At 38.3% G+C, this 124,664-nt stretch overlaps 3 protein-coding genes across 7 annotated transcripts; 2 read left to right on the top strand and 1 right to left on the bottom strand.

The window, feature by feature from the left end:
• Positions 1–6,956: 6,956 nt before the first annotated feature.
• Positions 6,957–57,554, bottom strand: LOC114154907 (phospholipid-transporting ATPase ID-like). 2 transcript variants are annotated; one of them, XM_028034384.1, is made up of 28 exons: positions 57,392–57,554; positions 44,207–44,287; positions 42,405–42,466; positions 41,404–41,517; positions 39,016–39,114; positions 34,500–34,561; positions 32,247–32,319; positions 31,143–31,213; positions 30,951–31,033; positions 30,250–30,408; positions 30,076–30,164; positions 28,904–29,091; positions 28,617–28,825; positions 28,409–28,452; positions 27,521–27,686; positions 27,265–27,453; positions 27,026–27,141; positions 25,985–26,149; positions 25,782–25,893; positions 24,910–25,015; positions 24,690–24,822; positions 24,423–24,606; positions 23,712–23,935; positions 23,541–23,624; positions 22,867–23,112; positions 22,638–22,776; positions 21,750–21,880; positions 6,957–10,315 (listed from the first exon to the last, which is right to left on the bottom strand). In XM_028034384.1, the coding sequence occupies exons 2-28, from the start codon at positions 44,247–44,249 to the stop codon at positions 9,986–9,988; spliced, it is 3,621 nt and encodes a 1,206-aa protein (XP_027890185.1). In that variant the 5' UTR covers positions 44,250–44,287; positions 57,392–57,554; the 3' UTR covers positions 6,957–9,985. The 2 variants fall into 2 exon arrangements, with proteins under 2 accessions (XP_027890185.1, XP_027890186.1); XM_028034385.1 differs by having other exon boundaries at positions 25,782–25,899; positions 25,991–26,149.
• Positions 57,555–61,975: 4,421 nt separating this feature from the next.
• LOC114154864 (metal transporter CNNM4) lies at positions 61,976–104,154 on the top strand. Of its 4 annotated transcripts, XM_028034310.1 has the most exons (8): positions 61,978–63,397; positions 81,560–81,703; positions 81,836–81,970; positions 86,745–86,914; positions 96,407–96,503; positions 97,458–97,520; positions 102,861–103,039; positions 103,673–104,154. In XM_028034310.1, the coding sequence occupies exons 1-8, from the start codon at positions 62,014–62,016 to the stop codon at positions 103,925–103,927; spliced, it is 2,427 nt and encodes an 808-aa protein (XP_027890111.1). In that variant the 5' UTR covers positions 61,978–62,013; the 3' UTR covers positions 103,928–104,154. The 4 variants fall into 4 exon arrangements, with proteins under 4 accessions (XP_027890114.1, XP_027890111.1, XP_027890112.1 ...); XM_028034311.1 differs by lacking the exon at positions 97,458–97,520 and having other exon boundaries at positions 61,979–63,397; positions 102,858–103,039; XM_028034312.1 differs by lacking the exon at positions 97,458–97,520 and having other exon boundaries at positions 62,014–63,397.
• Positions 104,155–121,515: 17,361 nt separating this feature from the next.
• Positions 121,516–124,271, top strand: LOC114153988 (interleukin-1 beta-like). Its single transcript, XM_028032696.1, has 5 exons — positions 121,516–121,690; positions 121,831–122,077; positions 122,616–122,780; positions 123,453–123,589; positions 123,697–124,271. Exons 2-5 carry the CDS (start codon positions 121,858–121,860, stop codon positions 123,916–123,918), a joined length of 744 nt encoding a protein of 247 aa, XP_027888497.1. The 5' UTR covers positions 121,516–121,690; positions 121,831–121,857; the 3' UTR covers positions 123,919–124,271.
• Positions 124,272–124,664: the final 393 nt, after the last annotated feature.

The following is a 124,664-nucleotide window of genomic DNA, read 5'->3' as shown; positions in this document are numbered from 1 at the left end:
CCCACCCCCTTTTAGATCTAATAGACATAAAGTGATGTCTACGCTGGATGGACTTTACATCTGCGTTTGAACTTGCGCAGAGATGTTGGAGATAAAGCCTTTTTCAGACGCTTCCACAGTGAAATCTTTTTCATGGGTCTCTCTTCTTCTTCTTCTTCAGAGATATTGATCAGCTCAGCTGACTCTTCCGCTGCTTGAGTCTCTGATTCCTGAGCTGTTGTGGGGATTACATCTTCGTTTACTTCGTTTACCTGTGGAGGGGATGTTCTCAGTTTTTCCATTAGATCACTCTCCCCTTCTGTGGAAACTACAGGAACCTGCTGTTCTTTAGAGATCTGCTGTTCTTTAGAGATCTGCTGTTCTTTAGAGATCTGCTGTTCTTTAGAGATCTGCGGTTCTTTAGAGATCTGCTGTTCTTTAGTGATCTGCTGTTCTTTAGAAATCTGCTGTTCTTCGGTGATCTGCTGTTCTTTAGAGATCTGCTGTTCTTTAGAGATCTGCTGTTCTTTAGAGATCTGCGGTTCTTTAGAGATCTGCTGTTCTTTAGAGATCTGCTGTTCTTTAGAGATCTGCTGTTCTTTAGAGATCTGCGGTTCTTTAGAGATCTGCTGTTCTTTAGAGATCTGCTGTTCTTTAGAGATCTGCGGTTCTTTAGAGATCTGCTGTTCTTTAGTGATCTGCTGTTCTTTAGAAATCTGCTGTTCTTCGGTGATCTGCTGTTCTTTAGAGATCTGCGGTTCTTTAGAGACCTGCTGTTCTTCAGTGATCTGCTCTTCTTTAGAAATCTGCTGTTCTTCAGTGATCTGCGGTTCTTTAGAGATCTGCGGTTCTTTAGAGATCTGCTGTTCTTTAGAAATCTGCTGTTCTTCAGTGATCTGCTGTTCTTCGGTGATCTGCTGTTCGTTAGAGACCTGCGGTTCTTCAGTGATCTGCTGTTCTTTAGAGATCTGCTGTTCTTTAAAGACCTGCTGTTCTTCAGTGATCTGCTGTTCTTTAGAGATCTGCTGTTCTTCAGAGATCTGCTGTTCTTCAGTGATCTGCTGTTCTTCAGTGATCTGCTGTTCTTTAGAGATCTGCTGTTCTTTAAAGACCTGCTGTTCTTCAGTGATCTGCTGTTCTTTAGAGATCTGCCGTTCTTCAGTGATCTGCTGTTCTTTAGAGATCTGCTGTTCTTCAGTGATCTGCTGTTCTTTAGTGATCTGCTGTTCTTCAGAGATCTGCTGTTCTTTAGAGATCTGCGGTTCTTTAGAGATCTGCTGTTCTTCAGTGATCTGCGGTTCTTTAGAGATCTGCGGTTCTTTAGAGATCTGCTGTTCTTTAGAGATCTGCTGTTCTTTAGAAATCTGCTGTTCTTCAGTGATCTGCGGTTCTTCAGTGATCTGCTGTTCTTTAGTGATCTGCTGTTCTTTAGAGATCTGCGGTTCTTTAGAGATCTGCTGTTCTTCAGTGATCTCCTGTTCTTCAGTGATCTGCGGTTCTTTAGAGATCTGCTGTTCTTCAGTGATCTGCTGTTCTTCAGTGATCTGCGGTTCTTTAGAGATCTGCTGTTCTTTAGAAATCTGCTGTTCTTCAGTGATCTCCTGTTCTTCAGTGATCTGCTGTTCTTCAGAGATCTGCTGTTCTTTAGAGATCTGCTGTTCTTCAGAGATCTGCTGTTCTTCAGTGATCTGCTGTTCTTCGGTGATCTGCGGTTCTTTAGTGATCTGCTGTTCTTCAGAGATCTGCTGTTCTTTAGAAATCACTGTTTCTTTTGTACGAATCTCGTTTTTAACAGAGGTTTTATGATCCTCAACTGTTTCTGGTGCAGAAACTACTTGATGTTCACCGTTTTCTCCAGAAGCGTTTTCAGTATTGAGGTTTTCCAGTTCAGAGGCAGCTTTCATCGCTGCCTTTCTCCTGATCTTACGTTTAGGTTTCCTCGATGGCTTTTTCTCATCTTCCTGGTCCAGATTTAGTTGTGTTGTGGAGACAGATTCTTCTTCGATCGCCTGCTGTACTTTACTGATGATCATTTCATTTGTGTGATTCTCAGTTTTGATGGTAGCTGTCTGATCCTCAACTGTTTCTGGTGTAGAAACATCTTGATGTTCACTGTTTTCTCCAGAAACTTGATAATTGTTGAGGTTTTCCAATTCAGAGGCAGATTTCATTGCTGCCTTTCTCCTGATCTTACGTTTAGGTTTCCTCGATGGCTTTTTTTCATCTTGCTGGTCTCCATTTTGTTGTGTTGCGGAGACAGTTTCTTCTTTAGAAATCACTGTTTCTTTTGTCTGAATCTCGTTTTAATGGAAGCTGCATGATCCCTAACTGTTCCTAGTATAGAAGCTATTTGTTCACTGTTTTCTCCAGAAACTTGATCATTGTTGAGGTTTTCCAGTTCAGAGGCAGCTTTCATTGGTGACTTTCTCTTGTTCTTACGTTTAGGTTTCCTCGATGGCTTTTTCTCATCTTCGTGGTCCAGATTTTGTTGTGTTGTGGAGACAGATTCTTCTTCGATCGCCTGCTGTTCTTTACTGATGACTGTTTCATTTGTATGATTCTCGTTTTTGATGGTATCTGTCTGAACACCAAGTATTTCCAGCACTGAAATTTCTTGTTCAATGTTTTTTCCAGAAGCCATTTCATTATTGAGAGTCTCCAGCTCAGAGGCAGCTTTTATTGCTGCCTTTCTCCTGATCTTACATTTAGTTTTCTTTGATGGCTTTTTCTCGTCTTCCTGGTCTCCATTTTGTTGTTTTTCAGGGACCGTTTCTTCTTCAGTGATCTGCGGTTCTTTAGAGATCACTGTTTCTTTTGTACGAATCTCGTTTTTAACAGAGGTTTTATGATCCTCAACTGTTTCTGGTGTAGAAACTACTTGATGTTCACCGTTTTCTCCAGAAGCGTTTTCAGTATTGAGGTTTTCCAATTCAGAGGCAGCTTTCATCGCTGCCTTTCTCTTGTTCTTACGTTTAGGTTTCCTCGATGACTTTTTCTCATCTTCCTGGTCCAGATTTTCTTGTGTTGTGGAGACAGATTCTTCTTCGATCGCTTGCTGTACTTTACTGATGATCATTTCATTTGTGTGATTCTCGTTTTTGATGGTAGTTGTCTGATCCTCAACTGTTTCTGGTGTAGAAACATCTTGATGTTCACTGTTTTCTCCAGAAATGTTTTCATTACTGACAGCTTTCAATGATGACTTTCTCTTGTTCTTACGTTGAGATTTCTTTGATGGCTTCTTCTCGTCTTGATGGTCTCCATTTTGTTGGGTTTCAGAGACGGTTTCTTCTTCGGTGATCACTGTTTCATTTGTATGATTCTCGTTTTTGATGGTAGCTGTCTGATCTCCAACTGTTTCTGGTACTGAAATGTCTTGTTCACTGTTTTCTCCTGAAACCTTTTCATTACTGAGCGTCTCCAGTTCAGAAACAGCTTTCATTGATGTCTTTTTCCTGTTCTTACCTGGAGATCTCTTGAATAGCTTGGCCTGCAGATCCTGATGCCCATTCAGTTGCGTTTCAGAGGGCTGTTGTTTTGGCAATGAAAAGAGCTCAGTTTGTGTTGAAATCGTCTGATAAACTGGTTTGAACTGATAGCTGGTTTCCTGAACATCCATCTCAGTTTGTGTTGAAGTCGTTTGATGAACTGGTTTTAACTGATAGCTGGTTTCCTGAACATCCATCTCAGTTTGTGTTGAAGCAGATGAATAATGGACTGTTTTCTGCTCTGGCCGGTCTTGTGAATCTGTCTGAATTTCAACAGAAACCACTGAATTCTTGCCTTGTCTTCTCTCTGAGAGTCCTTTCCTCATCAGATCTTTCTGCTGTTTAAGTTTAGCATTTAGTTTCTGATTGGTACTGAACATCTCATCAAGCTGTGCCATTAAGTACTTCTGTACTTCGATATATTCCAGTTCAGACTCCTTAAATTTGGCGAGACACGTACAGTTTGCTCGACTTGTTGCCTTTTCAGAAGAGTGGGGCAAATTCTGAATTTCAGTTAAACTTTCTCCTTGAACATTTTCTGCAGTTTGACTATCAGGAACCTCAGTTAAATTCTGAGTTTGGATGTTGTCCTTGGGCTTACCCACAGATGGACTTTTCTCCCCTTTCTGATCCAGTGTCTGCTGTGGTTTGAAGACGGATTCCTGGTTGGTGACCAGCTGTGTTGAAGGAATCACAGGGTTCTTGGAATAACTTCCTTTTTTCAAGGAAACTGCCTCATCAAGTTCTTGTGCTGCCATTGAAACACTTTGGGTTTCGATATTCTCAGCAAAAAAACTTACGTCGATGTGAGGGTCTGACTTTGGGAGCATTTTCCAAAACGTCTTCTTTCCGCTGCTGGGCAAAGCTGCCTGATAACTTTGGTTTTCCGGCAGAGGACCGTTATTGATGTCAATGTTTTCGGTAAAAAATGCAAGATCTATGCAAGCGTCTGACTCGGGGAAAGTTTTCCATAACAGCGGCGTCTTCTTGATGCGCTTAGTCTTTGATAACTGTTTTTGCCCTTTCTGATCCTCTTTCTTCTGTAATTTGGAGATGTTGTTCTTTTCTGTGACCAGTTGTGTTGTAGAAATCAACACAACTGGTTCCTCTTTGCAAATCTTCTTTAAGGAATCTTCCTGATTACCTTCTTCAGGCAGAGAAGTGTCCTGCTTTTTAACATTTTCAGTGCCAGACGTAGAGGGCTGTTCCTTCTTTGGTGTCTCCTGCAGTACGGAGATCGATTCCTGTTTGGTAACCAGTGAATCGTTTTCCATTCCAGTACCTTCAGCTGAAATCCTTAGATCAGCAGGGGCATGTTTCTCCAACCAGACTTGAAATGGTATCATTTTCTTCCTGTTGCGCCTCGTTGTTGGTGGCTGTTTCTTAGACTTAGAGGGCTGTTCCTTCTCTGTTATATCAATTGTCTCCTGCACTCCAGCGGTGGACTCTTCTTCGCTGACCAGTGAATCGTTCTGCTTCTCAGTATTTCCTGCCGAAATCTCTTGTTCACTGGGGACGTGTTCCTCCGACCAGGTTTTAAATGGTACCTGGTTCTTCTCATTGGACTCGCTCTCAGGTGGCTGTCTGTCCCCTTTTTGATCCACCGTCTCTAGTGCTTTGGTGATCGATTCATTTTCAACCACCAGTGAAGCGTCCTGCTGTTCGATACTTTCAGCAGAAATCTTAAGCTCCTCAGGTGCGTGCAGCTCCCACCAGACTGCAAACGACACCTTCTTCTTCTTGCGCTTGGGTGGCGTGGGTGGCTGGAACTCCCTTTCAACAATGTTGTCGGATTCAACCTCTTCAACTCTAAGTTGGTTGGACTGCATTGTAACCTTTGCTTGTTTCAGGTTCCAAGATAAATCAATTCTCTAGATACTCAGTTAAGTTTTCACGTTAAGCTTGATGTCGATCTCCAAAAGAAATGTTCACCAAACAATGTTGAAAATCTTATTGCAAACTGCTAAATAAATTCTCAAGAGAAATGTATCAACAACGGCGGCTAAACGGCTGTGATGAAAGTAGATCAGTGTGAGGAGTTTATATCATCGCTGGTGATGTCAGAATTCTGCCTTTGGAGTTATATTGTGATTTCACATTGTGATGTCACAGTTCCGTTTGATATTCAGAGCGGGCTTGTCTGATGGATTTTTTATTAACAGGACGGATGCGCGCGCAACCTGGCTACGGAAAGAGTCAGTGGGCTTTTAAACTGTCACTGGTTGCCATAGTTACCAGTGAGGTGCGGTCACGGGAGGCAAGTGAGGCAGAGCCTCACCTGTCATAATGGAAAAATATAATGAAAAAATAATTTAGATTGCTATTTTCTCCATGTGGTTTGTACTGTAAAGTATTTATTTTTTATTTAGCTTGACCAATTTTGATTCTTTTTTCTTCAAAATCGCTGAATTTTTGCATTTTTCCATTCAAATGCTCGGAAGCGCAGCTGGTGAGGCAGCAGAGAGCTGAGCCTCACCTGGGATTGCGCAACCTCTCGCTAACTGCCATTCAATGAGACCTGTCTGAACGTTGCCAATAAAATGGCTAAAAAACATTTAATATATGAACTGATTTTCCATAATTTAGCTTATGTACATAATGTACAGCATGTTTTGTCACCAACTGTGTGTGTAACGTGATTCTTGTGCTGAGCAGCGATCAGAAACCAGAGAACAGATTCGAGGAGAGGCAGGCAGTTCTCTGGCCTCATGGCAGGGGGCGCTCATGATCCCAGACATTGTGACTCCACAACTGCAGAGTAAGAGACAGTAACAGCGAGCTAGAAGTACAGTAAAGCAGGGGTGATAAAGGTGGAGGGCCGGTGTTTTGTTTATCTGTGCTACCCTTAAATCCGTCCTACCTGGTGGTAAAGCGCACATCGATGCTACGTCACATACTGCTTACTCAGCAGATTTCTTATAACTACATCCTACCTGTGGAAGTACATGTGTTTTATTTCATCGCAGATTACGGTAAGCTTTATTTAATTTATTTTATACCTGGCTTTCATTAAGCTGCTGTATTACTTCATGGTTTAGTTCATGGGTCCGTTTTAAAAATGTGGTAAAAACAAAAAATAAAGAGTTCAGAAGAATATATTTGCATGGCTGCAGCAGGAACAGGTGCGCAGCGAATGCAGCGGAGACTGAGGACATCTAGTGGGTGGAAGGAGTACTGCAACAACACGTCTGATCCAGATGCATAGAAAAATGCATAACGGCCTCAATTATTCACTGTATTCACCAAGGGTGACAGAATCAAAATGACTTTCACAGTTTTCTGCATGAGGATTAATGGTTCAAAGACATTTTGAAATATTTTTTAATCAAAATGCCCAAATTTAAGGATGTAAAAATGTTTTTAAAACATTGACAGCATGCAGATCTAAAATGCAGAAATGGTTTTCTACGTGAGTTATTATGATCCTAAATAAAACTAAACAGTTTAAAGTGCTCTAAGAAGATTTTTCATTGAGTCATGGAGAAAATGTTCATCTTTTAGGCATCTTTATTTCAAATAAAACATCTGAAGTGTATAAAAAGATACAAAACATTAATCAGAAGTGCAGTGTGGTAAATCAGAGGAAGTGATCATATATCCTATCACCATAGCAACGATGCAGCTAAGCAGCACAGCAGAAAACATAAAGTTCCCGCTGCAGAAAGGCACTCAGAAGACATTTTGCCACAGTTTAAGGCAATGTGACATTATCCATATATATATTCATTCTTTAAAATGAAAAGCATACAGGAATTATTGCACCTTTTAGCTGCTGTGCAAAATGTCAAATTATCAGCATCCAGAAAAGGTTCTGTTGTACAAGAATAATGCCATCTTTTCTGAAAACACCAAGAAAACGCAACAAAACTTTTTCCTTTAGACTTGTTTGAATTTAAAATAAAAACAGATCCAAGTTCAACTTTGATTTCCAGCATCAAATAACCATAAACAGTCATCTACAACATGTAAGCTTTACATTTCTTTGGTTCATCACCAGGGACAAAATTTACATATTCATCTGGATTTGGGGCAAAAACAAAAATTAAAACTTCAAAAAAACAAACAAGCAAAAACACTTTCTTTTAACCAATTTAAAAAATGTATATACAATTTTCTGTTAAATATTTGTGTAAATACTAAAATATTAAAATATATAGTATAAAATATTTACTTAAGATTTATTCATTGACAGAAATCATCCCTGTTTTGACCAAACTAACATATTATTATCATCTCCATGTTGTTTTAATTTCAAGGTTTGCATTCAAAGGTGTGCAGATCAAGTTAAACAGCATTTTAAGTGACTGGTTAAAGTATCCAGCTGCAAAATAAAGAGAAAAAACAAACGACTTCACATGATTTCTGATCAGAAGATGAAAAGTTTTCTGACAATATAAAGTTCATAACGATAATTTCAGCATTCTTTATTTTTTGGTATGGTCACCTCTAACTTTGAAAGCACCAACAACCAGGCAGACGACGAACTGACCAGGAAGCGTCTCTGAGCAGGTCAAAGCTGGACGGTCGTGTTTGTAGTGTGTCTACAGTTGGACAGAAACCACCAAAATGGATGAACTCAAAACCACAAAACCACAGAAATGCTTCCTTAGAGCTGCAGTGCAAAAATATTACTGATCAATATGTAACAAGGCACACTTTAAAACGGAAGAATATCAAATCCACAAATGGAGAAATTAAATAAAGAAGTAAAACCAGAAAATAAAATCCTTCTGGCAGATTTCAACAATAATAGAGTCAATATTGAGTTTTAATGAACATCTGCAGGGAAAATGTTTAATTTCTGTAACGACAAAACCAATATTTGGGGAATTTTGATTAATCCATTTGTTAATTAAAAACCTTTACAGTTTTGAATAATAAATAAATCACACATAGAATTATGGGGAATAAAAAGGTAAAACATTTCTGCTTGGTATTCTAACCTTGAAAATAGAGATTTAAAGAGGAGCAGCAAAAACTAATGAGGTGGATAATAAGGGGGTCCCAGGCTGGAAACCACTGCTGTAGGGTGTACTTAGTTATTTTATAAAAAACTATTTAATCTTTTCCACTCTTGCTTCATCTTTGTTTTAGAAATAACGACAGATAGGAAACTGTTGAACGTTTTTGCACACTTCAAGTTAGATCACATTATTTTTTAACACGTCCTGAATAACTGAAAATACGATGTTTGTTTAGAACGGCTGCATGTGCTATTTGTACATAATTATAATTCACACAGAGACTTTTCAGGATTAATGGCTGATATGTTGTTCTATAGCCAACTAGCTACAGCTTATAAACACCTTAAGAACTGATCAAGTCCCTTGAATTTATTTGAACAATGAAAATAATTTTAAAAACATTCTACTCAAATCCAAACATGTTTAACAAATCCCCCAAAAGAACCAAAATACCACAGAAAAAGAGGAGCAGGAGAATAACTTTTATGTTTTAAACATGCTGTTATCTCTCACGACAGCTGGACTGAATGGTGGGCTGTTATTACACACAAGAAGAAAAAGAAGGAGGCAGTTAAAGGGAACCTATCAAACAAAATTCACATTTTTCCATGTCTTTGTTCTTAAATTTAGTCTCTACTGCTTCTAAAACAGCCTACAGGCTTAAAAAGACGTTTTTAGGCAATACGTTGTTTTTTTGTGTCTGGAAAACGACTCGTTTCAAAACCTTTCATATTGTTGAGTCACACTGTGCCGTTACTTAGCAACCAAAGTGGAGCTCCACACAGCTGGTTTTATTGCTGTACAATGGCTGATGGAAAAGACAAGTGTTTACTTGTTGATTAAGCATCCAGAAACCAATTCCTGCATTTTGGTTGATTGTGCAGAAGGCTCCACTTCTGCTTTTCAAAGATGTACGGTTGTATAATCGTGCATGTGTCTGCAGCCATTTTTACATGTGAGTGTAAACGTTGAATTGGGGGGCGTGGCCAGCAGCAGCTTATTTGGATTTAAAGTGACAAGAGGTCCTAAAGCAGCTCATTCTGACAAGAAATCTCATTATGGAAAATGATTTTATGTTAAAAATGTAATGAACATGTTTTGTATAGGCCATTGATCTATCCTAACCTGCTAAAAGAAGCACAAATGAAGAGAAAAACAAGAGTAAAGTACTGACAGCAGCGTGTCTTTGCCGGTTGTTCCCTCTTTACGAAGCTCTGCGTTGCCTCTGGACTCCCAGGATTACGAAGGTCTGGGCAGTCTGTAAACATGATGACACTCTGTGTTTCCCAACATGTTAAATCACTTCCATCCTCTGCTTGTTGCTGCCTGGAAGCTCAGCGATCTGTTTCTGTGTCTGTTATCAAGTAGTTCCGTCAGTTAGCGTCCCATCTGCTGGTTCCTTCAGGTTCAAACTTAAACATCTGACGCCAGTAAACCGTTTACCTCTCAGAAATGAGATCTGTCGTTCCTTTAAATGAAACTGTCAGCGAAAAAATTCCCACAAAAGCCTCAGAGTTTCTGTTTCCCTCCAGAAGTTTAATTAGCTTCCTTCTCTCATGGGGCAGCGTCGTTGAATGTCCTGTACATCTGGAGCGAGGTCACCTCCACGTCCGGCACCTTCAGGTTCTGGGGACGGCCCGACGGGCTGTAGCTTGCCGACCGGCCCATGGGGCTGAACCCCGTGGCGGCGCGGCCCACCTGGGGGAAACCCGACGCCCGCGGCAAGGCGGGACGCCTCAGGAAACGGCCTGACGTCACCAGGTCGCCGTAGCCCTGCGCGTGGGAGAAGGCGTAGCCCGAGCGGCGGGAGCTGGTGCGGCGGATCCGGGCCCGGCGAGGCAGAGGAGGAGGAGTAGCTCTGGCCTGTCTCACCTTGAACATTACCTGAAGGTCAAAGGAGGAAAAGAAAAGATTGAAAAACTGTCTGGAGTGGAAGTTGGAAGGAATGTTTGGATCATCAGAAACGTAAAAGCTGAAATACTACAGAGTCAGGTGTTCAATCTTCACCTACTATTATTACGGCTGGGTTGTTGATAAAGCCAGAAAATGATCCTTTTTACTCTTTTTGTACACTTAACGCACCTGGATCCAATGATGGCTCGTTAGAAGGCCTAAAGAACACTGACCTGCTGAAAAGGTTGTTACTACCAGCAGGGAGAGACCTGAAACATGCAGGATGGGAACCCTGCAGTAAAGTCAGGTGCAGCGATAAATTTATAGTTTTCTCCTCGTACCACAGCAATCACTTATAAATAATCGTAAAATGAACATTAAGTCTAAAATCGACCTGTTGCAACACACTGCATGTCCTGCTCTTTGTGTGGGAAATATTTCAGTGTTTTTTTAGGGGCGTTGTTGTCAGTTGCTATGGCAACAAGTCTGCGTGTACCCTGGATAATGCAGAGAGCGAGACAGACGTGGTTTTGAGTTGCACTTCAACGGTTTTTCTTTTGCTGTGGAGCCCAGCACGAAATTAATAACATCTACATTTCTGAGTTTCATACGGCGGCAGAGCGGCTGGATGGCATGGAAGAGGATAATCCTGTTTCCTTCCAGCGTTGTAAACATGCACGAAATTTCCTTATGTAAACAATAACATGAAGGTGGTCTACTTTGGTAAATATGTTACTTATATATATATATATATATATATATATATATATACCCTATGTATATATATATATAAGTATGTATTTATGTATATATATATACAGTACAGACCAAAGGTTTGGACACACTTTCTAATTGAATTCAATGAGAAGGTGTGTCCAAATATTTGGTCTGTACTATATATATATATATATATTTATTTATTTATTTATATACAGAGAGAGAGAGAGAGAGGTAGATATATCTATATATATATATCTATATATCTATATATATATCTATATATATATACTGTACATATATATATATATATATATATATATATATATATATATATATATATATACATATATATATATATATGACAGACCAAAAGTTTGGACACACCTTCTCATTGAATTCAATTAGAAAGTGTGTCCAAACCTTTGGTCTGTACTGTATATATATATATACACACACACGTATATATATATATATATGTGTGTGTGTTTATATATACTGTATGTATATACTGTATATTTATTTATTTATATACAGAGAGAGAGGTAGATATATCTATCTATCTATCCTATCTATCTATCTATATATATATATACTATAACATATATAATATATATATGTATATATATATATGATATATAAATATATGTATATATTCTAACCTATATATATATGTATATATGCTATATATGTATATGTATATCTATATATGTAATATATATGTATATGTAGATATCTATATATATATATATGTATATAAATATATCTACATACATATCTATATGTATTATAATATATATATATGTACATTTATTATTTTATTTATATACAGAGAGAGAGCGGTAGAATATATATATATATATATATATATATAATATATATAACTATATATATATATGTATGTATACATATATATATACTGTATATTCTTATTATGTATTTATTTATATACAGAGAGAGACGGTAGAATATGATATATATATATATATATTATAATATACTATATAATATATATATGTATGTATACATATATATATATACTGTATATTATTTATTATTTATTTATATACAGAGAGAGAGGGGTAGATATATCTATATCTATCTATCTATCTATATAATATATATATAATATATACATATACATACAGTACAGACCAAAAGTTTGGACACACTTTCAAATTGAATTCAATAAGAAGGTGTGTCCAAACTTTTGGTCTGTACTATATATATATATATATATATATATATATATATATATATATATATATATATTTATTTATTTATATAGAGAGAGAGAGGTAGATATATCTATCTATATCTATATATACTGTATATAGATAGATATATAGATTGATATTGATAGTGAGAGGGACAGATAGATACCTATATATATAGATAGATAGATTTAGAAGATGGTAAATAGATTTAGATATAGATGATATACTGTATATCTATATCTAAAATTATATATATATTTGTATATATATATATATCTTGCCCAGAAAGATAAACAGTTTTCAAATTTTTCCCAATTTTATAGGTTCAGACTTCTAATAGGCTCCTTTTGTTCCACGTTGTTTACATTTTCTTTTCTTAAATCTCCCTTTAATTAATAAATGCGGTTTTCTTATTTTCTGTTTAGAATTAGAAATAAAGATCTTAGAATGGGTGAACATGAGTCCTGATGTTGTTGAACGTGGGGGAAGCCGGAGCACCCGGAGTGAACCCACACCTGCACGGAGAGACGTTTCCCACCGTGCAGTCCTGGCTTTTTAATATTGAAATGTCCAATTAACAACAACAGTGGCTCATTTTTGAAATTACCACCAATCACCCAACCCACACGTGGCCCCACCCCCTTTTAGATCTAATAGACATAAAGTGATGTCTACGCTGGATGGACTTTACATCTGCGTTTGAACTTGCGCAGAGATGTTGGAGATAAAGCCTTTTTCAGACGCTTCCACAGTGAAATCTTTTTCATGGGTCTCTCTTCTTCTTCTTCTTCAGAGATATTGATCAGCTCAGCTGACTCTTCCGCTGCTTGAGTCTCTGATTCCTGAGCTGTTGTGGGGATTACATCTTCGTTTACTTCGTTTACCTGTGGAGGGGATGTTCTCAGTTTTTCCATTAGATCACTCTCCCCTTCTGTGGAAACTACAGGAACCTGCTGTTCTTTAGAGATCTGCTGTTCTTTAGAGATCTGCTGTTCTTTAGAAATCTGCTGTTCTTCGGTGATCTGCTGTTCTTTAGAGATCTGCGGTTCTTTAGAGACCTGCTGTTCTTCAGTGATCTGCTCTTCTTTAGAAATCTGCTGTTCTTCAGTGATCTGCGGTTCTTTAGAGATCTGCGGTTCTTTAGAGATCTGCTGTTCTTTAGAAATCTGCTGTTCTTCAGTGATCTGCTGTTCTTCGGTGATCTGCTGTTCGTTAGAGACCTGCGGTTCTTCAGTGATCTGCTGTTCTTTAGAGATCTGCTGTTCTTTAAAGACCTGCTGTTCTTCAGTGATCTGCTGTTCTTTAGAGATCTGCTGTTCTTCAGAGATCTGCTGTTCTTCAGTGATCTGCTGTTCTTCAGTGATCTGCTGTTCTTTAGAGATCTGCTGTTCTTTAAAGACCTGCTGTTCTTCAGTGATCTGCTGTTCTTTAGAGATCTGCCGTTCTTCAGTGATCTGCTGTTCTTTAGAGATCTGCTGTTCTTCAGAGATCTGCTGTTCTTTAGAGATCTGCTGTTCTTCAGTGATCTGCTGTTCTTCAGTGATCTGCGGATCTTTAGAGATCTGCTGTTCTTCAGTGATCTGCGGTTCTTTAGAGATCTGCGGTTCTTTAGAGATCTGCTGTTCTTTAGAGATCTGCTGTTCTTTAGAAATCTGCTGTTCTTCAGTGATCTGCGGTTCTTCAGTGATCTGCTGTTCTTTAGTGATCTGCTGTTCTTTAGAGATCTGCTGTTCTTTGGTGATCTGCTGTTCTTTGGTGATCTGCTGTTCTTCGGTGATCTGCTGTTCTTTGGTGATCTGCTGTTCTTCAGTGATCTGCTGTTCTTTAGAGATCTGCTGTTCTTCGGTGATCTGCTGTTCTTTAGAGATCTGCTGTTCTTTAGAGATCTGCTGTTCTTCGGTGATCTGCTGTTCTTCAGTGATCTGCTGTTCTTTAGAGATCTGCGGTTCTTTAGAAATCTGCTGTTCTTCAGTGATCTGCTGTTCTTCGGTGATCTGCTGTTCTTTAGAGACCTGCGGTTCTTCAGTGATCTGCTGTTCTTTAGAGATCTGCTGTTCTTTAAAGACTTGCTGTTCTTCAGTGATCTGCTGTTCTTTAGAGATCTGCTGTTCTTCAGTGATCTGCTGTTCTTTAGAGATCTGCTGTTCTTTAGAGATCTGCGGTTCTTTAGAGATCTGCTGTTCTTTAGAGATCTGCTGTTCTTCGGTGATCTGCTGTTCTTCAGTGATCTGCTGTTCTTTAGAGATCTGCTGTTCTTCAGAGATCTGCTGTTCTTCGGTGATCTGCTGTTCTTCAGTGATCTGCTGTTCTTTAGAGATCTGCTGTTCTTCGGTGATCTGCTGTTCTTCAGTGATCTGCTGTTCTTTAGAGATCTGCTGTTCTTCGGTGATCTGCTGTTCTTCGGTGATCTGCTGTTCTTCGGTGATCTGCTGTTCTTTAGAGATCTGCTGTTCTTTAGAGATCTGCTGTTCTTTAGAGATCTGCGGTTCTTTAGAGATCTGCTGTTCTTTAGTGATCTGCTGTTCTTTAGAAATCTGCTGTTCTTCAGTGATCTGCTCTTCTTTAGAAATCTGCTGTTCTTCAGTGATCTGCGGTTCTTTAGAGATCTGCGGTTCTTTAGAGATCTGCTGTTCTTTAGAAATCTGCTGTTCTTCAGTGATCTGCTGTTCTTTAGAGATCTGCGGTTCTTCAGTGATCTGCTGTTCTTCGGTGATCTGCTGTTCTTTAGAGATCTGCGGTTCTTCAGTGATCTGCTGTTCTTCAGTGATCTGCTGTTCTTTAGAGATCTGCGGTTCTTCAGTGATCTGCTGTTCTTCGGTGATCTGCTGTTCTTTAGAGATCTGCGGTTCTTTAGAGATCTGCTGTTCTTTAGAGATCTGCGGTTCTTTAGAGATCTGCTGTTCTTTAGAGATCTGCTGTTCTTTAGAAATCTGCTGTTCTTCAGTGATCTGCTGTTCTTCGGTGATCTGCTGTTCTTCGGTGATCTGCTGTTCTTTAGAGATCTGCGGTTCTTTAGAGATCTGCTGTTCTTTAGAGATCTGCGGTTCTTTAGAGATCTGCTGTTCTTTAGAGATCTGCTGTTCTTTAGAGATCTGCTGTTCTTCGGTGATCTGCTGTTCTTCGGTGATCTGCTGTTCTTTAGAGATCTGCTGTTCTTTAGAGATCTGCTGTTCTTCAGTGATCTGCTGTTCTTTAGAGATCTGCTGTTCTTTAGAGATCTGCGGTTCTTTAGAGATCTGCTGTTCTTTAGTGATCTGCTGTTCTTTAGAAATCTGCTGTTCTTCAGTGATCTGCTGTTCTTTAGAGATCTGCGGTTCTTTAGAGACCTGCTGTTCTTCAGTGATCTGCTCTTCTTTAGAAATCTGCTGTTCTTCAGTGATCTGCGGTTCTTTAGAGATCTGCGGTTCTTTAGAGATCTGCTGTTCTTTAGAAATCTGCTGTTCTTCAGTGATCTGCTGTTCTTCGGTGATCTGCTGTTCTTTAGAGATCTGCTGTTCTTCAGTGATCTGCTGTTCTTCAGTGATCTGCTGTTCTTTAGAGATCTGCGGTTCTTCAGTGATCTGCTGTTCTTTAGAGATCTGCTGTTCTTTAAAGACCTGCTGTTCTTCAGTGATCTGCTGTTCTTTAGAGATCTGCTGTTCTTCAGTGATCTGCTGTTCTTTAGAGATCTGCTGTTCTTCAGTGATCTGCTGTTCTTCAGTAATCTCCTGTTCTTCAGTGATCTGCTGTTCTTCAGTGATCTGCGGTTCTTCAGAGATCTGCGGTTCTTCAGTGATCTGCGGTTCTTTAGTGATCTGCTGTTCTTTAGTGATCTGCTGTTCTTCAGAGATCTGCTGTTCTTCAGTGATCTGCTGTTCTTTAGAGATCTGCGGTTCTTTAGAGACCTGCTGTTCTTCAGTGATCTGCTGTTCTTTAGAGATCTGCGGTTCTTCAGTGATCTGATGTTCTTTAGAGATCTGCTGTTCTTCAGTGATCTCCTGTTCTTCAGTGATCTGCTGTTCTTTAGAGATCTGCTGTTCTTCAGAGATCTGCTGTTCTTTAGAGATCTGCTGTTCTTCAGTGGTCTGCGGTTCTTTAGTGATCTGCTGTTCTTCAGTGATCTGCTGTTCTTTAGAGATCTGCGGTTCTTCAGTGATCTGCTGTTCTTTAGAGATCTGCTGTTCTTCAGTGATCTGTGGTTCTTTAGTGATCTGCTGTTCTTTAGAGATCTGCTGTTCTTCAGAGATCTGCTGTTCTTTAGAAATCACTGTTTCTTTTGTACGAATCTCGTTTTTAACAGAGGTTTTATGATCCTCAACTGTTTCTGGTGCAGAAACTACTTGATGTTCACCGTTTTCTCCAGAAGCGTTTTCAGTATTGAGGTTTTCCAGTTCAGAGGCAGCTTTCATCGCTGCCTTTCTCTTGATCCTACGTTTAGGTTTCCTCGATGGCTTTTTCTCATCTTCCTGGTCCAGATTTAGTTGTGTTGTGGAGACAGATTCTTCTTCGATCGCCTGCTGTACTTTACTGATGATCATTTCATTTGTGTGATTCTCAGTTTTGATGGTAGCTGTCTGATCCTGAACTGTTTCTGGTGTAGAAACATCTTGATGTTCACTGTTTTCTCCAGAAACTTGATAATTGTTGAGGTTTTCCAATTCAGAGGCAGATTTCATTGCTGCCTTTCTCCTGATCTTACGTTTAGGTTTCCTCGATGGCTTTTTTTCATCTTGCTGGTCTCCATTTTGTTGTGTTGCGGAGACAGTTTCTTCTTTAGAAATCACTGTTTCTTTTGTCTGAATCTCGTTTTTAATGGAAGCTGCATGATCCCCAACTGTTCCTAGTATAGAAACTATTTGTTCACTGTTTTCCCCAGAAACCTGATCACTGTTGAGGTTTTCCAGTTCAGAGGCAGCTTTCATCGCTGCCTTTCTCTTGTTCTTACGTTTAGGTTTCCTTGATGACTTTTTCTCATCTTCCTGGTCCAGATTTTCTTGTGTTGTGGAGACAGATTCTTCTTCGATCGCTTGCTGTACTTTACTGATGATCATTTCATTTGTGTGATTCTCGTTTTTGATGGTAGTTGTCTGATCCTCAACTGTTTCTGATATAGAAACATCTTGATGTTCACTGTTTTCTCCAGAAATGTTTTCATTACTGACAGCTTTCAATGATGACTTTCTCTTGTTCTTACGTTGAGATTTCTTTGATGGCCTCTTCTCGTCTTGATGGTCTCCATTTTGTTGGGTTTCAGAGACGGTTTCTTCTTCAGTGATCTGCTGTTCTTTACTGATGACTGTTTCATTTGTATGATTCTTGTTTTTGATGGTATCTGTCTGATCCCCAACTATTTCCGGCACTGAAATTTCTTGTTCAATGTTTTTTCCAGAAGCCATTTCATTATTGAGAGTCTCCAGCTCAGAGGCAGCTTTTATTGCTGCCTTTCTCCTGATCTTACGTTTAGTTTTCTTTGATGGCTTTTTCTCGTCTTCCTGGTCTCCATTTTGTTGTGTTGTGGAGACAGTTTCTTCTTCAGTGATCTGCTGTTCTTTAGAAATCACTGTTTCTTTTGTACGAATCTCGTTTTTAACAGAGGTTTTATGATCCTCAACTGTTTCTGGTGCAGAAACTACTTGATGTTCACCGTTTTCTCCAGAAGCGTTTTCAGTATTGAGGTTTTCCAGCTCAGAGGCAGCTTTCATCGCTGCCTTTCTCCTGATCTTACGTTTAGGTTTCCTCGATGGCTTTTTCTCGTCTTCCTGGTCTCCATTTTGTTGTTTTTCAGGCACCGTTTCTTCTTCAGTGATCTGCGGTTCTTTAGAGATCACTGTTTCTTTTGTACGAATCTCGTTTTTAACAGAGGTTTTATGATCCTCAACTGTTTCTGGTGTAGAAACTACTTGATGTTCACCGTTTTCTCCAGAAGCGTTTTCAGTATTGAGGTTTTCCAATTCAGAGGCAGCTTTCATCGCTGCCTTTCTCTTGTTCTTACGTTTAGGTTTCCTCGATGGCTTTTTCTCATCTTCCTGGTCCAGATTTTCTTGTGTTGTGGAGACAGATTCTTCTTCGATCGCTTGCTGTACTTTACTGATGATCATTTCATTTGTGTGATTCTCGTTTTTGATGGTAGTTGTCTGATCCTCAACTGTTTCTGGTGTAGAAACATCTTGATGTTCACTGTTTTCTCCAGAAATGTTTTCATTACTGACAGCTTTCAATGATGACTTTCTCTTGTTCTTACGTTGAGATTTCTTTGATGGCTTCTTCTCGTCTTGATGGTCTCCATTTTGTTGGGTTTCAGAGACGGTTTCTTCTTCGGTGATCACTGTTTCATTTGTATGATTCTCGTTTTTGATGGTAGCTGTCTGATCTCCAACTGTTTCTGGTACTGAAATGTCTTGCTCACTGTTTTCTCCTGAAACCTTTTCATTACTGAGCGTCTCCAGTTCAGAAACAGCTTTCATTGATGACTTTTTCCTGTTCTTACCTGAAGATCTCTTGAATAGCTTGGCCTGCAGATCCTGATGCCCATTCAGTTGCGTTTCAGAGGGCTGTTGTTTTGGCAATGAAAAGAGCTCAGTTTGTGTTGAAATCGTCTGATAAACTGGTTTGAACTGATGGCTGGTTTCCTGAACATCCATCTCAGTTTGTATTGAAGTCGTTTGATGAACTGGTTTTAACTGATAGCTGGTTTCCTGAACATCCATCTCAGTTTGTGTTGAAGCAGATGAATAATGGACTGTTTTCTGCTCTGGCCGGTCTTGTGAATCTGTCTGAATTTCAACAGAAACCACTGAATTCTTGCCTTGTCTTCTCTCTGAGAGTCCTTTCCTCATCAGATCTTTCTGCTGTTTAAGTTTAGCATTTAGTTTCTGATTGGTACTGAACATCTCATCAAGCTGTGCCATTAAGTACTTCTGTACTTCGATATATTCCAGTTCAGACTCCTTAAATTTGGCGAGACACGTACAGTTTGCTCGACTTGTTGCCTTTTCAGAAGAGTGGGGCAAATTCTGAATTTCAGTTAAACTCTCTCCTTGAACATTTTCTGCAGTTTGACTATCAGGAACCTCAGTTAAATTCTGAGTTTGGATGTTGTCCTTGGGCTTACCCATAGATGGACTTTTCTCCCCTTTCTGATCCAGTGTCTGCTGTGGTTTGAAGACGGATTCCTGGTTGGTGACCAGCTGTGTTGAAGGAATCACAGGGTTCTTGGAATAACTTCCCTTTTTCAAGGAAGCTGCCTCATCAAGTTCTTGTGCTGCCATTGAAACACTTTGGGTTTCGATATTCTCAGCAAAAAAACTTACGTCGATGTGAGGGTCTGACTTTGGGAGCATTTTCCAAAACGTCTTCTTTCCGCTGCTGGGCAAAGCTGCCTGATAACTTTGGTTTTCCGGCAGAGGACCGTTATTGATGTCAATGTTTTCGGTAAAAAATGCAAGATCTATGCAAGCGTCTGACTCGGGGAAAGTTTTCCATAACAGCGGCGTCTTCTTGATGCGCTTAGTCTTTGATAACTGTTTTTGCCCTTTCTGATCCTCTTTCTTCTGTAATTTGGAGATGTTGTTCTTTTCTGTGACCAGTTGTGTTGTAGAAATCAACACAACTGGTTCCTCTTTGCAAATCTTCTTTAAGGAATCTTCCTGATTACCTTCTTCAGGCAGAGAAGTGTCCTGCTTTTTAACATTTTCAGTGCCAGACGTAGAGGGCTGTTCCTTCTTTGGTGTCTCCTGCAGTACGGAGATCGATTCCTGTTTGGTAACCAGTGAATCGTTTTCCATTCCAGTACCTTCAGCTGAAATCCTTAGATCAGCAGGGGCATGTTTCTCCAACCAGACTTGAAATGGTATCATTTTCTTCCTGTTGCGCCTCGTTGTTGGTGGCTGTTTCTTAGACTTAGAGGGCTGTTCCTTCTCTGTTATATCAATTGTCTCCTGCACTCCAGCGGTGGACTCTTCTTCGCTGACCAGTGAATCGTTCTGCTTCTCAGTATTTCCTGCCGAAATCTCTTGTTCACTGGGGACGTGTTCCTCCGACCAGGTTTTAAATGGTACCTGGTTCTTCTCATTGGACTCGCTCTCAGGTGGCTGTCTGTCCCCTTTTTGATCCACCGTCTCTAGTGCTTTGGTGATCGATTCATTTTCAACCACCAGTGAAGCGTCCTGCTGTTCGATACTTTCAGCAGAAATCTTAAGCTCCTCAGGTGCGTGCAGCTCCCACCAGACTGCAAACGACACCTTCTTCTTCTTGCGCTTGGGTGGCGTGGGTGGCTGGAACTCCCTTTCAACAATGTTGTCGGATTCAACCTCTTCAACTCTAAGTTGGTTGGACTGCATTGTAACCTTTGCTTGTTTCAGGTTCCAAGATAAATCAATTCTCTAGATACTCAGTTAAGTTTTCACGTTAAGCTTGATGTCGATCTCCAAAAGAAATGTTCACCAAACAATGTTGAAAATCTTATTGCAAACTGCTAAATAAATTCTCAAGAGAAATGTATCAACAACGGCGGCTAAACGGCTGTGATGAAAGTAGATCAGTGTGAGGAGTTTATATCATCGCTGGTGATGTCAGAATTCTGCCTTTGGAGTTATATTGTGACGTCACATTGTGATGTCACAGTTCCGTTTGATATTCAGAGCGGGCTTGTCTGATGGATTTTTTATTAACAGGACGGATGCGCGCGCAACCTGGCTACGGAAAGAGTCAGTGGGCTTTTAAACTGTCACTGGTTGCCATAGTTACCAGTGAGGTGCGGTCACGGGAGGCAAGTGAGGCAGAGCCTCACCTGTCATAATGGAAAAATATAATGAAAAAATAATTTAGATTGCTATTTTCTCCATGTGGTTTGTACTGTAAAGTATTTATTTTTTATTTAGCTTGACCAATTTTGATTCTTTTTTCTTCAAAATCGCTGAATTTTTGCATTTTTCCATTCAAATGCTCGGAAGCGCAGCTGGTGAGGCAGCAGAGAGCTGAGCCTCACCTACAAGCTCTCTGTATTGTGCACAATATATGAATAAACCTGACTGAGTGATTTCACCTGAACAGTGCGTGGAAATAGTATTTTTTCCACGACAGCTATCTATCCGTGCTAAGGTAGGAAAATCTGACGAGGTAGCACTGATAGTTAGAACACCGGCATCCTGCATGTTTTAGTTCTCTCCCTGGTTTAGCTTATAACGAAGCAATTCAGGCCTAAAATAGCATCTCAATGCTAAACATGTAGCAGAACAGACGCTAATGTCGCCGTCCACAGTTCACATTTCTAAAGAAGTTCCTGAAACTCTGGAAAGCTGAAAGGGTAGAATAACACTTTCAGACCTAAATAACAGACATAAAACAATAAATATATTTGTTTTTGAGCTCATATTTACTTATTCAATAATTTAGCATTGAATAGCATGTTGCTTTCTTTAAAAGAACGAGGGACACGCTACAGGCAAATGACATTCCAGGAACGTCGCTGTGCATTGGTGAACATGCAAAGTGGCTCCTGGTGTTTCCTGCACCTTGTCGTTGATGGTGGGGCAGAGCTGAATCAACAGGAAGCGGCAGGTAACCACAGGAAGTACGCACAGGATGGAGGTCAGGATGATTGTCAGCCAAACGTTGGGCTGTTTCAGAGAGTTTCGAGCCGTTCCTAAAGAAACAAACAAAATAAAATAAAATTTGCTTTTTAAAAAAGTCATCAGGTTCAGTCAGACATGGATGAAACTTGTTTTTTTAAATCACATTTATTGACAACAAAAATGATATATCTCAACCAAATATGGGAGAAATAAAGGAATAATAATAATAATAATAATAACTAAAAGGCAATGCTCTCAAGGCTCAATAATGGATAAAATATTCTAAAAATAATTTGTTTATCTTATAAACAGAAAATACCAAAAGGTCTAAATATGAAAACTTTAATTTTTATTAGATTTAGATCTAAGTTATTGTGATAAATGGTAAAATTGTTATTTTGAGACAATTTTCCAGTAATATAAAATTAATAATGGCATAATAGTGCAAGAACACATTCTCTAAGATCAATAAACTTTAAATTTTAATGAACATTTAAGACTGGAAGACATTTAAATACACAAAATAAATAAACAAAAACAACAGAAAAAACAAATGGATTAGAAAGTCTTTCCAAACCAAACTGTTCCTCTAAAAAGGAGCTGGTTGAGACCAAAGCACCAGACTGGAGACTTTTATCATCCAGTTTTTGGTGGAAAGAGAGAGAATAGAGAAAAAGATAAATCATCCAAATGGAAGTTATTGGGCTTATTTTAATTTATCGTGTGATTAATTGAATTATTGCGACAGTCTATAGAGAGAGTAGATGTATTTTGTTTTTAATGCGATCCAAGTCCAGTCAGCCTCGCTTGAAGCTGACGGATCCTCACCTATGAAGGGGAAAGCTGATGGAACGATGAGGAACGTGCCGTTGCTGTACATGGTGAAGGTGACGGCGAAGTACATGGCCAGACTTCCCAAAACGAAGAAGGTGTTCACCGCCGTCCAGTAGGACATCTCCAACCCCAGCTACCGACAAGCAGACAGACCATCTTCAAAATGTTCACTTCACTCTGTACATTTCTGAAAAACACTAGACAGCAGGTTGTTCCTCCGCACCTGGATGCTGACTGCAAACAGCAGGCAGGTCTGCGTGAGCAGGGCGAAGGACTGGTAGTCGGCCACGTCCTTCCCGTCGTCCCTCACCGTGTCCTGCAGCGCGGCGTACGGGATGAAGAACAGCACCAGGGAGCAGTACCAGCTGTGGACAGCACATTTGAAGAAGGTCGTCTTGCTGAAGTACAGGCTGAGTTGGCCGGGAATGTAGAGCTGTGGGTGCTGGAAACTCCACGCGTCGTTCACATCCTGACCAGCAGAGGGAGACAAAGGTGAAGACTGTGGATCCAAATTTTAGGTAGAAACTCCTACTTTTGCACAATTAAAAATTTTGTTTAGTCTTTTGGAACATGGATCAAAAAGCTATGAATCAGTTATTAAGCTATTAATTAAGGTGAAACTTTTGCCGCTTGTTGAGTGTTTATATTTCAAATCAGAAATGCATGATGTGTGTTTTAGGGACTGTTTCTCTTTTCACATTATAATATGGCCATCATCTTTGTTTATATATCAGATGGCGCTGATGGCCAGCGGCGCCCTCTGCTGGATGGAGGCAAAATTACAACAATAAAAGAAGGCCTGAAACGGTTTTATTAAAAGTTTGTGGATTGGAACAAATTTTATTCTAAGAAAACATAACAATTAATGATGATTGGATTACTTGTTCACATTATTACCTGATCAAACAGGCTCATTCCCAGAACAGGCAGCGCTGTGTACATCAGGTTGTAGAGCGTGATGAACCACTCGTCATACACCGTCTGAAAGAGCAAAGTTCAAATTTCTTATTTTTCTAACTGGTGAAAAACTGACGTTTAAATGTCAGGACTCATCTTCGGCTGTCTCACCTGCGCCGAGAATCCGCAGAAGAAGGCAAACCAGAAGTGGACGAAGGTGAAGGTGAAGTTCTTGTAGAAGAAGTAGCGCAGGAATTTGCACATGCGCAGGTAGGACCAGCGTCCGTGCACCAGCAGGAGGCGCTGCAGGAAGTGGAACTGGGCGAAGGAGTAGTCGCTGGACAGGACGGCCTGCATGCCCTCCTGTCCTGAGATGCCAACACCAATATGAGCCGCTTGGAGAAGACAGAGAGAGAAATGATTTATTTAAAGATGATTTAAAAACAGAGGGACATTTGCAGAAATATGCTTAAAGTAAAACAATTGGATGAATGGGTGGATGGATGAATGGATGGATGTACAGACGGATAGATGATCTTAATTCCAATAAAACGCCTCAGACTCTAAGCCGTCATCCTTTTATTGTCCAGTAGGTGGCAGAAAAACACAAAAATCGTGGAGTATCACAGTTTTGTGTGCAAAATCAAACTGTCTGTATTCAGCAGCAGCTTAATACTAGATGCTGTTTCTGTCAACATGAAGGACAGAACTGAGGAAGTTATGGCTTTCTTTTGCTATTCCACACTGTTGTTTCATTATAATCGCCTTTTAAATACAAAACTCACCATAGAAAAAAACAAATTTCAGCATTTATTTCAGAAAATATGAAGCGTGACGTTATTCTGTTTACCGAACTGACTAAAACCAAAACCTTGGTGGTACCTTTGATCATGCTGACGTCGTTGGCTCCATCGCCTATAGCCAGAGTTACCGCCTTCTTGTACTTCTTGACCAGCTCCACCACCTGGGCCTTCTGCAGCGGCGTCACCCTGCAGCAGATCACCGCTTTACACAAACACGCCGTCCTGAGGAACTCCAGCTCCATGCTGCTCTCCAGGGCGTACGCCTGTCCGACAAAAACAGGAGCATTACTCTTAAATATCCAGGTCATTGATTCATTGGCCAGTAGAGGGAGCTGTTGTATCGTACCAGACTGTGTCCGTTGATAACAAGTCCATACTCCCCATTGGCCTCCTCGTCTTTAACCAAATTTTTACTCTTCTCCTCTGGCAAAAGCAGGCTGTTCGGTGCTCCATCTGGTTTCATGGAGTTTTGTGCATTTCTGCTCCAAAAATCAAAACTACAGCTGGTTAAATTAGAGCTTAAAAATGACTTGGCTTCATAAAGACTTTAGAAATGTTCCTCTGACCTCAGTTCTTGTCTGACATCCTCAGGCGAGTGACCCGAGACGATGAAGACGTCTTTCATTTCCTCCCGCAGCAGGTTGCACGAGTAGCCGATGTTTTCTGCCGTTTCTAAAAGACAAACTAAAACTGTAACAAACAAGACTGGACAAAGTCTCAGTCCAGGTCAAAGTAAAGAATCCCTTCACACACAGAGCATGAAATGTCACATTTAAGATCTTTTCAGACCTTTTATTGCCACCTTGAAGTTTTGCCCGACAGAAAAAAACGTAAAAAATTAAGACCTGCGATTACTGTATTTAAGGCCAACTTACATTTCATTCATTTTAACATTTTAAGACATTTTGATTGGACGACTGGACACCTGGATGAAAGGTGAATTAACGACCCTCTGTTATTTCAAGGAGTGAAGGCAGGGGCAGAGCTACAGGGGGCGCTCTTCTTTCCCAGATGAGAATCTGGTACGATTAAAATTATTTAAATATAAAGTTTTAACCAGATATTTACAAAAGACGCAACCTCTTTTTTCTTTCTCGGAGTCTGAAGTTAAATCTGGTCAAACTCTTCTTGTTTCAGGTCAGTTAAAATTACCAAAATAATTTATATTCCCTAAATGCCATAAAACTTAACTAGAATTTTTTTTAAATAGATTTTTCTGAAACCTTCCTTGAATTTGAAAGTTGCCTTTTAAACTGTGTGACTTGGGTCAGACCTTTTGGGTTTCCTATAAATATGATAAATAAATATGTTAGTTGTTGTGGCCGTGGCCCCCCGGGGGTAAAAGTCTAGCTCCGCCACTGCATGCAGGAAATATTGAGCATATTGGCTGCTTTTTAGCTGAAGTTGTTCATTTCAAACAAAGTTTTCCATTAAATGCCTTGCTTGTCGCCAGTCAGAACCCAGATTTTGATGTCCGCTTTGGCCAGCTGCTCAATGGTCTGAGGCACTCCGTCCTGTAGCTTGTCTTCGATGGCTGTTGCTCCCAGCAGCTGCAGACCAACACAAACAGCAACACACATTAAATCCAGTTAGTTTCCCGTTTTTATCTGTTTTAAACCAGATATTTATTTATCTTCCTACCATCAGGTCCTTCTCTATCTCCTCGTACAGCTCATCCAGTTTGCTGTCCTTGTCTTCCAGTGAGGTGCTCGCCTCATGGTGGCGCTGTCTCCACTGGTTGAAATACTCCTCGTCCAAATCTTTGTAGGCTAGAGCGAGCGTCCGCAGTCCCTCCCCGGCAAATTCCTGCAGATCAGCACGAACATACTTATAAGGATGAACCGTGAAAACATGCGTCTCTGCAGCGAACGCAGCAGTGATACCATCTGAAGATATAAACAAAGTCAAACTGAAGCATCCGGCTGTGTAAATCATAAAGATTCCCATCTAATAAAACTAGCAGTGGGAGAAAAAACTGATCGTTTTAGTTCTGAGTGTTTTTTCTGTTATAAACAGGATCTAAGCTAGCAGACATCAAGTGAACAGACAGAAGAGGGAAAGCATGTAAAGAATCCAAACTTCTTCAACTAAACGTGACCTTTGTAAAGAACAAACAAACTCTTGGTGTGAATAAGTAGGTTCTGGTGACCCACAGAGTGAGTACATGTAGTAACAAACACGTAGGCTACATGTCCGTTTTAGCTAGCAGATAAAAGCTAGGTTAGCTAAGCTAAATATGCTAGTTCGGCAGTAAGCACTAAAGTAAATATTGATGAGATTTATCTTAGTATCACACAGAGGTGGGTAGAGTACTCAAAAACAATAATCAAAAAATAGTCACAATGTACTTTTATTGTTTATAAGTTATGTAGGAACGAGGCGAGAGCTACTTCTAAGCTTCCTTGTTTGTTGTTGTCATAGCAACTCCATAGCAACTGCCTACCAAGATGGCTGCCAGTTACAAAGTTCCTGAAAGTGTGAGGTCACATGAGAACTATGTATGTATTGAATATTCTATTAGATGTGTTATGTATTGATATTGATCATGTGTCTGTTGAGATATATATTGTTATTGATTAATTGATTTATTGCCCAGCCTGACCAGCCTGATCAGGTGGAGGGACTGGAGTCGTGCAAACAAGTGGAAACCAAAGCATGAGGAGGAAAAGTAGCTTCACTGACGTTGAGGTGCTCCGTGGTGACGTCCATCAGCTTGCTGCAGGACTGGTGCAGCCTCTCATAGATGATCGTGTCGGCGCCTTTGCAGTAGAGCGAGAGCTTCCCCTCCGGACTGCGCACTGTTTACACCAACACACACACACACACACACACGCCCACACACACACACCAAAGTCTGTGTTTCATTTAGCAGGAAACAGAAACTAAACGGCAAGCAGCTCAGAAAAACCCGGGCTTCTCACCGATGACGGACATCCTCTTGCGGACGTTGTTGAAGTCGAGGATCGCCAGGAGTTCGTAGCTGCGCTGATTTCCCATTTCCACAATGGAAATGCTGTCAGGCGTTCGCGAGCGGAAGACGAATCCGAAGTTTCTGGCCGCAGTCACGAGCGCGCCTTCGTCTGGAGACTGGGCCTGATAGAGAAGCTCTCCTGCAGGAGAAACAGGCTGACTTCCTGTTCCAAACCAGGGAGAAACGCTGGCACCTTCTCCACCCACCTTCCTTCTTCTCCTCGGCCATGACGGTGTGGCAGAGCGCCAGCAGCCTGAAGAAGGCGTGGACCTCCGGGTTCTCCAGCTTCACCGCCTCCACCAGCGCGTGGTCGTAGAAAACGAACCGCGGGTCGGCCAGCGCATTGAAGGAGAAGTCCACCGGGTCTTTGTGCTGCAGATCAGGAAGTAAACGGATCTGTAATCTGACGTCAGGATGAACGCGTCCCAACAGCAGCTTCTGACTTAAAATGAAGCTCAAAACTCCCACACAACATCACAGCTGCTGTTTTTGAGTTTTGTATTTCAAAATGTTGGTGGAGAATCATCTCAGACTAAAAATTACATTTTTTAAATTAAGTTATTGTCTTAGCTGAATAAAAATGTAACATTACTAGAAAAAATACATAAAATTAAGTCGCTTTAATGTGAAAAATGCTTGAGAAGAATTATAAAGCTCTGATGTGACCAACTTGGTAAGTCTATGATGTTTTTTATTCAAAATAGACTCAGATGTTTCCGCAATCACTTCAAAATAATTTGATACTGATGTGTTAAAAGTATTTCCTTATTTATTAATTTATTTACTTCCCATAAAGTTACAACTTTATTTTTTTATTATTACTTTATTCTTGAATGTTTACAGCTATTTTTGTATTTTACGACTTCATTTTCATATTATTCTGACTTTATGACTTTAGTCTGGTAATATGATTATCCTCCTATTATTACGATTTAAGTTTTGTAATATCATGACTTTATTCTCTTGTTATTACATTTTAATTCTATTATGAAGCTTTTATTTTCATGCCAAGACTTTCAAACAAATAGTTTTTTCTTAGCCTTTCCCTAAAACTACTCAGGTAAACAGAAGTAAATTTAATTTGATGAACTTACCTCAGAAATATCAAGTCTCTGACCAGTGTAGTCATAAACATCTCCTGCAAAAACAAATAAATATACACACTTAAAAAATTTCAACAAACAAATAAAATACAGAATAATAATAATAAGAGAACGAAGGAGTGAACTAAAACCTTGTATGCTGCAGAAGTTTTTTGTTGTTGTCAGTTTGAAACCAGCAGAATAAGGCGTTTTAACTCACCGTAGGATTTCCCGTTGATGGAGCATTTGTTGAAGATCATGATGTTCTGGGTGAGCGTCCCCGTCTTGTCGCTGAAGACGTACTTGATCTGACCGAGCTCCTCGTTCAGCGTAGTGGTGCGCGCCTCGGCCGGCGTGTCGCTGCGGGAATAATACATCTTCCTGTCCCAGTCGATGTAGAAGCTGTTCCCCAGCCGAATGATTTCCACACTGCAAAAAGACGCAGCCGATATAATATTTGGCGCTTTTTTTTGTGTTAAGTGATGTAAAAGTGTTTGGACAGGTCACCTAACGTAAAGCGAGATGGGCACCACGGTGTTGAGGATGATGATGTAGGACCAGAAGGTGAGGAAGGCTGAGAAGCCAGCGTTGTCTTTCCTCGGCAGGAAGACGGTGAAGTTGGAGCCGTTGTTTACCTCCCAGATGTAGTTCCCGATCGCCAGGATCGTGCACATGAACACCAGGAAACCAAAGATCTACAGAATAAGAGCAAAAAGCTTCTTCATTGTCAGGGATCCAAGTTTAAGTTTATTTGTACATTTCAGCAACAAGGCAGTTCAAGGTGCTTTACATCATAAAAACGAAAAAAATACAAAGTCATCAATAATTGAAACGTTGCATTTTGCTAAGATTTCACATCAAAACGTTGGTTAGTGTTTCATTTATTATGTTTAACCAGCCGGGTTTTAGTCTGGATCTAAAGGAACTCAGTGTTTCAGATGTTTTTCAGTTTGTTCCAGATTTGTGAATGCTGCTTCTCTATGTCTGCTCTGCATCCAGAACCAGAACCAGAGGAGCTGAGAAAACCCGTCTCCACTTTTTACTTTTATAATTTTAGTGCCATATAATTTAGTTTAAGGCCAGGCAATCAGAAAATAAGTCATTATGTAATTTAATGTCTTGTTAAATAAGCCAAACTGATTATTTTATTTTCCATTTAGGTTGTTCTAATTATTCCCTATTAAATTCATGTTTAACCACCAAATTTATTGGCAAATTAAATAAAATCAGCGGTGGTTCTTGCAGCAATGATGCCCTTAATTTAATTAAAATGTTTATTATCATTATTATTATTTGAATCCAGCAGGAAGCAGGTAGTCTAGTCTCTTGGGAAAATTGGTCCACAAGTTTGTTGTTTTTTGGTTATTTAAAATGTCTTCCAGTTCCAGTGTTAACATTTCTTTACAAAATTAAAGTTTATTGGTCTATAAGAGAGGAAGTTTGTATTGTTTATCATTGTTTGTGTCATTTTATTACTTATGCAATTACTGGGACAATTTGTCATCCAGCAAAATTTGTTGTTCTAACAAATTTTCTAGTTCTTGTGCGTCCTGTCCCTTTCTAATGCCGCCCTGGGCAAACACTATATTAAATATCTGAATAAAACAAACAATGTTGCATAACTATGTCAGGATACCGTCTAAAAAACATTTGGGGTTTTAAAGAAGTTTAAAACTCACACATAGAACCAGAACGTTCATCAGACGGTCGATGCTGGTTCTCTTGAAGGTGCTCTTCCCACTGTTCTGCATCAGCTTCGTCTCCTGACCTGCAGAACAGACAAAACACCTAATAAGATTTTCATTTCTTTTGGTGTTTTAGATTAAAAACCTGAGCGAAGCGACTCGCTGTACCCCCGAACAGCACCAGGCCGAAGCACCAGTCGGTGTTCCTCAGGGTGCAGCCGCGCAGCAGGATCTTCTCGTTGTCCAGCGGGTATTTCTGACCGGCGAACACCAGCGTCCCGTTGAAGCGGTCGAGACGATTGTTGGGGGGTTCGCAGCGAACTTCGCCTTCAAACGAGACACAGCCGCAGTAAATAGAACTGAAATATTTATGACTTTCAGCCTTTTTAGACCCTTTCTGTCGCTTTTTCTAGCCTTGTGAAGTAGATTTTAACAAAAGATTTTACCAATGTAAGAATAACAACTTCTACAAATTTTTCCTCAAGTAAAGGTAAAAAAGTGTTTGGTAGAAATTACTGAGTTACATTATCAGGTGGACCAAAATATAAAGTTAAGGGGAAAATTTGGTATTTTGAGGACAAAAATGACAATAATTCATATAAGTGACAAAAAATAACAAAATTAACTTTAACAAAAACTGCAGATGTGTCTGGTGAATTTTTGATTAAAACATGTTTGTTTTTCATTCAGTGAGTAGAAAATCCAGAAGTTTTACTCTAGTAAGAGTAGAAACACTTTATTATAAAATTACTCTAGTACTACAGCGTAGTAAAAGTACTTCTTAAAAGTTTATTTTTTCCCCTAAAAAGTTTATAATATAAATGTAATGGAATAAATGTAACTAGTTAGTACCCAGCTCTGATTTTTACCATTAAAATCTGCCAGTTTTTCGATATCGCCTCCCAGGTCTCCGGTGACAGGAAGGGCCTGCTTGACCTTCAGGTTCGTCTCTCTGAGGAAGAGGAGAAAACAGATGGAGGGAAAAGTGAATGAAGAAATAAGTGAATTATTTTCAGTTGGCACACTTATGAGTTACGTTTTAAATGTTAAAGTTAACGAACCCGTCCAGTTCTGCCGTCTCTATGTACACGAGGTTCAGGGGTTCGCTGCTGGAGAGCAGCAGGAGGTCGGCCTGAAGTAAAAACACTTTCCAGTTAAATGTTTCCAACGTTTGTTTTTATCACATAAGAGGAAATTATTGTGTTCAGCTTTAAACCGCTCATTTTATTTCTGAATATAAATTTATAAACATTCAGGCAAAACAGCAGGACTGAGGTCTTCAAGTTCACACAAAATCAAAGAGTGTTAAAAATATATTTTAAAAATATACAAAAACCAAGTCTAAGAAAAACGTTCTGCAGAGAAAAAACATGATTACATCATAAAAATACTGTGTAAGTAGGATCACCTTAAATAACATGTAAATAAAGTTCATGTGTATTAAAAAGACAACAGGCCGTTTACAATGTATGAAAAGTAAAAATCAGAGCTGCACCAATTGCAGTTTTCTGGCCAATAACTTTTGAAAAGTCTGATTCTGATGAACGTTTTTTATTTTTTTGTTTGAAAAGTCTCTAACTTGGCAACAGTGAGGTGATCATTGCAGACAGAAAACAGAAATGTGAGATCCAATGTTATCCAATATCAACCTTTTTTATGCTTTGAAATATCTATTTAAATAACATTTTAAATTTGAATTGTGAATCAATTGTTACGCCTAAAAATAAACAACAAACAAAAAAACCATCTAATTTTAAAGCGACAGTAGCTAACAGGTGCTAATATTTAAAGCATTAAGCTTCAACAGAAACAATATTTTAATCATTTCCTAGTCGACACAATTTCAGTGACCCTAACTAACATAAAACAGGACAAGTTTTGTTTTATTTAATGCCTGACAAAAGAGGAAAAAATCTTTTGTGTCATTTTTGATTCAGTGTTGACTAATAGTGTTAGTCTAATGACTAAAAGGTTTAAAAACACTTAGTCATTAGAAAACAAGGCAAAATGCAGAGGACCAAGTGCAGAACCCAGAGGTACACCAGCTTACATGGAGAAATGACACAGTAACGAGCTGAAACTATAACGATGGGGAAAAACACAGTAAAGTGAAGGCGTGTAATCCAAACTTATAATGCTAAATATGAAATAAAAAGTTTACTTACGGTTACAAACTGGTTGTTTTCTAGCTTGATGATGTCTCCTACCCGGACGTCCATCCATTTCTCGCTCCGCAGCCTGAGAACAAATCACAAAGTTAAATTTAGTTTCGGAAAGTCACAGTGGGAGGCTCGCTGTCGGCTGGAAACAAGAGTTTTTCTATTTTTATGCCAGGAAAGAAACCATCTGAGAGATCATAAACAAGCCCAGTCTGACCCTAAAGGTCACACCGATACAAGCCACTTTCCCCCTGCTGGTTCCTGCTGGTTTCCTGTATGATTCTGTTTGTCCGTCTGCCAGAAACTCGGAACGTTTTCCGATCTTGGACGGAGGAAATAGGAGAGTTCATCAAAGCAGCAGGGATTAAAATGGACGTGATTCTGAAAATGCAGTTCAACTCGTCTGTTTGGAGACAAATGTTTGTCTTTTTCTCTGTAGGTAGAGAGAAAAATCCTGGCAGCATAAAACTGGGAAATATTTAGTTTTGTTTGCTCCATTTTTGTTTCGTGAGTCATCTTCACATTTCTGCGTTGTTTTTTATTTCTCAGATATTAGTACATCGGCTTTCCAAACAAATGCAAAGTCCTTTTCATTCATTTATTCTTGTTGAACTTTCTTTGCTCTAACTCCCCCTGGCAAGAGTTTAATCACAGGAAGTAAATTATTTACAACACAAGCCGGCCTGAAAGATAAGCACTGTGACGAAACACAGGCTGGGTTTCCCTAAAACAGAAAGAACGTCAGCAAAGATAAATGAAAAAGCAGGTTCTAGACTAAGCAGCACACCTGGATGGGTTCAAGAACAGACAAATCTAAGTAAATCTCTGTATTTTTGTGAATATAAGACAACATGTCAACTGGAAGTGAATGTCTCTTCCTCAGTCCTAAAGCACAGAACGAGGCAACAGCAGCTGCCACTGTGGAGGACAACATTCACCAAAATATTTCTGTTTTCATCTCTCAGAGTTCAGCATTTCAACGTTTTTCACAAAATAAATTAGTTAAATATTTATGGATATTTGGGTTTCTGTTGTGTTTTTATCATTTTCTTCGTTTATGTTCGTTAGGTCTTGCCATACTTAGTTAATTTCTCTGTGTCCATTATTGTTACTAAGGTGTTGCCATACCAGTTCATTCCTTTGTGTTTAGTTTTTCAGTTCATTCCTGTGTTTTGTTCGGCTGCGTTCACACAGCAGGTCTTGATTCCCAATTCAGACTTTTTTTCTGAGTTCTGGTTTTGTTTGCGAGGTCGTTCATATTACGGATTAAACGCGACTGCATTCAGACGTCTGAGTGAACGGATTATGACCCCAACGCGACCCGAATTCACAGAAGAAGAAGAATGCAGATGTCACAAAGCAGCGCTCTGCTTGCTGAAGTAACAACGGATTAATGGATTTTATTATTTATTCAGCAATTCAATCATCGTTTTCGTCAATGATGTCGATGTTGGACGAAACGTGACATAACCGTTCACTTTATTCATTAAGCAATAAATTAATTGCATGATCATTTAAAACAAACTCAATTATTTCCATTTGCATAATTTATTGTTTTTCTCTTTCTACCCAAAAACTGGATGATAAAAGTCTTCAGTCTGGTGTTTTGGTCTCAACTAGCCCTTTATTAGCCATTTAATTTTGTTTACAGAGAATTTATAGTCAATTTTATTTGTTGTTTCTGTTGTTTTATTAATTTTGTATATTTAAAATGTCTTCCAGCTCCAGTGTTTAATGTTCGTTAGAATGTAAAGTTCAATGATCTTTAACAATATGTTCTTGCATTATTATGCCATTTGTTACTTAAATATGGTGTCAAAACAACAATACTATTATTTATCACAATAACGTCCGGGGCAATTTATCATCCATCAACATTTGTCATCGTGTTAAACCTGCTAACTGATCCTATTTGACTCCATATGTCGACGTTGCCGTGAAAAAATCAGATTCGAATCACATTTTCCGGCTGTGTGAGCGAGGTCACAGATCCTTATGTTTTCTTTATTATTATTATTTTTATCTCTGTCCAGGAATCAGCAGCAGGACGATGACCAGCATTCCTCTGTTTCCTGTCTGAAATCCCAAATATGTGAAGTGAGTGAGTTGATTTTCACATCTAAGGTAGTTCAGTTACTGAAATCCTCCTGGATAATTTAAAGGTTTATCTGATGCGTATTTCACCTGTGAACAAATAACAAACATGGTGCCACAGACGGCAAATGGGACAAAATTTACATTTTAATAAAATAAACTTACTTCCTGTCAATTAGTACTTCAACTCTTCTGTTGTTTACTTGATTGTCGCTCCTGTGGCGATTCTAGAAGACAGAAAGGAGCAGAAAGTGACGGCAGTCAGGTTACAGGAAATGAAATTTGTTTATTGAATCAACTTTCTGATCAGACAGACCCATCATCACAGACTAACAGGTGGCATCAGGGGCTTTTATCGCATCTGGGAGCAGATATGTTTCTGTAAATAACCCGGGAGGAAACCCGCTGGCGGACGTCTTCCTTTTTTAAAACCTCGGATGATTACAGCAGCGATGAGGCCCGTGTTGATCGTCTGGTTTCAGATCCGTCTGAAGACAAAGGCGCCAACGAAGGAGGTTTCCTTCCTTCACTTTTTAAATTTAGTCTTTAAATATACATATGAGTCAGTTTATTTACCATAACAGAGACACAGATCTCTAATTTAAATAAAGTAACAGAATGAAATAATATGAGAAATATATGAATATTGTTAATAACTGGTGACATTGAGGAGAAGTTGGTATTGAACTTTTCTGACCTTTCTTAAGCTTTTTTAAAATGTTTTTTATTAGGAGAAATTAATTGTTGAAGGATTTCTAAGACGCCCAGTGTGAGGAAAGGTCTGGTTTTAGTGGAAACCAGTTGAATTAGTTTTTCCTCTTAAGAAGTTAATAACTTCCAAAACAACTCTGACAGCAGTAAGATATTTATTCAAGACAAAGATTAATCTCATGCATGGCAGAGAGGGAGAGAAACAATGTAATTATTTTACTGTTGTAGACAAAGAAAAATGATCAAAGCGTCATTTTACATGTAATTATCCACTAGTAAAGCAACACTAAACTGCTTTGAAGAAATGAAAAACGTGAAGTATTATAAATACAAAAACAACAAAGTCATGAGAAATGACTCCATGTTTAGTCTGTTACTTCTGTCCAGCTTAAAAAATGAGTTACTTTGGATAAAAGTGATACAGTCTGTTAAGCTAAGACAATATGTAACTTAATCTGAGGACATTCTGCACACTTTGGGGATTTTCAGCTTTAGATAAATCCTCCTAATGAATCTTTCTCACAGAAACAAAATTATATGCATCAGTTTCCTCTGAAAAGTCAAATCTTTTAATAGTTTCTAAATGAAACATGAAAATAGCACAAAAATAAGTCTTATTCTCACTTAAACCCTAGTATTACACTAACCATCGTTAAATTTTACTCATTTTACTTTGTTTGCTCGAGCATTAAATTTATATACTTAAATATTAATATTTAAATCCATCTTGGCCCTAAAGTTTTCAAGCTTTTTGGTTTGATTGATTCGTAGAACAGAGTTAAATGGGTTATCAAAACCAAAACAACAGCCCTCTGAAAATGTTTAGATGCTTTCAGAGTATCTTTGTTTTGGTAAAGTTACAACATTACAAAAGAGGAAATACAATAAATAAAATAAGACTTTACTAAAAATGAGCAAAAGAAATGAGCAAAGTCCAAACTAAAATCTGAGTTTCCCTTGTTAAAGTTTGGAATTGGTCAAGATTTGAAAAACTCTAAATAAATCTCATTGCTTGGGAAGAAAATACAGCGAATTGATTCGTCCGATTTCTCTTTGATTGGTTCTGAACGATTTTTATGTTTTTTCTGTTATGAAATGAACCAAAACTGAAAACCAATCATAGGAAACAAAATATTTTTGATGCACTTTGTTGTATGAAAGAAAACAGGACATTAGTTTAGCGCAGGTAAAACCCGATCGGTGCGTCAGAACAAATATTTAGAGGAAGTTTGATACGATCAGTTTCGTTGCACAAGCTCAAGTTGACTTATTGTGAAATAAAGGGAACCAAACCATCGATAGAGTCCGTTTTGACAAAGCTTGACCCAAAATAACTGGCCAGTGTTTAATGGGTTTAATGTGTTGGTACATAATATCTTCCAGATCTTATCTCAATCACCATGACGACGACGACAAAAAGATCAAAGTCCTTCATTGTCCTAAAAGTTTATAAAAATATCTTTCATAATCTGTTCATCCAATGTGAACATTTGTTAAATTTAAGTCAAATGAAGCTTGTAAAACTTTTCATGAACATCCAAATATTCCTTCAGTGTTTGTTTAGGTCTGGGGGTCCAAAGTGAGGCGCAGGGGCCATTTTGTGGTCCATAGAATGATTATGTGCGGCCCCTGACTTCAGTTCAAGAATGACACAAATTTGGGTCCCAACACAGATGTTTCTATTTTTAAAGAGGACAAAATAAAATCTTCTTACAATAGAAAATATTTGTCTTTAAATTACCAAGCGTTTTATATTCTCTAGTTACTTTCACTTTTGCTAAATTGTTTGATTGTTTTTTTCCTATTGATACCTAGAAACTTTGCTAAATTACTTTCAATAAGGTAAACTTGCAGAGCCTTTTTAAAAGTTTTGGCGACAGATCTGCTAACTTTATTTGTTTACCTAACGTTTATCCAGCTCAGTTTATGGGTGAGTTGGTAAAATAACATTATTTTTGGCCGTCAACTCCTTTTTGTTTCTGTCTGCTGAGCTAACGTTCAACCCATTACATGAGCTATTTCCTCCTGAGTGCTGCCTCATCTCTCCGTTACTCCCTCTCACACACCCAATCTCAAACACATTAAAGGAAAACCGATCAACCGGCGCTGCAGAGGTCCGTTCTGTTCTGTTCTGCCTTTCTAATAATCGCTTTTGGAGGTTACAACCCTGAAAGAAGAGGAATTGTAACTATTTCCTAATAAGTTTCAACTCCCAAATGACATAATTGAAGTAGCAAAGGAGAAGTGAAACTCGGAAAAGACGAGTTTGATGAAACATTTACACAAAGTCTCATGACAAACAATTTAAATTTGAAGCACTGAAAGAAAGTTTTATACTTTTTAGGGAGAAAATGAGAACAAAAATTGGTTGCATTAAATGGTGGGATGACACATGTTTGTGTTTAGAGGTTGTTTCATTAAGCAGTTATCAACATTACTCAAGTCACGTCTAAAGTAAATGCCTCTAATTTCTCGTCTTACTTTGTGGTCACATGACTAACTGAACGGATGGGAAAACTCTGTAAGAGGAGCTGCGGGAAAATCGTGACGAAGAAGTTCAGACTCTTACGCAAACACCAGACAATCAGTGACATTTGTTTCACCACCATTGGTGGTCATTTCACTGCACGATTCACTGGGTGTGTCAACGACAAGCAACAGGTACCAGTTCTGTCCGTTTGTCCTTCGTTTATCCAAGACAGAGTTTCAGGAAGTCAACCGATGTCCAGAGACACTCCAGTCCTGAGACCTTTCAAAATGAGGAGAGACGTCGCTTCCTGTTTGCGCTACGATGTTTTTCCAAGGAGAACCTCTGAAGAGAGAGAGGTTCAGGATACGACTGTCAAGTTGCAGAAACTAAAAGTAATTCAAAGATCGCAAAGTTTTGTTGAGATGTAAAATGGTGTTCATGATAGAAGCGTAAAATGGTAGTTTATGTTGTTTCTTTCAGAGTGTGTGTCCATAAGACAGGTGAGTTAAGGGTGTTTTCACACCTGACGGTCCAGTAGACTTGGTTTAATTAGGGACCAAAACTGCAACATCTGTTACATTTTTAGGTGCTGTGTTTTTTCTTCTCACTGCACTGAGTCAAACCAACCAAACCCTTTGAAAAACCTGTTCCCCTCCTGGCCTGTGGGGGTGCTGCACCAAGAACCACTGAAGGAAACGACACAAAAACCTCTGAAAACGACACTGAGGGCAACTTTCAAACAAAAATGGAATGCTGTCAGATTTAATCGGTTGTAGGATTTCTTTTTTGTTTTTGGTACAAAACCACAAGCCATTTCTCCCGCTGGAGGTAGCAGGGCATTCTGGCGTTTACCCAGAATGCCCTGCGCTGTAGCCCACTTCCTGCTTTTGGAGTGGTCTCTAATCTGCTTGGTGTTCACATATCCATTCGAACCTCACCAGAGTTCACTTCAACCAAACTGAGATCTGGGCTTTTCTGGGGACCTCAGTTCACTTTTCTGGTCCACATCAGGCTTTGACTACGCATTCACACCTCCCCAGCTGAACCGGACTTTCTAGACAAACGGACTGGAGTTGGATTGAAGCGGACCAAACAGGCTGGTGTGAATGCAGCCTGAGGATGATAATTTATCAGTTTTCTTTCTCTGGTCATTTTATGTTTCCTCATTTTACCTAAAAACAGAATCAGCTAAGCTAAATTTTACTATAAAATGGTGATTTTTATCATGTTTCTTTCTTCTACTTTATTCAACAATAAAAAAAAGCGTAATGGAAACTAAATGTCTTATTTTCTTTACTACTAAATATTGTGCCTTCGGGTATGTGTAAAGGGCTTTGGGCCTAATAGTAAGGCCTAGCAACTATCAGGTCAATGGAAACGCAGCTCAAAATGTCGAATATTTGATCTAAGAAAGGTAACGATTATGTCCCTGCAGAGAGGGCAGACTCTCATACTCCTTCAAAGGGAAAAGAAAAAGGAAATATTTGAAAATCTGCTTACGATGTCATCAGTTGCGTCCTTAGCAGCGGTGACCGTCAGCACGAGGGCGAGAGGAACGACGGTGGTGAACCAGGACAGGGAGGAGATCTCAGGAATCAACTGGAACAGCAGACAACAGTTCACGGTTCGTTCCTGTTCATTTGTGCAAAACTCAACAGAAACCTCAGTTCAAGAAGAATGAAAAATTCACACCAAGTATTTCTCTTATTAGCCACACCTTTTGCTTTCTCATTAAGTTAATAGTAAATCAAATCATAAATAATTAGGTCTTGTTGCTCAGATACAAGACTTTTTTTGACAGATGCAGCAATCATCCAAAAAAACTTACAAAACTACATGCCTGCACCTTAATTCACCATTTCTGCATAATTATTATAGATAAGACTACAAATATTCACAACAAATGTAATTTTGAAACTCTGATTTCCTGTGAAAGAGCTTTCAAAATAAAGTGGTAACTTTAATGTTATAATTAATCCAGTAAGAATAACGTTTAAAAGCTGCTTGACGAACTCCTAACAGAGCGGTTTATCATGTTTATTATCCGTCGTAGCTGGAGCAAAGTCGCTGCCTTGCTCACGATGAGGTCACTTCCGGTGCTGGATATCACACTTCCTTAATTTTCTGTGTGGTTTGTTTGCAGCGTCAGCCTGAGAAACTTCTCTCTCTGAAACTGAGAGTCGATATGTAAAAGCTGCGACTGCTTCGAGTTTCTGTTTGATTTCAAGTTGCTTGGTAAAAAACCTTTTACTGACAAACAGCGACGTAACGCCAGGATCTCTGAGACTTTTTCTGTTTGTCTTTCTGTCTTTTCACTCCTCCCACTAAGCGGGAGGAGTGAAATAACACCTTTTAAGCACATAGTAAACATATATTTCACTAAGGCTAGGTTTCAGTATTAAAATATGTATTTTTTATTAGTCTGATATAATATGCAATCTTAAATGTTGGGTTTTTATTATCTGAATCAGAATAACTTGCTTAATCAAATGCTGTGTATAATTAGTCTATAGAATGTGTTTCAGCTTTTCAATAATATTCTTAATTAATCTGAATTTATTGAACATAACTGTACACAAATGGAGCTCAAACTATTTTGATATCCTTTGGTTATCCCTGTTGCCGGTGCGCACTTTTTCCTTCCATTCAACTTTCTGTGAATAAACTTTATATTCCGTTGTAATAAGTCAGGATGAGGAATCAAACTGCAGATCTTTAACAACAGAAGCAGGATTCTTGCTACTGAGCTGCAACACGTAACGCTGTGGTAAGCTAGCATGTCAGGAAGCCACAACCACATCTGTAATATTTAGAAAAGCCTCTGCATTACAGATAGATAGAGATAAATCTTTATTGTCATTGTCACAAGGACAACGAAATTTAAAAGGTGCCATCAGTCAGTGCATATGCTTAAAAACAAAAAATAACTGTCTCACAATTCACACACAATGTAAGAATTAACAAATAACTGGTAAAAAAACAAAAAACAAACAAAACCTAATAAATAAGAACAGCCACATTCTCACATACATCATTTATGATGATTAATGGTTGTTTTTGATTGCATTTAGTTTTGTTATTGCTGTCGGGTAGAAACTGTCTCTGAGACGGTTGGTTCTGGTTCTGGTTGCTCTGTATCTTCTGCCTGAAGGCAGCAGTGTGAACAGAGAATGTCGGGGTGAGAAGTGTCCTTTGTGATGTGTTGTGCTTTTCTTAGACAGCGGTTGGATTACAGCAAACTTTGATAAAAAATATGCCTTTAAACCTCAAAGAGATCAATTCAGTTCATTTTACTTCAACTAAGAGCAGTTTGGTTCATTTATATCACCAGTTTATGACAAATATCCAGTACCTTTAGTAGTAAAAACAGTCAGAAATTTTACATTTTAACTATTAAAATTTTGTACCATCAGAAATGTAACAGTAAAATTATTACATTTTTAATAATTAGCTAACTTGTAACCCAGAAGTTAGATTATTAGCTAACTTACCTTTAAGTTAGCCAAGGTAAAGAAAAAACAATAATCACTTGAATATGTTAAGTTTTAAATCTGCATGTATTGGAAATTAAATTTACAACTATCCATTTTATTACCAATTGATCAGTTTAGTTTTTTTTCCTCATCCTTTCATCATTCCTCAAAAAATAAATCACTTTATTAAGTGATTTAATAAAGAACAAAACAGTTTAGTGAAATCGTTTCAACATTTATAAATAAACTGAACTGAAACATATTTTTGCTGAAATTAAATTGAACTGACTGAAGTTTGTTCCTCTTTACTAAAAACAAAAATCAAATGAATGATAAGTGATGTTTAGATATGTGATGATCTTTTAACACATGTTTAGTTACGCCAGGGATGTTTGAGCTTCTTGTTGGCTCTTACCTGCAGCACCAGCAGAACCAGAAAGTAGGCGTTAGCAATCCTCTGGAACTGTTCGAACAGGTTGAGAGGAAGGAAGGTGAAGAAATTGTACTTGGAGGTCTTGATGGCGTTTGTCTGCAAAAAGATAAAGTTCAAGAAAATTAAAATTAGAAAGACGCCAGATATGTTTGGAGAGTCATAGCTATCGTTTTAAAATGATAGTTAAAATTAGAAAGCAAATTAACATTGAAGGAGCTTTGAAATTGATAATAAAGAAATTATATTTAAATGTGATGGAAAGTTTGTAAAGAAATTCAGCAAGTCTGCATTTAGGACTTTGCCAAATTTTTGTTGAGATGTTTTTCCACACGTATTCTGACTTCCTGATAGTTTAATAATAAATCTGTTTCTTATTTCACCAAGTAACATTCTATTTTTTGATTACTTTTTGATTTAATGTTTTTCTGTTCACTGAGAGGCTACGTCTATTTTTCTCACACCATCCAAAGTTTTTCCTTAAATCAGAGACCTAAAGAAGTAATTTAGGGTCTAAACATGTTGCTTTGCAGCAGGTGGCTCATGTCAGGCAGCTGAAAGGTTTACTAGCCATCACATTATCACTGGATCTTCACGCTAACAACACCACCTACACACAGCACAGCTCGGTCCGTAAATGAGGGGAAGTGAGTGTTTATTCCACTGTGAAGCAGTGTGGAGGATGGGTTTATCCAGAGTTCTGCCGGTTTATAGAAAACTAGAGGTTTGTTTGATCGTATCCTCGGCTGCTCCTCTAAAAAAGTGCAGGATTTGCCGCTGACTACAGAAGAAGTTTCTACCTTCAGCTCTTTGGCTGACATCCAGTCTCCTGATAACAACCAGAACCAGACACAAACAAATCAAGACACGCCTGAAATGGCTTTTTTCTCTACATACAAACAAAATAATCACTTTTGTCTTGACAGTCCACACTGCTGGAGTCACAAAAGTGGAAAACAACAGAACAAACACTGCAGGCCACTTACTGCGTATTTAAAGGAGCGGTTGTACTCTCGGTCGTTGGCTCTGAGTTTCCTCTCCAGCTCCGCTTTAAAAAGACAAAGAGACTATTATTGTAGGATCATCATTTATAGAACGATGTTTAATGCAGAACAGATGTATAAAAGGAAGGAAACTCTTCAACACAAACAGCAACATAACGTTTAAGTCCAACCCTCCTGGGACTTTAAAGATAATAGAGTATTCATGTTGGTCAAGCAGTTGGAAAAAAAGCAGTCAAACCCAAATATTTCAAATGTTTTTTATTCTTCCTAAATAAATTGGCTTTTTGGAGGCCTGAAAATATAAAAAAAAAACTCACCATATTTTACAAACTTGTGTGAAATCTACAGATTTTAAGGATTTATGCAAATCACATCAGACACAGGCCAACAGCTACTTATTTACAATACTTTATCGTAGAGGTATGGAAATTGGTATGCTTGAAGAATTTCCGAAAACCTACACAAAACTCTGTTGAGCTCATGCTCTAAAACAAACAGGAAGTCGGCCATCTTGGATGGAAGTGTGATTCTGATGGATTTTGATGTTTTTTTTCTCCTCAGAGGTTTTGATTGATCTGCTTGAAATTTGGTGAGTTTGCTCAAACGTTACATGAAATCCAAAATTATTAAAGTTCAGATTTTTTGTTCATGGTGAAGTGGTGTGGCCAGGCCTCAAACTTTGACTAGACACCATAAAAATAATAACTGCTATAACTCCTACAAGAAAGGTCCCAGAGGTTTGAAACCTGCTGTGATTGGTTCTCATCAGATCCCTGGCAAAACAAACGGATCCATTGCTGACTTCACCCAAGCCCCGCCCCCTGACAACAGGAAGTGTAATGTTTTACTTTGAAGGGTCTGTTTGACTCCACATCGAATTGTGCCAAGTGAGAGAAGACCAGTTGGTGTAACTTTATGTAATACCTACTTCATCTGAATTTCATTAAGAAGTAATAATAACAGGATTCATTTGGCCCAAGAGTCAAAATTGTGATTTATTTGGACTTTTCCAGCTCTCCCCACAAACCTGCAGTAATGAGATCAGGGCTTTGCTATGGCAACTACAAAACATTGACTTTGTTGTTGCTAAGCCACATGGAAGCTAATTTGTTGACACACTTTGGATCATTGTCTGTTTTAAATACCCATGTAAGCCCAAGATTAGACTTACCAGCAGGTTTCTTGAGATGATGCTTCAATATTTCCACATAATTTTTCTCCCTTTGGCAGCAAAGACACCCAAACAGCATGACGCTGCCACACCCAAACTTCACCGTGGAGATCGGAGCTTTCAGGATTGGGATTTCATTTTTATTCCACCGTATTTAAGGATTATTATGGCCAAATGCTTTAATTTTAGTTTCATAATAACAGGCAACATTTCTAAGGCTTTTGTTGTTTCTTGGATTGATGGATTCTTCTTGATGTCGGTAATTCTTTAATGTTTAGAAATGTTTTATGAATCCATTTTTGTTTGTTTTAAGAATTGAACATTTTACAGAAACTAGATTTCAAAGGTTTTAAAAGATTTATGAACTTAAAGTTGTTTTATTTTGTTAGACTAACAGTCTCAGTACATAATGTGGAGATTAAATATGGCAAAAAACAACAACTTGTAAACGAAATGTCTGTGATAAATTTAGGAACATGTGTAAACTGATCCTAGACATTTATTTATATGTATCTGTGAAATAATAATGATACTAAAGTCCACAGCAAATGAACTCCATATCAAAGAAAAAATGCTAAATTATTGAAATATCTGTAGAAACTGTTGTTCTTACCTCCCTCAGTCTTTGGGAAACAATCCAACCCAAAGAACGACATCTTCTCTTCCTCTTCCTCTGTTATCTCTCCATCATAATCTGAGGAGGAAACAGACATCAAATAAAATTTCATTAATTACATTCATTTAAATGATAGGAATTCATCTTAATTCTGTTTAAATGCATATAACCTCTATTAAAAATATGTTACTGCAGCTTTAAACCAACGTTTGCTCTGATGTTGATGCTCCCGTTTGCCAGCTGCTCCGTCTTTACAACCTTTTCCATAATGTGCTTCATGAGGTAACAGTTTCCAAGAGGGAACCTTTAAATTTTCCAATCTGCAGCCTCGTTTCTGACCTAAACAAACCGTTAAAGGTCTAGACGTTGAAATGTCAACGTTTTTGTCAAAGGGAGTAAATGCAGCACAACCCCAGTTTACGCTGGTTTAATCGAGAAGCAAAAAGTCAATTAATCACATGATAAATTAAAAAGAGTTCAATAATTTCCATTTGCATGATTTAAAGTTTTTTATTTATTGTTTTTCTATTTTGATAAATGTCTTCAGTCTGATGTTTTGGTCTCAATTTGCCTCTTTCTTGAAGAATAATTTTTATTACAGAGACTTTCTAATTCATTTTATTTGTTGTTTCTGTTTTGTTTATTTATTTTGGATATTTAAATGTCTTCCAGTTCCAGTGTCAGATATTCATTATAATTTAAAGTTTATTAATGTTTAAGAAACATATCTGTGCCTTGAGCATTTTTGATAAAAACATGTTTGTTGATGTAAACACCCACTTTTCTATTTTCTTTTTTTTAATTTAACTTATTTTTGTATTTATATTAGTATATACAGTATATTTATATTTTTATTATTTATTTTGGTTTTATTAGATTGTTTATTTTACTTTATTTTTTTAGACTCTTATTTTTTTTTTTTTTAGGTATTTTTTATGCATTTTAAAGTTAACATTATATCATCCAGACATTTGTAAACACATTTATTCTGTATGAAAAAAATATTAAAAATGTTCATCAAAAACACGTTTATTGTTTCGGAGTAACAAGAGGCGGATCAGCAGCCAGAACTAAAACCTAAGAGTAGAATTACTTCAAAATATTCTTACACATGTAGAAGTAAAAGTGCAGAAGAACTTCAAAAAGTAATGATCTTTCACAAAGTTACTGAAGTAAATAAAATATAACCCACCTCTGCCACTGTGATAACGACTTGTTAATAAACTCATAAGGTTGTTAAAAGTGAACAACTTTAACGTGTTTCCTCAGCTAAACTGTTTCTAATCAAATAAACCAGAGCAACGAGGAAAAACAGAAACTATAAAACTCAGAATAAAAGAGACAAACGAGTCCAGAAGTGAGGAAACAAACTTTCAGGTCTTTAGGAAATTCGCTTTTACTTTCCAGGATGATGTCAGAAAGTGAGCTATAAATATCGGCCGTGTTAGTTTGCAGAAGAATGTGGGTGTTTCAGCAGGTTGGAAACGAGACGCTGGGCAGCAGTCAATGTGGGAAACGAGGCTTTTTAAAAATGTCACAGAGAACTAGGAAAAAAATTACTGGAAAAGCCCAGAAACGTCAGTAAATGGAGTTTAAAGTAGGTTGTTAAAATCATCCCTGATGTGAGGAACAACAGGAAGAAACAAACAAAACGGATCCTTTAATTTAACCAACGTTAGTCTAAATCAGGGGTCTGCAACCTGCATATTTAAAACAGAAATGTATAACAAATGCTGGTTTAAGCATTTGTTATCATATAATAAATTGATTTTTCACAACAGAATGACACTAAAAATATCAATTATATTGTTTTAGATCTATTTTTTTGTCATTAAGTTGGAAACTGATTTTTTTTTCATTTCCATAAATCTCACACAGAAGGAAACTCAGCCATCTTATTTTCTACAAAAAATTTACATTAATCTTTATTTTAAAACCTAAAAACAGAAATAAAATAGAGTTCTCTAAAATGATAACAAATTTATAAAAAAAAAAATATGATGGATATTAATCAAAAATTTAATTTAAGGTAATGAAACATTTGCAGCTCTTGTGTAGCTGCACTAAAAGCAAATATATCTCTTGTGATTCATGTGAATTTAATGAATAGTGTTAATATGAGGCTAAAGACAAACTAAAGTGACTTTGAATTTAAAGTTTAGGCTTTAAATTTGTTTTTCCTGCAGGGATTTCTGCTGGCATGAAAACATGAATTGATTAAAACGTTTTATAATCACAACCTGATTTAAAGGAATGAAGAAGATGCTGGACTGGAGGAAACCAGATTTTTGAGTCAGAAACTCAAACTAGATCATAATTTAGTTTGTCATAATGTGACATTAATCTCAAACAACAAAACAAAACAAAAAAATAAATATTCAAAGTGTTGCAATGACCTAGTCAAAGCCCAGATCTCAACATGACAAAAATTTCCATTGACGTTTGTGTTACACAGAAGCTGGTTTTCTCTTGGAAACTGTTTTTCTGATGAATAATGATGATGTCACAAAGTTTTTTACAACTTTATTTAATTACATCATCTACAATCTGACTGAGAGGAAAATATAAAAATACACGTGTGAAACACGGCGTTTTATCTTTCCTTTACAGGAACGTCCATATTAAAGACAAACGAACGGTCAAGAAAATGGTGATTAATATGAAACTAAATGCAGTTTTCTTGTGATTTAAGCCCAGAAATGAGTGTTTTCTTCTAGATGTGTGCATCATCATCTCATATTTCTTACCTAAGATGTAGTCGTAATTATCCTACATTACGCCTCTTACTTTGGAAAGTCCTAACCTTTAATTTCAGACATGCAGATTTGAATATATATATATAAAAGAACTAAACAAAAATAACCTATTTTATTTTTTGAGCACTTTCTGAGTCGACACACAAAGGTGCGTAACAGTATCGCCAAGTCAGAGTCACCTGTGACTGGCTTCACAGGTCAGAGGTCACGCTCATGAATGGCGGTGTTGTCCCATCGCTGATCTCCTGTTTCTATGCTGCACACAGGCTCCTTTATCAAAACCGACTGGAAAGCAGTTTTCTTCTAAGTGTGTGAGCACTGAAGAGTCATTAGCTGCTAAGACGTTGAAAGAAAGGGCTTCTTCCAGATAAACTGAGCAAAAACAACAGATACCACAGGTTTCTGTCGTTCGCAGCATCTGTGTGGCACTTTTCTTCCTGAAGGTTATCAGATTTCCTTTGACTTGCTTCTGAGAAGTTAAAATCAATGAGGCCTATTGTTCTGATTTGACTGATGCTCCTGAGTCAGTCTGAAGGTGATGGTGGTTTAGTTTCAGGTAAACACAGCAGATTCACGACCAAAATGTCTTTCAGCTTCAAACAAACTAACGATGCATTCACACCAGCTCGGTTTAGTCCTCTTTAATCCAACTCCACTCCGCTTTGGGGAGGCGTGGATGGGTAATCAAACTCTGACGCATTCCCCAGCCTCTGTTCAGTTGAAGTGAACTCTGGTTCGGTTTGAATGCATATATGAACGTCAAGTGGACCATAGACTGCTCCAAAAGCAGGACGTAGACTACAACGCACAGCATTTTGGGTAAACACAGCCAAGCAAACGTATGAGTCTATTGCTAGAAGAAGAAATGACTCGCGGTCTTTTACCAAAGATAAAAGATAAATCCTACAGTAGCTAAAATCTGATGCTACTCCAATTTTGTTACATTTTATAAAACTTAGCTTAGCCAATTCTCTTATTGGGTAAATTGAGCTAACAGAAAATGTCCAGAGCAATAAAACTCACAAATGATCTTTTCTAGGGCGCACTCACTGCAGCTCCATGTATTCTGCTTTAATCCAACTCCAGTCCGTTTGTTTTGTTTTGAGAGTCCAGTTTACGTGGAGATGTGTAAATGTGTAATCAAATTCTGATGTGGACCAAAAAAGTCAACTGTGATCTCTCTATAATTCTAGGTCTTAGTTTGGTTCAAATTAGCTCAAATGAAATGATTTGATTCAAAATCTTACACCAACCGTACAACCAGGAAATGGACGTCAGCACAGGGCATTCTGGGTAAACACAGCCAAAACAACCATGTGAGGCTAGCGCTAGCAGGAGAGATGGCTCGTGTTTTTTGTTTCTTTTTTTTTACCAAAAGCAGAAGAAAATTCCTATAACTGCTAAAATCTGGACGTCTTGGAGATGCTGATTTTAATTTTTGGCAGGACTTTCCTGAACGCAAACGTCAGGGCAGCATCGACCAAAAATAAAAATAACCTCCAAAGAAAAATATTTCTGCTTTGATTTGAATATTAATCAAAATGTACCAACAAATTTTGAAAACAGTTTTATTTGTTTGTTCTGATTTTTGTTCTATAATTTCATTGTTTTTTGGTTTTGCACTCTGTACTAAAGTTTGTTTGAGTAATTTAAGAAATCCTTCTTCCGCCTCTCCAGGCAAAGCTGGTCATAAATGCATTTAACTTCCTGATCAAAGTAAAGTTGAACAGAAGTTGTTTGAAGGTATTTTCCATCAGAGGGCCAATCAGAGAGCGAGCCGCAGTAGGAGGACAGCTGCAGCGTTTCCAGCATGTTCCCTCTGTGTTGCTTCCTGACAGCAAGCAGAAATCTGTTTTTTAGGAAGGTGGAACAAGGCGAGAAGTGAGAAACTGGTGTTGATGGGTTGGAAATGGTTCCAGTAAACAGTGGACCACTGGACATGTTTAAGGTTTCCATCCTCTACTGGAAAACCAGTTTATTTATTTATTTTTTACTGTGGTTCTGATTTCACAACTTCAAACGTTGATTTCAAACATCTGGCTTCATATAGGAAATTTGAGTTTGTGCAGTTTTTCTACATTTAATTATTTGCTTCTCCAGGATGTAAGAACTGCAACAGATGAAGTTGTTTTGTTTCAGTGGAACGACTAAACGTGAAATTAGCCATAAAATAAATAAAACGTGCAACAGGTTCCCTGATCCACGTCAAACAGAAAAACAAAGGATTACAAAAGCGCATGATCTTAACTTTAATGTTATTTTAAATAAAAGACAATCTAAACATGCATTGAAGATCCTGCTGTTTGGTGATGCATTTAGAGTCCAAAATAAAAGTAGGAGTTTTTAAATTTTTGCTGTTTTTAATTTTTGATTGATCATTTTACTTATTGTTTGTCTTTCTGTGGTCAATTTTCATCTTTTTACAGATTTTCCTGTCACATTAGAAACATTTCTTCTGTTTACGTTTGCCATGTTTAAAGTTGAACTCCTGCCAGAACATTTATTAACAATAACTTTAAACATGAACCTTCCCGTTTGGGGAAAGTGAAGATTCATGCGATAACAGCGGTGGGAGATTTAAATGTTTCAAACGTGGATGATTTCATTCATATGTGGAACAAATCTTGCTTTGGAAATGTGAAACGTGTTCAGCCTCTTGCTTGGATTTTCTGCTGCGTCTCCGTCAACAAGTACTTCATTTATCAGAGTTTTTTCCAAAAATAGCAGCAGCCATGCTGAAACTCTCTGAGCCGTTTGGTTTGTAGGAAGGATCAGAAACGACACGATTATTTAAATAGTTGATCAGCAAGACAATGAACTCCAACAGCAACCTTTAGACTCCTGTTATTTGGTTTTTACACTGCCGCTTTGGACTGGCTTTAATAAGGCTGTTTGGGAGTACTACACCAGTTCTTCTGGATATTATTTCCACTTCATTCTCAATTTTTTAAAATCTAATTTTAGCTGTATTCTTTATGTTTCCGCTTTATCTTTGAGCCTAATACTGCTGTCTGGACTCAAACTCTAAATGACTAAAAATTCAGCAGATGAACAGAAAAACTGTTAACTTAAATAACCAAACTCTTTCTTCCTGCATATTTTCTGTTTAGTTTAAACGGTTGAATTAATATCCCAACACAGTAGCATAAAAACATGATTCAACCTGGAAGTTCAGCGTTTGCATGCGTTTCTCCATAAATCTGTTACAGTAAGAGGACAATAGCAGGAAGAAGTGATGAAAGGGAGAACTTCCTTTTCGCGATAGTTTGGCAAGAAAAGGGGGAAGTTGTTTTTAAAAAAGGAGCCAATTCTGATGAATTCCCAACTAAATAAATCATCCAACCACTTTCAAGCTCCCAAGGAAACATTTCTTTCTCCAGCTTTAATCGCAACATTTCTGATAACTTTAGTTAAACTTTGAGCAAAGAAAGGTGAAGTTTTAGTCATAAACCGTAAAAATAAAGGTAAACATCTGATAAAATATGAACTAATCACAAATTTGTCTAATTTTTCTCCTCCAATCTAAATCATCCTTCATCTTACACGGTTGCTCCTTTGTTTTTCATGTTTCTGTTTGTTATAAGTGTATTTATCCATAATAATAATAATAAATCATGTTGGTTTAGTATTAAAGACTAGAGGTGGTGTTTAAGGAAACCAGAAAAGAATCTGTGTAACTTGTTTCTGTAATTTGTTGGGTTCTGTTTAACGTTACGATTCAGCAGAGAAGTGTTTGAATTGACTGGTCCTGTTTAAGCAAATGTGCTGTTAAAGTTCCTGCTTTGTTTCAACCGTCAGATAATTTTTTTTATTATCTTCTGTTCGTTGTCACAGCAGCTGTTAAGAGGGAACATCAGGTACACAGAAAAACACAGTTGTTCTCTTCAACACAGGTTTTATCTCAGGAGAAGTTCCTCCTGTTAACCTGATAGTTTCATTTTTCCGACTGAAATCTCAACTACTGTTAAGGTTATGCACATTCCTGCATTTGTTTAATGTACTTTGACATATTTTAGTGTTTTAATTATTAGTGTTTTATTGTTTTTCACCCTGGCAATCCAACAGAAACACTGTCTGTTGTTTCCTATTAGATGTGCTGATAGTGTGGCTCATTTTTAGCTAACTATAAAGATGCTAAGCTCACTTAGCTTCCCCTAAATTAATTCGACCAGATAAATTCTAAAGCGCTAATTTACTTGGCTGTTTTGTAAACTTTCAGTTGAAATTTTTCTTATATTCATGCTCTTATTTTGAAGTAGGTGAAGACTGTTTGCGCAGCACTTCTGTTTAATCAGACAAGACAAGAACAAAAGAAAATACAGTTAATACAGAACAAGATATAAACATGAAACTAGATTTAAGGGCATAATAAAATATGTAACTTACAATGTCAAAATTAAATTGGTGCTCAGCTTACAGTCTTTCAGGGTCAGATATTATCTGAATTAAAAGTAATGCTTTAGCATTAGCTTCCACTAAACACCATGTTGGTGTAGCGCTTTAGCATTAGCTTCCACTAAACACCATGTTGGTGTAGCGCTTTAGCAATAGCAGAACAAATTAGTGTCTTGGCGTAACACTTTAGCATCAGCTTCCACCAAATAGCATGTTGGCGTAGCATTTTAGCATTAGCAGAACTAAATAGCATGTTAGCATAGTACTTTAGCATTAGCTGCTGCTAAATACCATGTTGGTGTAGCGCTTTAGTCATACAAATATGTAACATAACAAATAGCACTGAGTGTATACCATAAGTAAGTCATTGTTTTTTTTAGCTGAGCTGAAACGTGATGATTTCTGGGAAGTTTTTTTCCTACATAAAAGCCAGAAGACAAAGCGTTAGCTGCACAGATATGAATATCTGTGCAACTTTCTGTTTTGCAGAAAACTTGAAGTAGCTGAGAAAGTGCAGAAATGAGTGAAAAGTTCAAACTGCAGAACATTTTGGATTTCACCTACAGCTGCGGTTCAACCACAGAAAGTTTTACAACTCAACCAGAAACTCTGGTGTTTAGTTGGAAAGAAAACCACCACTGAAAATTCAGTTTTCAATCCATGTTTTCTTACACCTCACCCACACAGTCACAGAAGACAGACACATTTTGCATCTGCATCAAAGGAAAAAGTCATTAAATCCTAAATGTGATAATAGGAAGGATGCTGGGAATTTTGTTTCTGACAGAAACAAGTTCAGTTATGATGAAGAATCTCATGAATCCGTCACTAATGAGGCTCAGCAGACTCGTTGTTCTACTCTATTAATTATGTTCTGTCTTTGTCAAGTGGTTTGTTGTACAATGGAAAGCCATTTTTCCTGATTAATTGGGGCTTATTTTACATTTGCAGACCATGCTACAGAGTCCATAACCTTCTGTTAACTGCCAGCTAAGGCCACCAACGTTTTGCCTGTTTTGTTTTGCAGTTCTTCTTCTGCGTGGGACAGGCAAAAAGTAAGCACACAAACAAGTAAAACTAGATCCAGGTAGGATCTTTGTTTGCTTAAATTTAATTATTCAATTGATGAAAATCCAGGTATGAGTTTTGTTTTCAGTGTTAGACTTAATGATCCAGATGTAGGTCATTAATTTTTTACCAATCTTTACCATCAATTTTCCCTCCATCTATTATCTGTACCTGGCTTGAGTTCTAAACCTGAAGCGTTTGATAACTTCACTTGCTATAGAAATGCTGCATATGTCAAATATGACTTAACAGAATTTTGACTTTGTAATTTAACATTTTGAAATTGGGCGTCTGTCTCTTTAATAAGCTGCTGCTCTTTCTGAAACTTCAGGAAGTCATCACAACACGGCTCCTCTACTAACCCTTTCACAACGTTTTTAACCAGCTTTGTGTGTGAAGTTCTATTTATTTATTTACTTGTCTATGAAATGGTTAAAATTACCAAATCAATAAATAAAATCATCCATGGTCTTCCTTATCTTATTACTATTTTATCTACTTATTTTTGATTGCACAGATTATTTCTTATACATTTCTTGCACAAGTTGCAAAAGTTTGTACTTTATTTATGCGACTCCCATTTTTTGAGCTGGTTCTTATTTTGTTCCATTTTATTATTTTACCCTTTTTTTATAGTTTATGCATTTAGTTTCTGATGATAATGTTGTTGTTGTTGATAATGATGATAATCTGAATCTGAACTGGTCCTCATTATCTCCATGTTTGAGGGTTCAGCCAATCAGCACTAAGGAAAATAAATGCTGCTCATTGATTGGTTGCTTTCCAAACACCAATTACTAGCATGTCAAGTATCATTATCTGTTCCCAGGATGTATATTGAAAAAATACACAAATACACAAACTTTCCCGATATATTCCGATATTTTCATGTTTTGTTTTTGCTTTCATTTAATAAATAATGAAAGTGGGAATAAGTTCTGTTTAGTGCACCTCAAGTTCAATTTAAGTAGAATAGGAACCTAGAAAGAAAAGTTTTCCTTATGTCCTAATACATGAAACTGTATATTCTTTTTCACCAAGACTTCGAATAAATGCCGTTCTTGGAATATTTTGACATTTAAAGGTAAAGAGGTGAAGGACATAAGGAAGGAAACAGAACTGAATTGAGGCATGATGATTGTTTATGAGATTCTCAGATTTCTGTGTTTCTTGAACCTGTCAATCATTATGTGTAGATCAGAGCCCAAATTGGTTCAAACTCACCGGGACCGAGGCTTAACAAACTCTGTGAATCACATCGGGCTGTTTGTGAAGGTTTTTCAAGGTCTCTGTGTGTTACTGATTAATGTCAGTCCTCCTCCGACTGGGAGTAAATAAGTAAACACAGAATTAAAATGTCCTGGAAACTCCAAACCATATATTTATTATTTTGTTTAGAAAACTCTCCAGAAACGTGGCTGATTTGTGACTCTGATGCCCAGAAATGCTCACACAGATTTAGGTTTTAATTTGTTAGTAAAACTAGAGAGTAAAGCAGTGACCTGAACAGGAGCCTGACAGAAATTAGCAGAGCAGGAGTTGGAAAACGAGGTGCTGTTATGACAGAACGAAGGCTTTGAGACCGAGCGCTGAACAAAAAGACCCAAAACAATCAACCTCTGAATTATTCACCTGACCTCTCAGGTCACAAAAACCACTCCTCTTCTCATCTTACCCCATAAAAAGCTAACAGTTTGATTGACCTCCTAAAACTAATAATACCACTTTCTCTGTTCATGTCAAACAATCAGATCCTTAACAGTTGATTTGGGTGAAAATATGTAAATTTAGATTTTCAAACATTTCTCATCTCCTCAGTTAAGCTAGAATCCTTTTAAGAGGCTGACATGGCAGGAAAGCTGAACTTACTCACTTATTATCCAGTTACTATTAATTTGACCACTTGGGGGCGCTCATAGAGAGTGTGTTTAAGGGCGTTTTCAGATCTACACCATTACATTAGATTTGAAAATCGCAAAATTTATCACATTTTCTCCCCTTTTTTTGCATTTTTCATTGCACTGCATCAAACCAACCAAACCTTTTGAAAAGCTGTTCCCCTCCTCACCTGAGGGGGCGCTGCACCAAGAACCACTAAAGGAAATGACATGAAAACCTCTAAGAAGACATTGAGGGCAACTTCCTTCTTCACAAAATGTAAACTGGAGTGGCGTCAGATTCTGGTGGTTGTTTGTCTTCGGTAAAAGGCTATGAGACATTTCTCCCGCTAGCGCTAGATGCTCGCGTTTATTTTGGTTGTATTTACCCAGAATGCCCTGAGGTGTAGTCTTCTACCTAGTTTTTCGCTTGGTGTTCACATAGGCATTCAAACCGCCTTCAGCTGAACCGAGACCTATGCTTTTAGAAAGTTCAGAGTTCAGTTTGAGTACGCTTTCACACCGGTTTAGATGTGAACTGGCTTTCACAGCTTAGATGAACCGGTTTAATGCACAAGCAAACTAGAGTTGGAATAAAGCAGATTAAACAGGACTGGTGTGAATGTTTGTCAGTTTTATTCTTCATAAACTGACAACATTTCCTGTTCACTCATTTTACCCAACAGAAGAGACTCGGCTAAGCTAAGCGTTACTTTAAAATGACTAATTTTATCATGTTTAGTTGCTTTGTTTCACTTTATTGTTTCAATAACAGAGCATTAATTCTTCACATTTGGATCCACCTAAAATTTGGTTGGTGATAACAGAAATTGGGAACGTCTTGCCAACTGACGGCTACCACAAGGCTAAAAAAAGACTCACAGCACACAACAATGAACTCAGTCTTAAAGAGAACCGTTTTAGTCTGTGGCAGGAAACTGGAGGAGTTTGTTGCTGTGAAGGAACGATTTCACCACCAACCACCAAGTCTGATTATCTACCTGGCTTTTTAGGATGTTCTCTATGAATCACAGGAAACAACATCAGTTGGTTGCCAGCAAAACAACAAATAAAAATGAGTCTCAAATTATTTTAAGAATTTATATTATAATTGTTTCATTGTCTTTTTAACAGTTTGGAGATAATTTTTAATTACTTTGTGTATCAAATGAAGCTGAAATGTTGTAACTGAACTGGTTCTACTAAAGCATATTTTTAAATGTTGTAAGAAGCTAAAGAAAAACATGGAGTGCCCCAGGGTTATGTATTCGAGCCTTTTTGATAAACATTAACATTGATAATTATGTCTAATTGAAACCATGTTGCTGTTTTGCTTGCTTGCTTGAAATATTGAAGTATTTATTTAAAATAAATTTAGATAGTCAAATAAATATACATATTTTAAAAGTATTTATCTTATAAAACTTAATTAAAAAGTATTTTACTGCACATTATTTAATGATACATTTATCCATTTCAAGATGTATTTATTTTGTCCGTTTTGGCTACATACATTACATTACATATAGTCCTGAAAGATTTTGTGACGTCTCGTGATCCTCCTGTGGCCCTGACCCACATTTTGGGAACCCCTGGTCTGTTTAATGAAAGTTACTTTGCTGTGCACTTCCAGTCAGCTGGCAAAAGGAAGCCTATCAGAAATATGTAAAATATATATAAGTAAATAGTTAAAGTAGTAAAAAAAATACAGTCATAATGTGGAAACTAAGGGAAAATCACCCGTCACTCTTCTGAGAGTAAATACATGGTAGCTAACTGCAGGGTTTGTTCCTGAACAGAAAGAATAAACAGCTAATATGCAGCCGACCTATTAGCATCAACTGCATGATGCCAACATGTCAAATGGACCAAAAAGACAAAAAGACACTCAGAAATGTTTTGAGTCTGCTGAGGAAGTTCTGAAGGCATAAAGGGGTTCCTAATAAAGTGGCCGGTGCATTGTGGTATTTCATTTAAAGTTCTAAGAATCTCATACCAGCTAACACCTGCTAATACATAATTATAGTAAAAGGCAGGAGTGCACTGATCGCAGTTTTCTGGCTAAAAGTTCATAAACATAATACGGCTGCAACTAATACGATTAATCGATTAATCTTTATACCAGTGGTTCCCAAAGTGTGGGGCGCGACCCCTGGGGGGCGCGACCCTGGGGGGCGCAGTGCCATTGCAGGGGGGGTGTATGGATGAATGAAAAAAAACAACAAACACAAAACCATTTACACAAAAGTGTTTCACTGTAAAGATGGTTTATAGTTTGTTTTGTTGCAACCTGAAGTGTGAAATAAACTTCAGTGGAGTTTTAAAACAAAATATGTGTATAGGTTTATGTCTGGTTGAACGATGTGTGTGCCCAGTTGACTTTATTTTTTATTTTGAGGGGGGATTTTATTGCCCAGGAAATTTTTGGGAACCACTGCGTTATACAATATTATACTTTAAAATATGCAAATAAATAATAAATTCCTTTATTAAAATAAGAAAAACAATGCAGTCAATAGGGCTGATTTGTTGATGAGTTTTTGGATTAAAAACTGTAGATGTATTGATCAGGGGGCATTTTTAATGTTAAAATAAGTTCTGATCGCCTCCTCATAACAGAAGCAGATGTTACCGGATGTGAATGAACTTTTGAAAGCCTCTTGATGATGTACAGATGACGCATCAGTGACATCACAGTCAGCTTAAAAACTCTCACGCCGAGGTAGAAAAAACTGCTTTTCTACATCATTTATCAATATTCCCAAAACTTAACAAAGCATCTACCCAGCAGAGGAATGTTTCCCGTCTCAAAACTCAGCTCAGTAAGAAGTGAGCAGATGTTGTACAGTCCAGTGTAGTTTCGCGTTACTAGAAGTTAAAGATAACAAAGCGAAACAAAGTTTCCGAACCCAAAAAACCCAAACTTTTCCTTTCCATTCCACCGGTCACTTTCTCGGTTTACTTTAGAAGACAGCTACTTTCTTTCTACATCTTTTTACTCTAAAAAAAATCCACCTCACAGCACCGAACCTCACCTCAACCTCTGAACAGTTCAGCAAAACAAAAGGTGAGCGGCTGGTTCTTACCGTAAAGCTGCGTGTCTCCCTGCGGGTTTCTGTGAATAAACAGAAATTAAAGAAAGAACAAAAAAAAAAAAAACCCAGGCGAGAAAAGTCGTGGTCTAAAATGTTCCCACTCGCCCCGGCTTCATTCTCCTCCCTCGGTTCCTCCTCCCTCCACTCCTCCCTGCGATGTTTGGCTTTAGATTTACGCAGAGCTTCAGGAGGAAACCTAACGGCGAGGCCACGTGACGCAGAGATTTGATGAAGATGTTTGGAGCTGTGCGGACCTCTAGTAGGCGAACATGAAACATGACAACCGAACTGGGTCTTAATTGTACTATTGAACCATGATTAGTGAATCATTGACCAACTTATTTGGTTTGTATCGATGAATTTGGTTATGGCATTTATAAAAATGTCATGTTTGTTACTGGTTGACTTTTACGACTTTGTATTTATGCGTTTTTAAGGACATTGAACTGCATTCGGTACGATACAAATGAATCTGAACATAAACTTATTAGGGTCATTGTAGCTACGAAAAAAGGAGATTAATCTCAGGCATTTTCTAGAAAAACGAAACTTGGGGATTTCTGAGTTCAAAAAGTCAAACTCAGAAGTTTTCTCAGTCCCTCAGTCACTTCGGTGTTTTTATCGAACCATTTGTAAAACAGTAAGAGCATTTCTCAGAACTACAAAACACCATGGATTACCTGCAGAACCCAGGTTCTTTTTCAAAATCCATCTCATGTTAAGGCCGTTTTTTGAAAATGTTTTGCTCTTGTTTTATCGAGTCACTTTTAACATTTTTGCTAATTTATAAAAGAAGCAGACTCAACAGGGTTTATAGCAAAAAGACAGGGATGAGTCTGGTTTTGCTCCCCCTGCTGGACAGAACCAGAACTGCACGGAAGTCTAAAGCTATCTTTGCTGACCCAAAGTATGGAGCTCAATTAGTCTCAAAAAGATCCACAAAGCGCACAAGATTTGTAAGTATACAACATAATTCACAGATGTGCAGAATAATATAATATAAAAACATGTAAACAGTTTCTCAAATCGACACGTTTCAAACTGAACAACTAATAAAATAACAGTAATAAAACACTTCAAATCACCAGCTGCTTTATGTTAGAGACTTTCTTACCACAAGCGATTCACAAATGAGATGATGTGTTCAAGGCTGGTGAAAAACTGGGATATCTGAGGAATAGAATAGTAACGTTGCATTCAAGGCAAAAATAAATAAATAAGCTTAAACATCTTACAATTAACAGATTTACTGGAATTACAATAATTGTGATTTGGTCGAGCAGCACAAAGCCACTGAGCTCAGATGAACCAGCAAGGAAATTATTCTTAAATGTTATGGAGGCTGAGAGAATTCAACTTGTGTAATGCGTCTTTATCTACATAACAAAATCAGATGAAAATACAGGAAACAGGGGAGAATTATACATCATCTCTAGGATAATGTACAAAGGCATTTTCAATATGATTTGCATAAATGACAAAATAATTAGAAGTTTGAACAAATAGTTTTGAGAAGTTCTGTTCTGTTCTGATATGAACCAAAGTGAAGGAGAAAAACTGTAACTTGTTCTTTTAAGTCTCCTAATAATTTTTGTGATTCTAAACGACTCAAAACAAGAAAAGTTTGATCTGATTTAACTTCACAGTGAGAAAAATTGCCCTTGTGCTTTTATTAGGTGTATGTAAATATATGGTTTCAATGTGTTACTTTGTTTTGTTGGAAAAGTTCAAGAGGCCTAAATACTTTTGCAAAGTGTATTATCTGCTGCTTTACTTGTGAATGTTTCAGCAGGAATGTTTTGGCGTCCTGATAGATTTATCTCTTAGCTTTAATATTCCCCAGAAATCTGCAGTTTAGTGGAAAGTCTTTGGTTTCTCCAGGATTTCTGCTCATTGGGCAACACAAGCAGAGCAGAACGTTTATCTACCAGGCTTTCAGATGCGACTCGCTGTGAGCCAATCGCATTCCTCCTGTAGCTGATGTTTATTCAGTCACAAAGTGAAATATTGTTGTTTTAGTGCGTTTTATAGGTGAGAACTGAACTTTTCCATGTCTTTGCACAACAAATAAATGTTTGACATGTAATTTCCCGCTTAAATATCCAAACACAAAGCAGAGGGCAACACCAGACCTCTAGATTAACAGATTAAAAACCAAGTCCATGGCTTGACCACAAGGTGGTGCTATAACTGCACCAAAGACAATTATTTGAACTGATTGACCTGCTGATAGCTTTATTGTTATATAATGTTGTTAATGGGTTAGTAATCAGAATCAAAACTAAAGATACCACTATCTTGAAAACTTACCAATTAACCACCATTACTATTTTTTAAAGATGTTATCCAAATACATCAACCTACTGTTAAACGCTTAAATCAGCTCATAAATTAAAACAAAAACGACTTGATTTAAGAACATAGGTTCAAAATTATTAGGTATTTAACAGAGCAGTGATATTATTGTTCTGAAACTTGTCTGCTGACACAAGTAAACTTAATTATTGTGTTTCATTTTGATTGAATTTACTTGAATCTAAGTGAAACCAAAATAAATCAGCTGAAGACTTCTTCAAATTATACAGAGAAGCTTAAAACATTTGCACAGCAGTGCAGAGTGTTGTCATGTATGTTCCAGTGAAGGTTCCATTTTGTGTCTTGATCAAATGACCAAAACAACTGAAGAAACAAATGGTGATGAGACAAAATGACTAGCATCCATCAAAGCTGAATTTTGTACCCAGAAAAGTTGAATGCATAACAATCAAAGATACTGAAATACAAAATGATGAAATCTTGTAACTATCATCTTCACTACCATTTCATCTTTTTTCAGATAGAAAATAGAGTGGTGGCACTTTTTGTACCAATTTGTAGCTACCCTGAGTCATTTTCTACATACCTAATGATTCATAGATGCTTCTATTTTTTAGTCCCAGTCTAAATAAATTTGTTTTTGTGACTCCAATAAATAATAGTTACCAACAGGAGGTCAATAAAAGTGATTTTTGTTTGATATTTGTTTGATTGAATTGGATTTTGTTGGAGTCAGTTGACCTCAAACAAAGTGGAAATCAAAAATATAATCATTTATATTACAGATTCACAACATTGGTGACCAAAGTGCTTAATAAAATCAACATATTAAACCATAAAAAGTGGCTTAAAAACAAGATAGATAAAACAAAATGGAGAAAATAGGAAGATAAGACCAGAAGTGCCACCGCATTTTTAAGCATTGAAGGCTTGCCTGAATAAAATAGTTTTGATGGAAGTTAAGATTTTGGTATCTCCAGTCAGAGGCTTCTTCAGATTTGCTGTAATACAGACTGCTACAGGAGATCCTTCCTTCCCACAGATATCAGCATCTGCAACAACTGTTTGAAGAACCTTGGATAATAGCTAGAATAGCATTTAATTTCTCTTTGGGATTAATGAAGTATTTTTGAGCTAAATTAAACTGAAAAATTCTGAAATGCTGTGGTTTAAGTAGCTTAGTGCAAAATTTAAGTAGAAAGCAGCCAAATTGATGACGAGGTGAATTAATAAAACGGTTCAGGCGAAACTACTTTAAGAACAAAAACAATCAGTCAGTTTGAAAAAGTCTAAACTGAGTGTACGGCAGGCCGTTTTAACATAAAATCGGTTTTGCCTGAATATCTGTGATTACGTTCCAGATGTCTAAAAATGAGTGTTGACACAATTTAAGTATATTTACATTTGAGATGTCCTTTTATGACATCTCAAATGATATCAGTCGTGGTTTGAAGAGTCACAAACCCGTAATTAAAATTTAATGTATCTCAAACTTAACCATGGCTGGTCAAAATTACATTAGTCAGAATATTAATTCAAGACATGTGAAACAGAAAAGCTGTTTATATTAAAACATTTTCAAGATGTCTAATCTTTTCAGATATTATCTTAAGAAAACTTTTCACTAGACAAAATTCTCTTAGTTTTGCCGAGTCCTTATTGAATTTCAATTTTACTTGTCAAATCTCCTGCAAATCTCCTATTTAAAAATACATGTAAGAAATGTTGAATTCTTGTGTAATTCAAGCTCTATTTAATTGGAATTTTGACAAGTCAGAACAAAAAGTGAGATATCTTACACTTATTTTTTCACCACTCATAATTTAATTGTTGTTATCTGAAATGCGGTGGCTTGCAAAAGTAATGATACCATTTGAATTTTTTCCATATCTTGTCACATTACAACCACAAATATAAATACATTTGATTGGAATTTAATGTGAAAGACCAACACAAAGTGGTGTACAGTTGAGAAGTAGAAAGAAAATTATACATGATTCAAAACATATTTTATAAATGGAAAAACTTATACTTCACAATTGTCTTCACAAATGTCGTCAAATTGTAATTAGAAATATCTCAATGAACTAATATGTCGAAATAAACCTATTCCTTATAACTGGAGGGTAAGTAAGCCGATTTTATGGTAAAACAGCTTACTATAGGGAGCTCGAGCAAAGTTTTCTCGTGACGTATCGTTCGCTGATTGGCTGTGTGTGATTATGCTAACTAGTGGGCTGGCCCCAGGAAAGGAGTAGTTGACGTCAGGTCGGACGTTGGCATAGAGTGAAACAAACATGGCGACAGACTCGAGTGGACTGGGCTTTCCTCTGACTTTATTCGTGTTTTTGTGCGTGTTGGCGGGAAGGGAGGCCGAGGCAGCGACTCGGGAGTCCAAGGGCGGCACTCAGATATTTGGGATGCGGCTGGAGAAGAGCGACAAGCCGGCCGGGATGACCAATGACGGGATGATTCAGGTGACCGAGGGCAGCCAGAACCTCTTCAGGTTCTACGGTACCCACTTGTTACCCAACAGCTCGGAGCTCATCAGGTTCGCCGAACTTGATGAAGTCGAGCACCGGTCTCTTAACAGGACTTGTCCCGAACACTCGAATGGTATGTTAGTGAAAGGGCGCATGCAGGTAAACTACCGTAACAACGCCGGGGTTGTCAACATCACCGTGAATAAGCTTCGAAAAAACGAAGATAAGAAAGTGTTCGGATTGTGCATCCTCGACCCCCAGGAGAACAAATGGTTTCTTCTGGAAGAGAAGGAGTTAAGAGTTCTGGTGGTGGAGGAGGAGAGCACGTCCCTGCTGCCCCTTTGGCTGGAGGTGATCCTCATCTGCTGCCTGTTGGTGCTGTCCGGGATGTTCAGCGGGCTCAACCTGGGGCTGATGGCGCTGGACCCCATGGAGCTCCGCATCGTGCAAAGCTGCGGCACGGACAAGGAGAAGAAGTATGCCCGGAGGATCGAGCCCATCCGCAGGAAGGGCAACTACCTGCTGTGCTCGCTGCTGCTCGGGAACGTCCTGGTGAACACTACCCTCACTATCCTCCTGGACGACCTCACCAAGTCCGGACTCGGAGCTGTGGTCGCCTCCACCGTCGGCATCGTGATCTTTGGAGAGATCGTGCCCCAGGCGCTGTGCTCCAGACACGGCCTGGCAGTGGGTGCCAACACCATCCTGCTCACCAAGCTCTTCATGCTGCTCACCTTCCCCTTGTCTTGGCCCATCAGCAAGATCCTGGACTGCGTTTTGGGCCAGGAGATCGGAACTGTATATAACCGGGAGAAGCTGGTGGAAATGCTGAAAGTAACCGAACCCTACAACGACCTGGTGAAAGAGGAGCTCAACATGATCCAAGGCGCGCTGGAGCTCCGGACCAAAACGGTGGAGGACATCATGACGCCTCTGGGCAACTGCTTCATGATCAGCAGCGACGCGGTGCTGGACTTCAACACCATGTCGGAGATCATGGAGAGCGGATACACGCGAATACCCGTCTACGAGCACGAGCAGTCCAACATCGTGGACATCCTCTTCGTCAAAGACCTGGCCTTCGTGGACCCGGACGACTGCACCACCCTGAAGACCATCACCAAGTTCTACAACCACTCGGTCCACTTCGTCTTCCATGACACCAAGCTGGACGCCATGTTGGAGGAGTTTAAGAAAGGTTTGTGGAAATCTGATGTTGTTGTTTCCCCACATTAAGATGGAGAACAAGAAACTAACTCATTATCCACTGACAGGTCAGGTGGTTAACAATAACTATTTTAGGCTGCAACTATGCTATCTTTTCACAATTATTCGGAGTAATGTTCAGATTTTTCATTCAATCCCTTAAACTGGTTTTTATACATTAGAAATATATGAGAAATCAAAATAAACAACATTTTTGGAGAACTTTCCCCCCAAATTAAGATGGATTAAGATTAAGATTCCCTATAAACTGCCAGGTGAAGTGATTGACACTAATTATATCTATGACTGCAATAGTCCATTAATTGGATTAATATGCAGGTTTTTCAATCAATCTTTAAACCTTTTTTGATACAATATCAGAAATACATAAAAATCCAAATAAACAAATGATTCAATTCCAATTTAAAATAACAAAACTGACATTTTTGTAGAACCTTTAACTGAAACTAACATAAAAAACACAAAACTATCTCATTATTTACTGACAGCTGATGCAACTAACACCAATTATATCTAGTGCTGAGTTTATTGTAGTTATCGATTATTCTGGCGATTAATCGGATTAATCTGCCGGTTTTTCACTCAACCGCTTTTTATGCAATATTAGAAATGAATAAAAAACATTTTCAATAAGAAAATGTAAATTTTATGGACTAAAATGCAATAACAGCTTTTCTTTTGTGAACGCCTGATAATTTGTAGCAAATGATGCATCTGCAGCTCAAAAATACTCATAGCTCACCTTTTGTTTCCAGTTATTAATCAGTTAATCCAAAAAATAATCACCAGCTCAGCCCTACACTGTGCTGATGTTCAGTCAAGCAGAAATGCTGAGCTTTTCCCGTGTGAGAAATATTTTTTAGCTGCTACAAATAATCCGATGTTCACTAAAGGAATACTACGTTTTTACATTTTGGACAATAAAATTTTTTATGTTATTCAAAAAAGGAATTGAATTATTTGCTTATTTGCATCTTTTATTGTATCTCTAATATTGTGTCTGATTAACTGAAAGAATTATCAAGAGATTAATTGATAACTAAAATAATTTTTTCCTTCATTTGTTTGTTATTGTCATTAGGAAAAATGAAATTTATCAGTCAAAATCTAAATCACAAAGTCAGAAGGCAAAGCTGGTTTTAACAGAAACATGTCGAAACAAACAGAACAGCCCAGACCTGTCAGGAGGACCTGCTGGTCATAATGTTATGCCTGAAGGAGGCTTATTGTTTAGGATTCAGATAATATCTGCTTCGTCTCGTTTAAAGCTTGTGCAAAATTTAAAACTATTCTGTTTTTATATTACAGTGATCTTGATCACCAGTTCAGCAGAAAGTCTTTTAAAAATTTTCTAAATTGGGAAAAATTTTGCCTTTTTGACTAAAGCTAAATTTGTCTAAAGTGATTGTTGGACTAGATTAAAATTTTTCAAGTTAACTGCAAAGTCTGTAATTAATTAATGGAAAACCATATATTGATAAAATAAGCAACATTTTCAATTCAAACACCCTTTTTGAATAGACATGAGTCCAGTAACAAAAATATTTATAGATTTTAATCTGTAATTCGGATTATTCACCCATCAGATTGGTGCAAAGTGTTAGCATTAGCTGCTACATGTTAGCATTGAGATGCTATTTTAGCCTTGAATAGCTCTGCTGATAAACTCACTGCTTTTAGCACAACTTCAATACAACAGTAGTCTTTTCCAGCGTCCCGTCAGATTGTGTTTAGCAGCAGAAATTAGCTTGGATGTAACTTGTGCGTCAGATTTACGGTCGAACCAGAAAATATATTTGTATTTTTTAAAAAAAGGAAAAAATAAAAAATGCAATTAATAGCGTTACAATTTTTAATTCATCAACATCTATGTAATTAATTAAGTGAAAATAATGCATCAACATTTCAACCCTACACTCATGTGCTCCATTCTTTAAGATCAGGAGCCTTTTTGCCTGAATGAGGGATAATAATGTAGCAAAAAAGCTAATAAAAATATTCCTCAAACATGGTAAAACACTGAACCAAGAAAAACGTAGCAAGACCCTGAAAACCCCCCAAAATATTGATCAGTAACTGGTTTATTGGTTGTGAAAGATAAGTTAGAAGTGCTGACTCAAGACTTTTGAACAGTACTGTTCTTGTACTCTCTGCATGTAGATCAGACAGCAACTTAATTAGTAATACATTGTGTTTCTCCAGTCCAGCAGCAGTTTATGGTTGATTTTAGGAATAAGTGATGAACCGAGTCTGTAATGAGTCAACCTCAGGAAATGGTAACTGCTGGGTACGAACATGAAGCCCTGAGTTTGGAGACCGCCTCTGAAACATGAAGGAAATGTATTGAGGTGTTTAGTAATTGAACTGGGAGGATTACTAAACAGAAGGTCTGTTTGAAGTATAAACAGTCATTATCCCAAAAAAATGTTGCTGTTTTCACCAAAAGCTGTGTGGAGACAGATTTAAAACTATTTAAAACAGCTTGACGGGTTTCACAGGTTACATAAATTAACTTTTTGTTTTTTTGCATCCAATCTTTGGTCTCAGTGTGACATAAAATCTCCCCAGGAGGCTTTGGTGTCATGTCTGTGTGTTGGCACAAAAAGCTTGACTTAATTCAAGACGTGGTTATAAAGGAAGCGGCTGTATGCATTTACCAAAGCATCTGTGTCTGCTTCTCATGCGCTGTTGTTTCTGTTTGTCTCAGGTCCCTAATTAACAGACATAAATCAGGTTTAGAGCTGTTGTAGCGACGCATGGTGCTGCGTGACATTTGGCAAAAGAAAAGCTCTGCAGCTCGTCTAGGAGGGCTCGGCCAGGAAGGTGGGAGGCTTTGGTAACAAGCTGCAGTCTCTCTATATAAACACTGATAAATCTGCCTGCAGAAGATAAGTTGCTGTAATATTAATACGCAGTTGCTTTGTGTCAATTCCCAGTGCCTCACTTCTTTTACAAGAAGAATCATATCTTTATATGATCTTCAATGCGTTTAGCAATATTCTGCACAACCATTTGCTGTTGGTAAATTTAATTGAAACGTAATTTTGACGTTAATATGTCATTAAAGGAGACTTTTAATGCAAAATCCATCCATCCATCCATCCATTTTCTGTTCACCCTTGTCCCTAATGGGGTCGGGAGGGTTGCTGGTGCCTATCTCCAGCTACGTTCCAGGCGAGAGGCGGGGTACACCCCGGACAGGTCGCCAGTCTGTCGCAGGGCAACACAGAGACATACAGGACAAACAACCATTCACACACACACTCACACCTAGGGAGAATTTAGAGAAACCAATTGACCTGACAGTCATGTTTTTGGACTGTGGGAGGAAGCCAGAGTACCCGGAAAGAACCCACGCATGCACAGGGAGAACATGCAAACTCCATGCAGAAAGACCCCGGCCGGGAATCGAACCCAGGACCTTCTTGCTGCAAGGCAACAGTGCTACCAACTGCGCCACTGTGCAGCCCTAATGCAAAATCAGTCAAGAAAAACTTGGATGGAGAGCTGACCTCTCAGTAGAGCTGTGAGTATGTTTATTAGATTAGTGGGATTAGAGAATACCTTGTTATTAAACTAAAAATGCATAGAATTGTTAAATATGGTCAACAAGAGAACAGGTCCTCAGACAGAGCCTTGTGCTGCTCAGCAGCATGTCGAGGAGTGGAAACACGGTAATCTATGCTCCATACATCTATTTAAAACTTTGGTGTAACTTTATTTCGATAACCACCCTACAATCAATATATTTATAGTAAATGATCCATATTTATGGAATTTGGAGCTGCAGGCTTGCTTCAGAATCCTACTTTTAGATCTCCAGATTGATAAAGTGTTAAATGAGGAACGTTCATGCTCGTTTTAACTGGAAGGCTGAAGACTTGGCAGCAAAGGGAGGCTTCATGGCGGACTGTTAAAGTCACTGCTGGGAGTGATGGTTTGCTGTGGTTCACGTAAGAACAGATCTTATCAGTTTGCTGCAAGTCAACATGCAGCAAACATTTTCTTATCTGCTAACAGATCTCCTGTTAACTGATCAGTTTTAGTTTTGAGCAACATTTCATTTTGAAATCATCTCAGCAGAACATCAACCAGTAAATTTGAAAATCTCCATCTTGATTTGAGCGTCACTGAGAACTTTAAGCCAGAGATGCTGCTGAATGTTATTCTTACCCGTAGCGCTGCGGTCAGTGGATAGATGTGATTCTACAGAGGAACTCGCCTCCTGCTGTGACCCGACTCCCCGCCTGCATCTCAAGTTCCTCTCACCTGCTGCTTGGCATCGGTTACCACAGTGAAGGCATCCAGCGGCGTCAGTGTGTGCACACATACAGCTCCTTATGGTCCAGCGCTCCAGTTATGTCAGATTTACGGTTTTACCTCGTAAATTTGTACAATGCGCAGCTGTGATTTCTCTGCGTTTTGTTTCCCGTTTACCTTTTCAAAGGACGGAGGAGTGAGCTCATGCTTATGGCGCAAGATTTTCCACTCACTGGAAATTCTGAAAGTAAACCTATAAGTTATAAGTATTATTTGTTTAAGCTGATTGACAGCTTAAACGGTAAACGAGTGTTTACCGTTATAACATTTGAGGTTTTATGGATATGAAACATGAGGCGTAAATTCAAAAGGTACACAACGACAAGTGAAGCATGAAGGTCCTGGAGGCACGAGGAACTCTGTCAACAGTCACATGACGAAGCCTCCGCTTCTGAGTTATACTGCTCCGACATCAAAGCCTCTATTTGATAAAGCAACTTTATTTTTCTGTGGGTAAATTAAACGTTATTTGGGTTAAATGAGTATGAGTAATTTAAGCCTGGCGGGCCACCAGGTTTTACTTCTGTCCCCACCAGACTAAGTGTTTGTTTATTTATTATAGGTTTTTTATGTACATCATTAACAGTGTTACATGTTAAAGAGTCTCTTTGGATAAACGGTTGATAGTTTTAATTAGTCTTTGCAAGTCTTTTTTATTAGTTATTAGTTTAGTTTTAGTTTTTTATTTGTTATAGTAGTAGTTCTTGTTTTTTCATACTTAAGTTTTTTTAGGTACAGAATTCAAAAAGGCTAGAGTATGTTATTGTGATTATGTACACATCGATTGGGTAATGAATACTTGAAGATCCAATTTTCTAAAAATGCTTTTAATTATTGTTGAACTGACTCTGGCGTTTTCTCTCAACTTTTGCAGACTAGCATAAGTGAAGTGCCGTAACTTATGGAGACTGAAGCTGTTGCAAACTGCTGAAAATGTATTTCACAGCAGTTAAATAGATTAAACACAAAAGTGAAAGATATTATATCTATAATTTCAGTATGTTTTAGTTAGTTTTATAAACACACAACTAACTGGATTTAGTTGTTCTACACGCCAACAACTTCAGCAAATAAAGTGACAAGTCTTGGGTAAAAGATAAAAAAAGACACTGTAGGATGAAACAACTCAGGTGCAACAAGTTAATATTTATTTTAATAGTGCCATTTTTTAGGTTTGTCCTTTTTAAGACTTTGTTGTCGGTGTTTAGGTTTTGTAAATAATTTCTTCCTTTAATATGTAATTACCTAGCAATATTTTCAAATTTCCAGTCAACTTTAAACATTTTGTTTGGTAATTCGCTGGATGACCGCCTTGCCAACCCAGCACTGGACTTAGGACGTTTTCAGGGGGAAACCCTGTGAAGTATCTCAGTTTCAGTTTTATTTATGTTCTATTGATTGGACAGATTGACTTTTGAGTGGATAAGCAAGTTTAGTATGAGACGAAGCACTTTTTACTCGAACGCTTTCAAGCCTTTGAGGAAATGACTCAGCCTCCGTTTTGTTTGTGGTTGTCAAGGCATTTTATCCGGGTTTGGGAACCCGAGCCAGCAGACTCCTGTTCTGGTCACTCACTGTGTGAATCCTGTGGTTTGATACAAACATATTTGTGGAGTGATAATTTTCTTAAAAATGATGTGTTAGTTCTCATTCAGCCGACTGTAGTTGTTTAAACCATCCTGACACTGATGAGGCTTTGATAAGGTTAAATGTTGCCACAATTATGCATCATAACAAGTGTCTGAAAGTGAAAAAATAAAAAAAGGACCAGAGGGAATAATTGTTCAGACATTTGACTCAATCAAAAGAAATTATGAACAAATGTCCAGCAAAATAACAAAACTACTCCAATCTGCTCAAAAACTTTGACCAAATGTAAAAGTAGAATGGTAATAAACAGGTGCAGTTAAATTTATTTAGATAGGAATTGTTAGTGGAGCCTGTAGTCAGTCATTTTTGGTTTTGTATGATTTATTGTATGGATTTTGTTTTTCTGAATAAATGTATTAAATTACAGGATAGGCTTTTCTAAAACTTTGAGATTAAATTTGTTTTAACACTTTACCTATATAACAGTGGTGTAAATGGTGTTTTAAAAAACTTTAATGTTTTTACCACATATGATAATTAGTACTTATAGTCTCCCTAAAGAAAAAAAATATATATTTTCACTTGAATAGTATGAAAAGAACAAGTTTAGGAAAAACTCTAAGAATTAATACACAGCATGCAAAGTGTCCCTGGATGACTGGCAGCCTTTATTTCCCTCTGCAAACATTTTAATGTCAAATTTTCCTTGCATGTTGGTGTCCACACACACACAAAGATTTCTCTCCTTTCATTTAAGTCACTGTGGTTCATGCAGACTTGAGTTACTCACATTTTTACATCTTCCTAACATCTTGTCTTTTTTTCTCCCTTTGCTTCACAGTGACATATTTATTTAAGACGCCTAAAGATCTGATCTCAGTCACATGTTCTGGCCTGCTAACCTCATGACCTTTTGTGTTTTGTAACAGGTGCAGACGTATACAGCTACACTGACACACACCTACAGACTGTAGGATCAGACAAAGAGATTTTTTTAAATTACTAGAATAAACTCGTGATCTTAATGGAATAAAGACGCAACATCACCAGGGTTATAATTTGGGGTCCTCATTACATTTTAGTTTAATATTGTTGTGACATTTTGTTAAATATAGTTTAGTTTCAGTTTAGTGGTAGTAGTTTTAATTATTTTATACTTTGGGTAATTTTTGTGTTTGGATCATGTTCACATCGATTGGGTAATTAATACTCAACAGAAGATGCAATTTTCCAAAAGTTTATTCAGTATTCAGAAATTGTTTAAAAAAAACAACCAAATGACTGTAGTTTGCCGACAGTTGATGTAAATTACTTGTGTGGAGGCAAAAAAATAATTGTTCTACATCAATTTGAAAGGCTAATAAACAGATTCATAAACACAAAAATGAAGGTTTGGATATCTACAGTATATCTTAGTTAGTTTTTATGAACTCATGATATAATTCCAGTTAGTTTTTCCCCATTAATTACTTAACAAAAATAATTTCTCAATTTCAGTTTTATTTTGTTAGTTTTAGTTAACTATAATAGCCTTGAATAAAACCAGAAGAAAGTTGTTTGACACAGTTATGGAGATGTGGCACGAACAGCTCGTCTTTCTGTGAAACGGACTCAGTCAGTCACCCCAAAGTCCTTCTATTGACAATAATTTGATGCAGAGGTGTTAAAAGATTAAATATGTCCTATGCCAACATTTTTCATTTTAATTTAAGATTTTTTGTTTTGGGCTTATAAAATTAGTACTTCATTCCTGTAATGTTGTGACTTTTTTTCTTGCTTTATTTAGACTTTTTGCTGTACGACTTTATTCCCGTAACACTATGACTTTGACTCTAGAGAATCTAGTAGCATGCTGAGGGAGAAATTCATGCGTCTGCTGCAGGTGAGCTGGATCACGGCTGCATGCAGGAGTTGCAGAGCACCTGGCGTGCTGCTGCAGGCAGGTATATTTCTACGGGTCTGTCGACATTCAGGGGTTCTGCAGAGACAATAAACAGACAGTAAACCTCATTAATTTACTCTTACTTTTGTTAGATGGCGTTTCTCTCTTCAGCGTCTGAACTTTAAGGCTCGGAAAATAAAACCTCTGTTGTTACCGTTGCTGTGAGTCTCACTTTGACAACCTAATGAGTACGGAGAGCTGCTTGGCCTGTCATGATGGCACATTTTGCTGGACAATAAATTGTCCCAGAAATTATTGCGATAAACAATAATATTGTTGATTTGAGACCAATTTCAAGTAATGTAATGGTAACGCCTAAATAATGCAAAACGCATTCTCAAAGATCAAATAACACTGGGACCGGAAGATATTTTAAATATTTAAAGTAAATAAAAACATCAGAAATAACAAATAAAATGAAATATGAAGACTGTAAACAAAATTATCCTTAAAAAAACTTAGTTGAGACCAAAACACCAGACAAAAGACTTTATCATCCAGTGTTTGGTAGAAAAAGAGAAAAGATAAATCATACAAATGGAAATTATTGAGATCGTTTTAGTTTATCATCCAATTAATTGCTTTATTGCTTATTGCAACAGACGTAATGGCTTCATTTAGTAACTTAAGCTTAAAGATGGTGAGATTTCACTGCATTTGATCATCAAAGCACAATTATTAGAGCCTTATTATAAATGTTTATTAAATATTTTTGCTATTTTGTTTCTGCTTTCAGGCTGTTAAACATTTTATAGTCGTCATATTTGTCAGAATGTGCATTTGCAGGTATTTTTTCTTTAGTTATGTAAAAGGTTTAAAACGCTAAAGAATTTAATGAGTAACTAAACCGCAAAATCAACTTTTTGGCAGATAAGCGGTGGAAGTTAGTTGTTGAGGTTTTTCTTTTTCTGTTCAAATTGTGACATTTTTCAGTAAATTTGAAAATAGTCGAGAGATTTGTCGCTTATTGGCAAAAAGAAGTTGAGTCTATTGACTCCGCCCACTTTTTAATTAAAAAATGTTCTGGGGGCGGGGCCAATCTTCCACTGGCGTGTTAGTTATTTAAACCAAATAAAAACAATCACTCACATTCATATTCTTATTACAGTATTTGTACTTTAATTAATATTTTTTAAATGATATTCTGAGCCTTTGCTGCCTTACTCTAACTGTAAATGTCATTAATTTTAGTCCTTTACTGAAGCAATTGGAGTTTTGCTGTTGATGCAATTTGCTTCTTACTCAGTTCTCCTATTGGACGTCTTGTGCTTTTATTTCCTCACATTCAACATACTCAACACTTTAACATGGTGAGTCTTTTTGCACTCATCTTCATTTAAGTTGCCAAATCTAGACCCCTTGCCGCAATAATGTTTGTCAGCATGAGGAAAGAGCAGCTCAGCAGAAATTTGTCACAAAAACACTCTCTTCATATTTTTGCTTACTCATTAGGCTGCAACCTCATGTAGATGGTAGTGAGATCTAAACTGAGTAATTCTGCCTGAACGGGTGAGGGCTAAACACAAACAGCAGCAAGTTGGAAACAAACATCGGTTGTTAATGTCGTCCCATTTTTACTTATCAGACTGATAGTATGTGATAGAAATAGACAAACATCACCTGATATCGATCTTGATATTTCAACAAATATGTTAAAACAAAATTTCTATAAAAGTTGCAGCTTTTAAACCAGCCAACACCTCGAAGTGGTACATGTAGCTGCTCTTTGGACTTTACAGAAGCTTTCTGGAGATGTTATATCTTAAATAAATGCAGATGGAAATTACCGGCTAATGGCTTCCTAGCAGCTAATGGTGAGCTAGCCGACATTTAGCTGGATGGTCAGGTTTATCTGTTTAACTGATTGATTTGACTGCTAGCATCACCATAACAGTCTGATGACACTCAGCAGAGCCACCAAAATAATATGATGATGTATGCCTCTAATTATAGCTGCAGTACAGCAAACCTTCACAATAAGAGCCTTATCAGGGCATGAAGTGTTCTGAACTTTGAATATCATAAAGCTAATTAAAGCTGCGTACAGTCAGTGTCCTTTCAGGTCAGATTGTTCAGGCTGTAATTTATCCCTGACAGAGATTATTTGATCAAGAAGACACTACACTATGATTTATACAAATACTACCAATAACAATATTAACATTTATTTCACTGTTACTTATTTAGCAGAGTACAAATTTTTTATTGATTTTTGTTCCAATCTGTTCTTTAAGTTCTGCAGAAACTACCAGTTTGCATAAAACTCTTTCATTTTGGGCAGCAGCTGACCTTTTGACCCCCACACTTGAACAGATATTTTTCCTTGTTTTCCACCTCAAACAAATTTTCCAGCGCCAACACATTTGCTTTGATTCTGAGTTTCGTCCTGCGCTGCGGAGAAGCAGAACTCAGCCTGCACCTTTAGCATTTAGCCGCCTCTGCAGCAGGAGCTGCTGAGGATGTTGGCGTGAAATACAGTGAGGCGGTTTGTGATCCAATTCATCTGCGGCGCCGCGTCTCGGGATCACAGCAGACCTGGGTGCACGCAGCTCCGGTTTTAACTGGAAAAACGTGTTTAAAGAGCTTGACCTGTCCCACACAGCAGGCCCTCATATCTCAGCTCGGTTATTACACAACTGTCTGTGTGTGTGTGAGCGCAACAGGAGCGTTTTTGCAGCTGCATGGTTTTGTTTCTTTCCCTCACAGCAGGCTTGTTTTGAAACCGCCGGTCATTGCTGCTGATACGCAGCCGACCGGTTGTGTTTTTTTGCTCCGTGGGCAGCAGGAGAGGCATTCCTCTTCTGTAAAGACTCATCGCTCTCCCCCTCGCAGCTTTGTTGTGGATGTTTTGTGTCAACAAACAGGCCGGCTTACTGGCTGGTGATGGAAAAGCCAGAGGGCAGAGAAACCTAACTGCAAGGTCAAATCACCTGCCGGGAAGTTGTCTGTGTGTGTGCAGACCAGTGGCTGACAGTTCCTGGAGGAAACACGATGCTGCCTCACACAGAAAACTATTCACTGACTTGCAGTGTGTCAGTGAATAGTTTTATTGTTCATTTGCTTGTAATATAATGGAAGTGCTGCAGAAAGAAAAGGAGAAGCTGAGTTTAACATTTCCGATAAAGGTCGGTTTGATTCTCACTTCCTGTTTTTAGTTGGAGCTGCTATTCTGCAATCTTTGTTTTTCATTTCTTTCTTTTTTGAGAGAGAAAATAAATCTCTAACTCTAGAAGGTACATATTAAATTCACTCCCTTTTCCTTTATATTTTCCTTAAAAGAAGAGTTTAAAGTTCAGTTCATGTGATGCTTTCTGAAAGGCTTTTCCAACCTGCAAATACAAGATACTGTTGTAACAGGATTAAAATCAATCAGAATAATTAGATTGAAGATCAGACAGCAGAGCTGTCAGACATTGAAATGGTTGCAATATTGCAAGAATAAGACGAAAAAGTTACAAAATGCAGGCTAACCAACTTCAACGTTGAGCTAAAGTTTCACAATTATGTCAGTTCTAGGTATGGCGCCACCCTACTGGACAAATGTATATTTATAGAGATGCACAGATGTAGAGTTTTGTGTGAAGTTTTTGTAAAGCTTTGACCCATTTGAGCAGATTGAAGCTTCAGTTAGAAAATAAGAATCGTGTTTAAGATATTGATTCATTACTTATGCTAGGAGAAGAGGCGACGTCACACTGTGTGAGAGAGAAATGATTGCTCTACATGGTTAGATTTATTTTAAAACAAAAAAAAAATATTGACAAAATAATTTATAGATAGATTATTGATCATGGACAATAGCTTGATATCAAGTAAAGTGGAGGGAGCAGTATTAGGAGCAAGATATTCTGCCACCTGCTGGTGGGAGTTGGTGTCACTTAAACTCAATGTTTTTTGACTGTTTTTACAGAAACTTTGCATTAGTGACGGCGGAAACGAAAAACTGTAGAAACCTCTTGAACATTTCACTAGTACTATTGACAATTGCTAATGTCTTTTGTCGCCATTAAAATTTTCCACACCAAAGACTGTTGCTGTTGGAGCAAGCTGTTAGGACTCTGGTGCATTCACTGATTGGGAAAATTATCAGATTTTTCAGTTTCAGACTGGGAGGTCACAGGTCACACAGATAAAACTAAAAATCATCCTACTTTGGTCACCAGATGATTTCTTGCCACATCTTTATGCCAAACTCAAAACAGCAAACAAAACACACATGTGTGTAACGCCAGTGATTCAATTCATTGTTTTTCTCTTTCTACCAAAAATTGGATGATAAAAGTCTGCCAGGTGTTTTGGTCTCAACTAGATGCTTTTTTGCAGGACAGTTTTGTTTACAGAGACTTTATAATTCATTTTATTTGTTGTTTTGTTTTTATGTTGTTTGGATATTTAAAATGTCTTTAAGATTGAATGTCTTCGTGAATTATTATCCTATTACCATTATGTTACTTGAAATCAATCAATCAACCAAATTTTATTTGTATAGCACATTTCAGCAGCAAGGCATTTCAAAGTGCTTTACATCATTACAAACAGAAACACAAAGCAACATAGAATCAACAATCAAAACACGACATTAAGTCAAGTTCCATCAATAAATTTGTAATTGATTACATTTCAAATACAATTCTAAACAGGTGGGCTTTTAGTCGAGATTTAAAAGAAGTCAGTGTTTCAGCTGTTTTACAGTTTTCTGGAAATTTGTTCCAAATTTGTATTGCATAGATGCTGAAAGCTGCTTCTCCTGGTTTGGTTCTGGTTTCCACATAGACAAGCTTCCTGAGCATCTTGTTGTTTAAGGTAAACCCTCTGACGGTTCAGATTCAGGACAAACTGTGTGTGTTTCTGTTCAGGTGTCAGTTGTGTACAGATCTGTTCATTTGAATCATGTTTTGTGGTAAATGAATATTGCGTCAGAAGATCAGCGCAGACAGAATCTTCTCACGCAGGTCAGAGGTGACTGAGTGATCAGTCTGTGTTTAGATAAAGTTTCTCCACAAAGTTTGTTTGTCTGTTAATTCGTGTCTGCTGTGAAGGAGTCGATAGACTCTCAAGTGGTAGTGGAGCGTCTCCTGGGGTCCCACTTCCTCTGAAATATTGACTCAGCACTACAGGAAGAGGTCACACACAGACACTAACGCAAGGCCTTTTCCATTACATGATGTGTCTGGTTCTATTTTTCTGTGGGACGAGCAAAGATGGGCTAATGAATGCTCCCTGGGGGGTTTGTCTTCGTGGGACTCTCTTGACAGATTCTTTCCATCGTTCCCTGATGTGATGTCAGGCAGGGAGTCGGTGTCCATGAAGGAAGTTTCAGATATCTGTGCTGTTCAATAGGATGTGTGTGTTAATCACAAGGTTGATTTAACCGTTTTGGAAGATATTCATTTCCCAAATGTCCCAAACACAAAGACCAACACTGGTGAATTATATCAAAACGCTGTTTATCATTATTTATTATACTATTAGAAATTAATCACATTTTTGATGCATCAAAACCTCGAGAACTTGGGGATAAGAAACAGCTGCCATAAAATAGAGCAATACCGATATCTTAAAAACATAATATTGGCCGGTATCGATGTTAATACCGATATATCGTGCATCCATTAAAAGAATAATAGATTTATATTCCTTTTGATAAAAAAAATACACTTTAAGTTACTTATAACAGTATAGAAAATCCTTTATTCTGCCAAAATGCTGACCAGAAAATGTGAAAAATTTCTACATAATTTGAAGAATGAACCACTCAGTGATTGGCCTGTATATCAGAGTAACACAGCTTTAGTCAGAACCTCACACAGGCTGCTCTCCAGCTTCCTCCACACATTTCCAAACTAAACTTTCAACACATGATCCTCGGCCTGTCATGCCGTCGTAGACCAGAGCGAGACTGTGAATCCGTCCTGGAGGGAAACGGATTCCTCAAAGTCCCTAAAGTCTATTTCTGTATGAAACCCGGCGAGGTCAAGGCTGAGCATGTGTGGAGTCCGTTTGTGTGACGGCGCGGCGGCGCTCGCTTTGACATCAAGGGCATAACAAAACCACTTTGAGCCTTTGGTCTTCGGCTAATTGCCGGTCATACAAGCTCTTTGTAAATCCCACTGACTTTTATTTTGGAAACACAGACAGGTGTTTTACATCTGTGATTTGATTTTCTCTACAGATTCATCCTTTACTATCTGAACTAATTAGACCTCTCACAATAACAAATGCTGCTTGACAATAAACGGCCCCAGAAGTTATTACGATAAATGATAATATTGTTATTTTGAGACCATTTTCAAGTAATATAACGGTAATAATGGCAGAATTATTATTTTATCCTGCGAGATTGTGACAGGCCTAGGAATGAGTTTTATTCTTTCTAATTTAATCTCATATGTTCTGTAAATCCAGGAAACTCTCCGTCCAGAGAACGGTCCACTGTGTCATAAATTATTCAGGATTCTACTGGGTCGGGCTCGGCGCCGCCGCCGGCTGCCATCTGCTCTCTGGAAAGCGTCTCGGCGTGGCGTTGAACATGAGGTCAAAGTTCAGCCCAACTGTAACACCGAGCTCACATTAACAGGCTATTTGGGGCGCAGGGAGTGAGTTCATGCTGGAACAGAGAGGTTATCGTATATCAGCCTGATATCGTAACCGACTCTGACAGTTTGGTAGCAACAGACCCGATCACTGCAGGAAGCTGCATGACGTTCACCAGAAGGTTCATATTTTTGATTATCATGGTATTAAAGGAGGGAAAATTATACTTTATGTGAGTAAACCCAAAGATCTAATTGTATTTTATGTTGTTATATAATTTATAAAAATGTTTTCACTGTAGTTGAAACAAAAAATGTGTGGGTTGATAAACGGCGTGAGTCAGTGTTTGATTTATCTACATAGTCACACAGTGTGATGGTTTCTATTATACATAGACCTAGGTCTGTTAGACATAGATCTAGGCAAGGCAACAGTAAGAGGCGCCTTTGCTCCTGTTGTTACAAAATATTTCACAAGCTAAGAAAATTAAAATATAATTTATATTTTGAGATCTTCATTACATTTTCAGTAGATAAATTGTTCGGTTGTAGCTCTTAATTTGTCAGTTAATCGATTATTCTGACAATCAATTAATAAAAGATGAAAAAGTCACATTCTGACTTCTCATTTAAACTTTTTTACACAATATTAGAAATGCATTAAATTACCGGTAATTCAATTTCCTTTTTTTTTAAATAGGAAAATCCATATTTTATTTCCTGTAATGCAACATAATATCTTTGCTTTAGTGAATTTTTAATCATTAGTAGCAAAGGATGCAGTTAAAAAATACTTCTAACATGAAAATCTCTGTCCTTTCTGCTTGATTTTATATTAATGCAGTGTAGGACTAATCTGGTGATTGTTTTTCTTTAATAAGTGATTGATAATTGGATATCATAAGGTGATTAATAGACGAATTTCTTATTCAGAATTTAACCAGATGAAACTAAAATGCACAAATCCATATGTGCACTTGGCACCAGGACACCCTAGGCCGCAGTTCGATGATCGACTTTGTCATCGTTTCATCGGATCTGCGGCCGTATGTCTTGGACACTCGGGTGAAGAGAGGTGCGGAGCTGTCCACTGACCACTACCTGGTGGTGAGTTGGCTCCGGTGGCGGGGGCGAAAGCCGGTCAGACCTGGCAGGCCCAAACGTGTTGTGAGGGTCTGCTGGGAACGTCTGGCGGAATCCCCTGTGAGACGGAGCTTTAACTCCCATCTCCGGCAAAACTTCGAACACGTCCCGGGGGAGGTGGGGGACATGGAGTCTGAGTGGACCGTGTTCCGTGCCTCCATTGTCGAGGCGGCCGATCGGAGCTGTGGCCGCAAGGTTGTCGGTGCCTGTCGCGGCGGCAACCCTCGAACCCGTTGGTGGACACCTTCGGTGAGGGATGCCGTCAGGCTGAAGAAGGAGTCCTATCGAGCCTTTTTGGCCTGTGGGACTCCGGAAGCAGCTGATGGGTACCGGCGGGCGAAGCGGCATGCGGCTCGGGCGGTTGCTGAGGCAAAAACTCGGGTGTGGGAGGAGTTTGGAGAGGCCATGGAGAAAGACTTCCGCACGGCTTCGAGGCGATTCTGGTCCACCATCCGGCGTCTCAGGGGGGGGAAGCGGTGCAGCACCAACACTGTTTATAGTGGGGATGGTGTGCTGCTGACCTCTACTCGGGACGTTGTGGGCCGGTGGGCAGAGTACTTCGAAGACCTCCTCAATCCCACCAACATGCCTTCCACTGAGGAAGCGGAGCCTGGGGACTCTGGGTTGGGCTCTCCAATCTCTGGGGGCGAGGTCGCCGAGGTGGTTAAAAAGCTCCTCGGTGGCAAGGCCCCGGGGGTGGATGAGATCCGCCCGGAGTTCCTTAAGGCTCTGGATGTTGTAGGGTTGTGTTGGTTGACGCGACTCTGCAATATCGCATGGACATCGGGGGCAGTTCCCCTGGATTGGCAGACTGGGGTGGTGGTTCCCCTGTTCAAAAAGGGGGACCGGAGGGTGTGCTCCAATTATAGAGGGGTCACACTCTTAAGCCTCCCTGGCAAGGTCTATTCAGGGGTCCTGGAGAGGAGGGTCCGTCGGATAGTCGAACCTCGGATTCAGGAAGAGCAGTGTGGTTTTCGTCCTGGTCGTGGAACACTGGACCAGCTCTACACCCTCAGCAGGGTCCTGGAGGGTGCATGGGAGTTCGCCCAACCAGTCTACATGTGTTTTGTGGACTTGGAGAAGGCGTTCGACCGTGTCCCTCGGGGAGCCCTGTGGGGGGTTCTCCGGGAGTATGGGGTACCGGGCCCTTTGATACGGGCTGTCAGGTCCCTGTATGACCGGTGTCAGAGTCTGGTCCGCATTGCCGGCAGTAAGTCGGGCTCGTTTCCGGTGAGAGTTGGACTCCGCCAGGGCTGCCCTTTGTCACCGATTCTGTTCATCACTTTCATGGACAGAATTTCTAGGCGCAGCCAAGGTGTTGAGGGGATCCGATTTGGTGGCCTCAGGATCTCATCTCTGCTTTTCGCAGACGATGTGGTCCTTTTGGCTTCATCAGATCGTGATCTGCAGCTCTCGCTGGATCGGTTCGCAGCCGAGTGTGAAGCGGCCGGGATGGGGATCAGTGCCTCCAAATCCGAGGCCATGGTCTTGAGCCGGAAAAGGGTAGAGTGCCTTCTCCGGGTCAGGGGGGGTGTCCTGCCCCAAGTGGAGGAGTTTAAGTATCTCGGGATCTTGTTCACGAATGGGGGAAGAAGGGAGCGGGAGATCGACAGGCGGATTGGCGCAGCGTCTGCTGTCAAGCGGGCGCTGTACCGGTCCGTCGTGGTGAAGAGAGAGCTGAGCCAAAAAGCGAAGCTCTCGATTTACCGGTCGATCTACGTTCCCACCCTCATCTATGGTCATGAGCTTTGGGTCATGACCGAAAGAACGAGATCGCGGATACAAGCGGCCAAATGGGTTTTCTCCGTAGGGTGGCTGGGCTCTCCCTTAGAGATAGGGTGAGAAGCTCAGTCATCCGGGAGGGACTCAGAGTAGAGCCGCTGCTCCTTCACATCGAGAGGAGCCAGTTGAGGTGGCTTGGGCATCTGGTCAGGATGCCTCCTGGACGCCTCCCTGGTGAGGTGTTCCGGGCACGTCCCACCGGGAGGAGGCCCCGGGGAAGACCCAGGACACGCTGGAGGGACTATGTCTCTCGGCTGGCCTGGGAACGCCTCGGGATTCCCCCGGAGGAGCTGGAAGAAGTGGCTGGGGAGAGGGAAGTCTGGGCCTCCCTTCTGAAGCTGCTACCCCCGCGACCCGACCTCGGATAAGCGGAAGAAGATGGATGGATGGATGGATGGAAACTAAAATTTTGACACTTAAGAAGATTTTCCTTGTCTTAATGCAAAATGTATGTAGTCTTTTTATATGCAAATATATATTTTTCGCTCAGTTACTACTCTGAGTATGTTATTGTTTCGGTTAGTTGACTTTATTGTCCTTATAGTTCAATTAATAATGAATAAATCACTAAATTAGTTTGGTCATTTCAGCCCCGATCGGTTGGCCGATGAATCTTTCTACATTTCCTTAATTTTGGGTGAAAATAATATTGAAACATTGAAGATGTATTTTGACCAGTTATAGAGAAACCAGTACCAGGCATTTTAATAATCGGTGATCAGCCTACAATCAGTTCACTCCTAATTCTAATGACTTGTGTGAAAAGAATATGTATTCAGATATTTTTCATCCTCATTTGGTTGAGCGTCTCTGTGTCCTTCAGGAAAGTCCCACCTTGCCATCGTCCAGAAGGTGAACAACGAGGGCGAGGGAGATCCGTTCTACGAAGTGTTGGGGTTGGTCACTCTAGAAGACGTGATCGAGGAGATAATTAAATCAGAGATTCTGGATGAATCTGACCTTTACAGTAGGTTTTTGTTGTCAGCACTACCAATTGTTTTAAATTTAAATGCCAAATTACTATAAATTGTTGGATTTGTAGAATATTTAAGAGGATATTTTATAGATCTGTAAACTGTTTGTTTGCATCACTTCTCAGCTGACAATCGCACCAGGAGGAAAGTTGCACCTGATAAGAACAAGAGAGACTTTTCTGCCTTCAAACACGAGAGCGAATCGAAGGTGAAGATCTCTCCTCAGCTGCTGCTGGCCGCGCATCGCTTCCTGGCCACAGGTGGGGGATTTACCGAGGAAACTGACACCATGCTGCTTTCACACAGCATTACATCACACTCCACAAAACAAGCTGCTCTTTTACTGCTGTATCATATTCTCACAGGAAATTTTGGAAAAATTCAACCTCTACTTTGAGTTCATTTATGACGTATGCATCGATATCTGAGGTTTAGAATCGGCCAACACCGATCCGATACAGAAAACGTCTGCTGAATTTTCTTAAAAGGTTTAGTTTTTTAAATACAGACATAAATGCACTGGATCAAAAATGTATTTGATAACTCTGTAACACTTAAACACCACTGGCAAGACATGTAAAAACAACTTTAATTTATTCAGTCAGTGCAATTAGGAGTATAGCAGCTAATGTAAAATAAATAATAATAATAATAATAATAATAAATTGAAACTGACAAAAATAAACTGATTACCTTGGTCAAACATGTAAAACTAAACTGCAACAAACCTTCAAATGGTTCAGAAAGTGCAATTAAGAATTCTAAATATAATGTAAAATAAATAATAAAGCATAGAATTAGACTGAATAGATCTGTCCTTATGTATCGGGAACTTTGTCACTAATACCCAGTCCAGATTTTTTTTAATTATTGGGACTGATACACATAATATCAGATCAGTGCATCTCTGGTTAGAGCACATGAATCTTATCAACTCTTCATGGTGTCAGTATGTTTAACAAAAACAAAAACAAAGTAGCTTCTGCCAGAAAACTGAAAACGGTGAATTATTAGACCAGCCCACAGAAAGTGTCACAATTTAAGATAAAAGACAACAATTTCTTCCCATTAGTTTTTTTAACACTTTAATTACATTTTGGATCTTTCTAAATGTTTTCAATATCAGTTATTATTCCACATTAAAACATGTTTATTTGATTGACTTTTACTCCCTCATGTATCAGTAAATTGTGTTTTTAAACAGCAGAACTTGTTTAATGAGGTTGCCATTAATTGATTGGCTGTAATCAGAGAACAGTGAAGATATTTACACCTAAAGATGTTTGTTTCTATCAACCAGCTCACCACAAACTCAGCTCTGCTTCTGCCGCCTCAAATCACTTGAGCGTGTAGCAGTCTGTCGGGTTAGCATGTGTGTTAGCTGATATGCTCTGCCGCAAACTGCTACATGCACATGGCATGAGTTAGCACTTCCTCCACACACAGAGTTCCTGTGCAGGTTGCATAACATTAGCTTCTGGTGACTTCATCACAGATTTTTCTCTCATGATGATTGCTTTGTTGCGAGGAAACTGAATTTCTTCACAGTTTCTCTTAAAAACCAAAACACTAGCTTTATTTTTTCGTCTTTTATTTTAATTTCACAGTAATAATCTTCAGTCTCAAATCTCCTTGTAATAAAATGTGATGTTAATGACTCTTTTATAGAGACAATAATAAAGGCAGATTTTAGAAATTTTACATTCTGTATGAGATGATAGAAAGAGCAAATATACAAATGTAGTTTTTCCCAGTCGTGTGAATTTGTAGAAACTCGGTGGTCTGGCCTAACATGTGAAACCAGAAAGAGGAGTATTTGTTTGAAAAAGGCTTTTGTACTCTGTCTTTGCTCCAAGCTTGGGCGGAGACCCGGCCCTCACGGCTGAACGCCGATTGCAACAGTCCGTCTGTCAGCTGAAAACATTTCTGATCTGCAAATAACATAAAGAACAAACAAAGGTGCATAAAAAATTTAAGTAGGAGAGCAGTTTGGGTTGAAAATTATTCTAAACAATTACAATAATTGACAGAAGGGAAACCAGAAATAAATAAATGTAACACAATAAACCAACTAAATGACTTAGTTTTAAAAGAAAAGTTACTTTTAAATTTCTGCTAGAGATTTATGACAAAAAATAAATAAAAACTCTTCAGCTGTTATCCTAAAATATGTTTCTAGTCTATAAATACATCAGACAGCTTAAAGGTGAAATCTGAGAGCTTTGGCTATAAGCCTGAATGTCAGATTTGTTGCACTGAGCCCCATTAGTTTTATAAATTATAAAGGACTTTAACCTGAGACTGTTACGACAGCGATCACTTATTAATAATCACAAAATAAACATGAAAACATAAAACTGTAACAGACTGCATGTTCTGTTCCTTGTATGAGAAACGTTTGCCGGTTTTTTGCGGTTGAATCCTGATGCATTTGGTGCCGTTGTTGTCAGTTGCTATGACAACCAGGCTGTGTGTAGAGCGACAGGGAGAACGAGACAAATCGAAGAAAATACGTGGTTTGAGTTGTTCTTCAACAGTTTTTCTGTTATTTTCCCCTTTGTTGTGGCACACTGCACTGAATTAATAATCCATAAATGTCCAGGTTTTATTTTGTTAGAATTATTCTAATGCAACGAGTTAAAGAACCGTCTTTTTGCCCTGCAGAGATGTGCGCATGCGCAAAATTTCTGGATGTAAACAATAACATTTAACATGTCTGCACATGTTAAATGTGCAGACATGGTGGGGGACATGGAGTCTGAGTGGACCGTGTTCCGTGCCTCCATTGTCGAGGCGGCCGATCGGAGCTGTGGCCGCAAGGTTGTCGGTGCCTGTCGCGGCGGCAACCCTCGAACCCGTTGGTGGACACCTTCGGTGAGGGATGCCGTCAGGCTGAAGAAGGAGTCCTATCGAGCCTTTTTGGCCTGTGGGACTCCGGAAGCAGCTGATGGGTACCGGCGGGCGAAGCGGCATGCGGCTCGGGCGGTTGCTGAGGCAAAAACTCGGGTGTGGGAGGAGTTTGGAGAGGCCATGGAGAAAGACTTCCGCACGGCTTCGAGGCGATTCTGGTCCACCATCCGGCGTCTCAGGGGGGGGAAGCGGTGCAGCACCAACACTGTTTATAGTGGGGATGGTGTGCTGCTGACCTCTACTCGGGACGTTGTGGGCCGGTGGGCAGAGTACTTCGAAGACCTCCTCAATCCCACCAACATGCCTTCCACTGAGGAAGCGGAGCCTGGGGACTCTGGGTTGGGCTCTCCAATCTCTGGGGGCGAGGTCGCCGAGGTGGTTAAAAAGCTCCGCGGTGGCAGGGCCCCGGGGGTGGATGAGATCCGCCCGGAGTTCCTTAAGGCTCTGGATGTTGTAGGGTTGTGTTGGTTGACGCGACTCTGCAATATCGCATGGACATCGGGGGCAGTTCCCCTGGATTGGCAGACTGGGGTGGTGGTCCCCCTGTTCAAAAAGAGGGACCGGAGGGTGTGCTCCAATTATAGAGGGGTCACACTCTTAAGCCTCCCTGGCAAGGTCTATTCAGGGGTCCTGGAGAGGAGGGTCCGTCGGATAGTCGAACCTCGGATTCAGGAAGAGCAGTGTGGTTTTCGTCCTGGTCGTGGAACACTGGACCAGCTCTACACCCTCAGCAGGGTCCTGGAGGGTGCATGGGAGTTCGCCCAACCAGTCTACATGTGTTTTGTGGACTTGGAGAAGGCGTTCGACCGTGTCCCTCGGGGAGCCCTGTGGGGGGTTCTCCGGGAGTATGGGGTACCGGGCCCTTTGATACGGGCTGTCAGGTCCCTGTATGACCGGTGTCAGAGTCTGGTCCGCATTGCCGGCAGTAAGTCGGGCTCGTTTCCGGTGAGAGTTGGACTCCGCCAGGGCTGCCCTTTGTCACCGATTCTGTTCATCACTTTCATGGACAGAATTTCTAGGCGCAGCCAAGGTGTTGAGGGGATCCGATTTGGTGGCCTCAGGATCTCATCTCTGCTTTTCGCAGACGATGTGGTCCTTTTGGCTTCATCAGATCGTGATCTGCAGCTCTCGCTGGATCGGTTCGCAGCCGAGTGTGAAGCGGCCGGGATGGGGATCAGTGCCTCCAAATCCGAGGCCATGGTCTTGAGCCGGAAAAGGGTAGAGTGCCTTCTCCGGGTCAGGGGGGGTGTCCTGCCCCAAGTGGAGGAGTTTAAGTATCTCGGGATCTTGTTCACGAATGGGGGAAGAAGGGAGCGGGAGATCGACAGGCGGATTGGCGCAGCGTCTGCTGTCAAGCGGGCGCTGTACCGGTCCGTCGTGGTGAAGAGAGAGCTGAGCCAAAAAGCGAAGCTCTCGATTTACCGGTCGATCTACGTTCCCACCCTCATCTATGGTCATGAGCTTTGGGTCATGACCGAAAGAACGAGATCGCGGATACAAGCGGCCGAAATGGGTTTTCTCCGTAGGGTGGCTGGGCTCTCCCTTAGAGATAGGGTGAGAAGCTCAGTCATCCGGGAGGGACTCAGAGTAGAGCCGCTGCTCCTTCACATCGAGAGGAGCCAGTTGAGGTGGCTTGGGCATCTGGTCAGGATGCCTCCTGGACGCCTCCCTGGTGAGGTGTTCCGGGCACGTCCCACCGGGAGGAGGCCCCGGGGAAGACCCAGGACACGCTGGAGAGACTATGTCTCTCGGCTGGCCTGGGAACGCCTCGGGATTCCCCCGGAGGAGCTAGAAGAAGTGGCCGGGGAGAGGGAAGTCTGGGCCTCCCTTCTGAAGCTGCTACCCCCGCGACCCGACCTCGGATAAGCGGAAGAAGATGGATGGATGGATGGATGGATGCACAGATGCCACCTGAACGCAAAGCAGAAAAAGAAACTATTAAAAGTATTCTGCTGTTTAGAATTGGTGTGTTCAGTGTTTATTCCCTTCACTTCTTAAAAAATGAATTTTGTTCTCATCTATTCTTCCACATGCAATGCACTGCAACATCTTAATTAAATCGTTTGAGTATCTTTTCATCCTAAAAAAAAGAGACTTACACTTGATATTTTTGTTTTTTTGCAGAAGTGAGCTTGTTCAGTCCGGCTCAGATCTCTGACAAGGTTCTGCTGCGGATCCTCCGCCATCCTGACGTCATCCAGGAGATCAAGTTCAACGACAACGACAAGCGATCGCATCGTCACTACATCTATCAGAGAGGCAAGGCGGTCGACTACTTCATCCTCATCCTGCAGGTGGGGAGCTGTTTGGGTTGAGAAATGGAGACCGTTCACTTAGATGCTGCTTTACTTGCTGATTCTTTGTTGTTTCTTTTCTGTGCCTGATTTTGTTTTGAGACACACCGGTCAGTTTTTACCGTCCTCCTGTTTCCTCTGAAGTCTGATTTGGCACTACAAGTTTTCTCTGTTTTATAAGGTGTTGCATGTTTGTTAGCACGAGTAGCAATTGTTGTAAAATGATTTACAAATGAGGAATCGACCAGATGATTTCTCTTTATGTGTCACAGAATATGATGCACTAACCTTAACAACTTTTTCCTCATTTCCCAAAGCAGCTGTTTGTTGTTGGGTTCCTGGCATGTGGAAAGAGATGCTGTTATTTTCCAGGTCTTATGCAGATAAAAACAAGCATCTTAAATTAAGCTTATTCGACTCAGAGTGTTAGAATAATCTGATATGAGCAGGAATCCTGTTTGTGTTTAAGTTTATTTATAAAGCACATTTCAGAAACAGGTTAAAACTTCACCAAAGTGCTGCACAAAGACAAGAGCACAATAGAATAAATTGACAAGTTTATAGCAGTTATTAATCAACTCTAGACAGATTTAAAGGAACTCAGTGTTTCGGCTGTTTTGCAGTTTTCTGGAAGTTTGTTCCAAGTTTGTGGTGCTTAGAGGCCAAATGCTGCTTTTTATTGTGTAAAAAAGGACCCAGTGGTCTGATGCTGTAGATCCAGAAATACTTTGAGAATTTTTTTTAATCAACTTTGACAAGTAAATTTGATAAAATGAGTGAGTCAAAGCAGCTGGAATCTGAATAACATGTCAAAATGTTGTTGGATTGCAGAAACGGTTGCGGTAACCTCGGAGGATTGTGTTCCCGTTTGAAATAATGACCAGTTATTATCTCTGAATGTAATTTTAGGCGTAGCTGCTGTCCACTAATTGACCTCTTATCACTTTAAATACCTGCTGTCATTCATCTTTTGGGAGAACCTTCCCAAAACATGGAAAATGTCCTGCTCGTTTCCACCCGGTGGACTGAGCAGAAAACTCTGCCGCTGCCGCTGCTGGATCCAGTCAGCGTCTGTGAGCGTGAACACTTTAATCCCAGCGCTCCAAGCAGAGTCGCTTCCCACACTTCGTCTTGGTTTTCTGCTCCTAAACAGTCATTATGGACCGCACACGTAGCGTAATCCTCCAACACCTTTCTGGGAGTTTCTGTTTGCTTCAGTTTAAATACTTTCTTCATTTTACTCTCTATTGGTTTCCCAAAGCTATCGAGTCCGATTTAACAGGCGTGGAGCTTCAAACCTGTTTCCTCCAGTTTGCTTCAGTACACAGAAAACCATCAGTTATCTGTCTGTAGATATATACTGTGCCTTGCAAAAGTATTCACACCCTCTAACATGTTAATATAGATAACAAAGTTCTAGTTCCAATGGGAGGTTGCTTCACTTACAATATGAGAAAATGTCAGGCTACAAGTAGCAGTATTCAATAGTTATTGACTTAAAACAAGTTCCTATATCTTGCTGAAAAGTCACTTGTAAGTTAATTATTTCTTATTTCAAGTGTGCAAAGATATTTATACCAGAAACTAGACCAAAAATAGTTGGTAAGATTTTGTGTTTTTGCAGCCAGATGTGAACCAACTTGCTCTTGAGTGATCTGATTTCTGTTCTAAGGCCAGATTCCTGTTTAATCAGTCAAAATGGAGTAAATGCTGCAATGTCTACTGGACTATCAGGTGTGAAAACACTTTTAAGCTTAAATATCAACATTAGTTGATATATATTTTTCTTAGGGGTGCACTGATTGCAGTTTTCTGGTCGATCACCGATCTTAAAGAGCTTGACCGGCCGATTCAAATTTTGACCAACGCAGATTTTTTTTTTTGCTTTTATTTTTTAGTCTGAAAAAATCATTTTCTCATTAAAGTATCGGCCGATCTCTGATTTATTGGAGCATCCTTCATTTTTTCTATTACTGTATGTAAACAGAAATGGAAACACCAGTCTGTAAATTAGTTCCCATTTCTTCTTCTACAGCTTCTTTTATCGGCTTTCTGAACAGTTTCTGTGTGTGTGTGCGTGCGTGTGTGTGTGTGTGTGTGTGTGTGTGTGTGTTGTGGGAAGGGATGATCACCGTCAGCAGACTGGATGTTTGTTCATGACCTCACTGATTCATGTCTCCATAAAGATGCTCTGAGGTTCTCACAAAGCAGCTGCTCTGTTCAGAGTCACATTTCTGCTGCATTCAAGGAATTTTCTCCTCTTCCGCGGGAAAATCCCTGGATTACACGCAGGCTCCTTTTTCCACTCCAAAGACGACGGACCTCCATCTATTGTTACATCTGTCAACGTTTTGCTTCACATGTTTTCTTTGAGTATTCCTTAAAAAGGCAAATGTGGACGAGTGTTTTTAAATAAAGTGCGTCTGCCAGTTCTTCCTGTTGTGAACCAGAGACGGAAAATTGATTCCTTGGAGGATAAGAAATATTCCTCGACAAAAAAGGAGATATTTCCACTCTTGAGATTCAGTTTGCTAAGTCATGGTGTGACGTCCCGATGTTAGAGTGAATCGCTGATTTTTAAAACTGGTTTGTTACAAACCACTAAACTCTGAGGTTAAGTCACATGTTAACGCAGATTTAACGCCGGCTGAGTGTTTCGGTGTGGTTCAAGGAAGAAACCCCTCGCTGGCTTTGTTATAAGTTATTAACAGGCTGCAGCAGAGAGTCTTCCATCCACTGCAGGGGTTCATCTCTCAGCCTCACACACACACACACACACACACACACACACACACACACACAGTTTCCTCAGACAGCTTGGTTCCACATTACCTCATCCTGCTTTGTGCTGTTTTTATCTGCATTAGTTCACACACTGAATAACTGCTCCCACAGGACGGCTGCTATTCAGTCCTCTCATTGGTTATTGTAAAGATGAAAACCTTACTCATCCAGAGTACTCAGCTCCTTCAGTTTCACCTTATTCCAGCCAAAACAAACCCTGAAGTTGGCAGTGTTAGTACCTGAATTAAACAACGGTCGGATTCATCTCAAAATAACTAAATAAACCTTCATCCTCCGACCACTTCCTCTCGCCTTCTTTGTCGTTTCCATCAGTAGTAACATCTGACTGTTGATCACGTGACTCATGATGCAAAAAAAGTGTTCCCATTGCAGTTTTGTGAAATACATCTATTTCAATAGGGCTGAAAAAAACACCTCAAGTTTTTTAATCATTTTGGGAAAAGCCGGTTCAAGCGAGCATAAAGACATTTTTACAGATTTGAGGAAATTATTTCACATTTTGTTGTTTCCATTAAACATTTCTAATGCAATGCTTAAAAAGTTTTACTTAATATTGAACTTCATTTCTAAACATGATGGTTATTCGTGGTTTCTTGAGCTCTCAGTTGTAGATTTTAGGATTCAGATGTTAAAACGGTGAGTAATCGGTGAGTAATAGATAAATAAAGTTGTAATCTAGTGGAATTAGGCTTATTTTAAGCTCTGTTTGAGGACTTTATGAACCTCCTCACCTCTTTTCTTTTACTCCATATTGAGCTTCCCTCCTGCAGCTCACACTTTATTAAACTTTCCCAAACTCTACTTTCTCACAGTCAATTCTTTTTTTTAAAACCTTTCCTGCCGTCGCAGATTTTCTTTCTTTTCTGTTAATCATGATCGATCACCCGGGGCCACAAAGAGGCCAGTGGTGTAAACCTGCAAGGACATCAGCTATTATGTTTGCTCATGTTGTGGATAAGGACCTGAGCAGGAACAAACAGTTCTCCATCGGGTCGTTTATGACTCATAATGCTGCATGTTGAACTTTAGCCATGACCCACCTGCAGGTTCAGGGCTCTTAAACGACTCTCTGACCTCCACTTTGAACCTGAAGCTGCATTACTGCACCGGAGAGATGGGAATATTATTTCTTACAGTTTAGTTCATAATATATGTGCATAAATTGTAACCAATTTACAGTTTTCTGTCTGTAAGTTTTAGACATTTGGTTCAGAATCTTCTGACACTTTCCCAGGTTGGCCATAAAAATCTAAAACCTGACAATATAAAGTGATTAATGGTAAATTAAAAATTAAAACATTGGTATTCAGATCTTAAAATGCTTTTTGTCACAATAGCTTAAACTTGGAGCAGGAGTAAACATTTGATGGGCGGGACAGAAGAAAGGCCTCAGTGACCCTCCAGCTGATGAAGTAACAGTAATAATTGGCGCATAAAGACACGTTATCTTCATGTTTAGTTGCTGTGAATGAAAGGCTGACCTGGGAGTGTCTGCTCACTTGACCGGTCCTCAGATTTGCCACAGCTGCTGTTAGTCATTTGTTTTGCATGAGGCTTGGAGACTAAAGAGTACTAGAGGTCATGATGAAGTGGAGGTAAAGAGCGTTTGTTGTTAGAAATGAACCTGCACTGGGTTGGTGTTAGTTCTTGTGCTGTATTTGTTGCTGCCTCTGGGCCTGGACGTTTTGGAAAATTGATTTTTATTCTGGTAAAATAAAGGTTAAATATTTACGGTTGGAAGGTCAAACCTGCTGTTTTAGCCCTAAAATCGTCTTGTTGGAGTGAGCGGAAAGCAGCTCTAGTCCTCACCAAGGTTTTCTTTGTTTTGTTTTTTTATTCTATTTTTTAGTCACTCTCCATTTTATTCCTCTTTACAGTCTGATTGAGTCATTTTGACCAAGTTTTTAGCTAAACAAATAGTGTCAGATTATAAAGTCATCATAAGATCATTTATCTTATGATAGATGATCATAAGAAAATCATCTTGTGATCATAAGATCCGTACCATGACGACGGAACAGATTATTAAAAGGAGGGAGGTGATGTTAGGCAGCATGGAGGCAGGAAGATGGATGTTTTTATATCCTCAACATGTTGAGCTGCCTTCTCAGGTCCCATCCTTTCTTAGTATTGTATGAATTTGTCGTTAGCGCTAATTGATGCACATATCATGATGAACTGTATGTATTTTTGTGATTCATCTTTTTTTATACTTAAAAACATATAGTGATTCCTCCTGAAACCAATGGTTTGTTTAGCACCAGAATGTTTTGTGCCAAAGTTACAAAGTTGGAAGTTGTTGTCCCAAAAATCAACTTTTGGGACAACAAAAATCAACAATATCTTTGTTGATTTTTTTGTTGATTTGATATATAAGGACAAATATATTTGTCCATATTAATGGACAAATATCTGCAAATATTTGTCCATTTTGCAGATGGACAAATATTTCACCATGCTTTGTGTTGGTGCTGGTAATTTTGTCTGTTTCGGTTCCACTGGATGTTTTGTTGTGACCTTGAGTAAATGTGGAAAATTAATTAATAACCAAACAATCAGAGGTCTGTCATTGCATTAGACAATCGAAAAATAACACAAACAAATCCTGAATAAGATTTGATCATCTTAATGGTTGATTAAATTGATCCAAATCCTGACATAAACATGGCTGTCAGTCTGTTTACAGCCTATTAAAAAGGGCGTACATGAATAAATTAGAGCCCTTCTAAAGATGCTTATAACTTTGTATTTTAATAGTTCAAACTGGTGGTGAGACTCAATTACAAGCTTTAATTAAGTTAATTACAAAGTCTGTAATTCATTAGTCGCATTTTAATCAAACAATTTATCGACAATAAGCAACATTTTCAATTCAAAAACCATTTAAGTGTCTACATTATTGAATAAATAGAAAAATAAACTCAACATCAAAGTTATTTGTAGTTTTTAATCCATTATTTAGTTTATTAAGCCATCAGATGGGAGCAAGGTGTTATTCTAGCCAATCAGCTTTCAGGACCTTCTGTAGAAATGTGGACTGTGGACGCTGACGTTAGCGTTAGCATCTGTGCTGCTGCTACATGTTTAGCATTCAGATGCTATTTTAGGCCTGAATAGTTTCGCTAACATGCTAGCTGCTTTTAGCACAACTTGAACACAACAATAGAGTTTCCAGCGTCCAATCAAATCATTTTAGAAGCAGAAATGAAGCCGAGAGAAGCAGCTTCATTGTGCATCACTGTTGTTTGCGGATGTCACTTGTGCGTCAGATTTACGGGCGTACCAGAAACATGACAATACAAATATTTAAAAATCAAAATTAAAAATGTGATTTATTGCATTGAGATTTTTAACGCGTTAAAATCTGTAATAAATTAATCTAAATTAAAGCGTTCAAGTTCAAACATCAAAACTACTTTAATATGCCTCAATACACTCATATTAAACCGTATCAGCACTAGCAGACAGTAATGTCTAAGGTTTATCTTATCCTTGGGGGGGTTCAGCCAATCAGCGCCAAGGAAAATGAGTGGAGCTCCTGGATTGGCTGGAAGACATTTTAAATATCCCAAATAAATAAACATAAAAAGCAAATTAAATGAATTTAGACATTTCTTAAAACAAAATTGTCCTTCAAAAAAATGTCTAGTTCAGATCAAAGCACCAGACTGAAGACTTTCATCTTCCAGTTTTTGGTAGAAAAAGAGAAAAAAGAAAGGAAAGCAATAAATAATGCAAATGGAAATTATTGAGCTTGTTTTAATTTATCATGTGATTTTGATGTAAAGGTTGTCAGGTGAATAAAGGCAGGAATTATTGATCTTTGAACATTTGGCCACTGAGTGCTGGAGAGTCACTCCTGATGTGTGTGAATAATTGATAAAGGTTAGACTATTTTAAAAAAAATGCCTACTGGCTTTCTGTGTTCAAATCTCACAGACGAATGAGACTTTATTCTGGATTAAAACACCTGCAGACGGGATAAACCCTGGAGGAACTGGTTTTACTGGAGCGCCTCTGTTTCTGCTCCCAGTAAACAGCGGAGTGGGGGTCGTTTTATGGCACGCCTGCATGGCTGGTGCCAGTCCTGTCCACGTGTTGCAGTGAAAACATGACCTCAGCTCTCACTGTTAGCCGCATGTCAAACATTAAGTCATGTTTCAGGAGCTCTGAGGAGCTGGAAGCAGCAGAGGAATGTGGATGCTTTTATTTTCGGTGCTTCTGGTTGATTTAATAATAAATCATTGCAGCCAGAGAACATCTGCTCATGTTTTCCTCTTGATGACTCAGTGGCTTTCAGATGACAAATCTTCTCTGCAGGAGGTGTAACCCTAATCAGTTTGGACATATATCACCGATTATTCTAATTTTTTGCACTTTAGGTTTCAGTTGATGAGGATTAAAAACATTTAGATTAGGATGTGTCTGCTTTAGATTAGCTTAGAAATGTCGCATTTGCTACATTTTTACCTGGACAAACATGATCCAACGCCGTAAATAAAAGCCACCAAAGCATCCGAAGCAGGTCAGAGTTCAACTCTGTTAACGAGGTCAGAGTGGAAACAAAAGTCTAACACCAGATTACCAGGATGACAGTTTGTCAGTTTGAGCTTCAAATGACTAAAATGTTTACGCAGCAAGTATCCAAAAAAAGAAGGTACTATGAATAAACTTAATAAAGTATAAAGATGGACAAAAAAAAATGTAGGAAATACATTTAAGATAAATAAAAATGTTGTAATTAAGAATGTAAAAACTTCACAAAACACTTTTTAAACTACATCAGAAAACCTATTTGAATCCTTCATGCAGAAACCCCTGAACTACACACTTCATCTCTACATAACAACAATAATAATAATAATAATAATAATAATAATATGCTTTAAATGGACCAATGGGTGAATATTAGTCCGTTTAAAGCTAATAAAATGGACTAATGTATTCACCCATAATATATGTATTATGGGTGTATACAGTATATATATATTATAAATGCATTAATGCTGAACCATTTATTTGGATTAATCGTGATTAATGATTGATCTATTAGTCACCATTTGTCCAATTATTAATCCGTTAATCCAATAATCAGCAGATCAGCCCTGCGCTGCTCTGATGTCGAGCAGAAAAGGATTTTATTTTACATGTTGATGTTAGAAATACTTTTCAGCTGCAGATTCCTCCTTCGCCACAAGTGATTCACCAAAGAAATGATGTTATTAAAATGTTTATTTTCTACAAAAAAGGAATTGAGTTATGGGTTTATTTGCATCGTTTAAAGTATTTCTGATATTGTCTAAAAAGGGCTTAAGTGAAAAATCTGCATAAACGTTTTATTAGATTAATTGATTAACCAGAGTAATTACTAAGATAACGTTAGATGCAGCTTTAAAATGCATATGTGGATGGATGTCAAAGCTCATAATTCCCCACAATAAGAGCAACTCCAGAACATGTTTCCATTTTTCTCATTTGTAGTTTAGAAAGAACTGATCTGATAATTGGAGGAGCAGGACCTGTCCACTGAGTGGGTTCGGCTCGGTTCTGTGCTGTAATGTTGCTGTAGCTTTAGCTTTAGCTTGATGTTAGCAGTGTTTACAGCATGAACAGCTTCCCTCCTGTTACTTTGTAACAGCAGAGTTAACATCCTAAAATAGCTGAAGGTTATTTTCAGCCTTTTATGTTTTACTGGAGGAAAAATGTTCTTATGTAATATGGCTACTTTATGATCATTTTGATGAATTATTAACTTTTATCTCCAGTGTGTGGAGTCTTCATATCTCCCTTTAAATTGCTGTAGCATAGTGGAGGGTTTTTTTTCCTCACTTAAAACCGTCTGAAGCTTTATAGAGTTTAAATATTAGCAGATGATGTGATGGATCTATGCACCACAAATTTGGAACAAACTTCCAGAAAACTGTAAAAGAGCTGAAACACTGACTTCTTTTAAATCTCAACTGAAAACCCACCTGTTTAGAATTGTATTTGAAATGTAATCAATTACAAATTTATTGATGTAACTTGACTTAATGATTGATTCTATATTGCATTGTGATTCTGTGTTTGTAATGATGTAAAGCACTTTGAAATGCCTTGCTGCTGAAATGTGCTATACAAATAACATTTGATTGATTGATTGATTGATTGATGGACTGTGATTAGTTCAAAACTTTAGTCAATACAGTCCAAAGAATTAGGAATATAATCTAAATATCAAGAGAAATAATGTGTAGAAAGATGATGTTTAAAATAAATTAGTGTTTTTTTAATTTTCCCACCTGTCCTGCTTTCATAGGCGATGAAAGGAAGGAGGGGACGTTGGATGGATTAACTGTGCTGCGTTGTTGCTGCAGTCACACATTCCAGCTGGTTGAACTGGGCCAACGCTCTGTACCAGTACATCAGCTTCTTTAACCCCCAGTCTGTCCTCTGTCACCCACTAAATTCATTATTTTCCTCATATTTTTATCCAGCATCCCTCTGCTCGCTCTGGAGTGATAAACATTGGGATTTACTTAGAGATGTGGCGCCATCTAGAGGCCAAATGGTGTATTTTCATCAAAACTCAAACACCCTCTTGGAAAAACATACAATTTCCCCTCATATTGTTCAGTTTTGAGAGGAATCGTTTGCTGTTTTGGGCGTTTCTGTTTTGAAAACAGCATCTCTGTGTTAAATCCACAGGGTCGAGTGGAGGTGGAGGCCGGAAACGAGAACATGAAGTTTGAAGCCGGAGCTTTTTCGTATTATGGCGTCATGGCGCTCAATGCTTCCACTCTGGGTGAGTCCACAAACCTCCTCTGCTTTAACCTGACAACCGGCTCCTGGCCCACTTCACAAACACCTGAGAGAGTTATTTAAAAAATGGCTCTCTACTGCCACCCTGTGGCAACATGAAAGAGTTGTTCAATTCTTGAAATTTCATCAATTCTTTCTTATTTGGTTCAGCAAAACATTGGATGGGTTCACAAGATGCTAAAAAGTGTTTTAAAAGCAAAAACTGTAACATAAATTTAAAGGCATTAATGTTCTGATTTCCTCACTTCCATATTTTCCATATAATTTGCCGTTATTCTCTGTTTCAGGAGCTTTATAAGGAAAAAAAGCCAAAAATGAAGAATTATTTTAGTTTTTGTTTTGTAATCTTTCTTCCCTCTTCAGCATCTACATCAGGGGTGTCCAAACTTTTTCTCATGTTGGGTCAGAAGTTCTTCCATGCCAAGAAAAATAAAAAGTAAAATAAAATCAAGCAAATAATGTAGCCTAATTTGTTTTTGGGGCATTTTCATTGTAAATCTAAAAGTAAAATTATTTTTTTTGCACGTTTGCTTTATTAAAAGAAAGGCGTCTAGTTTTCAATTTCTTTTGGGCTCAATTGAACAATTGTTTTAAAAACTGGATTTGGGTCACTATCCTTCAAAAATGTTTGCTAATTTAACCGAGTTTAATGAATTTAATAAAAGCTGATTTGGATGCAGCAAAGTCAGATTTGATTTATTCTTGACCTGCAGCTGTGGGCCACAAATGGCCCCCGCGCCACTCTTTGGACACCCCTGATCGACACCCACGCTTTTATTCCAGCTCTGCAGCAGCAGCATCATGCTGTGGGCTCTCTGGGTTTCTGTGGGATCAGCAGAGCGTCTCCAGGGTTCTGCATGTCCCCTGTACTCTGTGCAGACCTGTCTCCCTGACCTTTGACCCTCCCTTTCACCTCCCCTCTCTGCTATCCTCTCAGTGGCCGCGCCGCGCCCTCGCCTCCTCTCCTTTAAGAGGTTTTCTCTGTTCTCTCGGTTGCCAGGTAAAAGCCGGCATGTCTGGGTGGCCTAACACCGAGCTCAGGTTGGGTGGGGGGTCAAACGGCACAAAGTCGGTAGAAAGACCTGATTATTGTCATTTCTTTAGGTTTTAACCCATAGAGTCTGTAGAAAAAGCTGATTATTGTCATTTCTTTAGGTTTTAACCCATAGAGTCTGTAGAAAAAGCTGATTATTGTCACTTCTTTTAGGTTTTAACCCACAGTTCCTGCTCTGTCTCTCATGTGACTGACTGTAGGTTTAATCTTTAAGGATTGCATAAAAGCTGCATTTTGGCAAACAATTATTTGTCCCGTAACAGTGATTATACTTTCTAACAACTCTCCTTAATTGAAGGTTTATTGGTTTTAGGATTCAAAATAAAATAAAACAATATATTTTGCAAAATTTAAACCATAATTCTGAAGCCGCGTGTTGGAAAAACAAACATCGCTCTTCAGAATCTACGCTAAGAAGAGTTTTATCTCATTAATGCAGCAAGAATGAGAAGTAAACTAAACCCAGAAATCCAAACTAATACCAGTTAAATTATTATTTTATATTTAAGGCTGTTACCCATCAAATCAGCTTCAGGATTTAGTTGCACAAAAACACAAAATCTTATTTCTGGTCTAGTTTCTAGTGCAGATATCTGAGTACACTTGACTAAACTAACTTACAAGTAACGTTTCAGGTAGAAATAGGACTTTTATTTAAGTTAATAATTTCTTAATATTGATGGAAAAATAATTACTTGTTCATCTGGCAGATAATTAAACTTATAACAAAACATTTTTCCCTTGTTATAAGTGAAATAACCTGTCAGTGGAACCAGAGCTTTTTCAGCAATATTAAGAAATTAATAACTTAAAATAAGTTCCTATTTCTTGCTGAAAAGCCACTTTTAAGGTGGTATACCTGAAATAAGACAAAACAAAGATATTTGCAGGAGAAATTAGACCAAAATCGCTTTGTAAGATTTAGTGTTTTTGCAGTGTAGTGGGTAGTAGTGTAGAACATTTGTTCAGCAAAAATTAACGCCTAGTTGCTCAAGAGAAGCAACTTTGTGTCCATCCTGTTTTGTGCTTGTAGATGTTGGTTGTGCGTCGGATTTATGGGCGTACCAGAAACGTGCCAATACAAAGGTTCCCACTGTTAAAAAACAAACAAAAAAATGTAATTGTACTAAAGGTTTTGGCATGTTAAAATCGATGTAATGAATGAATTACATTTGTCCCGGTAAAGTCCCGACACTCATCTGAACTCAAAAACATCAGCAGTGAGCGGTTATTGCTGCCCGCCAATCTGAACTCCGTCAATCTGCAGTGAGAAAGATGATTTAGAAGTAATAAAACAATTGTCTTTCATGGAGTGAACATCCCAAACATTTACCAATACACAAACCCAACAGCACCATCTCACTTTACAACACTTAAAAACCAACTGTATTGTGTATAATGTGAATAATTCACATGAAGAGTTCCTCAGTTTTCAGGACTGTTGGTCAAATTGTTTGCCAAAATATCAGCTTTGTTTTAGAGGGACGACATGATGACTGATTTCCCTCCAGGAATAAAACCGTCGAGCCGCTTCTAGATGGATCTTCTTCTAGTTGACTGATTATTTCTCTATGAATGAAGCATCAACATGTTTGTTTCGTTTATTCATTTAATGATAGTTTAGATACTTTCAGGACTGCTGCTGTAGGATTTAGTTTTTGTCTCTAAAGCTCCACCCAGTTCCAAATGTATTCCCACATAAATGCTGTAGTTATGAAAGAAGATGGTTTGTTGAAAGGTTTTTATTTGGAATTGGGTCAATTCTGCGATCGCTCTATTTTAAAAACACTAACTCAAACAGAAACTAGTTTCCTGATGTTATTCACTGTAACTCTTACAGATCCAGTTGGAGATTTTTCAGCAGGTTTTAACACCAGATGGGCTGGAAATGAGCAAGAATGACAAAATAACATCAGAAATGTTTTTCTTTCCGTCCTAATCCATGATTCTGTTTGCTAAATGTCACTGTTCAACTTTAGGTTCATACAAAAGTTAAATACATGCAAAAAATGTTTGTAAAAATAGTTAATTTGTCAAAATAATTCGGAAAATATGCATTTTTTTCCACCAATAAATCAAAGATTTTGTTTAATTTCATCTTTCCTGAGGAAAGGACCTTTTTATTTATTTGGTTATTCAGAACTCAGAGAAGTCTTCACCTATATTGTAGTTCTTTTTTAATTTTTTTCATTTGTACAAAATAAATTTGAAAACGTAAAAAAAAAAGCTAAATCAACCAATGCAGTAAGACTTCTTAAACAAATCTGAATTTGTACCTTTAATAAATTTAATAGGCTAATAATCAATAACAGCAATTATTATTAATAATGTAAAATGTTTGACCTTTTTTAAATAACCAGTAGTTTTTTTATTTCTATTTTGTGTTTAAAGATCAAATAAAAATGCTATATTTTTTTGCTGCTAATTAACATAAATATTTTAAAATCACAAGTGGCCTTTTAAATTTAAACTGCTGGTAAATTGATCTTAAATTGAACTTTAAATTTTTATTATACTTGTTTTAATTAAAAAAATAACTTTTTCAAGATAAGTTTAGTATTTTTAAGCATTTTCAAGAAAATTAGAAAGAAAACCTTCCAGCCTTCCATTACTAAAATAAAAATCCATGATGATTTTTGTCATTTTTACTCTTTGAAAGGGAGGCTAATTTAAAACTTCTAAAGAGAATATTTATGATTTTTCTGTCATTACTTTGAGTTATAAAAGCAGTTTTCTGATTTAACCAGAAAGAAAAATCTCCTGCTGGATTACCAAAATCTCCTCCCAATAAGATGAGTTTGCTAATCCAGTCTAATCTAACCACTAACTGTGAAACTAGCTGTGGAAAACCAGGATGAACGTCCCGGTTCATTCCTGGGAAACTAACTTGGTTGACGTGTCCAGGTAAAACAGTTTCCTATGACTCACTGAGGCCCCCTGCTGGACGACACACATCAACCGGTAATCATAATAATAATGCACTGGGTGAACGGACATGTGTGTGTGTGTGTGTGTGTGTGTGTGTGTGTGTGTGTGTGTGTGTGTGTGAAGTGCGTTTGTTTCTAATACCTTGTGGGGACCATTTTCCTGACAGATACTACGTTGTGGGGACCCACTGCTCCTTATGGGGACCGAAGCCTGGGCCCCATAAGGGGAATCACTGTTTTGGGGTCAGCGGTCACATTTAGGACTAAGGTGTGAATTGAGTTTGGTTAGGGTAAGAGTTAGGTTTGTAATGGTTAGGGTAAAGGTAAGGGTAAGGTTGGGGGGTGTGTGTGTGTGTGTGTGCGTGTGTGTGTGTGTGTGTGTGTGTGTGGGCGTGTGTGTGTGTGTGCGTGTGCGTGTAAGACACATTTAGGAGAATGGGTTTCAAGCATCATTCACTGTCGGATAGAATCTGTAATTTCTGATGATTATAAAAGCAAACTGAAAATTTTCTGTGTGACATTTTGTACTTGTCTGCACTTACAATTTAAGATATCTTCAAAAGGACATTTTTATTTATCTGAATTAAGAAATAGCACATAAATCTCCCTCGTGATGCTGCTGGGCTGACAGTCAGTGGCTGTTCTGGACAAAATGATCAGAAAATGGCACAACACGAAAGATATCTGAGCTAGAAAAGTTGTGCAGATTAAAAAATGTTCAAGAAATCTCCATCATTCATCTTACAAGAAATTTTGGCTCGTCAAAAGACACTTCTAGAAATTCTCTAGTTAGATTTGAATTAAGAAAAGTTGCGTGTAAGTTAGTTTTATCAGCGAGATATAGGAGCTTGTTTTAAGTAAATAATTTCTCAGTATTGATAAAAAAAGGTTCTAGTTCTACAGGCAGATTATTTGACTTGTTACATGGGGAAATTTTGCTGTTATAAATACATTTATCTGCCAGAAGAACTAGAACTTTTTCATCAACATTGAGGAATTATTAACTTAAAACAAGCGCCTACATCTGCTGAAAAGTTAGTTTTGTCTTATTTCTTGCGTATTTACTTTCAAAATATCGTCAATAGAACTTGCACCAGTCAAATCTTATATATCTCATATCTAAATAGAAACCTGATGGGCTCTGTCAGGAAGCTACACTCCTTTTCCAGGAAGCTCTAAAGGCTAATTTAGTTTGTGTAAAACTAGTTTAGCGTGTGTAGAGCCAGCTTAGTGTGTATAAAGTAGATCCAGGATCAGCTGGACGGATTGTGCAAACTGAAACTAGCCGGTAAAAGTCCAGTGTTGTTGGGATTTCTTCACAACAGATTTTTTCTGCCTACCTTTTTGTTTTTAATTTAATAACTAAACTGCAATATAAAATGAATGTCTTAATGCTTTTTTACCCGTCGTTACCTGGAGCAGAGTGGGGATTATGTCCCATTTTAAGGATTAAAGGTTTATTTAATCATTAATGTGTTACAGAATATTAATGAAATTTCTGCTGCCTGATGCATTTATTTCATATTTTTATTTGGTTTGAAGTTTGGAAACTAAAACTCTGTAACTTATCTTTGTGTCATTGCAGATAAATCCTAACATGATGAATTAAAAACAGCTTTAATCTGCTTTACTTTGAAGAAATTGTAACGTGTGGCTGATGTGAGATCCTGACTTTAGAGTCACTTTAGATGGAAAGTTTTCTGCGTCACTGACTGGTGGCATAAAGTTTGAGTAAATAAACGTTTGCTTCCACTGCACCCCCTCGTCCTGATGCGTTTATGGTTGGTTTGACGGTTTCTGTTGCCGTTTCCTGCATTCTCCACACCTTGTTTCCTCATCAGTCCTAACCTGCACTGCATCTTTGAACCACACTGAGAAAACTCAAAATCTCACCAAGTATTTTTGGTCCAGTTTCTAATAAACATGTCTTAGTACACTGTGGAAATAAGACAAAACTAACTCACAAGCAACTTTTCAGCAAATAATGGGAGCTTGTTTTGATTTAAAAGTACTCGCTCTATTGGCAGATTATTTCACTTCTAACATGGGAAAAATGTCTTGTAATAAGTGAAATAATCTGCCAGTGGAACTAGATCTTTTTCATCAAGGTTAAGGAATTATTGACTCAAAACAAACTCCTGCATCTTGCGGAAAAGTTAATTTTGTGTTATTTCTAGTGAACATAGATTTTTGCACTAAAGACTAAAGATACTTGGTAAGATTTAGTGTTTTTGCAGCGCAGTAGTTATGAACCCAGTCTGCACCGGTTTTAAAGTGTCTGCAGGTCAAATTAAATGTTTCTGTGTTGAAATGTTGATCCGGAGCTGATTTGACTGAGTTTCTGTTGTGTTGTTAGTAGAGTTTCGCTCGCCGTCCCACCTCAGCGGGTTGAACCGGACGGCGTCTCTGAGTGGAACGGACCGGACCGACTCCCTGGCCGTCAGCGGGAGCAACAGCCAGCTCAACAGCAGCATGGCTTCGCAGCACTACATCCCCGACTTCAACGTCCGGGCGCTCACCGACCTGCAGTTCGTCAAGGTGGGTCCAGAACGGCCAACAAATCAGAGGAAGGCTACATCTTTACTGATCTGTCAGTAAATATCTACGTTCTCCGACCCAAATCTGGTTCAGGTTCTGCTCTGCATCCCCAGAACCAAACATGGAGAAGCAGCAGCTTCTATTCACCACAAATCTGAAACAAACTTCCAGAAAACTGCAAAACAGCCAAAACACTGAGTTCCTTTAAATGAGGGCTAAAAACCCACCTGGTTAGAGTTACTTTTGATCAATAATAAATGGTTTAAAAACATTTATTTTGGCTTTTCAACCATAAAAAGTCATAATAAATGAAACATATTTGATGTGTAACGATGACACGTGACAAACTATGAAATGTTTTCTGGTTTTCGTAATTGTTGACTGTATAGTAATGTGTTTTTTATTACTTTGTTGCTGAAATGTGCTATACTAATAAACCTAATTGATTGATTGATCGGATATCTGTATTGTATCAGAAGAGAAAAAGTGGATCGGTGCATTCCTAGTTTTTATTAAATTTTTTTGACAAAGTTAAACTTTAAAGCAGATGAAAAATATCCTTTTGGCTCATCCTGGTGCATTTACTAAAACATTAATGTGTTCTTCTCTGACATTTTTCTAAATCTCCCTCAGATCACACGCTCGCAGTACCAGAATGGCCTGATTGCGTCTCGCCTGGACAGCACGCCTCAGTCCCCAGAGAGCTCTCTCTACAACCCGGAGGAGATCACGCCCCCGGCAGCCATCACCATCACGGACCTGGGAGCAGACTCCGCCATCATGGAGAACGGCACCGACGAGAAGACGCTGCTGCTGCTGCTGAACGAGCAGACGCCGCCGCCGCCGACGGCGAACCACCATCACAACCACCTGGACAACAGTGTCTGACCCCGAGCTTCCCCTCCCCTCCAGGGGGGGGCGCTGTCAGCACCAAACACACCTTAAAGTCCCAAAGAGACAAGCCATGCACGCATATGATGTAAATATGCGGGAATTCAAAATACCAAACAAACACTGATGAGCCAAAACATTACAGCCACTTAAAACTGTTGACCTGGATCATTTTAGTTCTTTCAGATTGAAAGTAGAAGAGTTTCATATCAATAATTCAGCAAGAAAGAGAAGTAAGACACACCCAGAAACCTAAAATACCTGTCAGATTTTATATTTAATGCTGTAAATCAGCATCAGAATTTATTTGCTCTCAAAAACACAAAAAGTTACTTATCTTATGTAGATTTGAATATAAAGGAGGCTATTATTAGTCAATAATTCCTTAATATTTATGAAAAATAGTAGTTCTACTGGTATATTGTTTTGACTTAAAACTAGACGTTTCTCCCATAAATAAAATAATCTGCCAGTGGAACGAGTTCTTCTTTTTTTTTTATCGGGATTATTTACTAAAAATAAGTTCCTGTTTCTTGCTGAAAAGTTATTTTTGTCTCTTTTCATGGGAACTAAGATAAAATATCTGGATCTCTTGAGTTATTTTATGCTGAACTAATATCAGTGAAATTGTGTGATTTCATATCTAAAACTGTAATATCCATCAAATCAGCATCAGGGTTTATTTGCACTGCAAAAACAAACTTATACTAAGTATTTTTTAGTCTATTTTCTAGTGAAAATATCTTAGTACACCTGAAATAAAATAAATTAACTTGCAAGTAACTTTTCAGCACAATATAGGAGCTTATTTTAAGTTCATAATTCCTTAATATTTATTTTTAAAAAGTACTTGTTCCATTGGCAGATTATTTCACTTATAACAAAATATTTTCCCCAAATTTTAAGTGAAATATTCTACCAGTGGAACTTGTAATTTTCCATCAATATTAAGTATTTATAAACAAAAAGCACGCTCCTATTTCTTGCTGAAAAGTTATTTGTAAGTTAAAGTATTGTATTTTATGAATGCTAAGATATTTCCACTAAAAAATACTTGATAATATTTAGTTTATTTTTCAGTGTGGATGCAGTTGAAGTCTGTAATCTCCTCAAAAAGTCATTTTTCTCTGAAGCACCTTGAATAAAACGTAAATTTCCCTGTTTTATTGCGGTTTTAGCCGATCGGTTTGGAATAAATTAGTTTTGTGGATTTCTGCTGTAAAGTTTTGGCTCATCGTGAAGAAAACCCACCAAAAGTGTATTTTGATCCACCATGCAAGCAGGCTGAACACCCAGCGGCCGTCTGTGGAAACCAGGAAGTTGACCTTTTTATCCCGTCACGGCCGCCGTCATGGCCGCCCCCGGTTTCCGTGTTGCTTCCAGTTCAGAGACTCAGGGAGACTCCGCCCTCCTGCCTCCACCAATCCCGTATCGAAGAGCCGTGAACCAATGGCGTCGCAGCATTTGTAGCAGTCTGATCCACCTCCTCCAATCAGCTTCCAGAAGACAGAGAGGATCCATCGGAGTTCAGACAAAGTAATATATGTTCCATAAAGATTTCTTATTGCATATTTATTGATAAACTTTTTGTTTTCTCTGCAACTCCGGATGAACTGCGATGGCAGTTTCATCCTCGTTTAGTTTTTTTTGTTTCCAGTGACTAACCAAGAGCCTTTATATCCTGAAGTTGTGAAGAAATTCACACTGATTGACAGCCAGTCTGTATTTTGATTAAGACAATCAACATAAACGAAATGAATGTTTTAAGAAATGTGTAGGGTACGTTAACCGTGGCTGCTCTTGTCTCTGTGAAATCTTTCATTTTGTTTCAAAGCTGAATTCAGGCCAAATCCACAGAAATCAGGTGCCGGTTTTCGCAGAGAGGAGTCGACCTGAGAGCTAAGAGACTTATCGAACCCGCTCCTTCTTTTGGAAAGAGGCCGGGGCTTTTCTTTTGATTTTTGTGTACGTGTGTGTGAGTGAGAAGGCGTGTGTGCGCGTGTGTGTGTGTGACCAAAAACGGGGATCGCTCGGTGGGATCAGAAACCAAAAGAGGGATGCTGCGTCACCTCCTAAGAAAATACTTTAAAGAAATCAGAGACTTTATTTATTTACTTTAATACTTGTATATATTTTTGCCGTTGAGGCGCAACAAATGTAATTTTTTTGCAATTATTTGCATTTATTGTTTGGAATTTTTTTGTTTTTAAATCGAGGACTGTGGGATGACTATATGAAACCACGAAGTTGAAACACTCAGCTGCATTGTGTCACTTTCATGTTCAACTGTTCTGTACATTTATTATCATCAGTGCTTTATTTTTTTTTTCAATTTGAGCTGCGTACACTCCAGTTATATTTTACTGTAACTTTCAAAGAGATTTTGAGAGGAGAGTCAATCATAAAACTGATATAATTACCTTTCTTGTGATGTTTTTTTTCTGTGATGTTTTATAAAACTGAAGAGTTTTTCTAAACACTATTTATGTTTAGGAACATAAAGACAGTTTCACATTTTCTGCTGTTAAAGAAGTTTTTGCTTTTTTTCCCCTGGTCTTTGTTCCTTTTTGCTCCGTTTTATTTTCCCACTGTCAAGTGAAAATTTTCCTCTTAAACCTCATGAATGTAAAGTCAAACAAAACTTTACTTCTTTCTGCCCCAAAAGAGGAACTGAAGATCACTTTTCCTTGCATTTTCAGTTCGTATCTGAAACCAAGGTATAAGAAAATGATGGAATCATTTCTCTTTTTTGAGTTCAGTGGGATGTTTTGTGTTTTTAAAACTTCCGGTGTCTAATTTTGTTTACATTTGGATTTTTGTGGTAGGAACAGAAAAAATTCCTTACTGTACTGTAGACGTCAGGCTCCGCTGCTGCAGCAATACATGAAAACACATGACACAGTGCTGAGGAGCTGGCTGGAGTTTACGTGAAGAAATTGTTTGAGTCCCTTTTATGTCACCAGTTTCATTCTGAAATTGATTTCTGTGAAAGTTCAAAGTGATTTTCATCAACATAATCTGGACCTGAGCTGCCTGCTAAAGGGCATTTTATAACTTTTCATTTTTAACTGTGTTCAGATCAGACAGTACAGTAAATGTTTACGTCCAAAGTTGAAGAAATATGTAAAAAAGGAAAAATGCAGATTTTGGATTATGTGTTTAGATCAATACGGATCACACTTTCTACCCAAGACAAAAGAAGCGTTAAAGTCTCCAGTTTGAATCTTTACACATAAACCGAAGAGTTATTAGTTTATTGAAGATGAAAAAACCTGGAGACCTAACCGACCGACACCCTGCCTAGGAATTTAAAAGCATTCTGAGCTGAAATACTTAAATGTAATTTATTATCTGGTTTTTGTTATCTTTGCGGCCCTGACGTGTTCGGCAGTTTGACCTTTTCCACAAACTGCTGTCTCCAGAATTTCCCGCTTTATGTACTGTAAAAAAAATGCAGTGGTGAATGGAAGCAGCTAAAAGTCACACTCTTCTAAACATAATCATTATTGTAGAATCAGAACTAAGGTGGTGTTTACCTTAGCTTGAAAACCCAGCAAACCTGCCCCACATAGAGAGAGTAAAGGTGCCATTTTGATCCCTTTTAACAAAAACTAAATCAAGGCACTGAAATTAGCTCCTGTTGTGCAGATTCTCCAGTCTGGCCTGTGTTGTTGCCTGTGAGAATCAGCAGTCAAAGTTCTTTTACGACTTTATGTGTGTGTGATTCTGCAAGTCTCACATTTCTCCACATAAACTGGTTTGCCTTCAAACCGTGGTCTCAGTTTGGTTGAAGTGAACTCTGGTGCGGTTCGAATGCATAAGTGAACGCCAATCAGACCGGATACCGATCCAAAAGCAGGAAGCAGACTACAGAGCAGGGCATTCTGGGTAAATACAACCAAAGCAAACACGCAAGTGTAGCGCTAACAGGAGAAATAACTCATGGTTTTTTACCAAAGACAAAAGAAATCCTCTAACCGCTAAAATCTTACGCCACTCCATTTTTGTTTACATTTTGTGAAAAAGGAAGTTGTGCTCAGTGTCTTCAGCGGTTTGTGTGTTGTTTCCTTCAGTGGTTCGTGGTGCAGCGCCCCCACAGGCCAGGAGGGGAACAGGTTGCTCAAAGGGTTTAGTTGGTTTGACTCAGTGCAGTGAGAAAGAAAACCACAGCAGCTGGAAATTGAACAAATGTTGCAGTCTTTGGTCCCCAATCGAACCGAGGTGTCAAAACATTCTTACAAGCAACACCCATTTCCACCTCCATAGCTTGACTTTGCTCAAGCTATCAGTCTTAGCCATGACATGAACCATGTTGTGTTGTGTTCACTGTGTTTTTATTGTTCTTTTTCTTAAGTCACAGATTCAAATCATTTTATTATCCTGGGACAAAAGTTGTTTTTCTATGGGGGTGAAGAGAAATCTGGCTTTTCTGTGTTTATCTCCGTGACGCTCACAGTCGTAGATCATTTCGTAGCAAAGAGCTTTCTCTAACCTTTTTCCTTTGTGGCTGATTAGCCACCACACCCAATTGAATTATTTCCACATTTTCTTTGCTTATTTTGTCAAGAAAACAAATCATTCTGTGATTTCCCTGAGAGATTTCCAAATTCTTTGCCATCATCCTTATATGGTAGTGCCTTCCTGTTTTAGCTAGTGTGACTCAAAATGTTTGTTTCAGAAAACAGTTTCTAAAATCAGCTGCAAATTATTTTCCCAGAGCTGCTGCTGGCTATCATCTTAATATAGATACTATGTGAAAAAAATATATATGTATTTGTTTAGTTTCCCAAAACCAACCTGCCACAAAAAGCTGAACTAAAAATTAAATAACAGAAACAACGTTATATTTACTACCACTTTTATACTTTATCTCATTAAACCAGAAGCACACATAATACTATGAAACATTAGTACGGTCCTTTTGTGTTTGAATGCATAAGAGGGAAAGAAATATATTATTACTTTATCTTGCTAAATTCAATTAATTGAGCTAACCATATATACTGCCTGCTAATGTTAGCTTAGCTCTCTAGTTGTTGTTTTGTCTGTGTAACCAACAGTTCTTTCTCCATCAGACATGTTTTCACTATATTTTTGCTGTGTGAGAATTAGAACTAGAAAAGAGACATGAATGAACGAGAAGATCAGCAGAAAGAATCATTAAGCTAACGTTGCTCAGCATGGCAGACGGATCACATTTTTTAATCAGCTGCTTTTTCCTCCTGGTGTTTACAGTTAGCTTCTGAAGTTCAAGTCATAGTGGTGGCTGATAAATGTAAATATTATTACAATATAAAAATCATATTTACATTAAAAATATCTTTAAAATAATTGCTTGTACAGTTGATAAATTGCAGTAACTTTGGTCTTCCCTTTATTTCAGATAGAAATGCTGCTTTTCGCAGCATTAAAACATGACTCAGCACATTATGAATTCCTGCTCTGTAAAGCTTTTCTGGCAGCTGCTTTTTGCTTGTTGTTGACTTTGCTGTTCAGGAGTTTTAGATTCCTGTGCCTTAAGAAACCTTTGTTTGCTTTCTAGCTCCAGTCTGAGAATAGTTATTTGCATCTTTTGTGATTTATATTTCTGAGTTTTTTTCTAAACTGAAGTCTTTATAATTTTGTAAATCAGTTTGTGTTCCTCAAGTAACTTTGTAATGTTCTATTCAAGTTGATTTCAGAAACTAAGCTGTATATTTTTGCTTTTTCTGCTGTATATTGATACAGCAGTGATTAAATTTGGTAACTGTGCATTTATTTTTGAGTTTGTGAAACTTGTTGAAAATCTGTACAATCGCATTGTTGAATGTGTTTTATTGCTGTTTAGAAGCATAGTTTTAAAAATTTGATGAAACTATTTGACTTCATGTCAACATAAAGAGTCATAACTTTCTCCTCTTCTGGGTTGAAGTGAATAAAGCTTTAAAATAATTGCTTGTACAATTGTAGAAACAATATATAGTATATATAACAATACATATATATATATATCAGTGATGTGCGGTGAGGTCATGGCTAGTGAGGCACTGACTTAATTAAACTCATGAGACCCCCTGCATGTTGTTGTTAACATATGGAAATTTCACACATGCGGACAACATTGAAGTGACTATTTCACATGCCATCCATAGCCGTGCTGCATGGTAGAATAATTCTGTAAACTCAATGAAAGTTGGAAATGCAGATATTCTTAATTTTGTGCTATGCTGCACAGCAAACAGAAAACCCATTGAAGTACAACTCAAGACCATCTTTATGAGCAGCCAAGCGTGTAGCTTCACTTATTTACTGTATTTCTAGCTCGCTGTTACTGTCTCTTACTCTGCAGTTGTGGAGTCACAATGTCTGGGATCATGAGCGCCCCCTGCCATGAGGCCAGAGAACTGCCTGCCTCACCTTGAATCTGTTCTCTGGTTTCTGATCGCTGCTCAGCACACGAATCACGTTACACACACAGTTGGTGACAAAAACACTGTACATTATATAAATTAGCTAAATGATGGAAAATCAGTTCATATATTAAATGCTTTTTAGCCATTTTATCGGCGACGTTCAGACAGGAGGAGCATGGTCTCAGAAGGGCAGTTAGCGAGAGGTTGCGCAATCCCAGGTGAGGCTCAACTCGCTGCTGTCTCACCAGCTTCCGAGCATTTGAATGGAAAAATGTGAAAATTCAGTGATTTTGAAGAAAAAATAATCATAATTGGTAAAGCTAAATAAAAAAAATACTTTATACTACAAAACACAGGATGAAAATAGCTATATATCATTAAATTATTCTTCATGATAACAGGTGAGGCTCTGCCTCCCCTGACCACACGTCACTGATTTTATATATAAATATATATACATACTGTATATATATATACAGTATATATATGAGGCCGGTTTGTACTGCTTCATCCAGTTATATATATAACTGGAAGAAGCAGTACAAACCGGCCTCATCCAGTCACGTTTCAGTTTGTGCGCTTCTTAGAAAATCTGAGCAAGAAAAGCAAAAAAACAATCCTTTTCCATTGTTAAAAATAAAAGCACTTTAGCAATCAATGCAGTATTTTCAAAGATTTGAGGAATTTACCAAACTGCCTTGCTCAGCTGCAGTTGCAACACGCTTACAAAACTACAGCCAGTTACTGGCTGGGATTTCATCAGCGCCGCTCTGATGCCGCACTGTGACTCTGTGTTTTGGCCTCAGCGCTGGAAGCTGCTGGAAGGTTTTCATGGTGAATTCATCAAACTCAATCCAACAGACTGCTGGGACCTGATTTCCCTTTGTCACCACACCTGCTTCAGATTCTGGCTTTATTTTAATCTGTGAATGTATTCATAAGTGGTTGTTTTTTTAAGAATGTCTGTAATTATGTTGAATTTATTTTTCATGTAAATGAAACAGCTGATATTTGAGGAAACTGGTTATGCTTTATACTTTCTGTTAAAAAAGAGAGAGAAGTGTCTAAATATTGTTTTATAATTTATGACTTACTGAGTTTGAGGATGAAGAGCATTACTATTAAACCTGAGATATTTTTCTCTATATGTTTGTGATTTTGCTTCAATCAATTAATGAACCAATCAAGTTTATCTTTACATTTCAGCAAAAAGAGTTCAAAGTGCTTTAAAATATCAAAATATCAGTCACCAATTTGAGACAGAAACATATTTTATTGTATGATCTCCAGTTTTACTTTAATCACTAAAACCTAACCGCAAAATACCAGTTTGATGATTATATCATTTATTTTTTAGAAAACACACACATACACACACAGTCATGTTTTCATCACTTGTGGAGACTTCACATTGACTTCCATTAATTTCTACAGACTAACCCTTACCATAATCCTAACCCTAAACCTAACCATCAGACCTAATCACTAACCCCAAAACAACAATTTCCCTCATGGGGACCAAGAAAATGTCCCCACAAAGAGCAATGGTTCCCACAACCCCACATTGTAGACAGAAATAGGTTCCCATAAGGATATAAAAACCTGTTACACACACACACACACTCCTACACACCCCGACACCATAGATGTAAATTAGAATTTTAGAGGGTTTTGTTTTTATTTTCTATTTAAAAATGTTGCTGCTGCCTTGCAGATAGAAGGTCCTGGGTTCAAATCCCATCTTGGGGTTTTTCTGCATGTTCTCCTTGTGCATGTTTGGGTTCTTTCCTGGTACTCTGACTTCCTTCCTCAGTCCAGAGCCATCATTTAATTGGTAACTCTAAATCAGGTGTGCTCAAAGTGCGGCCCGAGGACCATTTGTGGTGCAGATGAATACTTTTAGTAGTCGTATGGCCAGTTTATATTTTCTTAAACAGTAAATGTTAAGTACAGCACAAAGAGTTTTTCTGTTATTTTTCTTAGTAAGCCATGTGACAAACATCCAGTGACATCTGTCCTTTATACTTGGATAAACACAGAAAAATTATTCAGATTTAGAAGAAATGTCTCATTTTTGTTCCTGGAAATGAACTAAAACATTTAACAGACAAAAAAAGTTGAATAATAAACTTTAAAATACTTTAGTTAGTTTCTAAATCACCAAACTTTTAATTTAAAAAAACTTTAAAACACTTTGAACTGACTTGTTACCTTCTTGTTTCAGCCCTCGCTACAAATGTTTGAAAGTTTTTATTCTTGTTTTCTTTGACATTTTTCAACCTATTTCACTGTATGAGTTCTTGCTAAGACACCAGGAAGTATAAAATGATCATATTTCCTGTTTTTGCTTCACACTGATGGTAACTGTAGTATCAAGAGATAATTCAGCCTCCAGACACACCTCACCTGTAGAAGAGGAAATGCAGCTGCTCTGTGAAGTGGGTGAAATAAGAGCCCATAAAACTCCCAGAGGTGAGGTGAAACTTGTGTCATCACTGGGAATTTTTTCTGCGAAAGCAACTCCACCAGTTTGACTCCAGACGCAAAACAAAGAGAGCAGCAAAGGAATGTGTGTAAACAGGATGTGATGAAACCACCTTTATGATGCCACGACTGAAACCAACCATTATCACGACCGCTGTTAGTTTGGACATGTGCCGTTACATGACTGCTGTCGTAAGAAACTTCCCTCACAAGAACCTCTGCCCTCCACATCCGGCTCGGATTACAAACTCGGTAACTTTTCAACAAGAAATCAATAATTCCTTAATATTGATGAAAAATTGCCAGGCAGATTATTTCTCTTATAAAAGGGTAAAAATGCCTTGTTAGAAGTGTAATAATCTGCCAATGGAATTAGTCCATTTTAATCCATAATGAGGAATTTTAGACTGAAAACAAACTGATGTATCTCAGTAAAAAGTGACTTGTATGTCAGTTTTGTCTTATTTCAAGTGTACTAAGATATTTGCACTAGAAACTCGACCAAAATACTTGGTAAAATTTTGCATTTTTGTAGTGTAAGGCCAGGACAATAGGTCACATTGTGAAAATCCTAATCCTCTCAATCAATCAATCAAGTTGATTTGTAGCACATTTCAGCAACAAGCTGGTTCAAAGTACTTTACCAATTATAAAACTAGTAACAAACAAATTACATTTTGTCAAGAGCCAAAATCAAAGTCATCGTTACATCAAACATGTTGGTTAGTGTTTCATGTTTTATGTTTCAAACGCAGCTTCTAACCAGGAGGGTTTTGTCTGGATCTAAAGAAAGTCATTGTTTCAGCTGTTTTGCAGTTTTCTGGAAGTTTGTTCCAGATTCGTGGAACAAACTCCCAGAATGCTGCTTTCTCCATGTTTGGTTCTGGTTCTGGTTCTGGGTGCAGAGCAGAACCAGAACCAGAGGAGCTGAGAGATCCATTTCAGTTCAGTTGTAATCATCTGGCGGTTCAGGGAACGTTTCATTAAAAATCATTATATTATTTCTAATAATGTTCAGTCAGTGAGTAATCCTACCTCTGGACCTGTGGCATCTTTCTTCTGACTAGAAGACAGTTATGTAGCATCATAAAAATATTTAAATCATGCAACGGCCCACAATTGAATTTGCTGTTCCAGTTTTCATCATCCTCATTTGACATCCTAAGCTCATTTTTGTGAAAAGTTGCCAAATTTTGCACATTTACCGGCGTCTGTTTCCGGAGCTTTACTCTTTTCCTTCCAGTCACCGCTCCTTTTCCATCTTTTAAACTCCACTGACATTCTAAAATGTCAGGATGCGAAAACGAGTGGAGGCATGTTGTGACCTCATACGCTTTGCTGCTCTGTTATGAAGCACAACCTGTCTTCATGTTCATGTATCATTTACTTCAGCTGCGTTCACTCTGCAGGCCTTCATGCTTTTTTCTGTGGTTGTTCACATTTCCAAACATAAGCTACTTGTATATGATCTCCTAATGTGAACAGGAAACGACCTGAAAGTGCCAAACATGTGCAGTAGGGGGCGCTGTCACGTCACATGTAGCTGTAGATGTAATTATGGATGCTAACGATGGAGCGTATCTTGCGATTTTAAAAGCAGCACATTAACAAATTAATCTGGATTACCCGTCCGCCATGGTTGTTGTTTTTCTTCCAGTTTCCACGTATCAGGATGCAGAATAGTGACGTTTGTCGAGTGTCAAAGACGTTCAGGTCGGATGTTTGCAACCTGGCCGTACAGATTATGTTTAAAAAGATCGGATTTAGAACCACATCCAATTCTCTGGACTATTAAACCTGAGATATTTTTCTCTATATGTTTGTGAATTTGCTTCAATCAATTAATGAACCAATCAAGTTTATCTGGATTGGAACGTGACCCAATCCAGAGAATTGGGTCACATTTGTAAAAATCTGATCTGTGTTGCTCAGACTGTCATGGGACGATCAGATCGGTGGCATAACAGGGTGCAGCTGTGAGGAGAGAGCAGAAGGCAGGCTGAGGGAGAGGTCTGAATGAACCTAAAAAAATACACAAATATTAAGAAAGGCTGGTCAAACGTAAAAACAGAAACCAAGGCTAATTATGAATAAATAAGGAAGTAAGAAAGCAAACATAAAAACCAAAACAACCCACGATCCTGGCCCATATTGTTCTTGTGGTATAAAGTTCAGATTCTTTCATCATCCAACTGTTTACTCGTCATTTATCTTTGATGTTTTTGACCAAATTGTTTATTTTTTCCTTTTTCTTACTCAACTTCTGTTTTTGATGAGCGTTACTCATTTAGTGACGCAGAGACGCAGCAGTACGCCACGTTGAAGTAACTAGATGAGTAACAACAGGAGGTCCAAACATAATCTAAGAATTTCTCACTTTTTGTGTATTATAGTATTTATAACCATTGTATATTCCACTGTAGGCAGACTTATTAGTCAAAGCTGTTTCTTTATTTAGTATCAGGAGTTTGAAGATGTGTGAATAGCTGAAAAAATCCCTCGTTGTTGCTCACACGCTTTGCCATGTGTGACTTCACAGATTTTAAACCTTCAGCAGCTGCTTTGCGTCACCTCTGTGAATACTTGCTTCCTTATTTGTCCTGAACTTTGAGGGAGATGTGAAAGTGTGAAACTGCTGCGTAGAAACAAATTTCCCAGTGCCAACCCGATCTGTTACATTACACAGCAGCAATTAAATGTGAGTGATTCATGCAGGATCAACCGCAGCAGGTGGTGGCACCACGCCCGGATCATTATACCTGCTGCAGACACATCTTCAAATTATGTTGGCTTGAGACAAATCAGAAATTTCCACTGCTTTTGTTTGATTTGATGTTGACAGTCCAGATTTTCCAGGTTTTCTTCTCAAACGAGACGTCAGACTGAACGTTTGCGTCTCTCTCTGTCTGGTTCATTTTATATAAGATTAAAGTCTTAGACAGTTTATGTTCTATGGCGGGCGTGTCAAACTCTGTTTCATTTTGGGCCAAATAAAAAACCTGACAGTTCTTAAAGGGCCGGTTGTGCCAGAATGCATTGATGCTTCCATTAAACTGTTAAAATATCAATAAATAGTTGTCCCTCCAGGATTTCATGATTGTTTTTGTGTTTTCTGGTAATCAAAATCATAGATTTTGTGGTGATAATTTACTAATATTTGTAAAAAATAATTTACAACATTTCCGCCAAAATGTGATGTTAAATGTGACTTTTTATTCATCGCCATATCAGGCCGAGGCAGCAATTATTTAAACCCGACGTATTAGACCAATTTTGAGAAAAACTTTCAATAAAATCAGAAATAAAGTGGGGATCTGTTGATTTTGTTTTTCTGTTGATCTGTTAAAAACTGGAGGGACTTATTGATGCAGTCAAGAGGGCCATATAAAAAGCTACGGCGGGCCGGATTTGGCCCTCAAACCTTGAGTTTGACACATGACGGCAGATATTTTTGAATTTTAAAGTTTTTAACTGAAACTGCATAAAATGATTAGATAATTACTCGGCGTGTTTTATTGCTGGTGACACTCGTGTCACTCAGTAATTCAGGTCAAAAAGTGAATGTCAAACATATTGATTTATCACACGCAGTGATCTGTTCAGAGCATTTATGTCTGTTGTTTTTTTTATTATGACTCATATACAGATCTGTCGCTATTACACATTTTACTGGATGATAAATTGGCCCAGACATTATTGTGATAGATGATAATATTTCTGTTTTTAGACAATTTGCAAGTAATATAATGTCCTAATAATAAAGAACAGATTCTCAAAGATCAATAAACTTTGAATTCTAATGAACATTTAAGACTGGAACTGGGAGACATTTTAAATATTCAAAATAAATAAAAGAAACAACAAAGAAAATGAATTATGAAGTCTCTGTAAACAAAACAATGTCCTTAAAAAATGGCCAGTTGAGACCGAAGCATCAAACTGAAGATGTTATCATCATAAATAAATTATTCCTGCAGTTAACTGATTTGTTGCGACAGGCCTCATCGCTCATGGAAACCTCAAATTTAGAAAGTCTGAATATTACAGAAAAATGTCCGACTGATGATCCTGTTTGTGTCTTCAGCGTTTCGCTTCACATGAAGCGCCGGTTCGCTGCGGCTCTGCTGGTTTTCAGGCTGCAGCTTGTTTCTGTGTTGGGTTTATAAAACGAGCGCAGTGATTATTCAGAGCGTCATCAGTGTGACCCCTACTGACCCTCCGACCTCTGTAGACTCTGTCACCCGCCCTGCAGCACTGTGACGTTTTTCCCTTTTCTGCAGGTTTGTCACTAAAAGCATTTCAAGTCTTTCCCCCTCCATGCGTCACCTGAAACACATTCAGCCTTATCATTTGTTTCTGATCTGACTCACTTACAGCAGCGTTTCCCAGGAAACGCCTCTCAGGCCTCTGATGACAATGTCGATATCCTGAAACTCTGTTTGGATACAACTTCTTTATCAGATATGAAACATGGAGAACTTCTTATGGAACCAACAAAAAGTTACAATAATGTAACTAATTAATAGAAAAATAGAAAGTAGCAAAAAGAAGAGAAGAGGAATACAGGAAAAAATTAAGGAAAGAGAAGAAAAAACGAGGAAAAGGGGGAAAATAGAATAACACAGGATGAATATCCAAAATATAAAAAGTCGATATTGACAAAACACACAACTAAATTAAATGTATTATTTATTTCAAACATACAACCAGAACCACAGAAACAACCACAAAGGTTTAAGCTTTAGTTTAATCTACCAAACCTTCATTAATGGGAAAAACAGTTTTTAAATCAGTGAATATCTCCACAGTAAACCGTTTTATATTCTCCATAACCAGTCTGCTGATCTTAATAATTATTTTTCATCTGTTGCACCTACAAATACGAAAGGATATTTATATGAAAAGCAGTTTTTAGATCATCTTTATCAGTACGTTTAGCAGTTTAACACATTCTTATGTGAAGTCCTGTTGTCACAGAGCTGAAGCCCCAGAGGTGGAGATCAGGTCCGCGTCCGAACAGCTGAGATGTTTCACCAGCGACAGAAAATACTGACGCAACAGTCATAAAGTCATAAAACTAAATTGTTTTTGGTCAAAACTGGGATCAGACATTCTTATCTTTTGTAAAAGTTTAATAATTTACTCGTGTTAATGTTTGATAATGATGCAATAGCTTGTATTTTATGACTACTTAGCTTTAACAGTGGCTATAATTTGCAGGTTTAGTTGTTGTTGTTTTCTCTGCCAGTATTTATGACCCTCATATTAGTTGTTGTTCGTTTTTAGGAACTCACTCCACGAAAGAAAATAAATGATTTTGTTAGCGGTTTTCTTCTCTCATATGTGAATTCTGGAATATAAAAATGTAAATTACTAGCTTGGCTGTTGTGTTGTTGTTTATTTAAATGTTTATTTTGCTCTCTACATGAAAGCTAAACCCCCAGGGTGACGGTTCATGCAGCTCTGCGGTGGGAATCCTGCTGGACCGGAGCCAGCTGGTTTTCAGCCTGTGAAGTGACGCAGTTCCTCTGTCTGACACCAGATGAGGAAATAAAGAGGCAGCCGATGTTAAGCAACTCTAAACAATGAACAGGGTCAGGAAAACCGCTGGAAATTTTCTTATTCAAATTAACAGAACCACAAAGTCACACAGAGACACTCAAAGACGTAGAACAATTAGAAAATGAAACTGGAGAAAATTTGTAATTGCACTTGATGAACTTTTCCTGAGATATATTTTAATAGCAGAAAGTTTTCACTTTATTTTCTTCCTTCTTCAGAAGTCATCTGACAACATTTCAACCAAACTCTCATGGTGTTTAGTCACATTATAAATAAACTTGAAGGGCATATATCATCATTTTTATGAGTTTTTTTACAGTTCCAAGTATGGAGAGAAAATATAGGTAGCAAACAGACCTGAGCTCTGCTAAAAACCCATGAAGCTTTACATAAAACACCAAACTGGAACACGAGAACCAATCTGGAAACTTACAGAGCAAATGTGTCCAGTAAATAAGAAAATTTCAGCAGAAATGTTTAAGAGCAGAGGTTTGGAGGCGTAGCAGACCAACAGTCTACGCAGGAATTTATTATTATTGTTAATAATAATAATAATAATAATAATAATAATAATAATAACACATTTACTTTGCTTGAACAGGACCAGAGTCCAGACTTGTGCAGGTGTGAAAACACTCAAACCAGATCTGATGCCGACCAAACAACCAGACTGAGACCCACTTTTTGATTTGGTCTCGGTCCACTTCAAAGTGAATTCTGGTGTTGTTCGCTTTGGGTGTGAACAAATACAGACCAGAATCGATCCCATCCAAGTCTTTTTGGACTTCACCAGCCACCGTTGCCTGGCAGCATAGTAAAAATAAGCTCTTCGTTGTCGCTGACACTACCACTGCACGTACTGATTGTACTGAAACACACAACTTCCAAAGTTTGTTTTCTTTGGGTCTGTGCTCCGTCCAATAGGAGCAAAGATTGTCACCTTTAATATTATTTACAAATTATAGTTTGCTTCCAAACAGCACAATGTGAAAGCAAACTGCACCAAACGAATGAAATAAAGTCCGTTTGGTTCGGCCCAAACGAGCGGACCAAAGGATTTTCCTGGTGTGAACACATCCTAAAACCAAACCTTGGCAGGTCAAGTTGTAATTTACCACAGTGAAAAACTAAAAAACTAAATCTTAACTTGACAAAGGTTTTCCAGTTACAAACTGGGATCAGGTTTCCTGTAAAACATGCTGGCCAGACAGTGTGGCTGCATAATTAGTACTTTTTTTTACATGAATATATGTATAAAATTCAGATTTTAATAATTTGCAGGTCTGTTTCATGAATATATTTTGATATGGAGGTTAAATAATTAAGATCAGATGCAGTCTCAAATGGAGATTCTATCTACAAAGGGGAGAAAAAAGGTCTAAACCAACTTGGTACATGTCAGTTATCCAAGTCTAAGTCAATGGAGAGTCTAAGTGAGAAGAGGGTTTTCTTCTCACACTGAACTGGATTTTTTAAGAGTATTGGGAAACGTTTTACCTTTATTCTCAATTTTTAATAGTAAAATTGTTACTAGATGCAAAGAACTATTTTAGTTTGTTGTTTTGTATCATCCACCAGGTCCTTACTTACTTCTCTTCATAAATTCAGCACGTTTTAGTAAGTAAACAAATGCTAAACTTCTGAATGAACAGAACGGTTAGTGCTTTTATTTTGATATGTTCAGCCGGAAGTATCCTTAAACTCTGTGTAATATACATATTCATGTCTATGGTATTACATTTAGCATCCCGTTTCATACTCCATTCCAGTAGATGGCGCTAATGCACATCTAAAAGCTGCTTGCCAACCGCCATTAATAATAATAATAAGAAGAAGAAGAAGAAGAAATGACTTTTCCTTGTGAAGTCGCAGTTAGCTTAGCAGCAAGAGGATGTCGCAGGTACTTCCAAGTTTATTTTGTTAAAACATTAACCAGTCATTTAATATCGTCTTTTACATGGGTCCTAATTCTGCCCCAGAAGAAGCCAGACCTTCTGAATCTAGATGTAAACAACGACTGAAAATTATAAATATGAGCTTATGAAAGCAGTCTGTTCCATTACAAATGTGCACAAAACTATGCCAGTACTTCGTTAAACACAATTTCACAATTTCGGTGTTTCTACTAAATAAGAAAAATAATTAAAATGACATGTAAATAAGTTTGTTCATGAGATAAATTAATGTAAAAAACATGCAGCACCAAGATCCTCCAAATACTTCCGGTTGATTTCTTCTTCGTGGTTTTCATTAAAGGCAGCGTCCGGTTGTTAATCATATGACTTAAATGACGCCGAAACAATTGTTTCCATTGCAATTTTGTGAAGTGAACATAATTTGATGGAGCCAAAAACAATCACCTCAAAACTTTTTTATTGAAAAACGTTTTTTTTTTTTTAAATGGTCGATTTTCCATTAAGCGAATTTATGCTTGAAATATCAAATTGTGCAATGATATGGTTAATGGTAACGCTAGCAAAGCGCATCACATCCCAATCCCACCAGTCCTGGTCCGACTCCACATCCAATCAGACCCCAAAGCGACCGGCATGCGCAGAAGAAGATGGTTGACGTCACACAGCAGCGCTCTGTTTACCAAATGAATATTGGATGGATTTGAAAGTTATTCAGCCATTGGAGTGAGATCACAAGATCATAATTTCAAGATGATTTTGGAGTTATCATTATGTACTATAGATATAATGTATATACAATATAATGTATATGCATTTTAAATTATGTATACATTTTTACACACATTATAGAATGAACTGTGATGTGGTCCATCTATCTAGCTACCTAGCTCTATATCATATACACAGATTTTAATTTTATTTTATTGGGTTTTACATTTATGTAAACTTTCTTTTGGAGGGAAGCTGCTGCTAAAATTTGTTCTAAAAATGGGAAATTATTTCTTTTTTTAGATTCACTTCTAGTACCAACTCCTGCTGCTTTGCCAGCTGGTTATAAAACAGTGGAAGCCCATGAAGTGGAAGATCGAGGTATTATTTACTCTGAGCTGTAAAACAGAAACCGGCCCTGAAGGTTCGCATGTCGTCGTGTGACGAGTCCTACGTGTCAGAGCAGGTTTTATTGTTGCTCTTAACTATTTTGCACTTTATTTTGCAATCATCCTCAGTAAGTACAAGGTTGCATCACCAGTGAGCGCAGCAGTGAGCCGTCCCACATCCGCTCTGAGAAAACCTCCCTCTCCGTGTCTTTAAAAGGCCAGCAGGTCAGCTCAGACCGGCAGAACATCAGCACCACTGATAACAAAGCAAACCCAGCAGCACAGCTTCTCTTCAGTCGCCTTCTTCAGGTAAACTGGCCTTTACTTGTTGGAGCTTCAGCTGCAAATATTCCTAGAAAGCTAAACTAGGGTAGTGATTTAGCTTCTGCTGGTTTCTACAAGCTTGAATTTAACCAACATTTTATTTTTGGTCTTTTTTCTCCCTACAGAACTTTTGTTTTCAAATCACAAGCCAGATGGAGTCCAAGAAGAACTGCAGCATCAGCCAGATGTGGACCAAGAAGATGCCCAAAGGAGTAGATTTGGAGATTTCCCATCAGCCCCCATCCATGAGGTGCGTCGCCAACCTGATCATCGCCATGGAGAGGCTGAAGGCCGGCATGTCAGAGTCGGTCCTGAGCCCCGACTTCAGTGACGAAAGCCTGCTCAGCATCATGCTGGAGAGCGTGGTGGAAGGTAAGCTCAGATTCTATTATTTGACTGACAAGAGAAAAGATAGTGCAAACAAATAGGACATTCATTTTAAGCCAATTGTTTGAAATAAACATTTGCCCACTGATTTGATACACTATGATTTCACACTTTAAACAAAATAAGTTTGTGCATAAAATTCTGTAACTTCTATTACCAGTGTAATGTTAGCCTAACTGCCTTCCTTTATCTTAAATAAAATGAAAATTTCTAAATATTATTCAAAATTAAGCAGACTAAAATTGACTTTTGAACATTTTGAATTGATTCTAAATTTCCAGGACAAGAAATTGCAATTCTTTATAGAATGTTTTTTTTTTTTTTCTCAATTTATCGAACAGCCAATGTAAAATAAATAATAAAGAAACTGACTCTGACTAAAACAATTATGTGACTACGATGGTCAAACATGCAAAAAATAAACCACAGCAAACCTTTCAAATGATTGAGAAAGTGCAATTAGGAATTGGTCCATTTTTAAAAAGTATAATAGCAAACTAACAAGGTGTACTTCTTCATTTAGAGAGATTCATCTTTGAGAGGACTTCAGCTGGACCGGGTCAGTTCAGCAGGAGGGAAGAACATCCCTGCTCTGTGACAGACGGACAGAAAAGAAGCCTGGTTCTGGTCCGGAACAACATGGAGCTTCTGGCAGTGATGCTGCAGGGAGGCAACGACAGCCGCAAAGGTAAAACCGGATTTTAATTCTGCAAACTTCCCTCTTCCTGTCAGATCAGATATTTAGACTTTGCATAACCTCAGTTTTTAATTTTAAGAATAAACTGAAGAAAAAAGAAGTTAAGATGCAACTAAATTGATAGTTTGTGTTGCTTAGACATTTATAATTTCAAATAAACTTACAGAAAATATAGAGAGCACTGCAAAACCCCAAATCTTACCAAGTATTTTGATGTAGTTTCTAGTGCAGTTATCATAGTACACTTGAGATATGAGTCAAAACTAAAATAAAAGTAACTTTTAAGCAACATATAGGAGCTTGTTTTAAGTTAATAATTTCTTAATATTGATGAAAAAGTATCAGCTTCATTGGCAGATTATTTTGATGAGTATTTCTTCAAATAAAGTAATAATGGAAATCTTTTTACAGGTTGATACTAATACTTCTTCATCAAATTAATCTGCAACTTTTTTAAACAATATTGTAGAATTACTTACTTAAAAAAATCTTCTAATTCTTGCTGAAACATTACTTGTAAGTTTTTTTTTTTTTAAATTTCAAGGCCCCTAATATACTTGCACTAGAAACTAGACCAGAAAATAATTTTTTATTATTTTGTATTTTTTCAGTGACTATGACTTTTATTCATTTATTAACATATTTTATTGTTTTTTTCCTCAGTTTACCTGAACATGGCGACTTACGTTCACCTGACTCCCGACACTGGGCTGGGCCAGCCTGTGGTTCTGGGCATCAGAGACACTGACTTCTACCTGTCCTGCCACAAGGATGGTGACAAACCAACGCTGCATCTGGAGGTAAGCTCCTCCCTCTAATCCCACCGCCAGCGATCTGCAGACATTAAATCATCTGAAAGTTCCAGTGAAAAACTTTCTGACTGATCTTTTTTGTTGTTTATTTCCAGGAAGTGGAGGACAAAGCGAGCCTCTCTGAGATCAGCGTAGAGAGCGACATGAGGCGCTTCCTGTTCTACAAACGGGACATGGCGGTGAACATCAGCACTCTGATGTCCGCTCTCTTCCCAAACTGGTACATCAGCACCGCCACCGACAACAACCGACCTGTGGCCATGTGCCAGGAGTCTGCCTCCCGCTACAGAACCTTCTCCATCCAGCGGCAGAGCTGAACCCGGCCTGAAGGAGGCGCTCATCAGTTGGATCGCTAACAGCACAACCACACTCTGCTGGATGGACGTGTGTGTTCAACGTAGTATTTCACTGTATGTACCAAGTACAGAAAGGATACTGCCTAATGTATTGACTTTGTCAAATTTCTACACAAGGTGGCGCCATTGTGCCGTCCAAGAAGCATTACTGTGTGAATATGTTTGGCTTAATATTTATGACTTGATTTTTAATATTTATTTATGTATTTATGCAAAACTGCTCATTTTATATTCATGATCTGGAAATCCGCTTGTTAATCACTGTTTAGAAAACATGCAAATGTATTAAATAAAGATCCAAAATATATATATTATTTGTGTATTATGTGTATTATTTACAGTACAACATGTAGTTGCTCCACAGAGTGAGCACAACTTGTCATTTAAAACATACGTATAATGTGTTTATTCTCCTTAACTTAAATGAGAAGCAATATATAGATATATTTGGATCAACCTCCAACAGCTTTAAACTTTTGAACCTGCCATACATTTTAGCGGTACTGATTTCCCGTAAAGAACGGTCAGCTAATCCAGTACGATTTACCTGACTTTTGTTTTTCAGTTGTAGAAAGGCTACAGAGTAACAACGGTAGAGCTGAATCAATTATTAACCGAGATGAATTTATTACCCAGACAATCAACTCAGTATACAGACTCAACAAAAATGGCCATTTACTGAACAAACAACATAGTCACAGCAGTAA

Source organism: Xiphophorus couchianus, chromosome 12 (assembly GCF_001444195.1).
Source record: "Xiphophorus couchianus chromosome 12, X_couchianus-1.0, whole genome shotgun sequence".
In the NCBI taxonomy this organism is placed as follows: domain Eukaryota; kingdom Metazoa; phylum Chordata; class Actinopteri; order Cyprinodontiformes; family Poeciliidae; genus Xiphophorus; species Xiphophorus couchianus.
This window is presented reverse-complemented; position numbering and strand designations above follow the sequence as displayed.

Bases quoted from the DNA above. Each gene is read 5' to 3' on its own strand.
- LOC114153988 (XM_028032696.1), top strand. From the start codon at position 121,858: ATGGAGTCCAAGAAGAACTGCAGCATCAGCCAGATGTGGACCAAGAAG. The intron at 122,781-123,452 runs GTAAAACCGGAT...TTTTTTCCTCAG, and splicing joins AGGCAACGACAGCCGCAAAG to TTTACCTGAACATGGCGACT. The intron at 123,590-123,696 runs GTAAGCTCCTCC...GTTTATTTCCAG, and splicing joins AACCAACGCTGCATCTGGAG to GAAGTGGAGGACAAAGCGAG.
- LOC114154864 (XM_028034310.1), top strand. From the start codon at position 62,014: ATGGCGACAGACTCGAGTGGACTGGGCTTTCCTCTGACTTTATTCGTG. The intron at 63,398-81,559 runs GTTTGTGGAAAT...TGTGTCCTTCAG, and splicing joins GTTGGAGGAGTTTAAGAAAG to GAAAGTCCCACCTTGCCATC. The intron at 96,504-97,457 runs GTGAGTCCACAA...CTATCCTCTCAG, and splicing joins GCTCAATGCTTCCACTCTGG to TGGCCGCGCCGCGCCCTCGC.
- LOC114154907 (XM_028034384.1), bottom strand. From the start codon at position 44,249: ATGTCGTTCTTTGGGTTGGATTGTTTCCCAAAGACTGAGGGAG. The intron at 30,409-30,950 runs GTAAAAATCAGA...TCTCGTTTGAAG, and splicing joins AAAACTGGCAGATTTTAATG to GCGAAGTTCGCTGCGAACCC. The intron at 22,777-22,866 runs GTGCGGAGGAAC...GCTTGTCGGTAG, and splicing joins TGTTTGCAGTCAGCATCCAG to CTGGGGTTGGAGATGTCCTA.